The sequence below is a fragment of the Myotis daubentonii genome, chromosome 21, assembly GCF_963259705.1.
Source record: "Myotis daubentonii chromosome 21, mMyoDau2.1, whole genome shotgun sequence".
In the NCBI taxonomy this organism is placed as follows: Eukaryota; Metazoa; Chordata; class Mammalia; order Chiroptera; family Vespertilionidae; genus Myotis; species Myotis daubentonii.
The window spans coordinates 997,961-1,137,733 of NC_081860.1; the positions used below are offsets into that span (position 1 = coordinate 997,961).

At 54.8% G+C, this 139,773-nt stretch overlaps 4 protein-coding genes across 13 annotated transcripts in view; 2 read left to right on the forward strand and 2 right to left on the reverse strand.

Moving 5' to 3' along the window:
• Positions 1-4,551: 4,551 nt before the first annotated feature.
• Positions 4,552-52,682, reverse strand: MTHFS (methenyltetrahydrofolate synthetase). Of its 4 annotated transcripts, none has more exons than XM_059678364.1 (3): positions 52,286-52,682; positions 23,449-23,710; positions 4,552-5,176 (listed from the first exon to the last, which is right to left on the reverse strand). In XM_059678364.1, the coding sequence occupies exons 2-3, from the start codon at positions 23,654-23,656 to the stop codon at positions 4,950-4,952; spliced, it is 435 nt and encodes a 144-aa protein (XP_059534347.1). In that variant the 5' UTR covers positions 23,657-23,710; positions 52,286-52,682; the 3' UTR covers positions 4,552-4,949. The 4 variants fall into 4 exon arrangements, with proteins under 4 accessions (XP_059534347.1, XP_059534344.1, XP_059534346.1 ...); XM_059678361.1 differs by lacking the exon at positions 52,286-52,682 and adding an exon at positions 28,990-29,187; XM_059678363.1 differs by lacking the exon at positions 52,286-52,682 and adding an exon at positions 28,504-28,645.
• On the reverse strand, positions 37,503-43,450 carry BCL2A1 (BCL2 related protein A1). Its single transcript, XM_059678365.1, has 2 exons — positions 42,850-43,450; positions 37,503-37,768 (listed from the first exon to the last, which is right to left on the reverse strand). Exons 1-2 carry the CDS (start codon positions 43,279-43,281, stop codon positions 37,667-37,669), a joined length of 534 nt encoding a protein of 177 aa, XP_059534348.1. The 5' UTR covers positions 43,282-43,450; the 3' UTR covers positions 37,503-37,666.
• A 14,348-nt stretch (positions 52,683-67,030) lies between the features above and the next one.
• On the forward strand, positions 67,031-118,257 carry ZFAND6 (zinc finger AN1-type containing 6). Of its 7 annotated transcripts, none has more exons than XM_059678355.1 (7): positions 67,032-67,164; positions 90,852-91,011; positions 104,615-104,785; positions 106,144-106,312; positions 107,178-107,278; positions 114,550-114,663; positions 117,319-118,257. In XM_059678355.1, the coding sequence occupies exons 3-7, from the start codon at positions 104,632-104,634 to the stop codon at positions 117,465-117,467; spliced, it is 687 nt and encodes a 228-aa protein (XP_059534338.1). In that variant the 5' UTR covers positions 67,032-67,164; positions 90,852-91,011; positions 104,615-104,631; the 3' UTR covers positions 117,468-118,257. The 7 variants fall into 7 exon arrangements, with proteins under 7 accessions (XP_059534336.1, XP_059534338.1, XP_059534337.1 ...); XM_059678354.1 differs by having other exon boundaries at positions 67,037-67,174; XM_059678353.1 differs by lacking the exon at positions 90,852-91,011 and having other exon boundaries at positions 67,031-67,164.
• A 4,986-nt stretch (positions 118,258-123,243) lies between these two features.
• The window catches only part of FAH (fumarylacetoacetate hydrolase), a 20,230-nt gene continuing 3,700 nt past the window's right edge, over positions 123,244-139,773 (forward strand). The window contains exons 1-11 of the mRNA XM_059678351.1: positions 123,244-123,415; positions 126,207-126,317; positions 128,600-128,721; positions 130,022-130,071; positions 131,166-131,256; positions 132,194-132,291; positions 132,395-132,447; positions 135,547-135,646; positions 136,706-136,836; positions 138,282-138,357; positions 138,915-138,961. Of these exons, the coding sequence (XP_059534334.1) occupies positions 123,335-123,415; positions 126,207-126,317; positions 128,600-128,721; positions 130,022-130,071; positions 131,166-131,256; positions 132,194-132,291; positions 132,395-132,447; positions 135,547-135,646; positions 136,706-136,836; positions 138,282-138,357; positions 138,915-138,961 (960 nt within the window). The 5' untranslated portion in view covers positions 123,244-123,334. The remainder of the gene's footprint in view (positions 123,416-126,206; positions 126,318-128,599; positions 128,722-130,021; positions 130,072-131,165; positions 131,257-132,193; positions 132,292-132,394; positions 132,448-135,546; positions 135,647-136,705; positions 136,837-138,281; positions 138,358-138,914; positions 138,962-139,773) is intronic.

A 139,773-nucleotide genomic window follows, 5' to 3' on the forward strand; every position in this document is an offset into this window, starting at 1 on the left:
GCCGGGCACGGAGCGACAGAGGGGGTGGGTACGAGGCCGTGCTGCAGGCCCTGCCCGGATTCTGGAAGAGGGAAGAGAAAGAAGGGAGGAGGGGAATGTAGTGAGGAGAGAAAAAACAGTGTGAGATAGGAAACCAGGGCAAGAAGTTCATGCAGGGCCCAGCCGGCGTGGCTCAGGGGTTGAGCGTCGACCTAGGAACCAGGAGGTCACAGTTCGATTCCCGGTCAGGGCACATGCCAGGGTTGTGGGCTCAATCCCCAGTAGGGGGCGTGCAGGAGGCAGCCGATCAATGATTCTCTCATCATTGATGTTTCTTTTATCTTTTTTAATATATTTTATTGACTTGTTACAGAGAGGAAGGGAGAGGGATAGAGAGTTAGAAACATCCATGAGAGAGAAAGATGGATCAGCTGCCTCCTGCACACCTCCTACTGGGGATGTGCCCGCAACCAAGGTACATGCCCTTGACCGGGATCGACCCCGGGACCCTTCTGTCCACAGGCTGACGCTCTATCCACTGAGCCAAACTGGTTAGGGCTCATCATTGATGTTTCTCTCTCTCTCTCTCTCTCTCTCTCTCTCTCCCTGTTCTTCTCTGAAATCAGTAAAAAAATATATTTTTTTAAAGTTCATGCAGGAAAGTCCTACCAGGGCCTCTGCAGGAGGGGGGGAACCTGCAGGGAGGGGGCAGAGGAGCCAGGGGGTCAGAGAAGACCTCGGGGGGGGGGGAGTGGGGGACAGCCCGCCATCCTGCGATGGGCGCTTTGGAGGATGGGAAGCAGCTACACTCGCGCGGGCAAAGGGAACTTGCGTCCGTGGAGGGAGGAGGGGAGGTGGCAAGCGCCCCCTACAGCCCCTGGGCCACCCAGGACGCTGGGCCCACCCGATCCCCAGGTGCTGGGTCCCCGTCCGCAGCCGCTCTGCCTTCTGCACGAAAGTCGCTGCAAATGGATGTGCCCGTCAGAGGCAAACGGCAGCCTCTTAGGCTGAAATGCTGGCAAAAGACCCGTCGTTTTTCATCTCTGATTAAAACGTCTGAGGAAGAAAGCGGAAATAATTCAGCAAAGGCAGCTCCCGCGCTGGGGGCTGCGGGATGCAAAGCAGGCTGGGAGGTGGCGGCGGACGGCAGCCCTGGCCCCGCTCACTGCACAGCAGGGCAGCCAGGCCCGTCCTGCCAACACACAGGGTCCACTGGGCAGGGGGGTCACAGGGCAGGGGGGTCATGGGGCAGGGGGTCACGGGGCAGGGGGGTCACGGGGCAGGGGGGTCACTGGGCAGGGAGGTCACCGGGCAGGAGGGTCACGGGGCAGGGGGGTCACCGGCCAGGGGGTCACGGGGTCCCTGGAATACGCACAGGCCACCAGAGTACAGCTGGCATCTGCTTCGGACCGAGACTGCGCCAGCAACGGAAGCAGAAAGCCAGCCCCTTCCCACCAGGGTCTCTGGCGGGTCTTACGAGCTGGCAAGGAGCTGGCGACTCTCACACTCAACCTCCCAAGGAGAACAGGAATCGACAGCAACCGGCTCCAGCTCCGCCTGCGGCAGAATCGCTCACGCAGGGCAACTCCTCTATCGGAAACAAGTAGGACTAACGGACAAGACCGTCTTTCCTTAGAGTTCTGCTTAGGAACATCAGAGAGCTAAACGACGTGGGGAGGCCACCGGGGCCACAGAGAGAGGACACCACAGAGGTGGGCCTGCTGCTGGGCACGGCTGTGCCTTCAAGCACTTGCTGACTCTTCTTTAAAAAAAACAAAACAAAACAAAACAAAAACCCCACACATATGTTTATTGATTTCAGAGAGGAAGGGAGAGGGAGAGAAAGAGAGAGATAGAGAGAGATAGAGAAACATCAATGATGAGAGGATCACTGATCGGCTGCCTCCTGCACGCCCCCTACAGGGGATGGAGCCCACAACCCGGGCCTGTGCCCTGACCGGGAATCGAACCCTGACCTCCTGGCTCAACCACTGAGCCACACCGGCCGGGCGCACTTGCTGATTCTTAAGAGGAAACCGAAGAGCCGAGAAGCTGTGCTCAGCGGACCCAGCGAGAAGGAGGAACAGGAGAGGCCAACACCCTCTCCCCGGCTTCCGAGCCGCAAACCTGCCCCAGGCCCGCGGAGGCCGTGGGCTCAGGCCAGGAGGGAACTCACGCAGCCAGGCCCAGCCTGAGTGGGCGGCCAGGACCCTGGAGAGCTCCGGGGGGCTCAGGAAGAGCCAGGGTACTCCCTCCCCAAGGAACATGGGAGCGCAGGGCAGTGGAAAGAGCAGGGGCTGGAAATCCTGGTTCAAACCTGAGCCGCCACGCACTTGGATGAGGCCCTTGGCCTGCTTCCCCCATAAGAGGGCACAGTGACGCTCACAGAGGTGGGAAATACGCACACGCTAATATACGCAGATAAACGCCCTTCATTTCCCTGCCTCCTGCATTCTGTGGGAGCGCTCCGGCCAGAGCAGGACCCTGTCCCCTCCCACCTCCCCGCTGACTGGCGGGTTTGTGCCCGCTCTGCCTCCGCCAGGCCCTGGTCTCCTGCCCCGGCTGGAAGGCCCTCTGGCACATCTGGCCAGCTGTGCTCCTGGCTGCGTGGGGGACAAGAACTGGCCGGCAAACCAGCCTGCCGTTTGGGGGGTGCACCCTGCTGGGCCCTGGGAAATGTCTGGGGTTCCTGCCATTGCCACCCTGTCCTTTGGCGACGGGGGAGCCGGGCACACTCTGCTGGGAGCGCCAGCCTTGGCCGGTGCACTCGGCTTCTCCCTCCGAGAAAGCTTCCAATGCCACGGCGACACGCACACGGGCCCATCCCTTCAGCAGGAAGTCGCTGGCTGTGCCTTGGGTGGGGGCTGTGGTGGAGACGGGGGCAAACCATACAATTAGCAGAGAATTTGCCCACGGGGAGCCTGTGGGCTGGTGGAGAGTGGCCTGTAAACACGCGATCGCAGTGCGATGGGATGAACGGGTTTCCCAATGATCTCGGCGAGAAGAGAAAAGCTGGGGCCAGGACGTGAGCCTCCACACGGGCCACCCGCCTGCCTGCTGACCACCCTCTGCAGGGCTCTGAGATCAACGCGTGCTGTTCTGATTGGTGTGTGAGGTGGACCAGCACTTCATCATTTACTTTCCTGTGAAATCAGGCACAGACCACGGACCGGCCGCAGCCGTGGACACACGTGGGGCCCAGCATTTACGGGTGTTCTGTGCGGGTCTCATTGCTGGCCCCCCCCGGACGGCCCCCTAACCCGACACCCTCATGTGGCGCCTCATTCCCGGGCTCCAGCCCCTGTCCGGCCTCTGCCTGTGCCCTGATCACAGGTTCAGGGTCGCCGCCTGCGTGGCCAGGTTCGTTCCCCCTTCCCAACACCCTCTGCACAGACCACGGCCCAGGAGGGGATGCTGGGGAAGGTCCCCGTCCACGGAGGCCCTGCAGCCCTCAGTCCCTGAACCTCAGCAGCTGCCTGCACGCGAGAGGCTGGGGGGGACGTGTGACACCCCCTTGGGCGGGAGGAGAACAGCTCCACGGAGCTAAAGCGGCTCAGAGCCTTTATTGCTTAACCCAGTGGTTCTCAACCTTCTGGCCCTTTAAATACAGTTCCTCATGTTGTGACCCAACCATACAATTATTTTCGTTGATACTTTATAACTGTCATGTTGCTACTGTTATGAATCGTCATGTAAATATCTGATATGCAGGATGGTCTTAGGCGACCCCTGTGAAAGGGTTGTTCGACCGCCAAAGGGGTCGCGACCCACAGGTTGAGAACCGCTGGCTTAGCCAGTTCGGATCAATCGCCAGCCAGCGCCGTGAGCATTGCACCTGACTCACGGCTGAAGTCAGCCCTCCGATGTGTAAGCCGCGCGGCCTATGACCTCACAGCTCACAGAACCGCCTCTCTCCCGCCTCTCACTGCCCACTCTGTGCTGGGAGAGTCCAACATGAGGTCAATGGACATTTTTAAAGTGATTTTTTAAAAAAAAAATTGGACCTAAAACATCAAATAGTAAGCTATCATCCAAAGAATACGGATGAAAATATCCTGAATTTATTTAATGAACTCACCCCCCCCCAAAAAAAAATCTGAAACACCCACTGTAAGTCCAGTTAGCGACGCAAGTGTGAGCATAATATGCTTGAGGGTCGCTGTGCCTAAAGCCAACATAACCAATCACTCGTCACGGTGAGCGTGCACGTACCTGCCAGAGGCGCCGCCCGCGCAGGACCCCGGACAGCGCCCGCTCCCGGGAGCTCCCCTCCCTCCCTCCCTAAGCCAGAGCACACTTCCTCACAATTACCTACTTACACTGCAAAGCAGAGAGATGGACTTGTCACCTTCCCACCAGAAACTAAGCTCAAGACCCTATGATGAGGGCCTCCATTTTAATTCATGTTCTACTCTACCCAAGTCTATTCGTTTAATTTAATTTAATTAATTTTGGGATCAATCGATTTCATTGAGGGCCTGCAGGGGAGGGTTGAATGGCTGGGAGGACAATGAGATCCGACGCCCTTGGCCCGGCTGGCTCTCCCAAGCTTCACAGCCACCGAAAACTCTATTAACTTTTTAAAAATATTGTTTATTGATTTCAGAGAGGAAGGGAGAGGGAGAGAGATAGAAACATCAGTGATGAGAGAGAATCATGGATCAGCTGCCTCCTGCACGCCCCACACTGGGGATCAAGCCCGCAACCCAGGCGTGTGCCCTGACCGGGAATCGAACCTGAGACCCTTCAGTTCGCAGGCCGACGCTCTATCCACTAGGGCAAACCGGCCAGGGCCGCTCTATTAATTTTTAAAGGTGATTTTGGGTTATGTATCTTATAATTATAATAAAACAATGCAGCCTGTGTTCCCAGTGGGGTGCAATTTTGACGGACCCCTGACGGGACAGGCACATCTTCTGTGGCCCCTCTCTCAGGCCCGCACCCCGAGCGTCGGGCTGCGGCAGAGGGACTCAGGGGGTGTCTTCGTAGAGGACTTCATCTACCTTCACGTCATGTTCGTCCACGGGGACCCGATCACAAATCTGCTCCTTGAACGCCAAGGCCATGGTGTAGGGCTTCGCCTGCTGGTGCTGCTCACAGCGCCTCAGGAAGGTGTCGTAGTAGCCCCGGCCCCGGCCCAGCCGGTTGCCTTGCTTGTCGAACCCGAGCCCCGGCATGAAGATGAGGTCCAGGCCGCCTGTGGGAAGAGGAACGCACCGATGGGGTGACGGTTTCTGAAGGACGGACCCCTCTGACGCCTGCGTTTGTTTTAGGGACACCTGTTCTCTCTCTGATGTCTACGGAAACGCGTGACCATTCTAGAACGCCCACTAGGCCCAGGTCGGACAGAGGAGGCCCATCCCCCGCCCCCCAGAGCTCCGTGTTCTGATCGCAGGCACAGGGTCATCGCAAAAACGTCAGACCCAGTCCAGCCACAACCCAGCTCAGCGACTCCAGGGACAGGGCCTACGGTCTTGTTTTTCCTTCCTTTCTTTTCTTTTCTTTTTTTTTAAAAAAATATATTTTACTGATTTTTTACAGAGAGGAAGGGAGAGGGACAGAGAGTTAGAAATATCGATGAGAGAGAAACACCCATCAGCTGCCTCCTGCACACCTCCTACTGGGGATGTGCCCACAACCCAGGTACATGCCCTTGACCGGAATCGAACCTGGGACCCTTCAGTCTGCAGGCTGACGCTCTATCTACTGAGCCACACCGGTTGCAGCAGTTCTCAACCTGTGGGTCGCGACCCCTTTGGCAGTCGAACGACCCTTTCACAGGGGTCGCCTAAGACCATCCTGCATGTCAGATATTTACATGATGATTCATCACAGTAGCAACATGACAGTTATGAAGTAGCCACGAAAATAATTTTATGGTTGGGTCACCACATGAGAAACTGTATTTAAAGGGCCAGAAGGTTGAGAACCACTGAGTTAGGGCCTTCCTTTCTTTGTTTAAGGATCCGGGTGATCCTACACACCGGCCCAGCGGGGGAGCCATATCCCCGGATGTGACGCCTGGAGGAGGGGGAGGAGGTCATAGGGAGGCCGGGCCAGGTGGTCAGCGTCCCTGGTCCACGTGAGGGCAGGCTCTGATCTCCTCGGGGACGTTCCAACAGGACACGATCGAGGCCAGAGAACCGGCCCGCGGGCTGGAACCCCCCAGGGCCCACAGGAACCGGAAATGGCCACAGCATCCTCCGACCAGAGCAGACAGCTGGGCTCCCACCGCTGAGAGAGGTGTGGGGCGTCCATGCATTAGGATGGAGGTCACGAGGGGAGAACCTCGGGGCTGGGAGGCCCAGGAAAAGGTCCTGCAGCCCCTGGCAGGGAGCGGATGGAGCTCAGGAGCCACGTCGCATGTCCAACCCGGTGTCCTCAGGCTCTGGGGACACTGTCCCGTGGGCCCAGCCTTCCTGCCCGGGGTGTTGGCCCCTGAAGGCTGCCCCGGGGCTCCTGGGTGGCCTCCAGCGCAGGGTGGCCGGGCAGCTCCTGCAGCCTGAGGGCCAGGACATGCAGGGGGAAGCGAGAACTCTCTGGAACAGGGTGTTCTGAGTCAGCGGTGAACTCAGCTTCTCTCTGGCTCCCAGCACACACCTGCCTCCCTCGCCGGCAGAGCCCAGCAGGGCACCGTCACGACCTTGCCATGCACACCTGTCTGTGCCAATCCTGACCCCAACGGCTCCTCTTTCCCTCTTGGGGTTGCCCGCGTCGTGTGCACTCAGACCCCGCCCCCTGCAGATGCTCCCGGCGGCAGAGCCCACGCCAGCCCAAAGGGCAGCTCTGCCCCCGACGGTGTGGCAAGGTGGCTTGGGAAGTCCTGGGCAGGGAGGTGGTGAAGGTCAGTTAACCCAAAACATGCCCGTGTCCTATCCACCCCAAAGCCAGGCAACAAGCACAGGGACTTCAGCAGAGGGGTGGCCGCTGTGGTCTGGAGAGGCCTCGGGGACTGTGACTTGACCTGGGCTCTTAAGGACGTGTCTACGCTGGGTCTGAGTGTATTTCAGAAACCACGGGAGGGTGGGGGAGCAGACCGGTGAGACGGGAATGGTAGGGCGGGAGGACCAGGCTGAGTGGCAGACATGATTTCATCAGAGAGGGGCATGGAGATGCGGCAGCTAACGTCAACGAGATGCCTACAGCTCAAGAGCAAAAAACCAAATTAATCCCTAGCTGGTGTGGTTCAGTGGATAGAATGTCGGCCTGTGGACTGAAGGGTTCCGTGTTCGATTCCAGCCAAGGGCACAGGCCCGGGTTGCGGGCTTGATCCCCAGTGGGGGGTGTGCAGGAGGCAGCCAATCCATGATTCTCTCTCATCGTTGATGTTTCTCTTTCTCTCTCTCCCTCTCCCTTCCTCTCTGAATCAATACTATATTTTAAAAAAACAAAACAAATTAACCCAATTTAAAAAATGGTCAAAGGACTTAGACACTTCCCCCCAAAAGACCCCCCAAAAATGTCCAACAGATACATGGAAAAACGCTCCACATCAGAAATCATCAGGAAAGTGTTCATCAATACCTCAACAAGGTATCCCTTCACACCGGTCAGAATGTCCATTTAAACTGCCCCCCCCCCCGAGATAGAATCAGTGTGGGTGAGGACGGGGAGAGAGTGGGACCCTCGCACTGCTGCTGGGAGCAGAGAAAGGTAAACCCACTACAGGAGTCAGGACGAGGCTCCTCAGACATTAGGAACAGCCACCAATGACCCCACTTCTGGGTATGAATCCAAAAGGAGGGAAATCAGGGTTTTGGAGAGGTAGTTGCGCACCAGGGTCACAGCCGCATTAGTCACAACAGCCAAGGGGTGGGGACAACCTAAAAGTCCATCGACAGAATCAGTGAGCAAACAAGGTGCGATACGCACAAAGGAACACGACTCGGCCACGGAAAAGGAGAAGCCGCTGAGGGGACTACAGCACAGAAGAGCCCCGAGCACGGCGGGTGGGGGGCATCAGCAGCAGCAGAGGGACAGGCACTGCACGACCCCCCACCGAGCCACAGGGAACAGCATGGCGGCGGCCGGGAGGAGGGAACGGGAGCCCTGCCACCAGGTGTGGGTCTCACGTGGGAGATGGAGGGCACGTGAGGGGTTGCTGTGCAGCGCGGCGCTCAGTTAAAAGTGCAAGGAGGGCAGACGCAGGCATGTGCCCCTCACAGTACTTTTTCCAAAGGCAAAGGTGCCAAGAGGAAAGCCAGGGGAAGAGCCAGGGTTCCCACCGGAGTCAGGACGCCAGAGGGAGAAGGTGGGACTTGAGAGCATCCACCCGCCGGCAGCGGGAGGACGGAGGAGGAGCCGTGAGGGGGAGGAAGTGACGTCCTCAGTCCCTCGGGCTGGAACGGATCTGGCCCCTCTGCTCTCGGCGCTCCCGCGCTGCCACTGCGGCCTCCTGGCGTCCACTTGTGCTGCCGCCGGTTCGTGTCTGTCGGCCCCACAGATGGGCCATTTCCTGGGGGCCAGGGGGCCGGGCCGCCCCTCAGGCCGGACAGAAGCAGCATGCTGGTCCGAGAAGCCCGGGAGGCGAGTGTTCTCCTGCGAGTGGGTCAGGCCTCCTGTGACATCCCGCGTTCATAACTCCACGGTCCACGGCCAAGGTTATGGGGCCAGAATGCGACGGGGGAAATGGCCCTGTACGGCCGCTGGTTCCAAGCGAGCCCCGCACTGTGAGCCAAGGAGAATGGCTGTGGGATCCCAGGCGACGGCAGGGGCCCTGGCACCCTATTTGGGGTGTTGCCGTGGGACCCCAACCCGCAGGACTGCTAGCTGCTCCCTCAACACGGTGTGGCCTGAGCCGGCTCTGCTCCTGCTACTTGGTGAACCTCCTGTGACACAGAGCGTGCGCCGTGCTGGCTCCGTCCACCTGCCGTCACCCTTGAAGTCCTCCCTGTGCCACCATCACCGCATGCATGTCCCCCCCCACCCCCCCGCACACTTCCACCTCTCACCCCCCAGGCGATGGCCGCCGGGGCGTGAAACTCATGTGCAGGCCTAACCTGCTCCCCTTGCACACGCTGGTCCCACGCTGGGCATCCCCACTAACAGAGGTCGCCCCAAGACCCAGGGAGACACAGTGCAAAGTCAAAACTCAGCGGGGGCAGGAGGAACCCCGGGCCACGCACACCTATAATAATGAAAGCGTAATATGCTAATTAGGCTGGACGGCCGAACAGCGGAACGACCGTCCGGATGACCTTCCGGACGGAGCCTCCCGGTGCCAGTCCTGCACCTGCTTCCCAGGCCCAGAGCCCAGCAGCCCTGCGGCATCAGGCCTGCAACCCCCCGTCCCGGAACTGCTCACCCCAAAGCCGCCCGTCCTGCCGTCACACTGTGCCGGCCGCTCTCCCCGGCTCTGCTGGCTCCCACCGTGACTCTGCATGCACACTGCCAGCTCACCTTCCGGAAACTCAGCCCTGCAGGCTGCCAGCTCCAACACCGGCCTGTGCACTTGGTGCTGGCTCTGGAACACCAGTGCCCTCTGGCGGCCGTCCAGGGTGGCGGGCAGGGCTTGAGGCCGTCCCTGAGGTGCCCCTACCCTTCCTGCGCCCCCTTCTCACCCACAGGAGGCAGCTGCTCACGGTGCCCACCCCACGGGCTGGTCACAAGCACTGACCCCAACGATGCCCGTGAGCTCTCCAGCCCGGGGCTCTGATGCACCTTCTAGCCCAGCCGTGGGCAAACTATGGCCCGCCTGAAATGAATAAAACTAAAAAAAAAAAGACCGTACCCTTTTATGTAATGATGTTTACTTTGAATTTATATTAGTTCACACAAACACGCCATCCATGCTTTGGTTCCGGCCTCCGGTCCAGTTTAAGAACCCATTGTGGCCCTGAGTCAAAAAGTTTGCCCACCCTTGTTCTAGGCTCATTCCATTCATTACGAAGGCTTTTCTTTCTTAATTAAGAAATGCCAGCCCTGGCCGGTGTGGCCCAGTGGATAGAGCGTCGGCCTGGGGACTGAAGAGTCCTGGGTTCGATTCCAGTCAAGGGCACATGCCCGGGTTGTGGGCTCGGTCCCCAGTGGGGGCCCTGCAGGAGGCAGCCGATCCATGATTCTCTCGCATCGTGGATGTTTCTATTTCTCTCCCTCTCCCTTCCTCTCTGACATCAGTACAAATATTTAAAAAAGAGGAAAGAAATGCCAGTTCCGGCTGGTGTAGCTGAGCACCAACAGAGTCACTGTCCCCCCCACTCCCGCCTGCAAGGCCTTGCTCCTGCGACGCCGCTCCCCCGGCGCCAGGCCCCTCGAATCCTCACAGTGACAACAAAACAGTGACACCTCGGTTCACCGTCCCCCTGCGCCCCCTGCCGTGCAGGTCGGTGTGAGCGGCTCCCACTCTATGGAATCCCTCGCCTGCTCCTGGGAGCAGAGTGTGGTCTCTCCCCAGACGCGGAGCTCAGCCCTGTTTACGGTATGAGTGAGAGGAAACAGGAAGCCTCTCGCCCGCATTTACTAGTATCTTAGCTTCCCGACTCCACCCGCGGAGTCATCTGCTCATGCCGAGGCTGCAACACCCGATGCCGATCCCACACCCAGCGTCTGGGAGGAGAGCACAGACATGAACACCGGTCGGTGCTCACGTGTGCCAGGCGGAAGGTGATGGAATCCGCTGGGCAGCACGTCTACCTGGTGAGGCTGGAGCGAGGGGGTGCGCATCCCCATTTCACAGGTGCGGAAACTGACACTCAGGGCTCAGGGAGGTCGGATGGCTCGGGGGGCATTCAGCTCGGGAGAGAGAAGCTTGCTGCCAGGTGGGTGATGACTGTCCCCTTCAGCTGCTCCTGGTGCTGAGGGGACACGCGGGAGCAGGCAAAGGGACGGAGCAAACATGGCGGGCGCCTTAGAGGCGGTGGAGAGGCGGGGCTGAGTGTCGGCTTCTGGTCGGGCCGTGGGGGCCGATCCCAGCACCGCCGCGTGGCAGCCTGGACGCCTCGGTCGAAACCACCTCCACTACGACCTGCAGCGGCTCGGCTCACTGTGCCGTGGGGAGCCTGTGAGCTGTTACACCAGACGCCAATGTCATCGACGGCTGCACGCACCTCCTTAAGCCACGCGGCTGAGCAGACAGGGGCACGTCCCTCAAATGTGTTTCTAGAACACGGAGGAGCCGAAATCCTCAAAGAAAATGCCGACCCGGGAATCCGTGGCAGCTCCGGGGGCAGAACCCTCAGAAACCCGCGCCACGTGCTCGAAGCCCACGGCCGCCCAGAAGGACAGACTGGACACGGCCTCTGAGCCGCTCCCTCCTCACGGCGACAGCGACAGCACAGCGCGCACGAGGGAGACGCGAAACCCTTTCTGAGGCGCGTCGTCAGATCGATCGCACCTCCCACTGTCTGTAAAAGTGGGGCTTTTAAAAACACGTATTTCCCTGAAAACTCAGCGGCTCTCAGTGTGAGACCTGACCGCCTGAGTGGACGGCTCGTTCTTACTAAACCTCCCCCTGCAAAGGCACCTTCGCCCTTTCTGGGACGCTGGCTCGCAGCAGTTTGGGCTTCTGGGAAATCTCCCCGCGGAATCAGACACCCGCAGTAAAGATCACCCACTAAAGCCATGACTGGCGTGGCTCAGTGGATAGAGAATCGGCCTGAGGACTGAAGGGTCCCGGGTTCGATTCCGGTCAGGGCACAGGCCCGGATTGCAGGCTCGATCCCCAGTGGGGGGCGTGCAGGAGGCAGCCGATCCATGATTCTCTCTCATCATGGATGTTTCTAACTCTCTCTCTCTCCCTCTCCCTTCCTCTCTGACATCAATAAAAACATGTTAAAAAAAGAAAGATCACCCACTAAAGACCCGAGCTCCCACCAAACACAGGGACTGCACTTGCCCCCGGAGCGCGGGGGCAGCACCCAGTACCAGCAGCGCCCCGGGTGTGGCCCGGCATCTGCTCACCGGCGGGCAGGCGGGCAGGACGCAGCACAGCCTCTGCAACCCCCTAGTTACAACCTCAGCGCTTCCGAGTCCAGGGCTTTTGTTCAACCCCGTGAACAGGGACTGTGTGTAAGTAAAGGAAGGAAATGACAGGAAGTTAGACTCTTCCAGGCAGAGGGGAAGCGAAGGCAGACATAGACGGAGGTGGGCAAAGCTCGCGCAAGTGTTGGAAAATGCCAGCTGTGAGTGTGCGCGGGGGTGTGAGTGATACCTGCTCTCTTTCTGTAGATCCTAAAGCACTTCTTTTAGAGTAATCAAAAAAAATCCCAACACTGGCACCCAATAGAGTTAGTTCTCAGGCTCATCTATTGGCCCAGACCACAGGCAGGGGTGGGTGTGGCTCTCTACTGCCACCTGCTGGCAGCTGGACACGTGCTGCAACAGGCACTCTGTGCAGCAGGTCATGGAAAGGAGCCATCACGCGTGGCCTCCCCTCCCCGTCACGCGTGGCCTTCCCCTCCCTGTCACATGTGGCCTCCCCTCCCCGTCACGCGTGGCCTCCCCTCCCCGTCACACGTGGCCTCCCCTCCCCGTCATGCATGGTCTTCCCTTCCCCGTCACGCGTGGCCTCCCCTCCCCGTCACACGTGGCCTTCCCCTCCCCGTCACGTGTGGCCTTCCCTCCCCGTCACACATGGCCTCCCCTCCCGTCACACATGGCTTCCCCCTCCCCGTCACGCGTGGCCTCCCCTCCCTGTCACGTGCAGCCTCCCCTCCCCAGCACACGTGGCCTCCCCTCCCCGTCACATGTGGCCTTCCCCTCCCCGTCACGCGTGGCCTCCCCTCCCCATCACACATGGCCTTCCCCTCCCTGTCATGCATGGCCTTCCCCTCCCCGTCACATGTGGCCTCCCCTCCCCATTATGCATGGTCTTCCCTTCCCCGTCACGCGTGGCCTCCCCTGTGCAAAGGCTCCGCCTCCGAGAGCCCGCTCACCAACTAAGGGAGATGGATCGCTCCTCAGTCCCTTTCGGCCCCGAGAGCTGCCAGGCCCTGGGCGAATGCCCTGGGCAGACACGACCTCATCTCACCCCCCAAGGTGGAAGGAGGCAGATGCCATCATCCCTCTCCTGAGTGATGTCATCCACCCCAGGTCACACGGCGGCGTCAATGCCAGAGCGGGACGTGGCCTGGGTGTCCTGGCCCTTTGCGTCCGGCCTGGGGAGGGAAAGTCGGCGAGGGACGCGCTCCCCGCCTGCCTGGGTGTGTGTGTGGCTCAGATGGGACATGACCTTGTATCCGTCCGTCGGGGCCACACGAGGGCGGGGCAGGCTCCCCAGGGAAGTGAGGACACTTTAATCCCGGCAGAGTTCACAGGGTGGGTAGGGTAACTCCTGGGGAGCCTGGGTCACCCCCAGGCCTGAGGGTGCAAGTGTGGGGGGGCCATGGTTACAGGCACCAGAGGGGCCGATGTGCTGGGGTGGGTCAGCAGGGAACTAACACCTCTCGCCTCCACCTGCCCCCCCATCCCTCCCCCCTCCCCCCTCCAGTGGCTGAAGAACCCGAAACCGGGCGAGGACGCCTGCGCAGTCCACACAGTGCCCTCCACGCGCACCAGCCGGCAGGGAAGGGCTGTGGGTCCGGAGGGGCCACGTGACGGGATCCGGGAAGAGACTGCCATGTGGGGACCGCTGGGTTTGGGGATTGGGTGTGTATTTTCTTCTTTATATTTCTCAGTATTACTTAAATACATTTTGTGTTTATAATCAGAACAACGCTATTTTCCTCTAGGAAGAGAAAGATTTTCAGGAATACTCAGAAAAACTTCCAGTCCCCCTTTGAAGATGTACTTCAAACATGTTAGCTATTTTCTTAAGTGTGTTTGCCATTATATTGGAAGGCTAGCTAGCGTGGTTCACAGAAAATACCTCCAACATGATTAAATGAATAAAAGTCAGGAGATAATGATCACCGGATCTGCATTATTTTCTTCATCATCATCATTATTGTCACCATAAGCAACGATAGCAGCTGTCTCCTATATTAAAGACAGCAAGCCCTGGCTGGTTTGGCTCAGTGGATAGAGCACTGGCCTGAGGACTGGGGGGTCCCGGGTTCAGTTCCAGTCAGGGGCACGTGCCCGCGTTGCGGGCTCAATCCCCAGTGGGAGGCATGCAGGAGGCAGCTGATCAATGATTCTCTCTCATCATTGATGTTTCTATCTCTCTCTCCCTCTCCCTTCCTCTGAAATAAATAAAAATATTTTAAAAAAATAAAATAAAAAAATGAAGATAGCAAGCTAGCCCTGGGAAGTGTTGCTCAGTGGATAGGGCGCTGGCCTTCGGATCGAAGGGTCCCAGGTTCAATTCCAATAAAGGACACATGCCCGGGTTGTGGGCTCGATCCTCAGTGGGGGCAGTGCAGGAGGCAGCCGATCAATGATGCTCTCTCATCATGGATGTTTCTCTCTCCCTCTCCCTTCCTCTCTGAAATCAATATGTAGCCTGGCTGGCATGGCTCTGTGGTTGAGTGTCAACCTGTGAACCAGGAGGTCACAGTTCGATTCCCGGTCAGGGCACATGCCCAGGTTGTGGGCTCCATCCCCAGTGGGGGGCGTGCAGGAGGCGGCCGATCCATGATTCTCTCTCATGATTGGTGTTTACATCTCTGTCTCCCTCTCCCTCTCTCTCCCTCTGAAATCAATAAACATATATTTTTTAAAATACCTAACACACCAAGGACCAGAAGAAGTGAGGGTCCCAACACTCGGCCAGAGGGGCGTGGGTGACTGGCTGGGAGCCGAGCCTGGCCGCCGCCTGGTCTGGTGGGTATAGCGCTGGTGCAGCGCAGCCTCGCTCTGCCTCCTGTTGACACAGCAGCACTGAATCGCTGCCACAGACAGTACACAGCGCGCAGAGCCCCAGATAGGAACTCTCGGGCCCTTTACAAAGAGTTCGCTGAGCCCAGCTTTCCAGCATCCACAATAGGTTAAAAGAGAAAAAGAAACACTGTACTTCAGCTTATTCTATGCTGCAGAGACTGACCAAAAAGAATCTCACTGGGAGGTGGGGCGGGGCGGGGCGGGGGGGGGGCTCAGCTGCCTTTCTTTATCGCAGGAGAAGGACCAGGGCAGCAGCTTTACCCAGACGGCACTTTCCCAATGCAGCTCCTGTGTCGGTCAGAGCTGGGGACGCTCTCACCACTCCTGACCATCAGTGGCGCTTACACGGAGAAGAATTAGACTTCACTTCGATTTCTCACTGCCTTTGGGCCGTCTCTGGCTTCTCTTCATCCGTCTCCAACAGGGGTGGATGGGATGCTTCACGTGCTCAGAACTCTTTAGAATCAAAGCTGAGTAATTCAGAGAATTTTATGATACAACTAGGGGCCTGGTGCATGAAATTCGTGCAATGGGGGGGGGGGTCTCTCAGCCTGACCTGCACCCTCTCACAGTTCAGGAGCCCTTGGGGGGATGTCTGACTGATGGCTTAGGCCCGCTCTCCATGGGGAGCGGCAGTCGGACATCCTTAGCGCTGCCACGGAGGTAGAAGAGGCTCCCGCCACTGCCGCTGTGCTCAGCAGCCATGAAGCCAGCTTCTGGCTGAGTGGTGCACCCCCTATGGGAGTGCACTGACCTTCAGGGGGCAGCTCCTGCATTGAGCGTCTGCCCCTGGTGGTCAGTGCGTGTCATAGTGACTGGTCATTCTGCTGTTTGGTCAATTTGCATATTAGCCTTTTATTATATAGGATTTTATGTTTATCTGTATGATACACTCAATATTTAAGCCAGTCCCCAAAAGGCAAATACTGTATGATTCCACGTATATGAAGGCTCTAAAATAGTCAAATTCATAGAAACAGAGAGTAGAAGGGGGTTCCCAGAGGCTGGGGGGAGGGGGACAGAGGTTCAGTTTTTCCAGCTAGAACGTCCTGGGACCCTGGACTCAGCAGGCTCAGGAGGTTAGAGCATCACCCCGAACCCCAAAGGGCGGTGGGCTCGCCACCTGGTCAGGGCATGTCCAGGAGGCAACTCATCGATGTTTCTCTCCCTCTCCCTCTCCCTCCGCTCTCTCTGGGATCGATGAAAATCATATCCTCAGGTGAGGATGAAAAAGCACGGAAAGTAAGAACGAGGTCCGGGTCAATGCGGCGGAGTATGGCCGGCAGCACGCGCGTCAGAAAGAAGAGCAAGGCCTGGGGGCGCCCGAGAGCAGTGAGGGGGTCGCTTCAGACACAGGAACGTGTGGGTGCTTCTGGAGCTCATCCTTTCTCACCTTTTAGAGGACAAGCCCTCAGAGTCATTACGGGACTTAATCACCCAAGGCCTGGCTCCTAAGCCCCGACAGCGGCTTCCGCCATTTGTTTTACCGAGGCTTGTTAAGCCAGCACCTGACAGCCTGCAGACTTTCTGGTTCAGTACATTTACCTAAAATAAACCCGCACGGCACGTTATATTTCTCCCGCTCGCCCCCTTCTCCGGCCCTCGGAGGGCTCCTCGCGCGGCTCGGATGAGCCTGTGCATCTGGAACAAACCCAGTTGCTGCCAGCCTGAGACAGAGTGACCTATTACTCTGAAATAACAGCCCCTGGTTCCATACAACGGCCGTTACGGATGCGCTCCAAGTGCTTTCTCACTCCAACTGCCCTTTCTATCTGCTTCCGTAGGTCTTCGGGGGGAGGGGGGGGGAGACAAGCTTGCTCTTGAAACCCTAAATGTTCCCTAAAACCTGATAGAGCACCCGATAGGAAAAAGGAAGCAGAAAAAAAAATCCTAAAGATTTGCAGCTCAATCAAAACGCAATGGAATCAAGTTAAGAGCCATTGCTAACAAGTCACTGTCCGCGGAGCCAGAGGACACGGGCGGAATGAACGACCGATGTCCCTGGGGCCTAACCACCCGGGCAGACGCAGGGACAGGCTGTATGTACACAGACAAGTCACTGCGATAGGGCGTGAGGCAAGTGACGAAGGGCTAGGGTCGCCGAAGGAGGAACGCACGAGGCCAGAAGGGCGAAGAAATATGAATTAATTAGGTCGTCCGGATACCAGATGGGCTGAGCCCCAAAACGGCGCCAGCCCCTGAAGACGGGGAGTCAGAGGTTTTAAAGGACTCGAGGCAGCTTTTTCTGGGCGGAGAACCCTCCGTGCGGGTCCGGGTCCTGGGAAAGCCGGAGGGAGAGAGAACGGCCTTAGCCAGTGGCAGGTGTCTAAGCGAGTGGCCTGTCCGCTGTGCAGCGGCCTGAAGGTCAGCTCCCAGGGGAGGGGGCATTGATTCAATTATTGATCAGGCCTCACGGTAAGAAGTTCAATGCTGCATCCCACTGAGAAGGGGACAAGTCCGGGGAAACCTCCCTAAGGGAGATGGCCTAGGTGCCAGCAATGAATCAATGGGGGGATGCTGAAGGGCCCGGAGAGGGAGGCGGGAGGAAGGAGTAGAAACAGCCGGCACAGGCACAGATGCGGGAGCATGGCTGTCTCTGGAAGGACCTACGAATGCGGACACGCTCCGCCCGTGTTGAGAAGGGCCTCCAATGCCACGGGAAGGAGCCTACTTATTCTGCAGGGAGAGCCCGTGAGCCCCTGGATCAGCCACGGGGGGCAGCGGGGGGGGGTGGGGTGGGGAGGAAAGACCCGTGACTCCAGAGAGCCCCGCCCCCGGGAAAAGCAGGACCCCACTGGTATGTGGAGAAATCAGAACACCAGTGGACCGTATCTCCGAGACCCCAGGAAAAGGTGAAGAGATCCTCTCGCCATTTTTAAAGTTCCCAGTTCAGCAGGATCGTGCCTTATAAAGCTGGTTACAAAACCGCCGGCTCTTCCCGCACAGCCAGCACTGCGCGAGGAGGATTCCTGGGGGCCCTCGCCAGCCAGGTGTCCGGGCCACAAACAGGTCCCTGGACTCTGGACACCAAGTTACAGCCCCCCTTAACCAACTAGAAAACTGGTCTGTGGAGGGGCACAGAGAGATGGAGGGAGGGATGGAGGGACAGAGAGCGAGAGAGAGGGAGGAGAAGAGGATCAAGGGGGATAAATAATGGTGGAAGGAGACTCAACTTGGGGTGGTGAACACACAGAAACATCTATAATAATAAAGCGTAATATGCTAATTAGACCGGACATCCTTCCGGACAAAGCCGTGGTGGCGGGGCCGAGCCCCTTGCAGGAATTCGTGCAGCGGGCCTCTAGCATACAGATAATGTACCCCTGACACCTATGTAACTTTATTAACCAATGTCACCCCGGTAAATCCCATAAAGAGGGGGAAGGGGAGGGGGGGAAAGCACAGCCCTGTACACCATGACGGCGATTACTTACACGCAGGGTTTGCCGCTCTGGCTTGGGGTGCAAGGGTCAGAACACTGAACCAAAAGCAAGTTCCTTTTTCTCATTTCAAGCTTCTCTGAGAATTAAAAATTCTGCCACTTCCCTGAATTGAACATATACAGAAACATACATACCCCTCAGAGACATCCTGATGTCTCAGTGAAAGGTAATGAACTAAAAAGCGAATTGGAAAAGGAGTTTGAAGAGCCGAAATGCTGTGTGTGGGCACCTCCCAGTCACCTGGGTCAGGCCTCTGAATGGCACTTCGGTGATGGACGGCACACTCGGCGAATCGCGCCTGGTGATGAGAGCGAGGGCGGGCGAACCCGTCTTGGCGAGAATAACAGGCCAGAGCCCCTAAGGAAGCATCTTTTCATCTTAATGGGCTGGGAGTTCACAAAATGCAAACGGCCGCTGTGAGAGGAGAATAGAGGCTAAATGAGCTGCTGCACAGGATGAAACAGAGGATTCCGGAGCGGCTCCCAGGCAGCCCAGGAGGAGGCCCTTGTCATTCGAACGCAGGCCCCGTGCCCATGGAAGCCTCGGCCTTCCTCTGCGTGTTCACTTGCGTATAAGATAGCTGGGGTGGGGGGTGGCGGGGGGGGGGGGGCTGGAGGGTACGACCAGCGTCTGTGAGAGACGCCTGACTCAGTGTGAGGGCTTCCCTGGGAAAGCGAACCAGCGTGCCACGAACACCATCGCCAAGGCAGCCGGTCCCGTGATGGATGCTGCCGGGAAAGGGAGGAGGCGCGGGGTGGAGCGAGCTGACGCGGGAGAGGACAGAAAAGCCATGGTGCCTCGCCGGCCCTGGCGCGGGAACCAGAGTCCTCGCTGCGGCCTCGTGTCCTGGGAGAAGCCCTTGACCGCCCTGGGCTGCAGGGAGCCCACCTGAAACCAGGAGACGAAGTGAGGACCGAGCAGAGTTGGCTGCGCCTCCCACAGCCTGACTCTGGGGGCAGGTTCTCTCCCCGCAGGGAGAGGCCACCCCAGACCCCCCTGGGGGGCAGATGGCTAGTCCGCAGCCAGCGGAGGTGAGAGCAGGGTCCAAGGTCAGAGCCAGGGTGGATCCTAACGACCCTGACCCGGCCATCGCTAAAGCTCGCCCTTCTGGGGATGTTTAAGTCTCTGGGCCAATCACATCCCATTTTGCTACACCCAGAGGGAATCAGATTACCCAAGCAGCCCTGATTTGGAGGATAAATTCAAGAAAGAGGCAGGCAGGCCCTCTACTTCATCTACCAATCTGATACTTCGCTGTCTACATAACACAAAAACAGTCCCCTAGCCCCAACTGGTGTGGCTCAGTGGATAGAGCGTCGGCCTGTGGACTGAAAGGTCCTGGGTTCGATTTCAGTCAAGGGCATGTGCCTGAGTTGTGCGCTTGACACCCAGTAGGGGGCGTGCAGGAGGCAGCCGATCATGGTTCTTTCTCATCATTGATGCTTCTCTCTCCCTCGACCTTCCTCTCTGCAATCAACAAAAATATATCTATACTAATAAAAGGACAATATACTAATTAGAGCAAATGTGCCTACAGACAAAGCCACGGTGGTGGGGACTGAGGCAGAAGCGGTTAGGGGCAACCCGGCCGGCAGGCAGGTGAGCAGTTAGGAGCCAGCAGTCTTGGATTGTGAGAGGGATGTCCCGGATTGGAGAAGGTGCAGGCTGGGCTGAGGGGCTGCCTCCCCCGCCCCCCGTGCACAAATTTCGTGCATTGGGCCTCTAGTATACATATAATAAATAAATAAAAATAGTGCCCTAGCTGGGTAGCTCAGTTGGTTAGAGCATCGTCCTCATATCCCAAGGTTGTGGGCTCAGTCCCCGGCCAGGGCACGGACAAGCATCAACCAATGAATGTATGAATAAGTGGGACAACAAATTCTCTCCAATCAATTTTTTTTTTAATTGTAACACAAAAACACCGCGTGTGAAACGTGCGCTTAGGAACTGATCGCACGGAGGACACCAAAGCTCGCTCTTTTTTCTAGGCCACGCTAATGCGAGCCGACCAGGAAGATAAATGGGCTACATAAGCTACACCGGTGACCATCGGCTCTAATCAGCTTGTCCCCAGCACTCAAAGCCGGATTTATGCTCTAGCACCGGAGCCGCCACAGTGCGAGCTGCTGACGCAGGGAAAATCCTCGGGCAGAGTGGGATCCTGGGAGATAAGGGAGCGCAGAGGCCGCCCACTGCAATGCTCCTGTAACAGCGAGAGGGCCAGCTCCAGGCTGCAATAAACAGAAACGACAGGGAGAGCCCACTGTCCCTCTGCTTATCCGCAAAGAGACGCAGGGGTGAGAAAGTGGCCTGTCGAGGGCGGTTAATGCTGTGGCGGAGGAGCAACCAGGTGTTTCCAATCAGGCTCAAGCACTGGGCTTCTCCCTTATATCCTGTCTATCTTCACTTGACACTTGCATCTGACAGATGTTGAAGGTGGGGGTGCTTATTCTATTTACATATGCTCCTGTCTCCCCAGCGACAGCTGGGCCCTTGGGAGGCCTGGACCTTCTCTTTCCGGAGCTAACACAGTGTCTGTGCAAAGCAGATGCTCAGAAATGTTTGCTGGAAATCATCAGAATGTTACACACTCGACAGGCAATGAGCTGACTGCATATTGAATAATTCCCCTTTCCTTGCTTAAAATTAATAACAGTTACCATTGTAACACAAACCAGACGATGTGCTGAAAGCCACAGGTGAATGCCTGAGCTCATCTGTCCAGACCGGGTTCATCTCACCCGGAAGTGCGACTGAACTGAGAGGGAAGATCCTGTTTCCTCTTTCCTCTTCCCACTGCTGTCCTTCCCCAGAAACAGGACACGTACAGGGAGGGGGAGGGGGACACGTTGTAGCTCGACCTCAGGAATGCATTCTAGAAGGGGCAGCACTGACCGGCGGAGGCAATGAGCTGCCCCTGGAGGACTCTGGGTAGACTTTCCGTTAGCAGGGACGGTTGGAGGATGCAGGGGCCGGGGAGGACCTGTTAATATATAACCCACCAGGACTGGGGAAGTACCCGGGGCTCCACCCGCAGGCCTGCAAGTCGGGGGAAAGGGTGCAGTTGGCATGAGCAGCGTGAGCGCCTACAACTCCATCTTCCCTTATTTATAAGGAAACTAGAGGCCCGGTGCATGGATTCGTGCACAGGTGGGGTCCCTCTGGGTGGCCTGCAGGGATCGGGCCAAAACCCGCAGTCCAATGCCGCCTGCAGCTCCGACCTGCTGCTCCCGCTCACCCCGGCCCCACTGTGCCTGCTGCGGGCTTGCGCCCAATCAGTTCCCATCAGGAGAGGCTCACGCTGCTGAGGCAGTGCTCGCCAGCCATGAGCCCTGCGTCTGGCGCCCTCCCAAGGGGAGTGGCCTGTGGGATCGGGCTGAAACTGGCTCTCCAATATCCCCCGAGGGGTCCTGAATTGCGAGAGCGTGCAGGCCAGGCTGAGGGACCCCACAGGTGCACAACCAGGTGGGGGAGGGACAGCAGGAGGGCCCCAGGGCATGTCCGGCCCATCTCACTCAGTCCCAATCGGTTGGACCCCAGCAGCAAGCTAACCTACGGGTTGGAGCGTCTGCCCCCTGGTGAGTTACTGGTCGCCTGGTCAACTGTCTGCCCCCTGGTGGTCAGTGCACGTCATAGCCAGCAGTTGAGCAGCCTTAGCGTATCATTAACACATTACGCTTTGATTGGCTGTTCGGTTGCTCTGCCATTTGGTCTATTTGCATATTACCCTTTTATTATATAAGAGGCCTACCTCATTCTCTTCAAATGCCTGAAACCTTGCTTCTTGGAAACAAGAAGAGCTGTGTTACGGTGGCGTGCACCTGGTCTACGGATGCAGGACACAGAGTGCACCTTTGGTGCCTAAACATCTGGCAAGGTACAAGACTGGGTAACAGAAGTTCTAGTAGCAAAGAAGGTGGCCCCCCGCTCCTGTGAGCCCGGGACCCCGTTCCCTGCCACCCCGACAGATAACGGATTTTGTAGGTTATGGTGTCACACTGGGAGGGGGATAAAGCTGTGCTGGGGGTTCTTTGCAAGCACTTAAATCTTAGCCCCAATATACGCTTCTGAGGCGGGTTGGAGGCTGCATCACACAACGGTCCTCTTAGCTGGCTTGCTCTCAGCTCTGCGACTGCTCAGTAACTGAATCGCCCAAGCAGCTGCTGGCCAGGAACAGCATGTGTAAAGGCCCAGCAGCAGCGAAGGCAAAGGGAGTGGGAAAACGGGAGACGTTCAGAGTGGCTGGAAGTGGGGGAGCAGAGAGATGTCAAAGTAGAAAGAGAAGCAGGACCCAACCAGGAAAAGCCTGGGGGAGGCGTGTTTACTTCCACCGAAGGCCGGCAGGAAGTCACTGAAAGGCTTCCACGGGAGTGCGGGCTCAGGTGTGTGCCTTAGAAATCTTGTCTCCATTACGGTGCAGATAATGGATGGAGAGGAAGGAGGTTTCAGTTCTGCATGAATGAGAATGTGATCATTACTATACAGACCAGAACTGAAACCACGGGAAACAATAAAACTATTCAGGGGAGCCCTAGCAGGTTGGGCTCAGTGGACAGAGCACTGGCCCCCGGACTGAGGGTCCCGGGTTCGATTCCCATCAAGGACATGTACCTCAATCCCAGCTCCCTCCCCAGCCCTGGTCGGGGCTCGTGTGGGAGACAAACAATCGATGTGTCTCTCTCACACTGATGTTTCTCTCTGTCTCTTCCCCTCCCTTCTACTCTCTCTAAAAATCAATGGGAAAAAAATACCCTTGGGTGAGGATTAGCAACAACAAAAAATTATTCGGGGCAAATGTGTAACTCAACCTGTAAGGTTATGGCAAGAGGTTTTTTTTTTTTAAATATATTTTATTGATCTTTTACGGAGAGGAAGAGAGAGGGATAGAGAGTCAGAAACATCAATCAGCTGCCTCATGCACACCCCCTACTGGGGAGGTGCCCGCAACCCAGGTACCTGCCCTTGACCGGAATTGAACCTGGGACCCTTCAGTCCGCAGGCCAATGCTCCATCCACTGAGCCACACCGGCCAGGGCAGGGCAAGAGTCTTAATACCTTACTAGCTTATTATTATAGCTGACTCTCATGGCTTACAGAGGGCACCCCAAGTCAGGCAATGTGGGTGTCATGGGATACAAGTAGAACACAAATTTGTCCCGACAGGGAAAGCGACCCCCAAAGACCCAAACATCACCCGCGGCTCAGAGGTCTAAGAACTCATCACAGTCTCCCAGCACCGAGCATGTCAATCCTGGTACCGCATGCTCACCTGTCGACAAGGCCTCCTCCCGAGCCTCGTCCTCGCCGGGCTGATGAATATTCCAGGATGTTTTGGGAAGCGAAGCAATCTCCTCGGGCGACGCCAACCTCACCATGTCCATGTGGTTGCTCTGGAACCGGTACCGGGGGACAAAGCAGGTCTTGCCGCGGCGGAAGATGTCCTTGATGATCTCGTCGGTCTCGATTTCATCTTGCATGCTCAGGAAGATGGAGATTCGCTGGGACTTCTGATACTGACTGTGGGCGATCACCTGCATGGGAAACGCAGGCCATGGTGTTTGCCAAGATTACACTTTTAAAAATCAGTGACTCCCCTTAACAGTTTCAACATTTTATCCCATGTTCTTCAACTTTTCTTTTTTTAAAATATATTTTATTGATTCTTTTTACAGAGAGGAAGGGAGAGGGATAGCGAGCCAGAAACATCGATGAGAGAGAAACATCGATCAGCTGCCTCCTGCACACCCTCTACTAGGGATGTGCCTACAACCAAGGTCCATGCCCTTGACCGGAATCGAACCCGGGAACCTTCAGTCCACAGGCCGACGCGCTACCCACTGAGCCACACCGGTCAGGACTTCTTCAACTTCTTTATCCAAAAACAAAAAAACAAAAGCAGAGTGCTACAGTGGGGTGCTGAACCCTAAATTCTGGCTCTTAACCCAGCGCTTACTTGTCTCATCTCTTTACACCTCTCCGGCTCACCTACACTTGTAGGTATGAAAACTCATTATAAAGCCACTGTGGGGCCCGGCCGGTGTGGCTCAGTGGTTGAGCATCAACCGATGAACCAGGAGGTCACAGCTGATTCCTGGTCAAGTGCACATGCCTGGGTTGCCAGCTTGGTTCCCTGTGGGGATCCCTGCAGGAGGCATCCGATCAATGATTCTCTCTCATCACTGATGTTTCTATCTCTCTCTCCCTCTTCCTTCCTCTCTGAAATCAATAAAAGTATTGATTTAAAAAATAATAAAAATTAGTCACCGTGGGACCCTGCTGTTTATTGAGAACTCCAGGCTGGATCTCCGCCGACCCATTCTTCTCGCACACTTGCCCCCGTCTTTGCAGCATTTTAACCCCAAACCTTGGCTCCCCCAGCTTCTTCACCCTGTGCCTTGTTGGGTTTCGCTCCTAAATTCTCCCCACTTATTTTTTTAAAATACATTTTTATTGACTTCAGGGAGGAAGGGAGAAGGAAAGGGAGAGATAGAAACATCCATGATGAGAGAGAATCACTGATTGGCTGCCTCTTGCATGCCCCCTACTGGGGATACTAGCCTTTTATATATATAGATGGTCTGTCGCTAGGGAGAGGAAGCCGGGCGTTGCTACGTGACGTCATTACCCGGACGGACACTTAGCATATTAGCCTTTTATATATATAGATGGTCTGTCGCTAGGGAGAGGAAGCCAGGCGTTGCTACGTGATGTCATTACCCGGACGGACACTTAGCATATTAGCCTTTTATATATATGGATGGTCTGTCGCTAGGGAGCGGAAGCCGGGCGTTGCTACGTGATGTCATTACCCGGACGGACACTTAGCATATTAGCCTTTTATATATATAGATGGTCTGTCGCTAGGGAGTGGAAGCCGGGCGTTGCTATGTGACGTCATTACCCGGGCGGACACTTAGCATATTAGCCTTTTATATATATAGATGGTCTGTCGCTAGGGAGAGGAAGCCAGGCGTTGCTACGTGACGTCATTACCCGGACGGACACTTAGCATATTAGCCTTTTATATATATAGATGGTCTGTCGCTAGGGAGTGGAAGCCGGGCGTTGCTATGTGACGTCATTACCCGGGCGGACACTTAGCATATTAGCCTTTTATATATATAGATGGTCTGTCGCTAGGGAGTGGAAGCCGGGCGTTGCTATGTGACGTCATTACCCGGGCGGACACTTAGCATATTAGCCTTTTATATATATAGATGGTCTGTCGCTAGGGAGAGGAAGCCAGGCGTTGCTACGTGACGTCATTACCCGGACGGACACTTAGCATATTAGCCTTTTATATATATAGATGGTCTGTCGCTAGGGAGAGGAAGCCGGGCGTTGCTACGTGACGTCATTACCCGGGCGGACACTTAGCATATTAGCCTTTTATATATATGGATGGTCTGTCGCTAGGGAGAGGAAGCCAGACGTTGCTACGTGATGTCATTACCCGGACGGACACTTAGCATATTAGCCTTTTATATATATAGATGGTCTGTCGCTAGGGAGCGGAAGCCGGGCGTTGCTACGTGACGTCATTACCCGGGCGGACACTTAGCATATTAGCCTTTTATATATATGGATGGTCTGTCGCTAGGGAGAGGAAGCCGGGCGTTGCTACGTGACGTCATTACCCGGGCGGACACTTAGCATATTAGCCTTTTATATATATAGATGGTCTGTCGCTAGGGAGCGGAAGCCGGGCGTTGCTACGTGACGTCATTACCCGGGCGGACACTTAGCATATTAGCCTTTTATATATATAGATGGTCTGTCGCTAGGGAGTGGAAGCCGGGCGTTGCTACGTGACGTCATTACCCGGACGGACACTTAGCATATTAGCCTTTTATATATATAGATGGTCTGTCGCTAGGGAGAGGAAGCCGGGCGTTGCTACGTGACGTCATTACCCGGGCGGACACTTAGCATATTAGCCTTTTATATATATGGATGGTCTGTCGCTAGGGAGAGGAAGCCAGACGTTGCTACGTGATGTCATTACCCGGACGGACACTTAGCATATTAGCCTTTTATATATATAGATGGTCTGTCGCTAGGGAGAGGAAGCCGGGCGTTGCTACGTGACGTCATTACCCGGGCGGACACTTAGCATATTAGCCTTTTATATATATGGATGGTCTGTCGCTAGGGAGAGGAAGCCGGGCGTTGCTACGTGACGTCATTACCCGGACGGACACTTAGCATATTAGCCTTTTATATATATGGATGGTCTGTCGCTAGGGAGCGGAAGCCGGGCGTTGCTACGTGACGTCATTACCCGGGCGGACACTTAGCATATTAGCCTTTTATATATATAGATGGTCTGTCGCTAGGGAGCGGAAGCCGGGCGTTGCTACGTGACGTCATTACCCGGGCGGACACTTAGCATATTAGCCTTTTATATATATGGATGGTCTGTCGCTAGGGAGAGGAAGCCGGGCGTTGCTACGTGACGTCATTACCCGGGCGGACACTTAGCATATTAGCCTTTTATATATATAGATGGTCTGTCGCTAGGGAGAGGAAGCCGGGCGTTGCTACGTGACGTCATTACCGGACGGACACTTAGCATATTAGCCTTTTATATATATGGATGGTCTGTCGCTAGGGAGAGGAAGCCGGGCGTTGCTACGTGACGTCATTACCCGGACGGACACTTAGCATATTAGCCTTTTATATATATGGATGGTCTGTCGCTAGGGAGCAGAAGCCGGGCGTTGCTACGTGACGTCATTACCCGGGCGGACACTTAGCATATTAGCCTTTTATATATATAGATGGTCTGTCGCTAGGGAGCGGAAGCCGGGCGTTGCTACGTGACGTCATTACCCGGGCGGACACTTAGCATATTAGCCTTTTATATATATGGATGGTCTGTCGCTAGGGAGAGGAAGCCGGGCGTTGCTACGTGACGTCATTACCCGGGCGGACACTTAGCATATTAGCCTTTTATATATATAGATGGTCTGTTGCTAGGGAGAGGAAGCCGGGCGTTGCTACGTGACGTCATTACCGGACGGACACTTAACATATTAGCCTTTTATATATATAGATGGTCTGTCGCTAGGGAGTGGAAGCCGGGCGTTGCTACGTGACGTCATTACCCGGACGGACACTTAGCATATTAGCCTTTTATATATATATGGATGGTCTGTTGCTAGGGAGCGGAAGCCGGGCGTTGCTACGTGACGTCAAAACCCAGCGCCCACAGCCACCGTTTCCAGGCTGGCCATGGGGTCTTGGTGGCATTAGCTGCGATTGGCTGGGCCGTCGCTCCGGGGCGGTGGCGGGGCCTGCGTCAGGTCCGCGCTGCCGTTTCTCTGTACATGGAGCGTCTGCCCCCTGGTGGTCAGTTTGCGTCATGGCGACCGGCTGGTGGGTCGGACACTTAGCATTTTAGCCTTTTATATCTATAGGTCGTGGCAGCTGTGATGGAAGAAATACATTTTTTTATTGGCTAATATCTGCTCTGGGCGGTGTGGCTCGGTGGATAGAGCGTCGGCCTGAGGACGGAAGGGTCCCGGGTTCGATTCCCGGTCAGGGCACAGGCCCGGGTTGCGGGTTCGATCCTCAGTGGGGGGCGTGCAGGAGGCGGCCGATCTACGGTTCTCTCTCATCATCATTGATGTTTCTCTCTCTCTCCCTCTCCCTTCCTCTCTGAAATGAATAAAAATATATTCTTTAAAAAGTTACTAATATTTACGTGTTGGCGGGACGTGGATTTTTCCCTGGTGTCCCCTCAACACCAGCCCCCAACGCCCTCAGAACGCGACTTCCAGGCCGACCAACCAACCCCCAACCAGTCAACACCCCGAAACACGGGGTATCCCCCCAAAACGCGTCTAAGGCGGCTCCGTGAGTGTTTCTTTTCACACTTAAACCCTTTGGACTTAGTGAGTATTCAACTGTGTATGTGTCCGTTTTGGGGGGACACCCTGTCAGTCTGTCAGGAGGCCGCAGTGAGAGGAACCAAGGGCGTGTGTGGAACCCCCAGACGGGGCACCCCGCTCACCCCCACCTGGCTCCCCACCATCGTGGGCGGCGGGAGAATCCATGTTTTCTCTCATTAACCCGGAAAAGCACGTCCTGTCACCGCGGCCCGGCCTAGCACTAGGCCCGGGGTGAGCGAGCGAGGCTCAGTGGGGGCAGCCTTAGCTCAGGGGAGCCTGCACCCCGACTCTCCCGCCCTTTGGCTAAGAGGAGGGGCCTCCTCACCTAGGGTTCCCGACCTCGAACGCCAACCGACCGACCGAAGGCGCCTCAGCGAGGGCCGCCCCGCGCCCCCCAGGGGTCTCTGTCGCACCTGCTCCCGCCTCAGCACCTGCGTCGGCCCCACGGAGGCCATCTCATCGCCGCACCGGCCTCCGAGGGAACAGGGCGTCGCCGCTCCGCCCTCCCACCGCCATCCTCACAGCCGCCTTCCCTCCTGGCCTCGCGCCTTCGAGCGCCCAGACACGCTCCGAACGACGTGAGCGTGCCGGAGGGGACGCACGCACGCACGCACGCACGCCGTGGGTGGGACGTAAGCACGCCGGCGCTGGCGGAAGTGTGGGGGAGGGGCGGGGGGAACTTGCGCCCATCGGGGTCGGGGACGTGCGCGCGTGCGCGTTGGGGGGGGAGGGTGACGGCGCGCACGGGGACGCACGCGCACGGGGCGAGAGGGGGGGGGAGGGAGGATGCGCGCATGCGCACGCCGCCGGAGGCCTGCGCCTGCGCAGATCCGAAAACCCGAGCAGCGCGGCCAGGAGGATGTCCACCCGGCCCCGTCAACGTGGCCCGCTACCGTGGCGTCTCGGCGATCGCTCACCTTCTGGGCCAGGAGGCGGGACTGGCGCAGCCGCTCCTCGGCGCTGAGGGCCCGCAGGCGCTGCTTCAGCTCGGCCCGCAGGCTCCGCTTGGCGCCGCTCACCGCCGCCGCCGCCATGTGGGGAGCACAGGCCGTCCTCTCGCCCGGTTGGCGCTGCTGGTCCGCGGGCCGGGAGGGTCTGGCGGTTTCCGGATCGCGAGCGCCCCGCCTCAGCCCCGCCCCGCGGAGCTGAAGGAGGCTCCCGGTGTCCCTCCCTGCGGGCGTTTACCTGGAGGGGGGCAGGGGGTGGGAGGGAGACGGCACCCCGGGGACATCGGTGTGGAGGCGGATCACCCCGCTCGGGGCCACGCGCGGTAACCCCAGGGCAGGGGGCGGTTCCACGGGCCAGGACATTGAACTCCAAGTAATTCCAAGTTTAGAGAAAACGGGCTACGTTTTATGTTAATAAATAAACCAACTTGACAAGCTTGTGTGCAAAGCAAGCAATCAGGAAAAGCTGGGCCGGGCCAGGCCTGGCTCAGGGGTTGAGCGTTGACCTATGAACCCGGAGGTCAGGGTTCATTCCAGGTCGGGGCACCTGCCCGGGTTGCGGGCCCGATCCCCAGTAGGGGGCGTGCAGGAGGCGGCGGATTCATGGTGGTCTATCATTGATGTTTCTCTCTCTTCCTCTCCCTTCCCCTTTGAAATCAATAACACATTTTTTTATAAAGAAAAGAACAACCAAAAACACTGAAAACTGAAGAGCGTAGGGCAGGGGTGGGCAACCCCTGGCACGCGTGCCAAACATGGCACGCCAGTAACTTCTGCTGGCACGGGAAACCCTCTCTTATAATCTCCCATTTACAATTTTTTTCTTAATATCGATCTTTTTTATTTTTCTGATAAATTCAGTGTAGGTGCATCTTAGATAAATAGTTTTACATAACAAGTTATCTTAAAGACCGTAGACAAGGATGGACGAGGGAGGGGAAGAGCCATTTCTATGCCTCTGCCTTCATTCTCCCCGCCTTCCTAGATCCGGCCAGTGTTTTGGTTTCATCCACACACGCTTGTGAATCTTTGTTCTCAGGGATGGATTTTGTTAAGTCTCGTAAGAGGAGTAGCCTGACGGATGACAGTAGTAGCGCGTGCATCTCTCTGAAGGCCACGAAATAGAAACCTGATGTAAAATCTCTGTCATCGGCGATGCAGCCGCAAACGTCCCACTGATACTATCACACGGAGTCATAACGTTTTCTGTCGGACTGTGTACATGTATACATTAAAAAATAAATGTATTTTTCATCATCGTAGACTGTTTTTATCGCTCGAGTGAATTTTATTATTTCTTCAAGGTTCTTCACATACGTACACCTTAAGAGATAGCAAGCAGGCGTCACATGTTCTCAAAAAGTTAGGGTCGGCACGCAGGAGAATTCCGAGTCAGAGATTTTGCTGTTTGGGCACGCACTTGCAGAAAGGTTGCCCACCCCGGTCGTAGGGGGAACCAGCCCTCCAGACAGTGAAACCTACTGTCATGAATGCGGATCCACAAAGGGACAGGAGAACAGATAGAGGCACAGAAGCAGACCCGAAGCCGTGCAGACATTTAGTGTCCCATCTCCAATCAGGGGGCACGCGTGGGCTTTTTAAATAACTTTTTAACTCAAAGTAGACCACTGGCCTCCACAGCAGAGCTAACACAGAGGTATTGCAAGAAAATCCAGGCACACATCTTCACCACCGTGACTGTGGCGGCGGTTCCTCAGTTACAGCAACGAAAACGCAAGCAACAGAAGAAAATTTATCGCCCCGGCCGGTGTTGCTCAGTGGGTAGAGCGTCGGCCTGTGGACGGAAGGGTCCCGGGTTGGATTCCGGTCAAGGGCACATGCGTGGGTTGCAGGCTCGATCCCTAGTCAGGGGCGTGCAGGAGGCGGCCGATCCATGATTCTCTCTCATCATGGATGTTTCCCTCTTCCTCTCTGAAATCAATAAAAAATATTAATTTTTTAAAAAAAGAAAATTTGTCAAAATTAAAAACATGCACCGGCCCTGGCCGGTTTCTCAGTGGTTAGAGCAAAGGAGTTTAGTCTTCTACCCGAGGGCCGAAGGGTCATGGGTTCGATTCATGGCCGAGGGCTGTGCCTTGGATGCTGGTTCCCCAGCTCCAGTAGGGGCAGGTTTGGGAAGCAACCAATCCATACGTCTCTCTCACCCAGTCGTTTCTCTCTCCTCCTCCCTCCTCCCTTCCACTCTGTAGAAATCCATGGAAAAAATATTCTCGGGTGAGGATTAAAAAAAACAACAGAAGCCGGAACCGGTTTGGCTCAGTGGATAGAGCGTCGGTCTGCGGACTGAAAGGTCCCTGGTTCGATTCCGGTCAGGGGCATGTGCCTGGGTTGCGGGCATATCCCCAGTGGGAGATGTGCAGGAGGCAGCTGATCGATGTTTCTCTCTCATCGATGTTTCTGGCTCTCTATCTCTCTCCCTTCTTCTCTGTGAAAAATCAATAAAATATATTTAAAAAAAAAAAAAAAAAAAAACAACAGAAAACATGCATCAGAGGACACCATCAGTAAAATGAAGATTACCTAGAGAATGGGAGCAAATATTTGCAAGTCACCCTATAGAATAAAAGACCGGCGGAAAGACCGGCCGCTATGATGCGCACTGACCACCAGGGGGCAGACGCTCAATGCAGGAGCTGCCCCCTGGCGGTCAGTGCGCTCCCACAGGGGGAGCGCCGCTCAGCCAGAAGCCAGGCTCACGGCTGGTGAGCGTAAGGGCTTAGGCCCGCTCCCCGTCGGACATCCCCCGAGGGCTCCCGGACTGCAAGAGGGTGCAGGCCGGCTGAGACCTCCCCACTCCAGTGCATGAGTTTCGTGCACCGGGGCCTCTAGTATATTTATTTGATAAGGGGCTCTTGTCCAGAATAGCATATAATGAATTCTTACAACTCAACCGTAAACACACACACACACACACAGATCATCCAGTTTTAAAACGGACAGAGGTCTTCCACAGACATTTCTTCATATAAGATATACAAATAGCCGATAAGCGCATGGCAAGATTTCAACATTATTAGTCATTACAGGCCCATCGGGGGTTGGGGCTCCGTACCCTGTCACGCACAGAGCAGGGTCGATCAGGGGGTTGGGGAGCTCCCCCCGTCACGCACAAAGCAGGGCCCATCAGCGGGTTGGGGAGCTCCCCCTGTCACACACAGAACAGGGCCGATCAGGGGGTTGGGGAGCTCCCCCCTGTCACTCACAGAGTAGGGCTGATAGGGGAGTTGGGGCACCACCCCCTGTCACACACACAGCAGGGCAGATCAGGGGGTTGGGGCGCCGCCACTGTCACACTCAGGGCAGGGCCGATGGGGAGGTTATGGCTCTACCCCGTCACACACAGAGCAGGGCCTGTGAGGGGTGGTTGGGGCATCGCCCTCTATCACCCACAGAGCAGGGCCGATCATGGGGTTGGGGCACCGCCACTGTCATACTCAGGGCAGGGCCGATGGGGAGGTTATGGCTCTACCCTGCCACACACAGAGCAGGGCCCGTGGGGGGGGGGGAAGGTTTGGGGTGCCGCACCCTGTCACACACAGAGCCGCAGGGCGATCAGGGGGTTGCGGAGCTCCCCCCTATTGGGCACAGAGCAGGGCTGATCAGGGGGTTGGGGCGCCTTCCCCTGTCACGAACAGAGCGGGGTGGATAGGGAGGTTGTGGCCCCGCCCCCTGTCACACACAGAGCCGCAGGGCGATCAGGGGGTTTGGGCGCTGCCCCCTGTCACGCTGATCCCAGTGCCGGGAGGCCTTGCGGCTCTGCTGATCCCGGTGCTGGGAGGCATATTACCCTTTTACTATAGAGGATAGAGGGCTGGTGCATGTGTGGGGGCCAGCTGGTTTGCCCTGAAGCGTGTCCTAGATCAGGGTGGGGGTCCCCACTGGGGTGCCTGGCCAGCCTGGATGAGGGGATGATGGCTGTTTGCAGCTGGTCACACACCCTTCAGGGTGGGGGTCCCCACTGGGGTGCCTGGCCAGTCTGGGTGAGGGGCTGAGGGCTGTTTTCAGGCTGGCGGGTGATTGAAGCTCCCAACTGCTCCTTTTTTTCTTTTTCTTTTTAATTCTGGGCCAGCTTTAGCTCTGAGGCTCCAGCTCTTAGGCCTCCTCTCCTGAAAGCAGGTATCTGGTTTGTTTCGGTTCTATAATCGAAACAATGTATAACTCCAGCTCTGAGATCCCAGCTCGCTGAAAGCAGGTTTCTGGGGTTTTGTTTAGCTTCTATATTTGTTACAATGTTTCAAACTGCAGGCTCAGAGGCCGGCAAGGCAGGCGGGGAACGTTGGTTTCCTCCGTCACTGAAGCAAGCAAGCCTCATGTTAGTTTCAAGCTGCCTGGCTGCCGGCCGCCATCTTGGCTGGCAGTTAATTTGCATATCGCCCTGATTAGCCAATGGGAAGGGTAGCGGTCGTACGCTAATTACCATGTTTCTCTTTTGTTAGATAGGATAGAGGCCCGGTGCCTGAATTCGTGCACCAGTGGGGTCCCTCAGCCTGGCCTGTGGGATCGGGCCGAAACGGGCTCTCCGGCATTCCCCAGGGGGTCCTGGATTGCAAGAGGGCACAGGCCAGACCAAGGGACCCCACAGGTACACGATTGGGGTCGGGGAGGGACACTGGAGGTTGGCCAGCCAGGGAAGGACCACGGGAGGGCTCCAGGGCATGTCTAGCCCGTCTCGCTCAGTCCCAATTAGCTGGACCCCAGCAGCAAGCTAACCTATCGGTCAGAGCGTCTGCCCCTTGGTGGTCAGTGCACATCATAGCGACTGGTCAGCCAGGTGACTGTCTGCCCCCTGGTGGTCAGTGCATGTCATAGCGAGCAGTTGAGCGGCCTTAGCATATCATTAGCCTATTATGCTTTGATTGGTTGAATGGATGACCAGACACTTAGCATATTAGGCTTTTATTATATAGGATAAGATTAAAAGAGAGGCATCAAAGAAAATATGTTTCTACTCATTTGTGGGGGGGAAAATGCAGCACATGTAAAACAGAACGTGACTGAGTTTGGGTGCCTGTGTGGGAACGGGCGAGAAAAGGGTGGAGAGAATGGGAAACGGTCATGGCGTAGCAGCGAGGAGGAAAGTGACATTTCCCTCGTGCTACTTTTCTCTGCGTAGCTCTGTCAGGACCACGGTAACGTTGTACAGACAGACGGGCATACAACCGGGGTGCGTGTGGGGCGGGGGAAGGCAGGGGAGGGGAGGGACCCAAAATGCAATCCAAGCCGGGACAAACCGAACTGTATTGCAAATGATTAACATAACCACAACTAAATGGGTGGAGAAGTCAAGTAACTTTGGGCTAAGTATTTTGACGAAATGCCGTAAGGCTAAAGACAAAAATAACTTTATACAAATACTAGAGGCCCGGTGCACAAAATTCATGCACGGCATGGGAGGGGGAATCCCTCAGCCCAGCCTGCACCCTCGCCAATCCGGGACCCCTGCCTGCCTGGCAGCGAGCCTGCATGCTGGGGGGGCTGATGGGCAGGGAGGGAGCCGCCGATGCGGAGAGGGAGGAACCACGAGGGACCAGGTCTGATACACAGATACTGGGGGTTGGCCTAAGGGCAGCTGGTCACCATAACAGGAGCAAAGAATGTTCCGGTACCGATGCCAGGCCAGGGCGTGTGTGGGGCAGGGGAAGGGAAGACCAGATAGGCCAGCGGTTCTCAGCCTTCCTCATGGCGCGACCCTTGAATACAGCTCCCCATGTTGTGGTGACCCCCAATTCCATGGCGATAAATTGAACATCATGAAAGCATCGTGATCAATCACAAAAACGATACGTAATGATAGATGTGTTTTCTGATGGTCTTAGGCGACCCCTGTGACAGGGGCATTCGACTGCCAGAGGGGTCGCGACCCCCAGGCTGAGAACCGCTGAGACAGACAGACAGACGCGGCGGGCAGGATGTGCGACGGGCAAGTCCTCCGCGAAATGGGAAGCCGGGCCGGTGGGAATGACCTGCCTACATGGGTGGTGTTGCAAGCGTCTGTCACCCGCTCTTCCTGTATGGAGGCTCCGGCGTTGCCCAAACGTCGACCTTCAACTCGAGAACAGTTTTGGGGAACGCCGGTCATGGGTTTGCTCCCCATCGCAGCCCTGGGCTCGTCAGCTGTCTGGAAGATCTTTGCCTTTGGTCACGAGGCAGATGAACCGGAGAAAACCCACCCACCCTGGACAGGCTGCCTCCTGCACGCCCCCCACGGGTGACCGAGCCCCCAACCCAGGCCTGTGCCCTGACTTAGCGGGCACCACCCCCAGACTGGGTGCCCGATTGCATCTTCCAGCAGAAAGAGCCACCCGGGCTGCTGCCGCTTATAGAGAAAGGGTCTGTGTGCCGGGCGGGCGTAGCCCAGTGGCTGAGTGTCGGCCTGTGAACCAGGTGGTCCTGGGTTTGATTCCCGGTCAGGGTACAGGCCCGGGTTGTGGGCTCCATCCCCAGTGGGGGGCGTGCCGGAGGCAGCCGATCCGTGATTCTCTCTCATCATGGATGTGTCTCTCTCCCTCTGACATGAATAAAAATTGATTTAAAAAAATAATAATAAAGGGTTGCATTTCCATACAGGATGATACAAAGCAGCCCTTCCCTGTCAGCAGCTCTCACCGTGGTAGAAGTTTCCAGATCCCAAACAGTGGCAACCGACTGGTCTTAAGTTAGACGATGCCACAGGGAAGACACGGACGGAATCCTTACGGGCTGAAGACCCGCCCTGTCGGTGGGGAGACCAGCCTCACCCAGCTGACCTTGACTGGCAGCTCCCGCTCCTGCCGGGGAGGGGGGGAGGCAGCAGAGGGTCAGGCGGTACCAGCTGACCAGGAGGAAGCGAGGCCTTGAGGACCAGCGTGGGCCTGGGGGTCCATGTGACCCGCCCACCAGCCCCATGATCTGGGATCACAGACTTTTTTTTTTTATTGATTTCAGAGAGGAAGGGAGAGGGAAAGAGAGATACAAACATCCATGATGAGAGAGGATCACCGATCGGCTGCCCCCTGCACGCCCCACACTGGGGATCGAGCCTGCAACCCAGGCCTGCGCCCTTCACTGGAATCAAACCCGGGTCCCTTCAGTCCGCAGGCCGACGCTCTATCCACTGAGCCACACCGGCCAGGGCAGACCAGAGACTTTCCGTGTTTAAGCCTGTTTCCTCCAGAGGAAAATGCAATGCAAACCCCAGGGGGGAGAGATCGTGTAACGTGAGGAGGAGGAGGAGTGGAAAGGTCTAGACCAGCGGCTCTCAACCTGTGGGTCGTGACCCCTTTGGCGGTCGAACGACCCTTTCACAGGGGTCGCCTAAGATCATCGGAAAACACATATATTACTACATATTGCTTTTGTGATGAATCACGATGCTTTAATTATGTTCAATTGGTAGCAATGAAAATCCATCCTGCACATCAGATATTTACATGACGATTCATCACAGCAGCAACATGACAGCGATGAAGTAGCCACAGGAATAATGTTATGGTTGGGGGTCACCACAGCATGAGGAACTGCATTAAAGGGCCAGAGGGATGAGAACCGTTGGTCTAGAGCGAGGTACAGTGCTCCCGTGTCGCAATCAAATTTGCTGACCTCACCCGGCTTGCATGGCTCGGTGGTTGATCAGTGACCTATGAACCAGAAGGTCAGGGTTTGATTCTGGTGAAGGGCGCAGGCCTGGGTTGGGGGCTGCATCCCCAGTGTGGGGCGTGCAGGGGGCAGCCAATCGGTGATCCTCTCTCCTCATGGATGTTTCTCTCTCTCCCTCTCCCTTCCTCTCTGACATCAATAAAAATACATTTTTTAAAAAATCAGAGCACAGCCTAACAAAAGACAGTTTTCTAACATGTGAAAAAAAATTTTTAAATATATTTCTTTATTGATTTCAGAGAGAAAGGGAGAGGGAGAGAAACATCCATGATGAGAGAGAATCATGGATCGTCTGTTATCTGCATGCCCCCCACTGAGGATCGAGCCCGCACCCGGGCCTGTGCCCTGACCGGGAATCGAACCTGGGATCCTTCAGTCCGCAGGCCGACGCTCTATCCACTGAGCCACACTGGCCGGGGCAAATTTGTGAAATGTTTTCATGGGTGGTTTCCCAACGGCCCGACACTAAGGCATGCGCCTCCCTTTGTTCTAACGATCCCTCAGGGTCCGGCTGCCGCATCCCTCACCTCCAACGGCCGGCAGAGGAGTGACGGCTGGGGGCAGGCACCGGGAGAAAACTCAGCACCAGGGGCCCCGGGCGGACCCACGACAGGGCCCCGGGGAAGGGTCAGCGGACTCACCCGCCTGCAGTGCGGGCCAGTGACAAGGAAAATGCTCTGGGGTCAGGGACAGGCCCGTCAGAAACCTGCCCGCCTGGGCCTGCAGACTCACCTTCCTCTTACGCATCCCCCACCTGAGACCTGCCCCCGGGACCGCGGGCGGGTCGCCCTGCGCCGGGCTCCCAGGAAGACGCGGACGCCGCAGAGAGACACGTACATTCGATTTATTTGTGGAAAGGGGGGCACGGTGTCCGCGGCCCCGGAACCATCCAGTTGCCCCACGAGTGCTGTTTGTGCAAAAGGAGGAGAAGTGGGTGTGGGCCGTCCCTCCCGCAAGAGTCCAGGTTTCCCAGCCCCCGGGGTCCCTGCCGTCAGGGGAGCTGCCTCAGGGCGCACAGTAGGACCTGGCCCGCCGCCCCCAGGAAGGCCAGCCAGCCCGGCCGGGGCTCGAACTTCCGCACGAAGCCGTGTTCCTAGGAGAGGACAGAGGGCACAGGGTTAGAACAGCGTCGGTGGACACGAGAGAGCTGGAATGAAAAGCACAGGAAATGTCATCTCAGCGATGCAGGCGCTCATCTTCTCAGGGGTCTCGACGGGGAAAATGAGACCTTTGGGGGGGGGGGGGGCTGCTAGCGACCTGAGTCTGTGAGCCAGGCGCCTCGCGGACCCTTTCTCTTCTATTTTTTTTTAAAATATATTTTATTGATTTTTATACAGAGAAGAAGGGAGAGGGATTGAGAGTCAGAAACATCGATGAGAGAGATCGATCAGCTGCCTCCTGCACGCCCCCCACTGGGGATGTGCCCGCAACCCAGGTCCATGCCCTTGACCGGAATCGAACCCGGGACCCCTGAGTCCGCAGGCCGACGCTCCATCCGCTGAGCCACACCGGTTCGGCCCCTTTCTCTTCTTATCCGACCACGCAAGCCGCTCTGTGGCTGCTTCTAGCTACTCCCGTGCCAGGCATTTGTCAGTTATCTGAGTGGTGCTGTGCTCAAGGCCGTAAGCTCCCTGCAAGGTAGTTACTTGGCGCACTGCCCCTCCTCCCGCGCCCCTCCCCCCCCATCCCAGCACACAGGGCGTCTTGTATGTTTTTTTAAAAAGCCTATGAAAGGTCCGGAAGTCTCATTCCAAATTTGGGCGACACAGAGACCCAGAAAGGTATAAAAGGGAGAGCCTCCTCCCTGTTTTTGCTCAGGATTTGGAGAGAAACCCTCTCCCTGGGTCCCGGGGGCACATGTGAAACGTCTGGAAGTGCCCGGGTTTTTCCTGCGTATTTTTCGGTCGCCTGGGAAATCCTGTCACGGTCTCACTAGTTTTATGCCGTCCGACCTCAGCGTCATCTCCAGGGAGCTACGTCCTGTCGTTCTAATTTCTCAGTAGCCACGTGTTAAAAGGAAAAAAGAGAGAGGCGAAACTGATTTTGAAATATATTGATCTAAAGTAGTATTGTAATACGGTTAACAGGAAAATGATTAGTGAAATATCTGACAGTGTTTTGTATCAAATCGGTAACGTGTGTTCTGGCCCTGGCCGGTGTGGCTCGGTGGATAGAGCATCAGCCCACGGACTGCAGGGTCCTGGGTTCGATTCCGGTCAAGGGCACGGACCTCGGTTGCAGGCTCGATCCCCGGCCCTGGTCGGGGCACATGTGGGAGGCCACCCATCGATGTCTCTCTCACATCGATGTTTCTCTCTCTCTGTCTCTCCCCCTCCTTCCACTCACTCTAAAAATCAATGGAAAAATATCCTCGGGTGAGGATTAACAAAATAAATAAATAAAACAATGTCTATTTTATACTTACAGCGTATCTGTTTTTAAAAAATATATTTTTATTGATTTCAGAGCAGGGAGAGGGAGAGATAGAAGCATCCATGATGAGAGAGAATCACGGATCGGCTGCCTCCTGCACGCCCCCTCCTAGGGATGGAGCCCACCACCCGGGCCTGTGCCCTTGACTGGACTCGAACCTGTGACTCTCCAGTCTGCAGGCCGACGCTCTATCCACTGAGCCACACCGGCCAGGGCCACAAATCCCATTACTGATTCACTGGTCCCCGCTCCCCTTTGGGGCATCTGTTTTAGACGGCGGTTAACTAACTGCCAACTGTAACTGATCATGTGATGAATGGGGATTTAGTCTATTTGTTCAGGGAGGTTAGGCAATGCCACCACCACCACCACTACCAGCAAGTACTGAGAACTCTTTGCGGAAAGTGTTCTGGGGGCTCCCGATACAGGAGTAACGGGGTTCCTCTGGCCGAGGAGGCAGATGCCCCCCACCCCCCGTACTGCAGAGGCCCCCGAGGCTGAGAGAAGTGACGCAACCTGTCAGGTCGCCCCGGAGCCCGGAAAGGAACCGGGTGGCCTGCTTCCCGGTAGGTGCCGCCCCCCCTTCCTGGGGGCCACGACCCGCGGGCACAGGCTGTGCCGTCCCCGGAAATGAGTCATCCAAGGGCAAGTTCATTCATTTGAGCTCGACTGTCCAGGCGCTGAGAGACGGTGCCCTGGCCCCTTGCTCTTTGGCCGCTGGCGGCCTGGCTCGGAACAGCAGGGCCCCCCATGCCCAGCACAGTGACTCATGGCAGCCTGGAAGCGAGGTGGCGGCGGCCTTGAAACGCCCTCCCGTCTCAGACCCACGCACGTGGGGAGCCCGAACCCGCCCCAGGGCTCCGTGACGGCGAGCGTGCGTGTGTGGGCACACGTGTGTCCTTCCGTGTGTGGAGGCTCACGCCGACCCCTGGACATCCCGGGAGGGTCAGTTCACGTCTAGAAATTCTCCCAGACAGCTCCCCACCCCCCCACGGTCAGGAGTTCCAGGAGCTCACACCATTCATGGCTACGCGGTCACATTTTCAAAGAATATTGATTCCGCCCTGACCGGTGTGGCTCAGTGGGTAGAGCGTCGGCCTGCAGACTGAAGGGTCCGGGGTTCGATTCCGGTCAAGGGCATGTATGTACCTTGGTTGCAGGCACATCCCCAGTGGGGGGGGTGCTGGAGGCAGCTGATCGATGTTTCTCTCTCATCGATGTTTCTAGCTCTCTATCCCTCTCTCTTCCTCTCTGTAAAAAATCAATAAAATATATATTTTTTAAAAAAAGAATATTGATCCCTTCTCTCTGCCGCCAATACTCTAAGCTCTGAGGACTCAGGGCCAGGCCCAGGCTCACAGGGGGGCCTCTGAGCCACAGAGAACGTCTGCCTTCGCTGGAAACCAAAACGACACCCACAGCTGAAACCTCCCCCCACCCCCTCCTTCCTCTGGCTTCCCACAGCGGCAGGAAGGCACTGACAAGATCTCGGCTGCCCCCGCCCGCGGCCAGGGCTGCTGAGTTAGAAGAATCGCAGGAAGAAAAGGCCAGTAGAAGGGGGAGTGTTTGGGGGCGGGGGCCTCCAGCAACTTGCAAAGGTCACACCAAGTTTCAAAACGTCCTTGACCGAAGTCGCCATGGTTTTGAAAGCCAGTGGGCCGGCGGGGGGATCACCTGCCACCCGCACAGAAGTATCTGCATCCCGAACAGTCAGTCACAGGAATCCTACAAGCCACTGAGAAGACGACAAAATAACAGGGAGACGGGCAAAGACTGTAAGCAGGCAGGTCCCCATGCAGGCGCTGGCAGAGGCCATAACCCCGCCAGTCATCGGGGCGACAAGACTTCCACCAGCTGCATTAGGACAGAGTGGGAATGACGAGATTTCTACAGCAGAGTGCAAGGCGGGGGGGGGGGGGGGGGGGCGGCAAACACCTGACGCTCTCACCAGCTGTGCTGGGAGGGGGACTTGGTAGAAACGCCGTGGATGGTGCGGATTTGGTCAATTCAGCCCTGGCCGGTGTGGCTCAATGGTTAGAGCGCCGGCCTGCGGACTGAAGGGTCCCGGGTTCGATTCCGGTCAAGGGCACACGCCCGGGGTTGTGGGCTCAATTCCTGGTGGGAGGCGTGCGGGAGGCAGCCAATCCATGATTCTCTCTCCCTCTCCCTTCTTCTGAGATCAATAAAAGTATATATTTAAGAAAAGAAGAAATCAAGTTTTTTAAAAAAGGCAGCTATAAAATATATATGTATATATATTTAAAAAAATAAATAAAAATACTATTTTAAATACCCTTGGGTGAAGAAAAGGCAGAATAAGCACCATGTACTAGTTATACATATTTTAAAAGCCCTTTTAGAAAGATGCACTATGGATACTTTCTGTGGCTATAATCAACGGCTATGTTTTGCATGTAAAATAACTGATAACAGGGGTTACCTCTGGGGAGAGGGGAGGGCCAGGTGAGGAGGGGGCGTGCGGAGAAGGCGCCTGGGGACACAGTGGTTTTTTAAAAAATATATTTTATTGATTTTTTACAGAGAGGAAGGGAGAGGGACAGAGAGCTAGAAACATCGATGAAAGAGAAACATCGATCAGCTGCCTCCTGCACACCCCCTACTGGGGATGTGCCCGCAACCCAGGTACATGCCCTTGCCCGGAATCGAACCCGGACCCTTCAGTCTGCAGGCCGACGCTCTATCCACTGAGCCACACCGGCCAGGGCAAGAAGGTGCCTGGGGACACAGTGTTTTTAAGTGTTGGGACATAAAGGAAAAGCAGAGCCCTGGCTGGTGTTGCTCAGTGGATAGAGCGTCAGCCTGCAGACTGAAGGGTCCCGGGTTCAATTCTGGTCAGGACACATCCCCAGGGTGTGGGCTCGATCCCCAGTGGGGGGCGTGCAGGAGGCAGCCGATCCACGATTCTCTCTCATCATGGAGGTTTCTTTCTTTCCCTCTCCCTCTCCATTCCTCTCTGTAATCAATAAAGAAATAAAAAAAAAATAAAAAGCAAAGACACCCCCTGTGAAAGGCCCAGGCAGGCCCCGGCTTTTTGAGGCCTCGACAATAGAGCGAATTCTCACTTGGAAATTCTCGAATCCAGTACCTTCCTCCTCTGATCAAGCGTTCACGGCCAGGATTTGTTACCTTAGGCCAGCGGTTCTCAACCTGTGGGTCGCGACCCCTTTGGGGGTCGAACGACCCTTTCACAGGGGTCGCCTAAGACCATCGGAAAACACATCGATAATTACAGATTGTTTTTGTGATGAATCACCATGCTTTCATGATGTTCCATTTGTCACCATGAAATTGGGGGTCACCACCACATGAGGAGCTGTATTAAAGGGGTCGCGGCGTAAGGAAGGTTGAGAACCGCTGTCTTAGAAGACGGGGGTGGCAAACACCAACTTGGAAGCCATGAACTCGCGGAAAGACACCCCCACCCTTTGCAACCTCCTAAGAGAATGAAACAGCTTCTACGACCGACTCCCTGGTGGCTGAGCGTCCGTTGTCATGACAACCCTAGCGCCGCGCTGGCCGCGCCCTGCTACTGAGGATGGGTAGAGGGTCTTGCCAATACCATCCATATATACGGGTGTCCCCCCTTTCCACCCCCCAAAAAAGATGTATAGCCCTCTGAGCTAATTACTAACTCCAAGCGTGCGTGTATATATTTCCTTTGAAGCAGCCGGGACACCGTGAACTCCCGCTTCGGAGCAAAGAGCGCGCAAGACTATTTACCCAGCCTCCGTTCTGCCGGATCCAGTCCCCCGCCTGCGAGGTGATGAACTCGGCCACGAAGCACGCGATCTCCTCGGTCGTGTCCGCGTCCAGGTCCCGGTCCAGGGCGACGCGCGCGCGGAGCAGCTTCTTGGCGAGGATGCCCTGCAGGGCGAACACGGTCACCAGGCGGCCCCAGTTGACCACGCCGTCCGCGAACTCCTGGCGCACCACGGCCTGGAACACGGCCCGGGCCGCCTCCACGGACGCCACGTCCAGGTCGTCCAGGCTCGGCCGCAGCGTCCGCTCCGCGTCCCTCTGCACCGCCGAGGCCACGGCCCGCAGCAGCCGGGACACCCGGTCCGGGCCGGGCCGGGGCGGCGGCCGCTGCAGCACGTGGCACAGGTAGTCCCGGGCCAGCGCCTGGACGTAGCCGAACTCGCAGTCGCTCATCCTCCCTCGACAGCCACGGCCCGGGCTCCTTCCCGGGGAAGCGACGGCGGCGATCTGGGGCCGGAGCGCAGGGCGCGGAGAAGAGCAGGGCGCGCGGGGGCCGCCCCGCGGGTGACATCAGGGCCGTGGAATTTCTGCAGCATCACGGGCGCGGAGGCGGGGGCGAAAGGGAAAGTTCAGAGCGGCTCCTCCCCGAGACAGAGAGAGAGAGAGAGAGGGGCCACTTCCCCATCCGCCGGTGGCTGCTCCAGCTGCCGGGCCCCACGCGAGGGGCGCAGAGACCGCGCGGCTGGCCCCGGGGGAACCTGGCCATTCCCCGAGTCGCTCATTCAGAAACCACCCCGCGGCCGGCAATCCCGCGGCCAAGTGCGTGCGCCCCAAATAACTGAGGACGGGGCCGCGGAAATATTTAAACACACAGCAGTACCATGACGCACAGGGGCCACGAGGCAGGGTGGCCATATATATATTTTTTAAAATATTTTTATTGATTTCAGAGAGGAAGGGAGAGGAAGAGATAGAAACATCAATGATGAGAGGAAATCATTGATTGGCTGTCTCCTGCAGGTTGTACCAAGCCCACAACCCAGGCACGTGCCCTTGATCGGAATCGAACCTGGGACCCTTCAGTCCGCAGGCTGAAGCTCTATCCACCGAGCCAAACCGGCCAGGGCAGGTGGCCAGATTTTGATGACCGGCCAGGTTATGATGACCACCCCATCAGCACGTCATAGAGACTTCCAAAAAACACTGAATACGGAAAACTTCCTGAGCAAATCCTCTCAAGGTTTTATTATCATGATTATTTGCATAACTGATTCACTTCATTGTGCTGATGGGTGGCCATCATCATCTGTCCTCTCAGTGTATGTAATATTCTCAACAGTAAAGATTAAAAAAAAAACAAGGTGGGAAGAAGCCCTATGTTCATCAACAGAGGAACGGATTAGCAAATTTATGGGACATTATTATTATTTTTTTAATCCTCACCCAAGGATATTTTGACATTTTTCTTTCTAGAGGGAGAGGGAGAGAGAGAGAAACATCGATGGGAGACAGGCACCCGCACGCACCCTGACCAGGGCTGGGAAATAGAACTGCAATGGAGGTATGCGCCCTTGACCAGAAATCGAACCCAGAATCCTTTGGGGGGGGGTACTCTAACCACTTAGCAACACCAGCCAGGGCCAGAACATTACTCAGCCATAAACCGAGCCTACAATGTGTGTGAATTTCAAAAACACTGTGCCAAGCCCAGCTGGCATGGCTCAGTGGCTGACCTTCGACCTGTGAACCAGGAGGTCACGGCTTGATTCCCAGTGTGGGGCATGCAGGAGGCAGCCGGCCCATGACTCTCTCTCATCATGGATGTTTCTCTCTCTCTCTCATCCTCTCCCTTCTTCTCTGGCATGAATAAAAATATTTTTAAGAAATTACGCCAAGCGGAAAAAGCCAATATATGAAAAACCCACACTGAGCAGATGCATAGAGACAGGAAGCAGGCAGGTGCGTGGGGCGTGCGGAGAGGGGGGTGGGAACTGCTTACATGGTGCGGGTTTTGTTTTATGACTAAAATGTTTGAGAATTACCCAGAAGTGGTGGTCACACAATATTATGAACATACCAAACACCACTGAACTGTTTATTTCTTTAGCATGTTTTTAAAAAATATATATATTTTTATTGATTTTAGAGAGGAAGGGGGAGGGAGAGAGAGAAACATCAATGATGAGAGGGAATCACTGATCGGCTGCCTCCTGCACGCCCCCCACTGGGGATCCAGCCCGCAACCCGGGCCTGTGCCCTTGACCAGAATCGAACCCGGGACCCTCCAGTCCGCAGGCCAACACTCTATCCACTGAGCCACACCGGCCAGGGCAATAAAAATAGATATTTGTAAAAAATCAATGGAAAAATAGCCTCCGGTGAGGATCAACAACGACAACAAGTTGGAAAAAATGAACAGCACGTTCAGGTGGATGCGCTGGGGGTGCCTCTGCCGCGGGTCCCTCCGTCCCCCAGCTCACAGCCGGCAGCCGTGCCGTCGCCGGGACCCTGTTATCACCGCGGCCAGTGATGGGAAAGTCTTGTGCAAACGCTCCCGGTCCCAGTCCGCCTGACCCATGGCAGCGGCTGCACTGGTTTCGCTTTTCTCTCTCTCGGCTGAGCTGAGCGAAAGCAGCGTTTTCTCTGGCTTCCCCCCGCGCCCTCTCGGGGGGAGTCCGCGAGGACAGCCTGCGGGCACGGGGCTTCCGATCCCCGCGCCCCAGAGGGCAGGGAGGAAGCAGAAGTGGGTGCTGGGGGGGCGGGAAGGGGGGCCCGGAGGGCAGTGCTCTGGGGGAGCCAGAGAGCCCGGGCCTGTCACTCAGCCAGGGAGCTGAGCTCCCTCCTGGAGCACCTGCCTCCTGCTGGGGGCGCCCTGTCCGCGGGGTCACGCTCCTGACCCCTGTGCTCCGCTGCGGGGGCTCACACGGCACCAGGAAGCCCACCGCCCCGAGTTCAGGGCCCCAACACAAAAGGGCAGGAGGGCTTGGGGGGGGGCTCCCCGCCGTCGCTATGGGGCGAGGCAGGATGGGGTCCAGCGGCCTGGGTGCGGGCCGGGAGCTTGGAAGTGGCTAGAACCGTGGTGGGCAAACCCCAGCTCATGAGCCACATGCGGCTCTTTGGCCCCCGGAGTGTGGCTCTTCCACAAAATCCCACGTGTGGGCGCGCACGGACAGTGCGACTGAAACGTCGTGGCCCATGCGCAGAAGTCGGTATTTTGTGGAAGAGCCAAACTCCAGGGGCCAAAGAGCCGCATGTGGCTCGCGAGCCGCGGTTTGCAGACCACTGGGCTAGAAGATATGAGGAAATCTGAAGGGTGTTTGTTAAGCCAGAGAGCAACTGGGCCGGACCTGCATTTTCAGTGACAGCGTTTTTGAGTTTGGGTTTGTTTATGAACCGAGGGACCTAGGTATAGATTTGAGAGGGGGTGGGGGGGAGAGAGAGAGAGAGAGAGAGGGAGAGAAACATCGATGTGGGAGAGGACCACCGATGAGCTGCCTCCCATACCGGCCCCGACCGGGAATCGAACCCACAACCTCAGTCTGTAGGGACGATGCTCTAACTGGCTGAGCTACCCGGCCAGGGCCACAGGATTTCTTTAAATCAACTTTCTTGCCCTGACCGTTGTGGCTCAGTGGATAGAGCATCAGCCTGCGGACTCAAGGGTCCCGGGTTCGATTCCGGTCAAGGGCATGGACCTTGGTTGCGGGCACATCCCCAGTGGGGGGTGTGCAGGAGGCAGCTGATCGATGCTTCTCTCTCATCGGTGTTTCTAACTCTCTATCCCTCTCCCTTCCTCTCTGTAAAAAAATCAATAAAATATATTTTAAAAAATCAACTTTCTCCAGGTTTAGTCTCCAAATATAAGACCCACCCACCTCCAGTGGACGCCTGGGGGAGTTCCGATGAACGTGAGCATCTCCATCGGAAGGTAAAGGGTCTCCTCCCCCAACACGTCCCGTCCCCCCTCCTGGCCACAGGGGGGGCCGTCTCGGCCGGACATCACAGTCGATGCTGTTCCCATCCTCGGATTTCATTCATGAAAATGAAACTGGCCCGGACGTGCTGTGCTGTCGGTTCCCGTAACTGGGAGGATTTTGAGATTCGTCCATGTTGCTGAGTGTGGTGTGGTCTGTTCCTTTCTCTTTCTTTTTCTTCTAAATATATTTTTACTGATTTCAGAGAGGAAGGGAGATGGAGAAATAGAAACATCCATGATGAGAGAGAATCATGGACCAGCTGCCTCCTGCACGCCCCCCACTGGGGATCGAGCCCGCAACCCCTGCATGTGCCCTTGACTGGAATCGAACCCGGGATGCTTCAGTCCGCAGGCCGAGGCTCTATCCACTGAGCCACACCGGCCAGGGCTGTTCTTTTCTTTTCTTTTTTTTGGGGGAATCCTCACCTGAGGATATTTTTCCAGTGATTTTTAGGGAGAGTGGAAGAGAGAGGGAGGGACGGAGAGAAACAGCGATGTGAGAGAGACCCGTCGATGGGTTGCCTCCTGCACGCGCCCCGACCAGACGTGCCCTTGACGGGAATCAAGCCGGCCGGCGCTCTACCCACTGAGCCACACCGGCCGGGGCTGGTCTGTTCCTTCCTGTAACAGAGCAGCGGTCTCTGGCGAGGGCGCCACACCGGTCAGTGTCTCTCCGGACAGTGGGCGTCGGTGCTGCCGACAGCTGGGGCTGCGGCGGCTCCCGCTGCTCCGACCACTTGCAGGGAGGGTTCTCAGGGAACACAGGCATTCATTCCTGCCCGAGGCGCTGGCCTGCTGGGCCGCCCGGAAGTCGAGTCTGTTGACGAGGACCTGGCTCTCCCAGTCTCTGCCCCAGTCTCCGTGCGGGCACGTCCCCACGTATCTTGCGTAAAATGCCGAGGAGTGGAATTTCCGGTTCAGTGATACATGACCTGTTTTTGTCTTGTGTTGTTGTGTCTGTTTTGGGAAAGATAAGCTTAACTTCGTCAGAAGCTGCCAGGCCGCATGCCAAAGCGATCTCGCCATTCTGTGCTCCGACCGGCGCCCGGGAGGCCCGAGCGATCCACATCCTGCCCACACTTGGCCTTGTCGGTCCGTTTAACTTAGCCGGCCTGAGGCCGACGTGTGGTGACAGCTCATCGAGGTTGTAATGTGCGTCTTCAAGATTAGCAATGAATTCCCGGCTGGTGTGGCTCAGTGGTTGAGCGTCGACCCATGAACCAGGAGGTCACGGTTCGATTCGCGGTCAGGGCACAGGCCCGGGTTGGGAGCTCCATCCCCAGTGTGGGGCGTGCAGGAGGCAAACGGTCCGTGATTCTCTCTCATCGCGGATGTTTCTCTCCCTCATTCCCTCTCCCATCCTCTCGGAAAGCAATTTCTTTTTTTTTTTTTAAATATATTTTATTGATTTTTTACAGAGAGGAAGGGAGAGAGATAGTCAGAAACATCGATGAGAGAGAAACATTGATCAGCTGCCTCCTGCACATCTCCCAGGTACGTGCCCTTGACTGGAATCGAACCTGGGACCTTTCAGTCCGCAAGCCGACGCTCTATCCACTGAGCCAAACCGGTTTCGGCGCAATTTCTATATTTAAAAGAAAAGAAATAGAAGCGCCGTTGAATCAGTGTCTCTGTGACCCGTCTGGCACTTGGCGACCCCCCTTCCCCAGGGATATCTTCTGTGTTCTAGGAACTCGGTTAGAGAAGCGAAAGCCCCACCCCAGCTTAGAAAACCGGGGGGGGGGGCTCCCCAGAATCTTCTACCCCCGCTTCCCATCTCTCCAGGGATCTGAACTGTCACGGGTGTAAAGGGAAAAGTCACAGGCAGGGGGACACGCATCCTTGTCAAGTGAGGGTGTCAGGGAGACCCCGCCCCTGCCCTCCAGGCCTCCCACTGGAGCTGAGTCTCTGTAGGAACCTGGAGGACTGAAGGTTGAAGGTCAGGGGTCCCCCCTGTGTCACTGGGGGCCGTGTCTGCCGGGCTCTGGCCGCGTGGAAGATGAGTGAGGGCCTCAGGGCCCGGCACCAGCCATCACCTCCCATCTCCCTTTGCGCTCACTGCTCCGGTCGCCCCTCAGCCACAAGGGACTTGGGGTCACTCCGTTGGATAAAAAGGGGCCACGTGCTGAGCTGACCGGCTCAGGGGAGCCTGCGTGGCGGCCTGGCGAACCCAGAGGCCTCAGGCGGCCGCCCAGGACAGTCTGACCTTGACCTTGAACTAGCAGCAGCTGAGGTGGGGAGTCCGTCCTCGGCCGGGATCTTCCCTGGCCCGTCAGCCTCGGCCTTCGCTGGGCCTGTCTGCGGTCTGTCTGCGTCTGGGACCCCATGGCGCTGGAAGGCCACGGTCATGTCCCTTTTCCCGGCCTCACGGCCCAGGCCCCGCTCTGTGGGGACCACTGACCCCCCCTTGTCCTGAGCTCACTGCTGGCTGTTAACTCCTGCACCCGCAGGAAGGGGCAGGTGTCCGTCATCTTACCTGTTAGCCAATCCCAGGGGTTCCCGCTGTGCTTGCTCCCGTCTCCCTGACCCATCCCCAGGGGGGTTCATGTCACCCACCTCTGCCCTTCCTTCTATTGCAACGAGTGAAAATAGGCGAAAGACAGGCGGTTGTGGGCAGTTTGGCTCAAACAAACTCACAAAGATTGTTTACAGGTTTGGGTGTTGTTATGGTAACGCCCCCCTTCCTTGCCTGGGACTCAAACAGACCCCCCCCCCAGAGGGAGGGCCAGCCCAGCCCCCACCCGCCCTTTCTGTCCGTGTCCTGCCCGCCAAGCCGGTGGCCGGCCGCTGGCTGCCCGGGACACAGGGGATCCTGGCTGCACTTGAGGGGCCCCCTCCTCAGCCATGGGAGCCCCGGAGGCCACCTTCCTACTGACGGGACGGCAGCCAGATGGCTCCTCCCGGCCCCTCCAGGCGCTGGGCAGGCGGCGGGCCTCGGGGACCCCGAGGGCACCAGGACCCGTTCAGGTTTTACCACATTTTTCCAACCGTGTGTCTGAGGCAGGGGCAGCTGAGAACTCAGACCTGAGTCCGGGGTGGAGGTGGGGGAGGAGGCGGCCTCCGGCGTCATCCTTCTGTAGAATGTTTACCCAGAAGGTTCGGGCTGGGCTCGGAGGACAGAGAAAACCAGACCGCCCTGTCCTCAGGGGTCCCCAGCCCGGAGTCACCAGCAACTGAGTCAAAAGCAAGGAGACAGGACTGACGGAGACGCTATTGTCAAAGGGCAGGAGGAGCGGGGGCTGGCGAGGAGGCAGGGACCCCGACACAAGGATTTCCACAGGGAGAGTGAATACTATGGGCATCTTGGAGGTGGCAGGAATGATGCCGGCAACTCCCCTCATTTAAAGCCCCCAAAGTCTTTTTTTTTTAAAAATATATTTTTATTGATGTCAGAGAGGAAGAGAGAGAGAGAGAAACATCCATGATGAGAGAGAACCATGGACTGGCTGCCTCCTGCACGCCCCCTGCTGGGGATCAGCCCGCAACCCGGGCCTGTGCCCTGACCGGAATTGAACCTGGGACCCTACAGTCCCCAGGCCGACGCTCTACCCACTGAGCCACACCAGCCAGGGCAAAGCCGCCAGAGTCTTAACTCTGCTCCGCAGGGCAGGGACCTGATGCCCAGAACAGACGGGTCCATTCCTAGAACCAGCAGAGCCAGGAACAGAACCCAGGGCCGGGGGACCCCAAGGTACATCCATCAAGTGCCATTTGTAGGTTCGTCCTACATTCGCGTATGGGCAGGAATGAACAGACGCAGGCATCTCCCAGCCCCGTTCACCATCACAAACTCAGGTACCAGCTCATTTACTCTGGGTTCCGGAGGCCGGTGCTGCTGGGCCCCGCCGGGCCAGCTGAGCGCCCAAGACCCGCTCAATAGGCCGCCGCAGAGCGCCACCTCGTGTTCACAAGGGGAACTGCAGCACAGGCCCAGCCGCCCTCGCAATCCAGGAGCCCCTTTCCACAGGGCTTCAGGTCGGGGTGCAAAGCGCTCCAGGCTCCTCCAGCAAAGGTCTGGCCCAGCCCGAGAAACCCGGGGCCCCGGGAAGGGGCCACAGCAGCTCCTCCCCGGGACACACCTGCAAGCCTGACCTGCCCCACCGGTTGCATCTGCAGTAAAATTCTTCCTGTTTGAAGGAATCCCTCGTGGGGGGCAGCCCTTTCCTGGGCACTGGGGGTTCGGGAGGGAAGACGTAGCCTCCGACTTGCCCACCGTCTAATGAAGGAGGCAGCCACGCCCACGCCTCTTGCAAACCCACGTAGCAAGAGCTCGGACGGAGGGGGACACAGGGTGCGTTCCCTGATGGCACAAGGACGTTGTAGTACGTGTAGGAGTTTGTCAGGCTGAGGAGGAAGCGCTGATAGAGGAATGGGGGGGGGGGGCAGGGAGGGCGCGGACAGGCTGCCATTTCCACATAAACCAGAACCCAATCACCAGAGGAAGAGAGGCTGGGGGTGGTCAGAGGGCAGATCATAAAAGGTCTAAAGCCATGCTAACGGGAGGAGACCTTATCCAGGGGACAACAGAGAGGAGGGGAAGGCTTTGCCCCAGTCACACTTGCACCCGAGGAGGGGCATTCCAGGAACGGATGCCGAGTGAGAGAGGGCGACAGTGATGGAGGCTGGTCAGGATGATCCTCCAAGCTCTCAACGTTTCTGTAACCAGGGGAGACATGCTCAGCCCTGATGAAGGTCCAGTGGGGAAGAACTGGGGTTTGGGAAAGAAAATACAGAGGGGTTTTTTCTGTTGATAATGTTAACTGGTCAGTCGTATGTGCTTTTTTAAAAATATTTTTTTATTGATGTCAGAGAGGAAGGGAGAGGGAGAGAAACATCGATGATGAGAGAATCATGGGCCGGCCGCCTCCTGCACGCCCCACGCTGGGAATCGAGCCTGCAACCCGGGCCTGTGCCCTTGACCAGGAATTGAACCGTGACCTCCTGGTTCATGGGTAGATGCTCAACCCCTGAGCCACGCCGTCCAGGCCGTATATACTTTTTGATGGACTTACTTATCAGTCATCTGCCGACTTTAAAGTCAGGTAAACCTAACCGGCGTGGCTCACTGGGTAGAGCATGAGCCTGCGGACTGAAGGGTCCCGGGTTCGATTCCGGTCAAGGGCATGTGCCTTAGCTGGGGGCACATCCCTAGCGGGGGGCGTGCAGGAAGCAGCTGATTGATGTTTCTCTCTCATCGATGTTTCTAGCTCTCTATCCCTCTCCCTTCCTCTCTGTAAAAAATCAATAAAATAAATTGGAGAAAAAAAAACCTGACACAAGGACTTGAAAAGAATATAAAGAGAGAATGCTCCCTCCTCTGGGCGATCAGAATTTGACGGAGGTCATCTGCTCTGAACCTGCGCGCAGTAAAGATGACTCCTAACTAATCGGCTCATGACGGCGTCTTGTCCAGCTCGCTGATTTGCGATACAACAATATTAAAAAAAAAAAACAACTTTAAAAAATAAAGGGATTCCATACCTGCAGGAGGAAGCTGGCTCAGGGATGGACCGCATTCACCGCCGCCGTCCCATCCGGCGAGGGGCTCCTGTCCTGGCGCCCCGGCCCCGGTGAGGTCCGTCCCCACTGCAGGGACAGGAATGCCCGCGGATGTGGCTCTGCCCCGACATCACGTCGCGGCGGAAACGACCGCCAAGCCCCGTGAACCCGCGGCCCAGGCGACTTTTAAGCCCGGGCGACGCTGAGGCCGGCGGGACCAAACCTCGGTGGGATGTCCGGTCGCTGCCGAAATGACGTGACAGATGACGTCATGCCGCAAGCAGGCGTGACGTTCAGACGCGGCAGAAGAGACATTTAAATCCGCTTTGCGGGGTGGCAGGCACCGTGACGTTTCAGCTGGACCTGTGTTGGCTGCGGAAGGGATGTGAATCCCGGGCTGATTCGCAGCCATTTTGACGTCGCAGCCCATCGACAGCGCAGCCGGGAGGACCTTCCTTGCGCCGGAAATGACGCTTTTGGAGCGCCACCCGACTCTTCGACCTTTCGTCGCGCCGGAAATGACGCTTTTCGGAACGCGACCCATACTCATCGGACCTCTTTCGCGACGTTGGTTTAAACTGGTCACCTGGCCATTTTGACCTTCTCTGCGACGGAAATGACGTCTGTCCAAGCGCCACTTTTCACGGCGCCGGGAATGACGTTTATTTGAGTGCGACCGCACCATCCCGTTGACCTTCCCGAGGATGGAAATGACGTTTAACCCCAGTTGACCTAGGAGCAGCCGCCAGGTTGTTGCATCTGAAATGACGCCGTTTTACGCATTTATTATGTTTTTAGAGAGAGAAGCATCGATTTGTTGTTGGACACAGTGATGCTTTTATGCCTTGATTCCTGCAGCTGCCCTGACTGGGGACCACACCCACCACCTTGGTGTACGGGGCTCGAACTCCCCTGATAAATGGCTGGGCCGGAAGTGACGTTCAACCCCATTGGCCATCGCAGCGTTTTTTTGTTTTTTAAATTTTGTTTTATTGCTTAAAATATTACAAAGAGTATTACATAGGTCTCCCCTTTATTTCTTCTCTCTCGACCTTCCCCTGGCCTCCTCTACCCCCCAGTGTCTTGTGTCCATTGGTTATGCTGATCTGCATGCATACAATCCTTCGGTTGATCTCTTACCCACCGCCCCCCACCACCACCCCCACCCCTCCCCGGCCTTCCCGCTGTAGTTTGACTGTCTGTTCCAGGCTGCTCTGCCTCTGTATCTATATTTGTTCATCAGTTTACAATCGTCTTAATTATCCATAAATGAGTGAGATCATCACAGCGTTTTTTGAGGTCTTGTCGTGGTGGAAATGACGTTCCAACCCGCCTGACACAGTGGCCACTGTAACCCGTCCAGCTAAAAAGTCATGTCTGTGATGTGGGCACCGCTGGGCAGAGTCTTGTCCGTGTGATGTCATGCCCAGGTGACAGCTTAGGCCACATGAGGTTGTGTGGCACCTGACCTGACCTCAAGTCCTTGGAACTAAAAGGGGGCACACGGAGGGAGGTTTCTGACTGAGCTTGTTGCTGTCTGTCTGCCTCCGTGGGCCTCAGTCTACTGGTCTGTGAAATGGGCCCACAGCATCCCCTGCTTGTCTGCACTCGGGGTGCCCAGAGGCAGACTCAGTGTCCAGGGTCACGTTTCTCCTCGCAGCTGGTTATGCTCCGTCTGCACCCTGCTTCCTGCTGGAGTCCCCCTCCCGCCTCCACGTGCAGGCTGCCGGGGTCGCCCGCTTGCATCACAGCCCCTTGGGCCTCTCCTGGCTCCTGCCCTCTGGTTTGGTCTGACACCTTCCGATTGAGAGCTCAGCAGGCAAAGCATGGAAATGCTTCACTTTTAAATCTCTTGTAACATAAGACTAAGTGTTGACATTTTTTTTAGAATTAGAGGCCTGGTGCACAAAATTCATGCAAGGTGGGGGGTGTTACTCAGTCCAGCCTGCACCCTCTCCAATCTGGGACCCCTCGGGGGATGTCTGACTGCCGGTTTAGGCCTGATGCCGCAGGCAGTCGGACATCCCTCTCGCAATCCGGGACCGCTGGCTCCTGACTGCTCATCTGCCTGCCTGCTTGGTCACCCCTAACCCCTCTGCCTGCCAGCCTGAGCACCCCTAACCACTCTCCCCTGCTGGCCTGAGCACCCCTAACCACTCTCCCCTACCGGCTTGATCACTCCTAACCGCCTCTGCCTTGGCCCCGCCACCATGGCTTTGTCCGGCAGGACGTCCGGTCTATCGGATCTAATTAGCATATTACCCTTTCATTAGTATAGATTCTATTTCTTTTTGTATTTAAAAAAAATGTTATTGAAGCTTTTTTCCCCCTTCTAATATTGTGAGGACCTGGGACTTGATTCTGGAGGCCCTGCTGGGTCATACCGTCCCATGCACTCCTCCCAAGTCAGACGCCTCAGGTCTGTGCAATGCCTCCTCCCTGCCTGGGTCCAAGGAAGGGGGAAGCCAACACCAGGTCTTTGCTTCTTTGCTGCCCCATCCCTGCCCCCCAACACCTAGAGGGCATTCCAGGCCTCGCCAGACTTCAAGCATCACCCACCGGCTGGCTGCACACCTCCACCATCACCATGACGGACGCTGGGCCGAGGATGGCAGGAGATTGAAGCCCTTAGTCATTAGCGGCGTGGCATGCTCACAGCTGGGGCGGGTCCCAGCTGCTAGGGGAGATATCACAGGAACACGCCCGCTGTCCTGGAGATGTTACGGAGGCAGGCTTTGCGGTGGGTGCGTCAAAGCGGGCAGGACAGAACCCCGCCCCAGGTGCAAAGGCCCGGGACGTCCAGCTGGGTTCCCTCACTCCCCTGGCCCGGCCACTCCTGTCACCCCATTTCCTGACCTCCGAGTTCTTGGTTTGGCCGCGTAACTTGCAGAACCTCCCCTGCCTGTGATTAGATGAGTAAGAAAACGCAGCCTAAACAAACAGCCTTCAAATTAGCTGCAAGGTGAGCCGATGAGGACGAGCACACGCCAGTGAGTGGGAAGCGTGTGATGCTAACCATTCCTCTTGCAGCACCTGCCTGCTGCTTGCTGCCCTCTCTCTCCTTCCTGTCTGAGCCTCTCTGCCTGCCCCCTGGCCAGCCTCCAAGACAGGGAGACTTGGGGGGGGGGTGCCCAGGGGCTTTGAAAGGTTTCACTTGTCTCCCTCTTGCTCCCTGTCTTTTTGAAAAGTAAACCACATTCGATGACCCTCTGCTTACAACCCTTCAAAGATAGGTCATTACTTCCAGGAAGAATTCCAAAACCCTTAAGATGTCCACGGAAGCGGAGGTACCGTCCCGTCCCTGCTTCTTTTCGACTCCAGGCTGCAACCCCCTCCTGCCCCAGGGCCTTTGCACACCCTGCTATTCTTGCTCCTTGAAAGCTCTTCTCCTCCGCTCTTCAGCTGGCTCTTCGTTTAGAAGCTCATCCTGCCCCCTTATGCTCACACAGTACTGTGTCATTTCCCCCTCAGATACTTTGTCAAGCTTTTTAATTACACTAGAGGCCTGATGCACGAAATTCGTGTGGGGGGTGGTGGGGAGGGCGTCCCTCAGCCCAGCCTGCACCCTCTCCAATCTGGGACCGCTGGCTCCTAATTGCTCACCTGCCTGCCTGTCTGATCGCCCTTAACCCCTCTGTCTGCCTGCCTGATGGCCCCTAACTGCTCTCCCCTGCCTGTCTGATCGCCCTTAACCCCTCTGTCTGCCGGCCTGATGGCCCCTAACTGCTCTCCCCTGCCTGTCTGATCGCCCTTAACCCCTCTGTCTGCCGGCCTGATGGCCCCTAACTGCTCTCCCCTGCCTGTCTGATCGCCCTTAACCCCTCTGTCTGCCTGCCTGATGGCCCCTAACTGCTCTCCCCTGCCAGCCTGATCACCCCTAACCGCCTCTGTCTGCCGGCCTGATGGCCCCTAACTGCTCTCCCCTGCCTGTCTGATCGCCCTTAACCCCTCTGTCTGCCGGCCTGATGGCCCCTAACTGCTCTCCCCTGCCTGTCTGATCGCCCTTAACCCCTCTGTCTGCCGGCCTGATGGCCCCTAACTGCTCTCCCCTGCCTGTCTGATCGCCCCTAACCCCTCTGTCTGCCGGCCTGATGGCCCCTAACTGCTCTCCCCTGCCAGCCTGATCACCCCTAACCCCTCTGTCTGCCTGCCTGATGGCCCCTAACTGCTCTCCCCTGCCTGTCTGATCGCCCCTAACCCCTCTGTCTGCCGGCCTGATGGCCCCTAACTGCTCTCCCCTGCCTGTCTGATCGCCCCTAACCCCTCTGTCTGCCGGCCTGATGGCCCCTAACTGCTCTCCCCTGCCTGTCTGATCGCCCCTAACCCCTCTGTCTGCCGGCCTGATGGCCCCTAACTGCTCTCCCCTGCCTGTCTGATCGCCCCTAACCCCTCTGTCTGCCGGCCTGATGGCCCCTAACTGCTCTCCCCTGCCTGTCTGATCGCCCTTAACCCCTCTGTCTGCCGGCCTGATGGCCCCTAACTGCTCTCCCCTGCCTGTCTGATCGCCCTTAACCCCTCTGTCTGCCGGCCTGATGGCCCCTAACTGCTCTCCCCTGCCTGTCTGATCGCCCTTAACCCCTCTGTCTGCCGGCCTGATGGCCCCTAACTGCTCTCCCCTGCCAGCCTGATCACCCCTAACCGCCTCTGTCTGCCGGCCTGATGGCCCCTAACTGCTCTCCCCTGCCTGTCTGATCGCCCTTAACCCCTCTGTCTGCCGGCCTGATGGCCCCTAACTGCTCTCCCCTGCCTGTCTGATCGCCCTTAACCCCTCTGTCTGCCGGCCTGATGGCCCCTAACTGCTCTCCCCTGCCTGTCTGATCGCCCTTAACCCCTCTGTCTGCCGGCCTGATGGCCCCTAACTGCTCTCCCCTGCCTGTCTGATCGCCCCTAACCCCTCTGTCTGCCGGCCTGATGGCCCCTAACTGCTCTCCCCTGCCAGCCTGATCGCCCCTAACCGCCTCTGCCTTGGCCCCTGCCACCATGGCTTTGTCCGGGGGATGTCAAGTCTAATTCTCACATTATGCTTTTTATTAGTAAAGATGTTTATTTGTGTGATGATTCGTTTCAGGTTTGTGGCCCTAATTAGACTTCGGAAAGGCAGCAACGGTGTCTGATTTGCTCGTCGCTGGGTCCTTGAGGCCTAGAATCGTGACACTTAAGTAGCCAACGGGGATGCTCTGAGGATTGCTGAGTTTGAATAATTTCAGCCAGCTGTGGGCCTGACAGGAGCTGTCCTTAATCTTCTGACACCTGGTCTCCTGGGATGTGAGCGCCCCCTAGAGGTGGCGGCTGGGGGTGTGGGCTCTGGAGTGGTTGGCCTGCACTGGGATGCAGTGTTCCTATCTGCCAGGGACTCTGGGAACGGGGCTCATGGATCGGCGGCCTCCTGCACGCCCCCTACTGGGCATGTGCCCTGTTCGGGAATTGAACCTTGACCTCCTGGTTCAGAGGTGGATGCTTAACCACTGAGCCACACTGGCTGGGCCAGGGCTGGGGGTGATCCTTCTCCTATGAGCCTCTGTACCCTGCCAGTGCCCTGCCCGGGCTTTGGGGAGCCCAGTGTCCCTACGGGTGGGTGGGTATATGGATGGATGGATGGATGGTGCCCCTAAGGGTGGTGGGTGGACAGATGGATGGTGCCCTAAGGGTGATGGATGGACAGATGGATGGTGCCCTAAGGGTGATGTATGGACAGATGGATGGTGCCCTAAGGGTGGTGGATGGACAGATGGATGGTGCCCTAAGGGTGATGTATGGACAGATGGATGGTGCCCTAAGGGTGGTGGGTGGACAGATGGATGGTGCCCTAAGGGTGATGTATGGACGGATGGATGGTGCCCTAAGGGTGGTGGATGGACGGATGGATGGTGCCCTAAGGGTGATGGGTGGACGGATGGATGGTGCCCTAAGGGTGGTGGGTGGACGGATGGATGGTGCCCTAAGGGTGCTGGGTGGACGGATGGTGAAGCTGTATCTGGCTGGGCTCATTGGGAAAGGGTACGGTTGTCAGGCCTGTGTGATTACCCGAGATGGCCGGCCCTGGCAGGGTGCCGGCAGGGAGGGTGTCACAGGTCACATAGCTGCCATCGCACGCCGGTGAGTGGGCGTCGTCATTCCCATCACAACGGTGGCCGTCTTCTGGGGCAGCCTCGGGAACACAGAGCCTTTCATTAACGCAGCGGAGAACACAGTGAGTGCGAGACCACGGCGAGAAGACACGGGGCCTTCACCTGGTGGGACTCGCAGGTGATTTCCCAACAGCAAGCACCACGCGGGGCCTCGGTGGGCGAGGAGCAGAGCTGAACGCCGAGCTCCCTCTCCGCTGGCCTGTGAGCTGCTCATCGCCAAGCCTGCAGCCAGGTCCACGGCCAGGGCCAGGCTCCCGGGGGCCCCCCACGGCTTCAACGCCTCGTGGACACGCTGGCCAGACCCCCGGCTTGCCGACCGTATCCAAGCTCTCTGCACATTTAAACTTGGTCGGGCTCGGCCGGCCGGTGCGGCTCAGTGGTTGAGCATTGACCTGTGAGCCAGGAGGTCAGGGTTCGATTCCCGGTCAGGGCACAGGCCCGGGTTGCGGGCTCCATCCCCAGTGTGGGATGTGCAGGAGGCGGCCGATCCAGGATTCCCTCTCATCGTTGATGTCTCTCTCTCTCTCCCTTCCTCTCTGACATCAATACAAATATTGAAAAAATAAAATGTTCTCTTCACGGCCTCAGCAGGGGTCTCCACTTCAGTGGGCATCCCTCCCTCCCGCCCCCAGACCCGCCCCGGTCAGATCCCCGCTGGCCACCCGGCATCTCCCTCTGCTTCGCTCCGAACACTCACCCAGAGCCCGCAGCCTGCAGATCCCTCCTGTGCACCCTCCCCAGGTCCCCTCTGCTGCTGCCTTGGCGTTCTCGGATTCTGATCGCTTTCCTGTCCCGACTACTGGTTAGTCTCCTAATTGGTCCCTGAATCATTCTGCCTCTGCTCCAGTCTGTCTGTCTGTCTGTTGTCTGTCCATCCACCATCCATCCATCGTCCATCCATCCATTCATCATCCATCACCCTTCCATTCATTATCCATCCATCCACCATCCATCCACCATCCATCCATCCACCATCCTTCCATCCATCCATCCACCCACCCACCCACCCACCCATCCATCCAACCACCATCCATCCATCCACCCACCCACCCACCCATCCATCCATCCACCATCCATCCATCCACCATCCATCCATCCATCCATCCAACCACCATCCATCCCTCCATCCAGCCACCCACCCACCCATCCATCCAGCCACCTATCCATCCATCTGCCCATCCAGTTGGCACTTATGAAATGCGTCACCGTGTGCTAGGCTGTGTAAATACTATCAGAAATGAGACGCTGCCAGAGGAGCACCCACATTAAGGAAACAGCCCCACGGACGAACACGTAATTACCGGCGATCGGGGTGACACCGCCAGGTTACGAAAGCGTCACGATGGGGCCTGACGCTGGTGGAGGGGTCGGGGAGCCTGCCCGGGGAGGTGGCCTTCAGCCGAGGTCTAATGCTTGGAGGGGGAGGAGTGCGGGACCAGGCTCTTCCAAGCAGAGGGAAGAGTGAGGCAGGTGGGACAGGACACGCTGGGGACCCTGAAAGTCCCAGGTGGGGCCGGAAGCTGTCTTTTTTAAAATATATTTTTATTGATGTCAGAGAGGAAGGGAGGAGAGGTAGAAACTTCCATGATGAGAGAGAATCATGGACCGGCTGCCTCCTGCACACCCCCCGCTGGGGATCGAGCCCGCAACCCCGGGCCTGTGCCCTTGACCAGAAATCGAACCCGGGACCCTTCCGTCTGCAGGCCAACAATCTACCCACTGAGCCACACCGGCCGGGGCTGGAGGCAAGTTCTTTTTATTGCTGCATTCCGTTTCCACAGTCTGTGAGGGAGCCGCCGAATGAATGGGTGAAGGGAGGATGGAGGCAGATGGACCAGGTATGAAGCCATAACCCACAGCACAGCCTGCAACCGGGAAACAGAGCTACAGCCTCCAGGTCTCCCCGGCCCAGGGGTGCCCCCCCCCACTGCGCCCAGGACGGCACGCGGCACCCTGCCTCTGACGGACCGGCTCTCCTCCTCCTCCCTGGGCACCAGCCCACAGGGACTGGCCTTGTTTACCGCCACGGCCCGACGCCCAGCCCACCGCTTGCAGACCCAGCAGCCCACGTCAAGACTTAACGAGCTGGTCCGGGCAGGAGGCAGACACAGAGAGAGCATCGGAGGCCGTGGGCGGGGAGGGTGGAGTCGCCAGTGAGTCAACGGCCAGTCAGCGGCCAGCGGCAGCTGGCACGGGAGGCCCGGAGCCGCGTGGGGCCCGCACCTGCCGGGGGCACGTGACGGGCAGGTCTGGGGACAGGCCCGGGGCCGCCAGGGGTGAGCGAGGACGCAGGTGCGGGAGCGGCGAGGAGGAGCCACGGGGTGGGCCCCTACTGGCTGCCCTAAGGCTCTGGCCTGCACCTGCCAGGTCACGCCTCGGCCTTTCAAAGGAGACACCTGCCCGGCCGGTGCGGCTCAATGGTTGGGACGTCCACCTAGGAACCAGGAAGTCAGGGTTCGATCCCCGGACAGGCCTGGGTTACGGGCTCCATCCCCAGTGGGGGGCGTGCAGGAGGCGGCCGATCCGTGATTCCCTCTCATCATGGATGTTTCTATCTCTCCCACTCCCTTCCTCTCTGACATCAATAAAAAATATATATATTATATAAAAAAAAAGAGACACCCACACAGGACACTTCACAGCTTCTCAACTGCTCGTGTGCCTGTGGGCCTGAGTTCCCCTGAGACACACGCACCTCTGGGGGGGTGGGTAGGGGGCTCCCTTTTCTTTTTTTAAAATATATTTTTATTGATTTCAGAGAGGAAGGGAGAGGGAGAGAGAAACATCCGTGATGAGAGAGAAACATGGACCAGCCGCCTCCTGCTCGCCCCCCACTGGGGATGGAGCCCGCAACCCGGACCTGTGCCCTGACCGGGAATCGAACCCGGGACCCTTCAGACCGCAGGCCGATGCTCTATCCACTGAGCCAAACTGCCTAGGGCCAGCCCTTGCTTTCTGACTTTATGTTATCACATTGTGAAAGTTGCATGTCAATCATTGTTTTTTTTTCCCCAATGAGAAAATGAAGGAATGTCTTTCTTATTTATTTATTTATTTATTTTTAAAGCTTTAAAAAAAAATTTTTTTTTTTTTTAATTTCAGAGAGGAAAGGAGAGAGAGATAGAAATGTCAATCAATGATGGGAGATGAGAGAGAGTCATAGATCGGCTGCCTCCTGCACGCCCCACACTGGGGTTCGAGTCCGCAACCCAGGCCTGTGCCCTTGACCGGGCTCGAACCCGGGACCCTTCAGTCCGCAGGCCGACACTCTATCCGCTGAGCCACACTGGCCAGGGGCTCATGGTGACCTCTCGGAAGCTCTGGCCGGGCGACTCCTGTGGGCTGCGCCCCGCACCCACCCAGCCGCACCCACTGGCTTGTGTGTGTTTCTGTGGGTGCATTTAACATCGGATTGCCGAGCCCCGCCCCGAAGGACCGGGAGTCCCCGGTTCGCCGTGTCCTCCAGCTCCAAGTCTCCCTGGAGCACTGTTCCCCGGTCTGGTCGGCAGCCGGGGGACCACAGGGCTGCCGCACCCGCCTTTCTCGGCTTCCTGGCCAGGCTCGGCGCCTGGACGGCCCTGCCTGCCAGGGGCTCTGAGCTGCTGGCCAGTGGCCCCGTGTGTCCTTACCCGCTGACCTATTGCAAAAGGCCGCCTGCTTTTAGGCTCGACGGGATCAGGTAACGAATTCGATAGCCTGTGTGACCACCGTGGGCCGACCGCTCATGTTTGGCTGGGCCCGCGCTGAGCATTCTGCAGGGACTGCCTCCCGTTTGACCAACCCAGTGAAGAAGGCGTCATCTCCACTTTGGGGACACGATATTGGAGCACAGCCCGGCCGGCGCGGCTCAGGGGCTGAGCATCGACCTATGAACCGGGAGGTCACGGGTTCGATTCCCGGTCAGGGCACAGGCCCGGGGTGTGGGCTCGATCCCCAGTGGGGGGCGTGCAGGAGGCAGCTGATCCCTGATTCTCTCTCATCATGGATGTTTCTATCTCCCTCTCCCTTCCTCTCTGAAATCAATAAAAACATATATATTTAAAACATATATATGCATTTTTTTAAAAATAAATCAACCAATGAATCATAATTAAGTGGAACAAATCTCTCTCTCAGATCAATAAATATTTTTTTTTTTTTAAAAAGAATCGGAAGAAAAATCAATTCTAAATAAACTCCACAAGAATTTCTTCTTCTCCTTGCCAGTTGGCGACGATCTTTCTGATGCTAACCCCCCCGCCCCCCCCCCTGCTCCCCATTAAGCCCTTCATGAGTCAGGGACGAATGCCACTCCCCCCAGGCCCTGCGGCCACCCGAACCGCCCTCCCCGGGGTGACCTCTGCGTGAACCCGAATGCACCTGTCAAGTCTGTCCTCATCAGACCTGAACTCCCCTCCCAGCAGCTCCGGACACGGCTGACCCCTGGCTCCCAGGACACGGTGTTCTGCTTCCTCCCACCCCCGTTTCCTCCGCCGGTGGCCTCGGGGGTTCATCCCTCCACTTCCTTCTCCTTGAACTCCGTGCCCGGCTTGGGCCTCCGTCTGCCCTGTGCCCACTCCCTGATCAGCCTCAGAGCTTTAAGTATCATTTATGGGATGACGAGTCCCCGAATGCTATCCTCCCCGCCTCACCCCACGCCTCTGCCCTGAACCCTCGTCTCATGCATCCAGGATGTGTGATCATGGCCAACTCTCTCTCCTACCCTGCCCCCCCCCATCTACCAGGAAACCAGCGGGGCCCCCTTCAAAGTATATCCAGAATGGGACCACCTCTCCCGGCCTCCACCCCATCACCCTGGTCCGAGGCGCCGCTGTCGGGCACGTGGGTTCAGCCAGGGCCTCCTCCTCATAGGTTCCCTGCTTTTATGCTTCTTGTCTCCTTGGTCTGCTCGCCACACGGCAGCCGGAACGATCCTTTAAAACCTAAGTCGGAGCCGGGCTGGTGTGGCTCAGTGGTTAGGCATCGCCTGTTTGAGCCACACGAGGTCACATGGTTTGATTCCCGGTCGGGGCATGGGATTCCCGGGTTGTGGGCTCCATCCCCAGTGTGGGGTGTGCAGGAGGCGGCCGATCCATGATTCTCATCATTGATGTTTCTCTCTCTCTCTCCCTTCCTCTCTAAAATCAATAAAAATAAAATTTTAAAAAATCAAATCAAATCTTCGTCGGATCATGTTAGTTTTAAGCTTTTAAAAATTTTATTAATTTTGTGTGTGTGTGTGTGTGTGTGTTTAGACAGAGAGAAAGGGAGAGAGAGAGAAACATCCATGATGAGGGAGAATCATGGATCGACTGCCTCCTGCACGCCCCACACTGGGGATCGAGCCCGCAACCCGGGCCTGTGCCCTGACCGGGAATCGAACCCTGACCTCCTGGTTCCTAGGTTGACGCTCAACCACTGAGCCACGCCGGCCGGGCCTGCTCTACTTTTTCTCCTGTCTCCACCGCTTACTACTGTCTTCCAACTCCCAGCATAAAAAATTATGTTTTCCGCCCCGACCGGTGTTGCTCAGTGGACAGAACGCAGGCCAGTGGAACAAAGGGTCCCGGGTGCGATTCCGGTCAAGGGCATGTACCTGGGTTGCAGGCACATCCCCAGTGGGGGGTGTGCAGGAGGCGGCTGATCGATGTTTCTCTCTCATCGATGTTTCTCTCTCATCGATGTTTGTAACTCTCTATCCCTCTCCCTTCCTCTCTGTGAAAAATCAATAAAAAATATATTTAAAAAAAGCTTTGTTTTCCAACTGCATCTCCCCCATTAGAGCAATAAATCTGTACAGGCGGGGGGGGGGGGTCTTCTATTTTGTTCATGGATGTTTCCCAAACTCATAGGAAATCGAAACCCAGGGAGTTGGGCATTGCTCACGGTCACCAAGCCAACACGTGATTGACAAGTGACGGGAACCCCTGTCCGAGATTCTAAATTCCTTCCTTATCGTCCTCCCACCCAGCGGCCAGAGAACGGAGAACAGCTGAAAGGACCCCAGGCTGCAAGATTATCCCTAGAGTCAGCAGAACCCACCAAGTCGTTACCACCCACCATCTCCTTTCCGCCTTCGAGGTCTACAGTGGCTTCCCATCCCCATTAAGCAAAGTCAGGGGCTGAATTTGGTTCTTTATTTAGTTACTGGTGGCCCGGTGCACGAAATCCGTGCACGTGAAAAGGGGATTCATTTAGAGGAAATATTTTAATACTGCTATCTGCCCTTTCTCTATTATAGACATGTCAGAGATGAAAGAAAATTAGTAAAATGTATCTGAAAATCAGACTCCTGTCAGAGTCTGGGGCGCGCTGCGGGACCCAGAGTCAAGTCCCCACCCACCCACACGCGCCTCAAAATCGCGCCAGACCGAGACCTGGCCTGCTCCACCCCAGTCAAGACCCACTGGGGCGGGGGGGGGGGGGTAGTGCACAGCCTCAGGTCCCTGCTGATCGGGCCTTAAGGTGTCACTCACGGCGTTACAGTGTTATGGTGTTGAATTGTGACGACCGTTTGCCTATTAGCCTTTTATTATGATGATTTATCTATTTTTTAAAAAATATATTTTATTGACTTTTTACAGAGAGGACGGGAGAGGAAAAGAGAGTTAGAAACATCAACGAGAGAGAAACATTGATCAGCTGTCTCCTGCGCACTCCCTACTGGGGATGTGCCCGTAACCAAGGTACATGCCCTTGACTGGAATCGAACCCGGGACCCTTCAGTCCACAGGCCGACGCTCTATCCAATGAGCCAAAGCGGTTATGGCTGATTTATCTATTTTTCAATTTGGTTCTTTAGACCTGCAGTCACTGAGGCTAAAAGGATCCCTCACCTCCATTATAGTCCGGCCTCTCTACCATAGAAGCCATCCTTGGGCAAAAATCCTATTTTGTGGAGTTAGTCCACAGTTTGTAAGGCTCTTTCAACTTAAAGTGGAATGCCCTTTAAAAAGACGCCAGCCCTAGCTGGTGTGGCTCAGTGGACAGAGCGCCAGCCTGCGGACTCGAGTCCCCGGTTCAATTCCAGTCAGGGCACAGGCGGGGGTTGCGGGCTCGGTCCCCAGTGTGGGGCGTGCAGGAGGCAGCCGATCCATGATTCCTTCTCATCATTGATGTTTCTCTCTGTCTCCCTCTCCCTTCCCCTCTGAAATCAATAAAAAAATATATTTAAAACAATACAAGGGTGCTTGCCCAGGGCCTCAACATAATGAAAGTGTTTTTATTTTATTTTATTATTATTTTCTAATATATTTTTATTGATTTCAGAGAGGAAGGGAGAGGGAGCGAGAGAGAGAAACATCCATGATGAGAGAGAATCATGGATCGGCTGCCTCCTGCACGCCCCACACTGAGGATGGAGCCCGCAACCCGGGCCTGTGCCCTGCCCTCCTGGTTCCTAGGTCGATGCTCAACCACTGAGCCACACCGGCCCGACCCCCTGGTAGTTGTTTGCCCTGTGGGCTCCACTTGACACGTGCATCCCTGACCACGCCCCTGGAGCATCTATCAGTCAAAACTGGAATTGCCTCTTTATGGAGCAGGGAAACGCTGCCCTCGGTTCCCAGCAGCGCAAAGCCCCAGCTGCCTCCTCCGAACCTACCCTCTCGCCAAGTGAGACCCACCCCAGGGCGAGGGCGGTGCCAGAGACTCCATCCACAGCGTGCAATTCATAGGGACGGCCCCGAAGCCCAGAAATCCTGATACACGGCCCTTTCATGCTATATTTTTAAAATGGATGATGCAAAAAAATAAAAAATAAAAATTCACAAGGAGCAAACGATGAAACTTTAAAGACGACGGGACCCGGTCCGCCTCCTACCTTTCAGCCCAGCCGAGCCGCTCACTCGCGGTCCCGGGAGGAACCATGACCTCCAACCTGGCCTCGCACTCGATGCTGGTGCTGCTGCACGTCAGCCCGAAGCCGGGGTGGCTCCGGGGAGCCATGGTCCTCCACCCCTCGCCCCGCTCGGCTGGGAGGTGCAGGGAGCGCGCTGCAGGGACCCGGGGCAGAAGGGCGTGTGCACGCGCGCTTCCCGGCGCGATCCTTCTCTTGCAAGCCGTGGCTCCGGACCCGGCGGCGCCCCGCCCTCCTCCAGGCCGCACCCCGAGCTCGGACTTTGCACGGTCGGGGAGCCCCCGGGGCTGCAGGTCGGCGAGCTCACCCGGATTCCCTCCTGCACAACTAGCAGGCGGAGCGCGATTCTTCCGGAGCCGCAGTCCCGGACAGGACCCCGCCGGGGACACGGCGCGGCGGGTGGCAGGGGCACCTGCTCCTCCTCTCCAGCCCCTTCCACGGTCCCCGAGACCCCGGACACCGCGCTCCACGGCCTTGAAGGGGGGTAGGCCATGGCGGGAGGTCAGGGGAGGCGGAGGCGGAACCGCGCCGGCGGAGGAGGGCGGGGGTCTCTCCAGGTCCCGCCCCCTTCTGGGATCTAGCCAATCGCTACGCGCCCCGAAACACGGCCCCGCCCCCGGGCCTCGGCCTGCGAGCCGCCTGGCCGGTAATAATTAAGCAGCGGGGGGCGGGGCGACGCGTCAGCGCCGGGCGCCGACCAATCAGGAGCACTTCCCGTGTCGCGTCACAGGCCGAGCAACCAAACAGAAAAGTTTACTAAACAGCGGACGAGAGGCCGGCGGCGGCGGCGGCGACGGGACCAGAACGAGCGCGGCGGTTCGTCGGCCTCACCTGTCCTCCTTCACCCGCGGCGACCGGCGGCGGGCAGCGCGTCCGGCGGAGAGGGCCGCCGCCAGGTGAGGCGAGGTGAGGAGCGAGCGGCCGGGGCGGCGCCGGTTCCCCTCCCCTCCCCCCTCCTTCCCGGTGAGGCGCGGCCGGGCCCGGCCGGAAGCGGACGGAGGGCGGCAGGTGGCGGCGGGGCGGCCGTCCGGCCGCTGAGGGCCCGAGGCCGAGGGTCCGGGCGCGGCGGGGGGCGCGGCGTGTGGAACCCCCGCGGCCGTGTTCCGGGGCGGTTGGCGGGCGGCGGTCCCGGACGTCCGGGGTCCCCGAGTTCCCAAGTCCCCGAGCGCCCGGGCTGCCTGCCCTTCCGGGACCTTCCACCTGCCGCGCCCGCCGACGGGAAGGGGCCGGAGTTGGTCGCGCTCCCGGGCGGCTGGGCCCAGAGTTTGTGCTTTTTTCACTCCCCCCCACCTTCGACGTCGTAACTTTCGGGGTGGCGCGGGCCAGTCCCGTGGGTGTTGGGAGCGATTTTAACTTTATTTCGGGGCCGCGCGCGGGCGACGCGTTGTCGTGATTTGTTGATGTTTTTTTGTTGTTGTTTTCACGACTCGGAAGTCGTGGCCCGACGGGACCTGCCCGCAGCGCGTGGACGTTTTTATTTGGACCCGTTTCCCGGCCGTCAACGCGGGGCGGCGGTCTGGGATGGTTTGCAAGCTCCTTTTTGCAAAATCCGGGATTTTACTTTATTTTTTAAAGTGTCAAACGCCCCCTACACTGTTCAAAAAGTTTTTTTTTTTAAATTAAAGTGTAGTTGGAACGTGATATTAGCCTCAAGGGTACAAAGCGGTGACGCTACGTGGCTAGACCCCAGTGTCCCCTAAACCCCAAAGACCCACAAACTTTGGATATTGAGGTTAATTATGTAACGATTATATTATCACTTTTTTTTTTAATTTTTTTATTTTTAGGGCGCCCTCCCTGCCCAGGTCCTCAAGGTCCAGGTATTGGGGGTGGGGAAAAGTTTTTCCTGCCAAATAAATGCACATTGAAATTTCCCCAAATTTAAACATTTCCCCCCAAATTTGGCTTTGCAACGCTTTCTTTCGGTCGATACTGTTGAATGTCGGTGGGCTCAGGAACCATGAAAATTAAAAAAATAAAATAAAATTGACAATCGCTCTAGGATTGCTTAATATATAAAACCTGTTGTATGCATTAAAAAAATAAACAAAATGGAAATACATGGAAGGGGAGGTGCAGGGATCCCAAAGGCACAGGAGGTAATTTTAGGGGTTGGTGGACAATTTTTTTTTAATAGATTTTTTTATTTTATTGACTGCAGAGAGAAAGGGAGAGGGAGGGGGGGAGAGAGAAACATCCATGAGAAAGAATCGTGGATCCGCCGCCTCCTGCACGCCCCCTAGTGGGGATGGAGCCCGAGACCCAGGCATGTGCCCTTGATCTGGAATCGAACCCAGGGACCCTTCGGTCCGCAGGCCAAGGCTCTATCCACTGATCCGCACGGGCCAGGGCTGTGGACTATTTATCTTGATGGTGGCGAGAACTTCCCTGTGTCCAAACCGATCACACCTCCCACGGGAAGGAGGTGCGGTTTATCATGTGTCAGTTATACCTTCAGGAAGCTGAAAAAATACTGAAGTATATATTTTAGCCCTGGCCGAGCGGTGTGGCTCTGTGGGTAGGAGCTTGGCGCCCCCCCCCACTCCCCCCATGCACTTGAAGGGTCCCAGGTTCGACCCCAGGTCAGGGTGTATTCCGGGAGGCAACCCATATGTGTGTGTCTGTCTCGCCTCCTCTCCCTTTTCTCTCTAAAATCAATGAAAACGTGTCCTCCGGTGAGGATTATAGAGATATGTGCGGTGTGTATGTGTGTGTGTATGTTTAATATGTAATATGTGTTTAATGTGCCACAGAAGACGACTGTGTAACACGATACGGTATAAAGAAGTAGAACGTAGTATAAAGTCCATGACTCCACCCCCAAACCTAGACCTAGAACATCCCCCAAACTCGCATCTGTTTCTGTGTTTCTTACCCGTCCTTGCCTCTCCTCGCCCAGGTAATGGGTCTAGTCTGGTAGGTTTTGTGTTTATCATCCCCTTGCCTTTAAAAAAAAAAGTTTCATGACTTAATATTTGTACGTTTTTCCGTTTGCTTTTTCTTCTGGGTTTTATAAACATTGCGTGTGATCGTAGTCTGTTCATCTCATTGCCCACAGCGATGTCTTCATCTTCCATCACTCACGGGCGTTTCGATTGTGGGTTGTTTTTTATTTTTATTTTGTTTTGCTGTCAGCAGTCGTGCCCTCGGAACATTTCTTGTTTCTTGTCCTGGTGCCCAAGAGCAAGAGTGCAGATTGCATTGCCAGTTTTAGGTGGTCGGGAGCGACATAGATCGAAATGCTGGAAATGAAATGAATCAAAGGCGGGAAAAACGTTAGGGTTCTCCCTTCTGTTCTCGTGGGAGGGGCGTAGCCGTAGGATTCGTTCTCATGTTTTGAGCCTGTGCCTGAGAAGCCGGATTTCTTGTTCACCTGCGTGTGATGGGTCTTTTCCTTTGGAATCACATTGTGAGACGTCAGGCAGTAGGCGTGACCCCCTTTTTCAGTGTGAAAGTCAAAGAGCCCTGGCCAGTGTGGCATGGTTGGCGTGTCTGTCCCATACACCAGCGGGTTACGGGTTGACGTCTGAAGTAGGAAAAACACACTTGATTGCATGTGACATCAATCACTCTGGCTGTGTTCCCCCTCCCCCCTGTGTAATCTGGCAAATGACAGTCACACCTTGGAGATGTTGTGAGTCTGGTTCCAGATCATCTTCATAAAGCAAGTATCGCAAATAGCCCTGGCCCGTGTGGCTCAGTGGGTAGAGCGTCCCGTCTGCCTGGGGGCACATGCCCTGGTTGCAGGCTCGATGGTGCAGGAGGCCACCGATCAATGATTCTCTCTCATGGATGTTTCTCTCTCTCTCTCTCTTACCCTCTCCCTTCCTCTCTGAAATCAATAAAGAAATATATATATTTAAAAAAATAATGAAAACAAGCCACAAAGCTGTCAGGAAATCTCTGCAAATCATTAAAAAAAAAAAGGATCGCAGAGAATCATTTTTTGCTGGTGGAGGGTCTTGCCTTCAGTTAAAAAAAAAGGCAACTTCTGTGAAGCACATGAAAGCGGAGTGCCCTGGAACGAGGTGTGCCTGCCCTCTGGTACCTCCCGCGCCCCAGCAGGCTCGGGGGAAAACAGCCTGTATGGGTTGATCCTTCCGGGGTCGCAGACGGGGGTTAAGGGGAGCCCCTGGCAGGGCCTGCAGGAAAGGTTAGGGTGTCCTTTGGGGGAAGATCCGTGGTGGGTATTCGCCGGAAGCTGTTTGCTCACCACCCACTTAAGTACGTGTCCCTTCCTGGGCCTAGATTTGGGAGCGCCCAAGGTGAGCCTCTGTTTGTTTATCCTGCTGGCTGCAGGGACATGACAAATGAGGGAGCAGCATTCATTTCCTGAAAATGGGGTGTGTGTGTGTGTGTAATAGGAGTTTATGTATAGCTTTGAATAACCTGTTTTTATTTAAAGGCATAGGCATAGAGCTGATTTGAAAAAATTTTTTTTACAGTCTATATAGTTTGCAGACAAATAATCAGGGTGCTTTATTTTGGCAGGACTGTTTTCTGTCTTTTAAAAATATATATATATTTTTTTTATTGATGTCAGAGAGGAAGGGAGAGGGGGAGAGAGAGAGAAACATCAATGATGAGAGAGATTCGTGGATTGGCTCCCTCCGGCACGCCCCCAGCTGGAGATCGAGCCCCAAACCCGGGCCTGTGCCCTGACCGGGAATCAAACCCTGACCTCCTGGTTCCTAGGTCGATGCTCAACCACTGAGCCTCACCAGCTGGGCTTTGTTCTGTTTTTTAAAAACCTCATTTTTGGATTTGATTATAAGGGCAACGTGTTTTGGGCTTAAAAAACAAAAACCAACTTGAAGAAGGAATAGAAAGTGAGAATAAGTAACCGTTGTTGATGTTTTCGGCGGAACACCCCAGCCTTTCTGTTTGTGAGTATCCGCGTCTCCTAAACAAGTTGGATTCAACACAGGGTTAGCCTGCCTCCCCCTCAAAGCTTACCCCAAACGCGATCCGTCTCCACAGACAATAAAATGTAAGCTTTTCACTGACCATAGACCCTACGTTTCTACAGTGGCCTCCGCAGCAGCTGGTGGTGCCCAGCGTGTCGTAGGTGTTCAGAAGGTTTGATGAATGAATACGCTTTCCTGTTAACTTGGACTCTTGCTGTGTAATCATCAGAGAATGTCACCTGTTTGGTGCTTTTCAAAATTGTGTTAGTGACTATGATGTTTAAAATTTTTCTACGAGGAGGGAAGCTTTTCTTTTGACAGCTAGTGATCCACCGTTTATCTGTTCACCTTTTCCTCGCTGAGGCTGCTGAGGAGAGAGAAGGGGACTTACAGGCTGCCAGTCTGTCTCCTGTCACTCTTCTGTGTCGCGCAGCCGACGTGGGTATGTGACACAGCGCGTGAACATACTTGAGGATTATGGATGCTTTTGTCCGTTGCTATCCTGTGGTCACAGCATTATGATCCCTGTTCCTTTTTATTTATTTTTTTACTAGAGGTCCAGTGCACGATTCGTGCACTGGTGGGGGGGCGTGGCCTGTAGGGATCGGCCGGCTGTGGGAGCACCACTCATCTCGGTCAGCTGCATGGCTGTGGACCTGCTCTCTGAGCTGCTGCTCCCGCTGTGGGAGCGCACTGACCACCAGGGGGCAGCTCCTGCATTGGGCATCTGCCCCCTGGTGGCTAGTATGCATCATAGCGACTGGTCGACCGGTCATTCTGGTTGTTCCACTGTTTGGTCACTGGGCTTTTATATATATAGATATTTTATTGATTTTTTACAGAGAGGAAGGGAGAGGGATAGAGACTTAGAAACATCGATGGGAGAGAAACATCGATCAGCTGCCTCCTGCACACCCCCTACTGGGGATGTGCCCGCAACTGAGGTACATGCCCCTGACCGGAATCGAACCCGGGACCCTTCAGTCCACAGGCCGACGCTCTATCCACTGAGCCACACCGGTCAGGGTTCCCTGTTCCTTTTTAATTCGCATCTATTGTTCGCCCACTGGACTTAAAGCGATTCACTGTCTCTGAGGAAGATGCGTCTTCTTTCAGCTGGTTTTGCTTTCTTATCTATTAGTTTCCTCTGTGCGTCGTATTCTGTCACCACCTCCCCGTCCTGCCATACTCACTCTGCTTTCTCCCTTCATGTCTTAGAAGATGCACATCGGGGACTGCACGCCCAGGCACAGACCTCGCTTTCGTAGGCAGTGTGTGTTTGTCAGGGAGATGTATTTATTTACTTACTATTATTTTAACAATATTTTTATTGATTTCAGAGAGGAAGGAAGAGGGAGAGAAACGTCCATGATGAGAGAGAATCATGGACCGGCTGCCTCCTGCACGCCCCCCCCCCCCCCCCCCCCCCCGGGATCGAGCCCACAACCCGGCCTGTGCCCTGGAGGCGAACCAAACCCGGGACCTTCAGTCCTCAGGCCGAGGCTCTACCCACTGAGCCACACCGGCCAGGGCCAGGGAAATATTTTTAAAAATTACTTGTTTTCTCCATTAGCTGGTGGTTTTCAGACTTTCTCCTGAGTGACCCCAGCCATGTTTTGCTCATGTCAGAGGGGTCCTTTCAGCCATGTCACCCGCCCGTGGGACCCAGGGATGACGGGAAGGATTCACTTCTGCTGTAGGAAGACGAGTGTGAGCTGTTCTCATCCTGTGAAATTCTAAAGACGGCTCCAGTCTGCTCTCCCTGTACCAAAGGCTGTTCCTCGCAGACTAGATACCGAGCCTTGATAGGGACTTTTAATCAAAAGTGAATCGAGAACAAGTCCGTCAGCACGTTCTGTCCTGAGTTGTTTTCAGTTGATGTGAACCTCCGAGCAGCTCCCACAGGGAGACACAGTCCGTCCTTTGACTCGTTGATGTTGGGGAAGTGATATTGTCACCTTCAGTCGGGGCGTCCGAGACCTCGCAGACACCGTGTTCCTATGAGGCAATTTTGTTGTTAAATAATCGCGGGCGTGCTATCACTGTCCTTCCCTTATTTCTGCTGTTTCCTTCTGCTGCGGATTTAGAAGGCGAACACAATACCTTTATTTTTAACCTGTGAGCTGCCTTAGGATGGTATTTATCACCTTGAACTTCTCTCAAGGAGATCCCGGAGAACTCTGAGCCGTCTGGAATAGCCACGTCCGCCTCTCTCTGCTCTTCTGGCTATAGACTGAGAGTGACCTTGGTGTTACACTCGAGGCCCGGTGCACGAGGTTCATGCACAGGTAGGGTCCCTAGGCCGGGCCAGCAATTGGGGCCGATCGGGCCTTCCGGTTGCCAACCGGGGCCTTCCTTCCCCACCTGCCCGCTGGGGCCCCCTTCCCCAGCTGCTGGCCGGGCCTGCCTTCGTCCCATGCTGCCCTTTGGTGGTGAGCGCACGCCATAGCGAGGGATCAAACTCCCCGTGTCCCGGTCAAACTCCCGAGGGGACACTTTGCATATTGGCCTTCTATATATATCGATTGTGATGGTGCCTGTTGTATACAAATAGTTACCTTTGCAGTGAGATGCGGTGTCAGGGCAAAGGTTTCTCTGGTTCCCGTCACTGTCTACTGGTTTTATGCTTGCCAGACTTGAAGACTTAACCGTTTGCCGTCTTTCTCTATAACCCTGCGCAATCGGGGCGTCCGGAACCTGCTCTCCCCAGTCCCAGGCTGTCACTCAGGTTGCGTATTGTGTCTGCTGTTGGCTCCTGGGCCCCTCTGCTTCCCTGTCCTCCAGCCAGTGTCCGTCCCCACCGGGGAGGACAGCCTGAACTTGGCTCCTGAGGTGCCCGGCATTCAGAGCCGCGAGTCCTTGCAAAGGATCTTGGGAGGAGACCTCTGTGAATGGCCCTTTCAGTCTGTCCACTTCAGAGGCATAAAGGCGTTTGCAGCTGTTTGGGCCTCTGCAGGGTGTTGCTCCATATTCGTGTCTCGTTGCGATTATGTGCATTTTCACTTTCTCACAAAGGCTTCTCTCTTTATTCAAAACCGGCCCCTAGGTTTTGTGCTCTAATACGTGAACTTTCTTGGAGGAAAAATGCTCGCAGGATTTTGAACTTTGAAAACTGTAAACTTATATTAAAAACTCTTTATATAAACTTAACGTATATTTGAAGAAGAGCCATTCTAATTTGCTTTCAATTTGAATTTGTTTTTGTAACTCAGTCAAATTTCTTGGTAGAGGCGAAAAATCAACTTTATGGAAGGAGGTAAATGTTCAGTCAGATAATGATTCATGTTGGAGTCATAGTTGATGGGCCAACCTGTTAAAACACAAGCAGTTCTAACAAAATAAACGTATAGTAATAGGTAGCAACTTTAGTAACGCTTAAAGTGATACGGGGCCTTTTTTTGTTTGTTTAAAAATCAGAGTCCATATGCTCTCTTTAGAAACGCTACAGTAAAAATAACACTCACTGTGATTTGGCAGTTGAAGGGGCGTGTACCCTTCGGCTGCGTCTTAGGGCGCCCTGCGCCTTAAAGCACCAAACAGTACCCGCCCTTATTTTAAAAAACAACATAAACTAACACCGCGGCCATCCAGAGCCGCTCACCTGCCGGGTCAGCAGAGCGGTTGCCTTTTCCTGCTCTAGACGCCCGCGTGCGGTGCCTCGGTGTGAGCCCCGGAAACACACACATCGTCACACCTGTCCGTGTGCGGACAGGGAGGTGACATTTCTGCCCAACGCGTTTCGGCTTTAGCAGAAACACCCATTTTTGTGGCGCTGCCGATTTCGCTCTCGTTACACCGGGGCCGTGGGTCTCAGGATGCGGTCGGCGGCGCAGACGTCCCCGCGTTGGGCTCGGTATTTTACCCTGTGCGCTCACCGAAGCTCCAGTCCTCTCCCAGAGCCTTAGCGGAGACGCGGTTTTGTTCCTCTCTGCGCAGCGTGGCCGTGGATTTCTGTGGCCGCTCTAAAGTGCAAACTATTCAGGCAAAACGTTAACCCCCTGAAAAGGGGGTCTTCTCGGCTCTGAAAAATACCAAATGCTAAAAGCCTCGTGTTCTAAGCAGCTGGTCACCGAACTACAAACTCACGCTGCTTCTGTGAGGTTTTCACGGCTGTCAGTTCATTTGTTTTTACGCAGACAAAAGAGTCAGCAAATAGCAGAGGAGGGGGCAGCGGGAACATTCCGTTCTGTTCCTTTAAGAAACCAGCTTCGCCGGGGGTTTAGTGGGTGTAACCTACCCTGCTAGCCAGGAAAAGTTCTTTAGGATGATGGATAGCAGCCGGGTCCAATCACAGGCGCCGGTTTCGCGAGCGGGGCGGGGACTTGGCGCCTGGGCCACTGGAATGGGCGAGGGCGGGGCTTGGCGTGCAGGTTTGGTTGCCCCGGGCACAGCTTCAGTGAAGTTAATCTGAGGTGAAGCAAACAACATTGTGGAGGTTTTGTTGGTAGGATTTTTGTTCTCGTCTTCTCCTGACCCTTCATCCTGCACTCTGATCGCTTCCGCTCCGTGTCCGCCCGGTTTGTCCTGGTCGCCGTTTCTGATGCCAACAACGTGAGGATTAGGCAGGGAGCAGAACAAAAGGGCTGTTTGGGCAGGAAATCGGTGTTGAGAGAGCAAACTCGACTTTCTTTTACCGGGATTTTCAGGTCCGAGTCTGAGTGTCATTTAAAAAAAAAGTGTCCGGGTCAGATCCTCTCCAGCAACCGCTCCGCTCGGGGCTGGCCTGCGGGGTCACCTGCCAGGCTCTGCAGCCGACAGACAGCCGGGGGCGACCTGAGGTCCTTTTCCTGCAACTCGAGGTGGGAAGTGGCTGCGCGACCTGGGAAATGTGTGTGTAAAACGCTGAAATGCCCGTTAATTCCCCCCTGCGCACCCCCTCCCTTTTAACTTCAGTTTATTCTAAATTTAGCAATATGTTCGCATTTTTAATATGCTTCTCCTTTTGGCTTTCCTTTAAGAATTCATTGATTTATTGTATACGGACAAGGTGAGCTGCTTTCTCCTTCAAACTTCATTTCCAAGGCGTGGGTGAGCGATGAGCACGCTTTGTGACAGGAAATGAGTTCCTGTAGGCGACCAGAACTTTTTTCCTAAAGGATCTGTGAGTCTGTTGACGGTTCCCACCTAGGAAATCGTTGTTACTGCAGTGCCAGAAGTTTCTTTAGATGCTGTTTCTTCACATTGTTGCTCTTTGATTTCATAGAAATTAAGGTAGAAAAGTTTGAGTCATCAACCCAAGCGCTGGCTAAGCATTTCAGCCAGTGTAATGCTTGTATTTGCTAAACCGCTTCTGCAGACCACGCAGTGGTTTTAAATTCATGCTTTTCTACTCTATCGCTTAAGTAATGCAGCAGTAATAATAATAATAACAATTTTTTAAAAATTAAGAAAAGTCACCCACACACCCACAAGATCTGTGTGTGGTGGTCTTACCTTTTTATCTTCCCTTCTGTGTCCTACCATGTTCTTGTATTTCCCCCACAATTGTAAAGAAGTGCAGTGTTTTTTTACTACACTGTATCATCTGATGTTCAACTTGCTTTAATTTCTGTTGCTGTATAACTTTTTTGTTAGTGGGACCTTCCTTTAGGCTTTTGCCTGTGTTATATTTAGATTGTTCCTAATGTTTCACTATTTAAAATGGCATTGCGTTGAACACACTTCTATGTGGAAATTTAAAGAATATTTCCCTTTTCTTTAAATGGTTCATTTGCTTTGGGAAAATCGCCCGGAGTGGGCTTACCTCGATCAGAGGATGCGAACACTTCGCTGGCCACATCGCTTTTCACAAAGGCTGTTCCAGCTTCTGTTGCCCCCAGCGGGCAGTGCTTCCAGCTCTTTAACGTGGCCCTGGAATGTTCTGGTAACGTGTGCCTCTCCCGCCCTCGGACTTGTTCATTCGTTTTGCCTAAACCAACAGCCTAGTTTAAATTCTCTTTTCCAGGATGTTGATGGATCTAAACCCATTTTCTGGACATTAAAATCACCTCAAGGTCATGGGGAAATTTTTTAAGTGAGCAATTATATCTTTGGGTATTTTACTCATTACATCTATTGCTTTCCATCCATGAAGGGCTTAACAGGGCGGTTCTCAACCTTCCTAACGCCATGACCCTTTAATACAGTTCCTCATGTTGTGGTGACCCCCAATTTCATTGTTACAAATTGAACATAATGAAAGCACAGTGATTAATCACAAAACAATATGTAATTATTATATATGTGTTTTCTGATGGTCTTAGGCGACCCCTGTGAAAGGGTCGTTCGACCCCCAAAGGGCTCGCGACCCACAGGTTGAGAACCGCTGGCTTAATGTTTCACACAGGCACTGTGGTTCAGGCCTGCTTTCCTGGGCACCTGCTGCTGGTACGCACACGCCAGAAGAAGTACCTTCTGGAATAACACATCTCAGGAGCAGGGTAGGAGGGGGGCTGGGACAGCGCCAGCCGACGCCCCTCTGCCTGGCCCTCAACAGCCATGGGCACCTGTGTCACTGTTGGTGCGTTTCTGAGTTTTTAAAATGCCACGTCGATGCAGAACGTGTCTATGCAGATGTAGGGTTGAAAGGGGTGTGTCAGCACCTTCCTAGGATTTCACAGGCTGTCAGTTAAAGGGGAGAAGGCTGCCGCCCGAGGTGGTCCCCGCATGCCATCTGTCCGTCTGTCCGTCTGTCTGTCTTTAAGAGCCTGCTTTGTTGGCAGCAGCTGCTGATCACGTGGCCTCTGGCCAGAGTCTGTGAACTGGAAGAGCTGCACCCGCTCACGTTATGAAACTTGTTAACTGTTGTTCAGAATAAACTTGCGAAGTTGTTCTAAAGCAAAAACCAGGACAATTCAGTCCTGGTGCCACTTTCAAATGGGAGGCGGTGGGAGGCCCTGGTCAAGCGCCGACTCATGGGTGCGGCCACGATGGAGCCGGGGTGCCCTGGATTTGTCTCGCTCATTTTGAAACTTAAATAACTAATCTGTGAATGTTTACTTCAGTTTACTGATCACTTAGTGTGTCCAACTTTCCGAGCCAGTGTTGGTTATTGTGTTTGTTTCAGGGGAAGGATTTTTGCGTTTGTTTGTTTGTTTGTTTTAGTGTCTATTTTCTTAGACCTGAAAAGTTCAAATTTCCAGACACTGGTTTTCTTATTTGGAAAAGAAAAGAAAAACCTAAAACTAACCACTTTTAATTAGTGACAGAATTCTTCTGAAATAACATCTTCTAGGCATTTGAATTTCCTAGATAAGCCAGAATTTAGACAGATACATACTTTATTCGTGAATAGAATGATTGAGTTTCACTTGCATGTTTAAAAAATTGTGTTGGTGCTTAAATATTTATGTCATGAATATTAACTTTGTCCTGCATTTGAGGAAATGTACTTAATTTTCTTCTTAACCGATTAATTTTATTGCTGCCAGGTAGAGATGAAGATACGTAACTAAATATAACACTTTAGGGAAAGTCATTTCAGGTTTGGCTGGAGGTTCCCTGTTAATGGGCCCCTGGGGGCACGGGAACCTGGAGGAAGGCGGGTCTTTCATCCTTTCCGGTCGTTTCTCTCCTGTCCTGTGTCTGGTTGGCTGCACCTGGGTATCTCGGACTGCCTTGTAGTAAGACGTTTGCTTCAGAGGCAGAAACCCGTTTCCTAGCGGGAGAAGTGAACTCCTGAAATGACGTGACGTTGAGGCAAGATGAGACGAGTGACGGCTCTATCTCATTCTTTTAGAATCGAGAGGACCTGAGCTTTATTTTTTCTAATAACAGGAGGGGTGATTTTCATGGGCAGTAAGTCGGTACAACTTACCCTAGAAGCAGGGACAGTCCCTGTTCTCCGTCCCAGGGGACGGGACCGTCGGCCCTGTGTGTCCTGAATGGCTTCTCCTTAAAAGCCGGCGAATGTGAGGAGGTAACGGTTGCTGATAACTTTTTCCCACGCGTGTAATCGCTCTGCCGGGGCCCCTCCTGCTGGAGCTGTCCGTCCTTGCAGAGTTCCCTCTTCACAGCCACTAAGTCCGGGAATGGCACAGGGTGTGACCTGCCCCGTTCTCAGGGGCTCCTGGGGTAACCTCCAGTCCCCTTGTGCAGTGACGTACGTGCGCCTGCGTGGTTCCGAGATCTGCGTCTTAAATCCAGGACTTCTGTTTGCGCTTGAGTCCCACCGCCATCCCTTCCTCCATGCCTGGACCTCAACAAGCTGAACCCACCTGCTCCTTTTGTCCTCCCAGCAGCTCTCTGGGACCCTTTCCCTCCCGTCTCCTGCACCCTGGTAGCCACAGCTTCCTGTCACGTTTACGGCCACAGCATGGCTGGACTCCACGCGCCGTCTCCTCCATCTTGGCACAGGCCACGCTGCCTTCTCACTCGGTGACTTGCCTGCCTGTGGCTGATGGTGGCCTCCAGCTCTGGCTCTGTCCCCCACTCTGCTCTGTGCAGCTCGTCGGCCTGATTCCTTGTTGCCCTTTGAGCGTTCTTGCCCACCTGGGGTGCGTGGCCCACCAGCCAGTTCTGCGCTGAACATTCCCGCCTGCAGCCCCCAAACACTTTGAAAAAGTTCCGGGTGTTCCATTCGTGCACCCGTGAGGCCTTTCAGAAAGGCCGCCTTCGCTGACGGGGGCTGCACACTTGGAACTGAACTTGGCCGAAGCCCTTCCGTGCCTCCTGGCCCGGCCCTCTGCGTCGCCAGCCCCCTCCCCCCCCCCCCTTCACTAGGCCTTCCTTCTAGGGAGACTCGAACGTTTGGCCTTCGTCTAAAAGTGCTTGAAGGGAAACACTTTTTTTACAGCAGTTCTGACAATTTTTTGGAACATCCCAAACAAGATAGACACTTCAGAATGTGCAGAATAGCTCTCTATATAAAAGCCCAGCGACCGGAACAGTGAAATGACCAGAACGCTAATCTCACCTAGAACACAGGTGAGGTAAACTGAGAAATAGCTGATTTGGAATCACTTTTTATTCCAAATACTATATTTCTTTCCTCTTTATTTCTCTTCATTATCCCCCACTAGCATATTTTATGGCAAAAGCACTTCCATTGGGCTTAAAACACCATCCCTTTTCATCTGTAGTTCTGAAAGCATCTTGGTAGTAAGAGAAAAAGATCAAGTGGATAGAACTTTTGAAAATATAGATGAATGTTGTTTTCTTTGAAAGGGTTGAATTCTGTAGTCCAGAGTTGATGCAGTTATTAACTTTTAATAAAAATGCATGATTGCTCATTATAAAAGCAGAAGTTTTTGGGTTTGGGTTTGTTTGTTTGTTTTTAACCATTATGGTATTGTAGAAGCAGAAAATGCCATTCTCCTCAAATTTTTTTAAAATATATTTTTATTGATTTTAGAGAGGAAGGGAGAAGGAACAAGAGATAGAAACATCAATGATAAGACAGAATCATTGATTGGCTGCCTCCTACATGGTCAGGGATCGAGCCCGGGAATCGAACTATGACATCCTGGTTCATAGTTCGACACTCAACTGAGCCACCATGGCTGGGCTCAAATTTTTAACTTGGCATATATCACTACCCAAAATGATTGCTGCTTTTTAGAATAATAAAAATGCAAAGTGACAGTTCATTTAATTGGTTTTAAACATTATAATATTTAATAATAATAAAATAATATATCATTTGAAAAGACTACTAATTAGCTTTCATAAACAGAATGCAAAATAATTTCTCTTAAAGTTTTAGGTAGTTGCATAAAACATATAATGTATCTTTTCTCAGTGGATTTCAAATCTTGGTAGCTACTCACTTTTTGTCCCCAAATATGAGTAGCAACTCTCTATATTAATACTTCCCTCATTTTAGTTGTCATCTCTAAATGCTGGAAAGGTAAAATCATTTGTTCCCTACCACCTGCTGTAGTTAGAACTGACCATGTTTTCTTCCCTCTCGCCAACAAGAAGCACTTGCAAAAATTTTAAATAGTGGTTCTCCAGAGTTTATTATAAGAAACCATTGGTTTTTTGAGAGGTATTTTTTGAATTGCAGCTTTTGACCTAATTTTAATTGACCTCAGTTATTCTAAAATTACCAACTTTGCAGTAATTTGAAACCATTTTTCTTTCAACTGTAAATACGCACTTACCAGAGGCCCAGCACACGCAATCGTGCGCGGGTAGGTTCCTAGGCCCCGCCTGCGGTCAGGGCCATCTTCCGCCTGCTCGCCAGTCCCCAGTCCCGCCGCCGCCATCCACCCCGGTTTCCCATTCGCCATCCTGCCATCGGGGCCTGCAGGCGGGAACCGGGGAGCCGGGGGGGGGGGGGGGGGGCTAGAGGTGGTCAGTGCGCCTCATAGCGACTGGTCGAGCGGTCGTTCTGGTCGTTACGCTGTCATGGCCGCTGGGCTTTTATTACATAGGATTGTGTTCTGCACTAAAGTACTGTTTTCCAGTAGGAAAAGGTGACTAAGGTAGTGGTTCTCGGACGTGAACCTGAAACTCCCTCAGGAGCTGGGTGGAGCGTGCTAATCCTTGGGCTCGGGCTCCAGAAATGGAGTCAGTCGGTGTGGACTGGGACACAGAGGTGTGCGTGTTTCTGATGCTGTTAATCCATGTATTTGAGAAACACCGGTGTAAAGGTTATCGAGGGAAATCCATGGTTAGTGATCATTTCAGGAAAACTTGGCTTTTTCAACTTGCTCAGCTCCTGAAATTGTGACTCAGAGTCCCTTGGGTCTTTGGCTCTGGCTGACACGAAGCCAGCTCGGTGGGACTTTAGCCTCCGAGCCGTAAATATACTGAGGCCAGCGTTGGGGCCAGTTGGCCCTCACCCAGCGGATTTAGGGCCAATCAATAAGGAGAACAATAAATAAATAGAGCACATTGTCGATGTCCGGTACCTCTGGCACGGGGGCCGGTCTCCATGTAACGCTGGCACCCGATCAGGGCAGGTTCCGGTGTGGACTCCTGAGTACTTTCAGAGCTGATGCGCTGCTTCTTTTCCCAATTAAGGGAGACTTGAAATTTGAAAATTTGTCAAATTACTAGTTTTTTTCAGTATTAGAAGTAATAAAAATACGCATGTAGGGTATTTTAATGGTGTGAAAAAGAGACCACTTCAGCTGTGCTTTATATATATACTAGAGGCCCAATGCATGAAATTCGTGCAAGGAGCTCAGCCCTCACAGCTCTGCCTGCCTCAGCTGGCCCTTGCAGCCCCGGCTTAGTCTGGAAGGTCGTCCAGAAGGATGTCCGGAAGGTTGTTCGGCTGTCCAGTCTAATTAGCATATTATGCTTTTATTATTATAGATACTAGAGGCCTGGTGCACAAAATTTGTGCACGGGTCGGGCAGGGGGGAGTCCCTCAGCCCTGCCTGCACCCTCTCCAATCTGGGACTGCTGGTTCCTAACCACTTGCCTGCCTGCCTGATCGCCCCAACCCCTCTGCCTGCCGGCCTGATCGCCCCTAACCCCTCTGCCTGCCGGCCTGATCGCCCTAACCCCTCTGCCTGCCGGCCTGATCGCCCCTAACCCCTCTGCCTGCCGGCCTGATCGCCCCTAACCCCTCTGCCTGCCGGCCTGATCGCCCCTAACCCCTCTGCCTGCCGGCCTTATCGCCCCTAACCCCTCTGCCTGCCGGCCTGATCGCCCCTAACCCCTCTGCCTGCCGGCCTGATCGCCCCAACCCCTCTGCCTGCCGGCCTGATCGCCCCTAACCCCTCTGCCTGCCGGCCTGATCGCCCCAACCCCTCTGCCTGCCGGCCTTATCGCCCCTAACCCCTCTGCCTGCCGGCCTGATCGCCCCTAACCCCTCTGCCTGCCGGCCTGATCGCCCCTAACCCCTCTGCCTGCCGGCCTGATCGCCCCTAACCCCTCTGCCTGCCGGCCTGATCGCCCCTGAGCGCCTCTCCCTCGGTCCCTGCCACCGTGGCTTTGTCTGGAAGGAGGACGGGAAGATGTCCAGTCCATCCGGTCTAATTAGCATATTACCCTTTTATTAGTATAGATATTGACATAGATATGCTTTTAATAATGACCTATGGGTGCCATTAAATTCTCAAAGAGAATATAGTATAAATTAGAAAGTCTGAAAAGCGGACTTGTCATTGGGCATATTATGTTTAGATTGTCATAGATTAGATGGCCGGAAGGAGGAAAGGAGTTCATTGACACTGGACTCATACGCTCTGCACTGTTCAAGCATCCCCTGATTGACCCCACAGATTAAAGGGGGACACGTTTGTTCGTTAATTTTTACTTGGGTGATTGGATTTCCTATAGGTGATATATTAGGGGTTCAGAGTTTCATTTTGTTTTTAATGTTTTTATTGATTTTTAGAGAGAGAGGAAGGGACAAGGATAGAGAGAGAGAGAGAGGACCATCACCTGTCGCCCCTGCTGGGGATGGAACCCGCAGCCCAGGCATGTTCACTGGTGGGCAGACAGGTGACCTCTTGGGTCCTGGGTCAATGCCCAACCCCCGAGCCACACCTGAGCCTCACCAGCGGGACCAGCCTTTGTTTCTGCGATGTGGATAAATGCAGGTCAAATGGGAATTCATTATGTAAACGTTTGAGTGCCTAGAACTCTGTCAACATAGAGGACCTGTTCCATGCAGGGTGGTGCCAGGTACTGACTGGAAATGCAGTCTGAGCAAGACCGATGACTCCTGACATCCAGTGCTGTCAAACTGCACGCCTAGCCTGGCCGGTGTGGCTCAGTGGATAGAGCATCGGCCTGCGGACTGAAGGGTCCCAGGTTCATTTCCGGCCAAGGGCACAGGCCCGGGTTGCGGGCTAGATCCCCAGTCGGGGGCTTGTAGGAGGCAGCCGATCCATGATTCTATCTCATCATTGATGTTTCTGTCTCTCCCTCTCCTTTCCTCTCTGACAGCAATAAAATAAATATATATTTTTTAAAAAGAAAGCTATGCCAGAGTGTGTCTTACCATCTAATACCCAAAAGGGCTTTCTTATAACAAAATAAAAACAAACAAAAAAACTGCACGCCTAACCTTGGCCAGGAAAGTGACATGCGTATCGATGTGCGCTTCGTTTCTAAGAAGTGATGTTTTTGTCCTTGGTTTTTTTCTTTATACATTTATCTCACTTGTAACTGATAGTATTTCTCTGCAAGATAACTTTTAACCAAGATGGATGCAAGAGTATTTTATAGGGGAAAAATGACTTAATGGTTGTTGGATACTTAAAAAAAATCAACTGTGTATCCTTACTGAACATATTTATAATAAACCGAAATGGTATTAAAAACATATCAGTTGTTAAGAATTAAAAGTGTTACTAGATGGGTAGTAGCTTTTGTGTTAACTTTGTGGTAAACAAGTAAACGTTTTTAATTGTATATTTTTTAAAAATATGTTTTTATTGATTTCAGAGAGGAAGGAAGAGGGAGAGAGAGATAGAAACATCAATGATGAGAGAGAATCATGGATTGGCTGCCTCCTGCACGCCCCCCACTGGGGATCAAGCCCACAACCCAGGCGTGTGCCCTGACCGGAATCGAACCATGATCTCCTGGCTCATAGGTCGATGCTAACCACTGAGCAACACAAGCTGGGCTTAATTATATTTTTTTTAAAAAGACTTTTAAGATCCAAAAGTTCTATTAAGAAGTCTCTTGGTCTCAAATTACCCAATTTACTATAAGTTAATCTTTAATTTTATACTTAAATACTGGTGACTAATCTTTTCAAGAGAAGTACCTTTTTAAAAAAATTAAGTTCTGTGAAAAATTGAAAACTCCTTAGGAATATGAATTATTTTGTAATGTAACTTTAATGATTGAGCTGCTGCCTTTATTTGGGAGGTATTTTTTGCAGAAATGCAATACATTACTTCATGTCAGTTATACTTTAAAATCTAAAACTAGCAAATAACGTTTAGTAGAATTTGTCAGAATTATACACTCCTACACACACAACTTTAAAAATTGGCGATGAACACGTTCAAGCTCCAATTCATGCTTCATGTTTATTGTAAAATAATGATGTGTTCTTTAAAAAGCAGTCCAAGTTGACCTTGTTCAAGGTACCACATAGTTTTTTTTATTTTAAATATGTATATATATATACACATATATATTATAAATTTCAGAGAGGAAAGGAGAGTGAGAGAGAGAGATGAACATTAGTGATGAGAGAGAATCGTTGATCGGCTGCCTCCTGCACGCCCCCTATTAGGGATCGATCCTGCAACTGAGGTACGTTCCCTCGACTGGAATCAAACCCGGGACCCTTCAGTCCGCAGCCGACACTCTATCCACTGAGCCAGACCAGCTAGGGCCGTGGTCAACAAATGGAGGCTCTCGAGCCACATGCGGCTCTTTGGCCCCTTGAGTGTGGCTCTTCCTAAGCCTTAGGAGGACCCTAAGTAAGATAATAACAATGTACCTACCTATATAGTTTAAGTTTAAAAAATTTGGCTCTCAAAAGAAATTTCAATCGTTGTCCTGTTGATATTTGGCTCTGCTGACGAATGAGTTTGCCGACCACTGAGCTAGGGTGAAGGCACCTCATCATTTTCAAGGTGTTGACATGATCTAAGAAGTGAATGTAGAGGGAAGGTAAGAAAGGAAAAAGTTTTGTTTCTCTACTTAGAAATAATGAGAATAATTAGTTAGAAAATTATTTTAAGATCTAAAATATTTACTTAGTGGAAAACTGATACCTGTTGAAACCTGAACTCGGTCATATGGATCCTCTTGGCATAACTCAGGCTTGTGATACTTACCCTCCACCCAGCAAGGATTACTCGAGTCATATTTTGAATCAAAATGGCCGTTTCCACTCCTTTGTCCTATATTTATTGTTTAAATCAGCTTTATTGAGGTAAATTTGCATAGAATAAAATTTACTTTTTAATTTTTTTTAAATGTTTTTTATTGCTTTTTAGAGACAGAGGAAGCAAGAGGGATGGAGAGAGAGAACCGTCAATTAGGGAGAAACATCATCGATCAGCTGCCTCTTGCCGCCCCTTACTGGGCATGTGCCCTTGACTGGGAATCGAACCAGGGACCTCTTGGTTCAGCCACGGAGCCACGCCAGCGGGGCAGAACTGACCACTTTTCAATGTGCCGTCTTGGTTGTGACAAGCCCAGCACCGTGACCACCAGGGACATGGCCCTCACCCCAGAGTGTCCTTGTGTCCCTTGGGTGGACCCTGCACTCGCCCCGTCTGCTCTCTGTCATGGCTGCCTGTGGCATTTCCTGTCAGTGGATCCCGCAGTGTGGCGTTCTGTCTGTCTTCACTCCCTTTGCGTAACAAGCTGGAGACACCCAGGCCCTCAGCCTCAGCAGCCGCTCCTGTCGCTGTGGCTGAAGGAGAGCTCGGTGGGTGGATCGTTCACAGTTGGTGGATGCACCACCGTCCGGTGGGTGTTGGGGATGTTCCTGGTCCTTGGCCCTTCAGGCCAGGCCCCTATGAAAAGTCGAGGACACGTCGTTGTGTGGATGTGTGTGCAGTACCTAGGGGCGGGGCCTTCGCTCTAATGTAAATGGAAGGCTTTTCTTAAAGTTCAATCTTTTTAAAAAATTATTTTTATTCATTTCAAAGACAAAGAGAGAGAGAGAAAGAAACATCAATGAGGAGAGAGAATCATGGATCGGCTGCCTCCTGCACACCCCCTATTGGGGGTAGCGGGTGGAGATTGAGCCTGCAACCCGGGCACGTGCTCTTGGCCCAAATCCAACCTGGGATCCTTCAGTCCGCAGGCTTGACGCTCTATCCACTGAGCCAAACCGGCTAGGGCGGCTTTTCTTCTTTAAAAAAAAATATATTTTTATTGATCCCAGAGAGGAAGGGGGAGGGAGAGAGAATCATGGATCGGCTGCCTCCTGCATGTCCCCCCTGGGGACCGGGCTGGCAACCTGGGCCTGTGCCCTGACAATCAAACTGTGACCTCCTGCTTCATAGGTGGACGCTCAACCCTGAGCCCCCCCGGCCGGGCTGGCTCTGCTTCTTAATAGAAAAGTCGCATGTTCTTTCATTCAGATCCTCTCTCTGTCTTCCCCCCTTCATTTCATGGGTTTCTGCCACTGGAAGGTGTGGGTGGACCCATTGGTGTGTGGGCCTCTGGGTGAGACATTCCGATGCCTGTAGTGAATGGGAGCTTCCTCGGCCTCTTGCTGGCGTTACCGAGTTTTGTCTTCCTGTTTTCCTTGTGGGAGTGATCCCTCGCTCTGCCTTGCTCCCTGGCGGAACCAGAACTTAATTTGGAGTTTTTAGCAGGGGACACACTTCTGCTGTGTCCCCATGGAAGGCCAGCGTGTCCGGTTAGAGAAGTTGGTCTCTTCAGCGGCAGCGCGGTTTGCGGAAGCTGCAGGCGTAACAAGGTTGCGAGGAGGTGGACATGGACGTGACTCAGGTCCACAGAGTCCCACCCGGCACTGACCCCTCACGGGATGTTTGGAACAAGAGCACCGCTTCTTGTACTTCATTGCTGTTGGGTGTGTGGAGATTATAGGAATTCTGGCTCCCTTGTTAGGTATGCAGAATCCTTAGAATGTCAGGTTCAGCCCTGGCCGGTGTGGCTCAGTGGATAGAGCGTCGGCCTGCGGACTGAAGGATCCCGGGTTCGATTCCGGTCAAGGGCATGTACCTTGGTTGTGGGCACATCCTCAGTAGGGGGCGTGCAGGAGGCAGCTGATCGATATTTGTAACTATCCCTCTTCCTTCCTTGCTGTAAAAAATCAACAAAATATATTTTTAAAATAAGAATGTCAGGTTCAAATGTTAATTTTTTCAGGTCTTACTTGGAAATAATTTCAGATTTATTTATACGCATTAATGATACAGATAATTCCCATAATACCCGTTGGCAAGATGCACCACTTATTAACTTTCTGCCACACGAGCTCGGTTATCCTCTGTGATTATGTTACTCTTTTCTGAACTGTTCGAGAATAAGTTGTATGTGTCACGCCCTTTACCACGTAATACTTAGATGTGTGTGTTCCAAGACTAAGGGCATTCCCATAGTTCCGGGGAAATTTCAGTTATTGAATTAAGGACATTTAACACTGACATAATACAGTTCTCTAACACAATTCTCAGTCCACGTTCAGATTTCTCTGGTTTTCCCAGCGATGTCCTTTATAGTTTTTCTCCTGGTCCAGGAGCCATCCCAGAACCATTCGTTGCCCTTGGTGGTTAGGTCTCTGTTCTCATTTAACCGGAGCATTTCCTTAGCTTTTCGCTGTCTCTCACGACACTGGCATGTTGGAGAATGGCAAACCGTGCATTTCTAGAATTGCCGCAGTGTGGGTTTGTCGGGCGTGTCCTTGTGATCGTGTTTCGGAAACGCAGTTGGGGCAGAACTGCGGTGCTGGTGTGTGCTGCTCCGGGCACTACGCCATGGCCGCCTGCCCCGTTACCCGCGGCACTAATTCCGATCTCGCGGTTAACATGGTGTCTGCAGATTCGTCCACTTAAAAGTTACTGTTTTTCCTTTGGTGGTTTGCGGGGGATACTTTGAGACTCGGTCTGTGCTAGTCCTCATGAAACTGTGGTCCTCAAAGAACCGTAACATTCTTGCCCTGGCCGGTGTGGCTCAGTGGATAGAGCGTCCTGCAGACTCAAGGGTCCTGGGTTCGATTCCGGTCAAGGGCACGTACCTTGGTTGCAGGCACATCCCCAGTGGGGGGTGTGCAGGAGGCAGCTGATAGATGTTTCTCGCTCACCGATGTTTCTAACTCTCTATCCCTCTCCCTTCCTCTCTGTAAAAAATCAACAAAATATATTTTAAAAAAATAAAAGAACGGTAACATTCTTTGGTAATTTTGCCTGAATCACTTCTTAAATGTTGTACGGAGAGCTTGCTTCTGTTTTTCAGCCCGAGCTTGGCACAGTTATTTTCCAGTCATTGTGGGGTACCACAGCAGGCTCACTTAAACTTGCAGTGAAAATCAGGTTTCATCAGTTCTCGGAGGCACAGATTCTGGGAGTTACTTTGACTTGTGTGAAAATAATTCCATAAAATTACAACTTTTATGAGGTCTTGTATTATGTGTTTACATTTTATTTATTGATTTGAGAGAGACAGAGAGAGAAAAACCTTAATTTGTTGTTCCACTTATGTATGCATTCATTGTTTGATTCCTGTGTGTGCCCTGGGTAGGTTTGAACCTGCAAACTTGGTGTATACGGATGATGCTCTAACTGAGGTGGCAGTGAGGGCCTGGAATTATAGGTGTAGTATAAGTAGATTATAAAGAAGCATTTGATTGTTTCAAATGAGCCCTGAAACCTTCAGTCATCTTATAGGGCATAGCAAAGGTGTAATAAATATTTCAGCATTAATGCCCTAACCGGTGTGGCTCAGTGGATAGAGTGTCGGCCTATTGACTGAAGGGTCCCAGGTTTGATTCCGGTCAAGGGCATGTACCTTGGTTTCTGGCACATCCCCAGTAGGGAGTGTGCAGGAAGCAGCTGACTCGATGTTTCTAACTTTCTATCTCTCTCCCTTCCTCTCTGTAAAAAAAATCAAGAAAAATATATATTAAAAATATATATTTCAGCATTAAATAATACTTGAAAATTTATGAAATTCTGGTGTTTGATTGCTATTTCTCATGGCATTTTTATTTTTTATTTTTTTATCCTTACCAGAGGATATTTTTCCATTGATTTTAGAGAGAAAGGAAGGGAGAGGGAAAGATAGAGAGAAACATCAATTGGTTGCCTCCTGCATGGGCCCTGACCAAGGCTAGGGCCAGGGAGGAGCCTGCCACCGAGGTACGTGCCCTTGACCGGAATGAGGCCAGGACCCTTTGATCTGCAGGCCGATGCTCTATCCACTGCGCCACACCGGCGAGGGCGCTCACGGCATTTTTAAACCATGTTGCTAATATAAATAGTAAGTTTACTAAGTTTGTGAAATCCTAAAGTTTTCCCTAAAATTTACTGTAGAAATTGAGGCCAATCTATATCTATAAAGGCCTAAGGGACCAACCGACCGGTCGCTATGACACACACTGACCACCAGGGGGCAGACGCTCAACGCAGGAGTTGCCCCCTGGTGGTCAGTGCGCTCCCACAGCCAGTATCCTGTGGCCCTGATCACTGGCCAGGCCGAGGGACCCCACCAGTGCACGAATTCGTGCACCGGGCTCCAGTATTGTATATGTAGGGGAAAGGTAGTTACCTGGGTGTTCTGGGATATTTTGAGTGAATGCGGTTTTATTTTTCAGACAAGCCTTGTAACATTGATCAGCCTGTAGCCGTAATGGTGCTATAGACACTTGGATCTGGGGGATGTGCTCTAACCTTCAGAGCAAATGTCAGAAATGTGGCCGCTGCTCCTGTCACAGCAGGACCCAGAATCTCATCCTCCCCAAGCGGGAGGGAGGGCCCCAGGGATAGTGTGGGGACCCCGCCATCGCTGTAAAAGTTATTCTTTCCTTGTTTATGCTGAATAAATTAGCCAAGCCTTAGGGGACAAAAACAACAACCTAGTTGGCTTACTTTGCTGACAAATGATTGAAAAAAGTAACCCTTGCTCCCCTGGCTTATGGCCAGGCAAAAAAAAATGTGGTAAAGTTACTTGTTGCAAGATTATACATTGGTGTCAAATACCAAATGAAATTATTTTTTTTCTGAATTGTGCCTCACCCACCCTTTCTTATCTAACTGTGATAGTGAAAGCGCCCCTTAAACTTTTAGGCAATGACAATGTGCATGGTCGATTTTAACTCTCAACTCTGTTTCCTGTTGACTGTGTTACAGGAATGAATCTGAAGTCTGCTGCAGGAAAGCACTGAAGCTTTAACATGTTTTCTTGCATAAAACTCAAACTTTAAGTAGCTGCTTATGAGCTTAGGGAAGGCAGGACGCTAATGTCTGTCTCAAGACACAGGACAGCTGTTTGCTCATCATCCTCAACTGTGTGAGTAGCCTTCAGCCCGGAACCCTCTGTAATTGGGCGTAGCAACGACCACTTTTTAATCTAACTGCTCCAAGGTGCCTCACGTCAGCATGATGAGAGATTTCTTAGGATCTTTTTTTTCTTTTCTTTTTTCTTTCTGTTGGGTAGGATCCTGAGGGTGGAATGGGGTAGATTTTTATTTATGAATTATTTTTGAGAATAACACTTAATAACTAAGTATCACTAGTTTTTGTGTCTTTTTTTCAGAATTATGTTAAGTGGTGGAACCCACATTACGAATCTCACTGTGAAGCAAAAGATGATCATTCTTTAGATTGCTGTTTATTTCTCAGTTGATTTCAGCCTTTTAAAATTCATATTTGGGCCAAACAACCACAAAAATAATTTTGGGAATATGATATTAGGTATTAATGTAGGAAATTGCTCTTGGGGGTAAATTAAGTTATAATTAACTAGAAGCCCTGTGCCCGAAATTCGTGCATGGGGAGGGGGTTCCCTCAGCCCGGCCTGCACCCTCTCCAATCCAGGACCCCTCGGGGCTGTCTGACATCCCTCTTGCAATCCGGGAGCGCTGGCTCCTAACTGCTTGCCTGCCTGCCTGCCTGATCGCCCCTAACCACCTCTGCCTGTCAGCCTGATGCCCCTAACTGCTCCCCTGCCAGCCTGATCGCCCCTAACTTGCCTCTGCCTGCCAGCCTGACCGCCCCTAAGCACCTCTGCCTGCTGGCCTGATCGCTCCCTAACTGCTCCCCCCGCCTGCCTGGTCACCCCTAACTGCTCCCCCCTGCCTGCCTGGTCACCCCTAACTGCTCCCCCCTGCCTGCCTGGTCACCCCTAACTGCTCCCCCCTGCCTGCCTGGTCACCCCTAACTGCTCCCCCCTGCCTGCCTGGTCACCCCTAACTGCTCCCCCCTGCCTGCCTGGTCACCCCTAACCGCCTTTGCCTCGGCCCCTGCCACCATGGCTTTGTCCGGAAGGACGTCTGGAAGATGTCTGGTCTAATTAGCATATTACCCTTTTATTAGTATAGATAATTTTTTAAAAAATAGCTCTATTTGATCAGAGAGCATATACTTCAAAGTAAAGGAACTCTTGTTCCCTAAATGCAATTGGAAATCTTGTAAACTTGCCAACTTTGGTTTTTAAAAGTGCGTTGATAATAGAAATGCCCATTGAAGAAGAAAAATCCTTTCTTTTTTTCATACTAAAAGTTAACATCTTAAGCCTCAGTTGGGGGGGGGGGGTCTAATTTTTTTTCGACTTTTCCTGTTTCGTTTTGGTTCTTCGTAGATTTAGGAGCGGGACTCAGAGTGAGGCTCTTAGTGGGATGTTTTTCCCTTTGGAGGAAGGCATGGTTGTCCAGATGCGCGTATGGATAAAGATTTATGAAATCTTACCAACTATTTAGGGAGGTGCGGACTGGAAGGAATGTTGTCTGCATTCAGGGCAGTGAGCTTTTGCTGTCGCATCACCAGTGTGTTGGCTGGAGGAAATCAGAGCTGCCGTCTCTAGGGTGGGGATGAGCAGGCACGTAGAGAGCACAGGGAGACAGGCCCTGGCGGGGGCCTTAGGCAGTCGTCAGAGGTTCGTGCAGAAATGACGGAGGCGTGCAGTCCCCTCAGAAACGGGGGCTCGAGATGTCGGTGTGCCCAGTATTTCTCCCTTCCCGATTGGTCAGCAGACCCCGCAGTGTGCAGTCTCCAGGTTCCCAGTTGCTGATCTTTCAGCAGCTCTGAAGGGGAAATACTGTAATCTCCTAGGTTAGTGCTGGCAAGTCTCACTTCAATGCAGTTTTAAGGTCTAAAGTGAGGTTTCATTCTCCGGTTACTGGTGCTTCGTGTGTAGGGCCCAGTTTCCTTGGGTGCTGTCCTGTGTACTGGGATGGTCTAGCCCTATGGCCGGCAAACCGCGGCTCGCGAGCCACAGGTGGCTCTTTGGCCCCTTGAGTGTGGCTCTTCCACAAAATACCACGTGCGGGCGTGCACGGACAGTGCGATTGAAACTTCGTGGCGCATGCGCAGACGTTGGTATTTTGTGGAAGAGCCACACTCAAGGGGCCAAAGAGCCGGATGTGGCTCGCGAGCCGCGGTTTGCCGACCACTGGTCTAGCCTCCTCTCTTTTTAAGTTCGTGTCAAAAATAAGGTAAAGGAGGCCTTGAGAATATAGGCCTGAACTTTGGTTTTTAAGATGAGATGAGGCAGAAGGAACACACGGGGGAAATCATATTAAGGATTTGGGGGAAATGGGGTGACGGTGGCTCGGTGCCCTGCTCCCTGTGTGAGTTCTGTCGCCAGCGCTGCTTCTGGGGTTGGAGGGAGCCGTCTTTCCCGCTCAGGTGCTGGCGAAGCGCTTTCTGTCATGGAAGCTTCTATGGGGGACAGCAGGGGGGTGCCTTCACCCGAGTCTCCCAGGAGCTGGGTATCGCTTCCTGCCCTGTTATCAGAGCCTCCTCCGCCTGGGCTGCTCCTGCCAGAAGCTGAAAGGAGTTGCCTTCAGCGCCGATAAGCCCTCTCCCCGTGTGTGTGGAAATAGTGCAGAAGTTCAGGCTGCATGGCTCAGTGGTTGAGCATCGACCTCTGAACCAGGCGTCACAGTTCGATTCCCCGTCAGGGCACATGCCCTGGTCGCGGGCTCGATCCCCAGTGTGGGGGCGAGCAGGGGGCAGCGATCCATGATTCTCTCTCATCATTGATGTTTCTCTCTCTCCCTCTCCCTTCCTCCCTGAAATAATAAACATAGATATTTATAAAAGAAAATAAAGTGAAACGTGGTGTGTGAAAACGCCAAAAGGGGCGCTTCTGCTGGAGGCGGATATTTCCTACCCAATCCTCTATCTCAGTGTTTTCTCCGTTCCTGCTCTCTCCTCCTAAAAGAGCTGTTTTGTGCTCTGAGAATTCTGTGACGCTCAGTTCAGTGGCTGTAAGTGTGGCTGGATGGCACCCAGCAGCCGTGCTCTGTTCGCTATTACCTGTCGCTGCCTCTGCACGACCGTTGACCTGAGCAGGTAGGAATTGGCGGCGCTGGTCGCCCTGATGGTGCAGCCGGTGCTCTGCCCTGTCCCAGTGCCTCGCTGCCCCGCGTGGCCCCTGGGTCTGCAGCAGTTCCGCAGTGAAGGACAGTGACTCCCCTTCCCACCATGTGTTTGCTGTCCCTCTTCCCAAGGCAGTACGTCCTCACTAAAAAAAAAAAAAAAAAAGATTAATCAGCCCTGGCCGGTGTGGCTCAGTGGATAGAGCATCGGCCTGCGGACTGAAAGATCCCGGGTTCAATTCCGGTCAAGGGCACAGGCCTGGGTTGCGGGCTCGATCCCCAGTTGGGGGCGTGCAGGAGGCAGCCAATCTATGATTCTCTCTCATCGTTGATGTTTCTATCTCCCTCTCCCTTCCTCTCTGATTAAAAATATAATTTTAAAAAAAGATGAATCAGCTCCTGGAATACCTGGCAATAATCATTTTGGGCATTTTTCATATACTCCCCGTGAAGATGCTGCTTAGCATTTCTGTTGTTGTGGCTCATAAGGAAGATTCATGGTTTTGGGATTAGATGCGCTATCTGAGCAGATACATGCCAATCAGACATCCCTGTCCCTGAACTGATTCTGGAGAGCGTAAGCGCGTGTCATGGACTTCTCTGATGCCCCGAGGAGGGCAGCGGGCACCACAGTCAGTACAGTGCGGCGCCCTGAGCTCAGGGCTATGGCAGAGGCTATAGAACAGGCATCGCATTTTGCCATGTCTTTCCTGATAATATTGTAAGGAACACAGTTTTGAAATCGGTCGTTTATTCCTCCAGCACCAACCGGAGTGCCTCCTCCTCTGCGCCTGGCATCGGCCTCAGGCGGAGACTGGCCGCGGGGCCTCACGCCGCGTGCTTTGTCACCTCTTCACTGTAACCGCAGGCCTCATGCCGGGACACTGTGCCCCTTCGTGTGCATAAGCCCGTGGCCTTCTCACGGCCACGGTGGGGCTGGGCGCTCGACGAGACTGCGCGGCACACAGAGCCTCCATCGGGTGCTGCCGGGCCGGCATTCCCTGCTGCACTGGGAGTCCAGCCCTGAAAACAGATTAACTGCTCCCTCTGTTTAGCGTGGTTCTTGTCTTTTATGTTTTCCGCCTACAAACCGTATTATTCTTTCCTGGTCCGCATTTCAGTTCGTATTGAAGGACGATGTTGATGATTGTAAGTAGCCGTCGGTTCTTGTCCCCTGAATTTTGGACGGCGTTTCCTTAGCCGCTTCTCCCCTAAATGGAACACGGCTCACCCCGGGGTGGCTTCAGCTTGGGGCCTGGGGACAGGACCCAGGGTGGGAAGGCTTCCCTCTGCTTCCCGGGGCCCTAGTCCCGGAGGGGCCAGAGGGGACGACACAGCCAAGAGCAGTCAGCCCAAGATCCATCACACGAGTAAGGTTGTTTCTCTGAGGACGTTCCGAAGTGACGTGGCTTTTGCTGAGGGCGGCGACCGGGACTGCGGGGACTGCCGGGCACAGCAGGTGCTGCCGCCGTGTCTGCCCGCCGGGCGGCACCATGGAGGGCAGACAGCACGCCCTGGTGGGGAAATGGCTTTGAGCCCCGGGCTCCTGGAGGGGCCGCAGGGTCTCAGGGCCCCCGGGGCTCCTTGGGGACTGCTGGCTGGAGCCTCACTGTGGCCGGGGGGCCAAGGTTGATCTCAGCCCCATCGGCGAAGAGCTGGGTGACCTTGAGCGATTCACTAACCCTCTGACCCCCGTCCGTGACATGAAGGTGTTCGCAATACCCATTTCACAGGATGTTACAGGACTAGAGGAGTCGATCGTTACAAAGTGCTCAGAGCAGTCTGGGCACAGAGCGCGTTCTGTCAATATTGTGAAACAGGAAAGCCAGTTGTTTGTATAAAACGTGACGTACAGACTTTCAGGGGACAGAGGAGATTGGAACTGACAGGGTGACCAGTCGGGGAGATACTCATCCGCAGACACTGGAAACCAAGCTGGAGATTTGCCTTAGGAGAGGGGACCCCTGAAAGGGCCGGTGGGGGGGGGGGTGAAACAGTTTGCCTGATGGTCTTACAGTGTTTCAGGTCAGAGGGGAGGGGACATGAGGAAGGGTTCTGTGTGCGTGTGCAGATCTTCCTTTATGTTAGTCTGTCTGAGAAGAAAAGGGAGTGGACGTCCAGGAATATGGAGACCACTGGGAAATTCCAGTGGGGTTTTCCCCCTTTTGGAGAAAGAAAAAAGGATATTGGGCTGCCTTGTGCAGGTAATAACTATGTCTAATTTTTAAAAATATATACTTTTTAATTGATTTCAGAGGAACGGAGAGGGAGAGAGAGAGAAACATCAGTGATGAGAGAGAATCATGGATCGGCTGCCTCCTGTACGCCCCACACGGGATCTGGGGATGGAGCCCACAACCCGGGCATGTGCCCTGACCGGGAATCGAACCGTGACCTCCTGGTTCATAGGCCGATGCTCCACCACTGAGCCACACCGGCCGGACAAATACGGCTAATTCTGTGATACGGAACCTGGGTCAGTTTGAGAACATAAACTTGGCTGCAACTTCTTTTGACTCATAAAATCGCCATGTCCGGCCTGCTACGTCAGGCAGGTGGCTCCGTGAGCCCCTCTGAGGTGACTGCATTGGCAGAGCTTGTAGCATGAGGCCGACCATCTTGTTCAGTGATCTGCAGGCAGCAGCCCCTGCTGGCCGCCCGACCGCCAGTTCTCTGTGCAAACAGCCGCTCCATTTTCTTCTCCAAGAGCCTGATGCCTCGGGGCGAGGCTTGCCCACCGCTAGCTGTGCGCTGGCTGGCATGGGGGCGGGCCCTCTCCTCCATGCACCCAGCAAACGGAGGCCTGCCTCGTCCGGCTATCTTCAGCATCAGTGAACGGACACAATCCGTGCCGTTACCGGTCCCGTCTCAGGAGAGGGGAGACAGCTTGTGTCGGTGTAATTTATAGTGAATGAGGTGGAGATGAGTGAGGACGGAAAACAGACCAGGCAGGCTCTAGCCGTCAGTTTCTGGGATATAGATCTCGCCCAGGCTCAGTGACTGAATGATTGTATAGTTCCTAAGGCACTGATTTATTCCGTCTTGGTGAGTAAAAAACTGTGTGCTATACAGAGGTGGGATTGGGGACTCCATCCCCCTCCCCACGTGGGAGTCTGTGCTTGTTCTTCAATAAATTTCCACCTTTGCTATTAAAAAAAAAAAAAAAAAAAGAGGGCGGGATTGTGCCAAGAGCTGCCTGTCACTTTTCTCGTTGTAGCTGCAACGCTCCATGTCAGCCATACCTCGGGGTGCAGATTGGGGTGAACCCTGCCTCTCCCAGCCCTTCCTTCCCTCTCTCTCTCCCTCCCCCAAAGAGAGGCAGGGAGAGGGAGAGGGATGGAGACATCCTTGATGAGAGAGAATCATTGATTGGCTGTGAGGGCAAAGTAACACTCATCTATAATAATAAAAGCGTCATATGCTAATTAGACTGGACGTCCTTCCGGACGAAGCCGGGGCGGCGAGGGAAGCCGGTGCCGGCAGCGGGGGAAGGAAGGCCTGCTTTTGCACGCATTTCGCGCATCGGGCCTCTAGTTAGTTTACACTCAGCTTTCGGTCGGAGAACCCACAGTTAACAGTTCCGTGCTAAGTCCCATGTCCACCCAGCCTCCCTCCATCTCACACGAAAGGTGTTTCTTTAGTCAGTCCGGAGATGGGCAAGTTTGTGGCTCATCGCCTATTTTTTAAAAAAATGTATTTTATTGAGTTTTTTACAGAGAGGAAGGGAGAGGGATAGAGTCAGAATCATCGATGAGAGAGAAACATCGATCAGCTGTCTCCTGCACGCCCCCCCCCCCGCACTGGGGATGTGCCCGCAACCAAGGTACATGCCCTTGACCGGAATCGAACCTGGGACCCCTGAGTCCGCAGGCCAACACTCTATCCACTGAGCCAAACCGGTCAGGGCTCATCGCCTATTTTTCTTCAGCCTGTGAGCTGAGAATTTTTGGGGGAGATGGAGGGAATTAAAAGAGTGACATTTTGTGAGGTGAGAATTCTATGAAATTCGGGGTTTAGTGGCCATCGTGTGGCTGTACTGGCCACGGCAGCCACGGTCTGTGTTCATTGTTGTCTGTGGCTGCCTTTGCACTGCCGTGCAGTCAGGTGGTGGCAGCAGAGCCTGTGTACAGGTCCGAGAAGCCTACGGTCCTGTGTGGTCATTCACAGAAAAGCTGGCCAACCCTGATGCCAGAGAGTGGACAGAGGCAACCGTGAGGGCGTCGCAGGTGGAAATGCCAGTCAGAGTGTCTCTAAACTCTTCAGCCGTGCCTTAGCCGGTGTTGCTCAGTGGGTAGAGCGTTGGCCTGCGGACTGAAGGGTCCCAGGTTCGATTACGGTCAGGGCACAGGCCCGGGTTGTGGGCTCGATCCCCAGTGGGGAGCGTGCAGGAGGCAGCTGGTCCATGATTCTCTCTCATCACTGATGTTTCTCTCTCTCTCTCTCTCCCTTCCTCTCCAAAATCAATAAAAATACATTTAATAAATAAATGCATAAATATAAATTACAGTAGAGGATGCCATAGTCCTACTTTGTCCTTTTCTGGGCTGTCCATTTGATCAGCTTGCAAAGTAGATGAGCCAATTCTGAGGGTTGCGAAAGGCGGGGAGGGGGGCAGGGGGAGCTGGCCTCGCCCTCTGGTGCCTGCAGTGCAAGGTCAGTTCGCTGTCCACTCTTACTTAACTCAACATGGTCTGAATGTTTCCTTCTCCCAGAATGAGCAGTAAAGACCCCTGGTTGAAACGGTCAGAGGGCATAACCTAGGAACTAGCAACCGATGCTTACACGATGAGTCGGGGCGCTGGGAGTGGGGGCGGCGGGAATTGGGCCTGCTAGTTCACCAGTGAAGCTGGAAATCGGGAATTTTTAGGTGACATCCCCCAATTAAAAATCACTATTGAATTTCTTTGCAGCCTTAAAATATATGATCTTGCCCTAACCGGTGTGGCTCAGTGGATAGAGCATCGGCCTGAGGACTGAAGGGTCCCAGGTTCGATTCCCGTCAAGGGCATGATGCGGGCACATCCCCAGTAGGGGGTGTGCAGGAGGCAACTGATGGATGTTTCTCTCTCATCGATGTTTCTAACTCTCTATCCCTCTCCCTTCCTCTCTGTAAACAATCAATAAAATATATATTTTAAAAATAAAGTAAAATATACGATCTTGAATTTTTATGCTCATGACAATTCCTTAGGTAAAAGGACTTAAAGGAAAAGCAAATTTTTTAAAGAGCTTGGGTAAGCTAATCAGAGCTGCATAATATCTTACGGTTGAATAATAAATGAATGAGATTTTAAATGATCTTCAAATTAAGAAATTAAGAAGTGATGAATGTTCAGAAAGTTAGGGGATGGACTCTGAAAGTCATTATCTTCATTTTTTAAAATAAAAACCTAGCTGTTACTACCTGTGTGACATGGGGCAGGTTGTAAAGTCTCCGTTAAGTCCTGGTTTTTAAAATGGGGATGGCTGCCCTAGACGGTGTGGCTCAGTGGATAGAGCGTTGGCCTGCGCACTGAAGGGTCCCAGGTTCGATTCCGGTCAAGGGCATGTACCTTGGTTGCGGGCACATCCCCAGTGGGGGGCATGTAGGAGGCAGCTGATCAATGAATGATTCTCTCTCATCATTGATGTTTCTATCTCTCTCTCTCCCTCTGCTTTCCTCTCTAAAATCAATAGAAATATTTTTTAAAATATAAAATAAAATGGGGATGGCTATCAGTCGCACCAACACCATAGGATTCTGGAGAGAACTAACTGAGATCATGTAAATAAAGCTCAGCACTTCTTGGTCCATAGGAACCTCCGAGCCATTCTGCAGCCCTGTCTAGAGGGCTTCTACCCTCTCAGGTTGCAGGTTTTTTGTTTGTTTGTTTGTTTGTTTTTAAATAGATTTTATTGATTTCTTACAGAAAGGAAGGGAGAGGGATAGAGAGTTAGAAACATTGATGAGAGAGTGAGAGAGAAACATCTATCAGCTGCCTCCTGCACACTCTCTATTGGGTATGTGCCTGCACCCAAGGTACATGCCCTTGACTGGAATCGAACCTGGGACCCTTGAGTCCGCAGGCCGACGCTCTATCCACTGAACCAAACCATTTAGGGCATCAGGTTGTGGTTTTGATGACAAATGTTATTCAGAGTCAGAAAACACATTTTCTGAATTATCTGCAATTCCAAGACTTTAAAAAAAAAAATTACACCATGCTAATCAATTCTGTTTGTTTATATCTGGCAATGCCATTCTTTTAAAAAATATATATATTTTATTGACTTTTTACAGAGAGGAAGGGAGAGGGATAGAGAGTTAGAAACATCGATGAGAGAGAAACATCGATCAGCTGCCTCTTGCACACCCCCCACTTGGGGACCGAGCCTGCAACCCAGGTACATGCCCTTGACCTGAATCGAACCCGGGACCCTTGAGTCCGCAGGCCGACGCTCTATCCACTGAGCCAAACCGGTTAGGGCTGGTAATGCCATTCCTGATCTCCCTGGATTTGTAGCTTTCTAATCCCACAGAACTGCAGCTAGGGAACCATCCTACCCTTCCCTTCTCCTCCCTTCCCTCCGAATGCCAGACCCCTGGGCCTCGCACGCTGTTACCTACTGAGTGGGCACAGTGGCCACGGAGGCCCCACATCTCCCACTCCCCGTTCCCAGAAACCAGGTTTGCTCTTCCGCGTCTGCATTGCGAGGCCTGGACCTGAATACGGAAGGTTGGTTCTCCCCCTCCCTTTTCTTGCTGTGAAGGGAGCTGTGAAGTCCTTCGTGCTTCTTATCTGCCAGGACAATAGTGTTTTCTGAGAACGCTCTTGGCTTTGGAAATCATTGTGAATCTGCTACTGTGCAGGGCAGTTTGGCTTCGGGAAATGGCCAGTGTTCCTGGGTTTTCCATTTTAATCTTGCTGTTCAAAGCGGGTATTGCGACATAGAACGGCTCGGTTGTCATGTTGTACTTTTTAATCTGTGGCTGTTTACTTGAGTTTTAGTAGAAAGAGAATATTTATCTTTTTGGGGGTATGTGATTGCCAGCCATGTACTAAAGTGCCAGTGGGCCAAGTTCCTTTAGTTCTTATCTTCACTTTAGCGTCACGATTCGGCAGCATCGAAGAGGTGGCTTAGAACAGTGTCCCTCGGTCTTCTTAGCTTTATTGCACGCCTGAGTAGCCTTTTCCCACAGTTGTTCCTAATTGGACTCCCACTCTATATGATTTTAGTTTTACAGGTATACTGTATGTCTATGTCTGCGTTTTACATACATACACACATACGTATCTATATATAAAAGCCTAAGCGACTAGAACAACCAGAACGACCGGGTGCTGTGACACGCACTGACCACCAGGGGGCAGACACTCAACGCAAGAGCCTCCCCCCGGTGGTCACTGCGCTCCCACAGCCAACCTCCCCTGGTCCCTCCCCCCGGCCGGCAGGCCCCAGCGGGCAGCCAGCAGCCGGAAGGAAGTCCCCGATTGGCCCTGATCGCTGCCCAGGCCTCGGGACCTTATCCGTGCATGAATTTCATGCACCGGGCCTCTAATGTGTGTGTGTGTGTGTGTGTGTGTCTGTGTGTCTGTGTGTCTGTGTGTCTGTCTGTGTGTGTGTGTCTGTCTCTCTGTGTGTGTGTCTGTGTGTGTGTCTGTGTCTGTGTGTCTGTCTGTGTGTGTGTGTGTGTCTGTGTCTGTGTGTCTGTCTGTGTCTGTGTGTGTGTATGTCTGTGTGTGTGTCTCTCTGTGTGTGTGTGTGTCTGTGTGTGTCTGTCTGGTTAGGTGGGGAAGTGGCATGTTGCCCCTTCTTGCCGACTCTTGGGGGCCTGGCTTCGTAGCCAACAGCCAGTTCCCCCAGCTGCCCCTGTGCTCGGTCTGTTACGATGCTGCAGACGCGGTGTCACGCTGTGTGTAGCGGGAGGGGAAGGAGCATGTCAGTAACCTTCTCAGGTAACAGAGGGGTCCTTTGGCATCACCCAAAAACTGTGTGTAGCTTCTTAAAGGGGTCCATGCAGTGTAGGGTCTCAGGCACCATAAAGACTTTTGTTCTGTTGCTTTAAAATCCATTGGTCTGTCTTTCGCTTCGAATAGCTATTTTGTTCGTGAATAATTTCGTACTGTTATGCAGTGGTCACTCGGAAAATACTGGTTCGCTGACTTGCGCTGATCTTGCAAACGTTGATGTGGTACCAACCACCCACATCTCATCAGTGTCACCACCGATCTTAGCCGGAGCCCCCTAGCCATTGGGGGTGCTGGTCTCGATGGTTTCCCGCTCGGATGCTGTCCTTGGCATAAGTGCTAGTAGCTGTGTTCCTTCCAGTGACAGGCTCCCTGTGTTCATTTTTGAGAAGATGTCTGCCTTGTACTCACGTCTGAATAACGAGAGTTTGTTGAAATAAAAAGCCTGTTTCAGAAAAAGAAGACGCGGTCAGCGTGCAGCTGGGACAGAGCACAGCGCTCTTTCTCCCCACCCGTCCTGCCGCCGTGCTCAGCAGGCGTGCTCCATGCGTGCCACCCAGCCCGTCACACGAGTTACTAACAAGTCACGTGTGTTCAGGGTCGAGACTCAGTAAAATGGACTTGTGTGTACGTGTGGTGATGAAGAGTCCCCCAGCTTTTCTCGGGGGCCCTGGCAGGGTTTGGCTCCTTGGCCAGGCCCCAGGCGTGTCCCCTGTTGCTTCTGTAACACGTCAGAGTGAAAAGGCAAATAGCTACTGAGCATTGGTACAAAACAGCGTGACCCGGGCCCCACGGTGCACACGTGGACAGCCCGGGGCAGCACGGACTTCGGAGCCAGACCACCTGGACTGAGCCCAGGGCCATCACTTCCGAGCTGCGTACGTGACCTGGAGCCCTGGCCCTGGCACCCAGGCCAGGCAAACACCTCCCTCAGGAGCCAGGCCCCAGGCAGAAAATGTTTGTCCGCAGCTTTTGTATCTCGTCACTGTTAGTTACTGTGTAAAATGGGACAGGGCTCTGCACAGAACCGTGTGAGGGGCGGGGCCTGAAGTGGCGCACATACGTGTGTTCCAGGGCAGCAGGATCGGGTCTTGGGATGACCTGCCTTCGCGGAGTAAGAAAGGTGACTGTCAGAACCCGAAATTGGATCCTTAGGGTTGAAGGCGCTCCATCAGCTGGCTGCCTTGGTTTGTGATCCAGTTGAGTGCATTGTGGCTCCTGGTTCTGAATCTCCGTTAGATCCCCCCCCGCCCCCCGCGTCTGTCCTGGCAGTTCATGTGTGGGAACGTCAGGGTGGTAACATGAATGCCTCCCTCATTGTCCACCAGGTCGAGGGAACTTCCCTGGCAAAACGCGGCCCCTCGTGTTCCAGATCCCGGAACACAGACGCATCTTAATGTACCTACATCCTCCATTCCTGTGGGAGCTTTTACAGGAAGAGCCTGCTGTCCCCGCTGCCATGCTGCTCACAGCAAGTGCCCCTTGCTGCTGAGAGAGGGCACACGGGACCCTCCCATCCACTCTGATCGCCGTTGCCTTCACGTGCTCCCCACACAGGGCCTCTGTCCTGGTGGTTTTTAATTCTTAAATGATCTTTAAAAACATTGTTCCATTAGGCAAGTCGTATCTACCCTTAAGAGGCTTTTAAAAGAACAGAAAAGGTGCCGATCAGAAAAAGAGTCGCCGTTCTCTTTGTCATCTTGGTCCGTCCTTTGGGATGGTTCATCGATGCCCTTTTACCCGAATTGGCAGCATATTGTGTGTGCGTTTCACGTTGTGCCGTTTCTTTTTTCTGATGGCGCCTAGTTACCCCATGGAAGACCCTCTGGGAGCGTGAGGGGCCGCAGGGCAGTCTCTCACGGGGCCCTTAGGGGGAACGGCCAGGTTGCTTTCCAGAATCATCGCCCCAGTTTCTCATTTCAACAGCATCTGCCCACTTCCCCAGGCCCTCGCCAGCACGGACACTAGGCTACATGCTTTTTAAACAGAAGAAATTACACACGTTAAAACGTGGCCTCGGACCACAGTTTAAACCGTTGGACATTAACAGTATTACAGAGCAACATTGCTAGTATAACGTATATTATTATTATTACTAGAGGCCCGTTGCACGAAGAGATCCGTGCACTAGGCCTTCCCTTCCCCTGGCTGCCGGCACCCGGGACCCAGGCCTTCGCTCCGGCCGGAGCCTTCAGTCTTCGCTCCGCCGCTTCGCGCCTACGTATGCAAATTAACTGCCATCTTTGTTGGGTTGATTTGCATACTCTCCTGATTGGCTGGTGAGCGTAGCGGAGGGACGGTCGATTTACGTGTTTGTCTATTATTGGTACGATTAGGAGTCCAAACTGAGCTAGGCTTAGGGATTTTCCTTGGCCTCTGCTGGTGTGGAGTCTTCTGAGGGAGACCTTTCTCTGGGAGCTGTTCCTGCTCTCTCCGCCGGCAGACCTGCTTGTGCAGAGCGGGCGAGAGGTGCCGGTCCAGGGTGTGTCCTTGTAACGTTTACGTTTCCTTTCCCTGCCCTGTGGGGGCTCGGGGGGGATGTGTGGGCTCCCTGTCGCACACAAAGCACGTCTGGGTGGTCTGTGACGGCAGTGGGCACCTGCTAACCCTCTGTCCGTTCCAGGTGTGCAGCGGAGGAACATGGCGCAAGAAGCGAACCACAGCCAAGTGCCTATGCTGTGCTCCACGGGCTGCGGGTTTTACGGGAACCCGCGCACCAACGGCATGTGCTCCGTGTGCTACAAGGAGCACCTCCAGCGACAGAACAGCAGCAACGACAGGATAAGCCCCCCCGGTGAGCGGCCCCGCACGGCGCGGCGACTGGGATGGCGCGGGGCGCGCACCGGACCCGTTCCCGAAAGCTCCCCCGTCCGTGTCAGGGACACGTCTCGTCACGCAGCGTGGTGATCAGTGGTAGGGCCACGGCATGGGAGTGGCCCGCTGAGAAGAACTACCCTCAGCCCCTGTCGCAGCCTCGGAGCTGCAGACTCCTATTAAAACAGAGGCTGGCCTCCGGTGTGCCCGCCGCCCGGGAGCGTAAGGTCGGGGGGGCTGCAGGAGGGCGTGGCTCTTGGATCTTGGAGGACTCCTGAAGGAAAGAGAGGTGACGGGTCGCCACAGCTGGCCCGAGAGGAAGTCTGAGCCCCCGAGGGAGGAGAGGCGTGGCAGGGAAGGGGCGTGCAGCGCCAGCCACTGAGTCCTCTGTGCCTTCCCGCGTCAGAGGACCCTCCTGGGGGTGAGGCGGGCTTCTGGGTCAACAGCTGTGGAAAGTGACGAGCAGGGGGGAGGCAGGGACTCCGAGGGTCAGCTTTGCAAAGTCAGGCGTTTCTAGAACTCCCCAGGCTGGGCCACATGCAGGTTAATCCCGTGTGTCTAGTTTCTGTGCTTGATGAACATGCTGGCTGATCGTTAGTTCATTTAAATGTGTGTTTTTTTAAATATATTTTATTGATTTTTTTTTTTCTTTTTACGGAGAGGGAGGGAGAGGGATAGAGAGTTAGAAACATTGATGAGAGAGAAACATCGATTAGCTGCCTCCTGCACACCCCCTACTGGGGATGTGCCCGCAACCAAGGTACATGCCCTTGACCGGAATCGAACCTGGGACCCTTGAGTCCGCAGGCCGACGCTCTATCCACTGAGCCACACCGGTTAGAGCTAAATGTTTTTTACAGAATCTTTCTCACCAGCGCTTTGTGTTCAAGCCAAGAGCTAGAACCATTTGTTCAAACTTCTCCAAGTTTCCTTAGGTGTACACATGACTGTTTTTTAACCGAAATCATCATCTGCGTTTCTGCCTGGTGAAGGACAGGGAAAATGACGCGACCTAATGTGCTGAGCAGGGTTTCCATTCTGAGCCTGGACTCGCCTCCCTGCGAAGTTATCTCATTGCCACCATCTCGCTTCCGCGCTGGGCGTGGGAGCTGTCTGGGAGGCACAGGGCTTGGTGACACTCAGTCCCCAGAGCAGGGGCTCCGTGTGCTAACACGTGCAGTGTGTATGGTTTCCTTCACGGTTAAACATCCACGGTATTTTCATGGGAAAACCATAGTATTGGAAACACTTTAGCTAGAAGCAATTCACCAGTCTATTATATAGGAAAACCAGGCTCATGTGCTGCATTTTGTGGAAAAACGATCTTGATTTTTTTAGATAAGGTGGTGGGCTGTCCCGTGTGCAGAATCACTAATACGCAGTGTGGTACCGTTGCAGCCACATCTGTCAGTAGCCTGTCTGACTCTCTACCAGTTCAGTGCACAGACGGCAGTGTCCCAGAAGCGCCGTCCACGCTAGACTCGACGTCTTCATCTATGCAGCCAAGGTAGGCGTGGCCTCTGGGCGGGACGGGGGAGCGAGGAAGTAAAGACCCTATTCCGGGCGGGATCAGTCTTGTTAAGGAAAATCACATCAGGTCACGTCAGGATTAACTGGCCTAAAGTCCTGTCTGTCTCATTATTCCTGATGAGTTAGAAAAGGCCTTTTTTTTTGGTTTTATGTTGAGGTGGGGTTGGGGAGGCTGTCTTTCAGATTTCTATTCAGAAAGCTTTTCTCTTATTCCTCCTCGTATATCTGATCCACCCCTGAAGTCCTTCAGAAGCATGCGAAGTTCTTCCAGCTCTAGTCTTATTCTGCAAGTGGTAGCATTTCATATTAAACAGTAGTCTTCTCACAGGTCCTCTCTGTTTCATATCATGATGTGGAACTCGTATTTATTTGTATTGTAGTGTGTTGTTTTTTTTAAACTTGGACGTCACATCATTTAGAAGCCAGAAAACACAGAATATTTGTTTTATTTTTATTCGACTGTTAGGAAACAAATCCTAGGTTTCTACTACATCGTTTCTTTTTTCACTTCATGACGGGAGATGTCCCACTCCATTTTGCCAGGATACCGTTTAAACTTTGTATTAGGGTTGCCTGGGCGTGTCTGTATCACACCAGTTTTCATTCAGTGAATTCACGCACAGGGAACGCACCTGTTGCCTTATTTCCAAAACTATAAACTGGGGGTCCCAATGAGCCTCTAGTTTCAGAGTTCTGTGATTCAGTGATCAAAGGCATTTCTGTGTGAATTCTTGTCTTAATGATCTAGCTAGAGATGCTGAACTCTTCTTATTCTGTCCCTTTAGTTCCTGTTCATGCGTAGAGATGCCATTTTAAAACCTAACATGTGTTTGCTTTTCTAGTCCTGTATCAAATCAGCCACTTTTATCAGAATCTGTAACATCTTCCCAAGGGGATAGCACATCTGCGGACAAAGCAGCGCCTGAGACAGAAGACCTGCAAGGTTTGCATACGAGCCGGCATCTCCTTTGTCATTGATGTCACATGTGACTGATGGGTCGGGCACTGTCCTGCGTGCATACAGTTCCTAAATTCATTGCCTCAAATATTCTCACATTCATTTTCCTTCTGAGCAGAGTGTTTTCTCTTCTCAAGTGTTTAACTGACAGAGATGCCTCATAGGCTTAGCAACGTCACATTTTGTTTCGTTTGACAGATACGTGGAACTGAACGCGTGGTCATGTTATATGATTATCTGTAATTATTTCAGCGAGTTTAGCCTAAGTGCTGTTTCCTCTCCGAGCAAACTGGGGCTGCTGGGTTGAGAGGAACCTCCTATTTTTGACTCGGATTTCCTAAGAGACTCTTGAACTGGCTTGGCAGTCACCTCTCCCCACCCGTGACTCACGGCGCACAGGTGCATGCGTTGCTGGCATTTTCAGGTGACGTCTCTTGTCCTGGCCCCTCCTCTCTGCATCCCAGCCATGGGTCCCAGGGACCTAGGAAGACATGGAGGCGTGTAGAAAGGCTCTTAGCCACAGAGATCGTAGAGGAGGCATTTGTTCAGTGGCCCGTGTTTCCTGAGTTAATTCCCCTGGTGTGTGAAGTGAAGACAGGCCAGGGATGCACGGTGCGTCCTGTTGCCCGTGGGACCCTTTCAAGGGGAAGACGCCCCGGCCAGGGAAACCTTCCATTGTATATGGTGTTTGCATGGTGAGGACGGGCATATCCTTCCCTCTCCGCCTCCGTTTGCTCAAGTTTAAATTCGTTAAGACAGCGAATCCCCCTGCTCTGACTTCTTGCCCAACAAATGATGTGCTGCCTGGCCAACGTAACTATTCTAGTCCTTACAAACTCATCTATGCTAATAAAAGAGAAAGATGCAAATTGACCATACCTTCATGATGCCCACCAGCCATTCAGGAGTGAGTATGCAAATTAACCCAACAGTGGTGGGTTAATTTGCATACCAAGCCTCTAGGCAGCATGCGAAGGCAGAGCCGGCAGCCAGGGGAAGGAAGGCCCATTCTTGCACAAATCTTAATGCATCAGGCCTCTAGTAAATATAAGTATATAGTTCCATGTTTTAGTTGAATAGAAATGTTGAAGAAAGGGTAGAGATGAGGGGTATTTTAAAAGTAGAAATGAGAAAATTCCCAAAACCTAGTTATCCCCTGGACGTGTGAGGTAAGACGGGGGTGCTGATGCGGTCAGGTCCGTGGCGTGGCATGTGCCTTGCCTCAGGCTGGGAGGCGGAAGGGAGCAGCCGGGTTCGACAGGTTTCACATAGAGCAAGTGGAAAGGAATCGAATTTCAATATTAAAAGCTCCTTTGGAGGTGACAGGGAGAGAATTTTGCAGCTTCCCAGCAGCAGAACAAAGGCCTGTCCTGAGGTGGTGAGCTTCCCGTCACGGGAGCATTCTAGGACAGCGGATCGTTGCCAGGCTCAGAGGGCAGAGTGAGGTGGGGTCTCGGACTCTTTCCAGCTCTGAGGGTTCCCGCCTCCATACAGAGTGGAATCATTGAGTCAGTGGTTCAGACAGTCAGAGACGAACAGTCCGAACTAATTTAGGAAAGCTGCGTGGATTCAAAATCACATTTATCCTGATTGTAAAGAGTGGGTGAGAAGAGCCAGAATAGTCTAGAAAAAGTAGAGCCAAGTTGGCGGAGGACTAGACGACACGCGACCATAATCAAGACTCGTGGTGCGGGCATGAGGGTAGTCAGACAGAAACTTGAAGCATGGCCGGAGCCTTACTCAGAATTATCACAGTGTGGGGACAGCCCAGTGGCCATCAGCAGGTGAGTGGACAAACATGCACAGGGTGCTACTCAGCCGCCAAAAGGGATGACGTGCTGGTCCTGCTACCACGGGCGAACTTTGAAACCTGCTTAATGCAAGGACCGTGGCAGGGGGTGCCTGCTGTGTGCGTCCAGGTGCATGGACAGCAGGTGCATGAAGAGGAGAAGAAATGGTGAGCAGAAGCGTACAGGGCGGGAAGCTGACACTGGGGAACGGGCAGTGAGAACACAGGTCTGGGTGGCCGTGTCACGCAGGCGTACAGGGCGGGAAGCTGACACTGGGGAATGGGCAGTGAGGACACAGGTCTGGGTGGCCGTGTCAGGCAGGCGTACAGGGCGGGAAGCTGACACTGGGGAACGGGCAGTGAGAACACAGGTCTGGGTGGCCGTGTCAGGCAGGCGTACAGGGCGGGAAGCTGACACTGGGGAACAGGCAGTGAGAACACAGGTCTGGGTGGCCGTGTCAGGCAGGCGTACAGGGCGGGAGGCTGACACTGGGGAACAGGCATTGAGAACACAGGTCTGGGTGGCCGTGTCAGGCAGGCGTACAAGGCGGGAAGCTGACACTGAGGAACGGGCAGTGAGGACACAGGTCTGGGTGGCCGTGTCAGGCAGGCGTACAGGGCGGGAGGCTGACACTGGGGAACAGGCATTGAGAACACAGGTCTGGGTGGCCGTGTCAGGCAGGCGTACAGGGCGGGAGGCTGACACTGGGGAACGGGCAGTGAGGACACAGGTCTGGGTGGCCGTGTCAGGCAGGTGTACGTTGGAACTAGAGCTGGAAAGATGATTTGGAACCAGATTGTGGAAAAACATAAAGCTACTTGGTTCTCACCGGGGGTCAGGGAAGAGAGCTGTTTAAGAACACAAAGTTGGCCCGGCCGGGTGGCTCAGGGGTTGAGCATCGACCTATGAACCAGGAGGTCACCGTTCCATTCCCGGTCAGGGCACAGGCCTGGGTTGCAGGCTCGTTCCCAGTAGGAGGTGTGCAGGAGGCAGCCGATCCGTGATTCTCTCTGCTTGATATTTCTCTCTCTCTCCCCCTCTTCCTTCCTCTCTGATATCAGTAAAAATACATTTCTAAAAAGATAAAGAAGAAACAAAGTATTATAAAGAGACTCATTCAACAGTTTTTGCCCCCAGGTAGCTGCTGATGGAAACTGGTCTCGTGGGCAGAGCTGCTCTGCCCCAGACGGTGGCCACCAGCTCAAGTGGCTCTCGGCACTGGAATGCGCTGGTCTGAAAGGAGCTACATATTTAGCATTTAATGTGTTTGCCAGTCACACTGTGCGCTTCATGATGCTCTGGGTTTGAAGACTTGGCACCAAAAAACATGAACTATCATTTCATTAATATGGTTCGTATTGATTACATTTTTGAATGATACTGTATATTGACTTACCCATCTGTTTTAATGTGGCTGCTAGAAAACAGAAAATTACATAGAAGACGCCCATGTTTCTTTTGGACCCTGATACCAGACAGGCCTATTTGTCTTTTTTTAATATATATATATTTTTTTTTTAATTGGATTTTTTACAGAGAGGAAGGGAGAGGGATAGAGAGTTAGAAACGTCAGTGAGGGAGAAACACCAATCAGCTGCCTCGTGCACGCCCCCCACTGGGGATGTGCCTGCAACCCAGGTACATGCCCTTGACCGGACCCCTCAGTCCGCAGGCTGGCGCTCTACCCACTGGGCCACACAGGTCTGGGCAGGCCTATTTTTCTCTTGAATGTTTACAATGTTCTCCTTTGGTGAGGAATCTTTGAGCTGGGAGGCACTTAGCGGTCATTGGGCCCAGCCCCTCCTTTTGCACGTCGGGACCAGCGGTCCAGAGAGGGAAGTGGGCTCCGTGGCTGTGGCGATGGTAACGTGTGCGCTTGCTCAGTAGGCGTGTCGAGCGGCTGCTCCGTGTCCCGGGCTGGGGTGTGCATCGAGCAGGAGAGGCTGGTCATGGCTCCGGGAGGAGGGTACCCGTCCTGTGACAGGGACACTGGATCCGTGTGATGTTCATTTTCAGTCCTCCCCCTGCAGGTGCATCTGCCCAGAGGCAGTGCTGACGCTCTGTGTCCTCATGGCTGTATTCATGTCCTCCGTCCTTCCGTTCGTCCTTCCGCCCCTCCTTCCGTCCTTCCACAGGACCCAGAGCAGAGGGCCTGTTCCTCCTGACTGTGACCCTCCCTGTGGGTGGTTACGTCCTCTCACCTGCCTGCTGCTCTGGGAAGTATGTTAACAGTCGTGGCCCTAGACTCGTCGAGTTGGGATTCCCACTGAGAAGCGCATGAGCGAGTGCTGCGCAGGCTGTTTGGCCAGCGAGGTGCCTGGCGGAGGCCCCCAAAGACCTCTGGGCCCCGAGGCTGCCGCTCTGCAGTCACCGCTGTGAATGAGTAACAGCAGGCGGCCTCCTCCCAGGACACGGAGCCTGCTGTGCGGGGACACGGCCCTCATGGCTCCAGGGTCAGTGAGGGCATGGTCCTTTGGCCTTGAGCCCTCTGCTCGGCCCTCGGAAAGGATCGCCTGTTCCTTTTACGTAAGAGAACCAGGCTCGCGCTGGTCGTAAGTCTCACGTAGGAACAGGGGGCGGGCCGGGGAGTCAGACGCTCACAGGGACTCTGTCATCTCCCACGAAGCCACTTGGGGGGTGTTTCTGTTCAGGCCGCCGGCCCCCAGGGTCAGCGGAGCCACGGTCCTGGGTCCTGTGGGGGGAGGACGCGACCGGCCTCACAAGGGGCCTCGCTCTCCCACTCTCAGAGCGTCCTGAGGCAGAGTGTGTGGGGGGGGTGTTCACTCAGTTAAAGAGGAACCACTCGGTCTCCAGGTTTAGTCTGCGGAGCGGCCGGGGGGTGTGCAGTGGCGTCCGTGTGCCCCGCAGATCGCCGTGTCTCTCACTTCTCCATCTTCCCCGTTTCCACCTGCCACTCAGAGCTTGCGTCTCAGCAGGAAGCCAGTCCTGTTCAAAACGCGACCTTGTGGCGGCCCTGCCGTTACAGCGCTGTTTAGGTACGTTTATTCGAATGTGAGTGGGAGAACAGGTGAGGTATTCTAGCTTCGAGATTTCAGAGGCAAGAAATAGAATAGATTCTTTTCAGGTTGCAAGTCACACCTTTTCTGAGCCCAGCCGAATTGGGAGCTGTTCTAGGCTGAGGGTAGGGCTGGAAACGAGGCATGCCGCCCCGCCCCCGTGGAGTGTGCCTGCAGGGACAGTCCGTTGTCTATATAATAAAGGCCTAAGCGACCGTTACAGTGGAACGACCACCAGGGGGCAGACGCTCAGTGCAGGAGCTGCCCCCGTGGGAGCGCCGCTCAGCCAGAAGCCGGGCTCGAGGCTGGGGAGTGCAGCGGCGATGGCAGGAGTCTCTCCTGTCTCCACGCAAGTGCTAAGGAACAGCGAGCAGGCGGGCGGTAAGGAGTGAGGGGTCCCCGACTGCAACAGGAGGAGCAGCAAGCCGTGGGTGGACACCCCCCGAGGGGTCCCGGACTGCGAGAGGGTGCAGGCTGGGCTGACACACACACACACACACACACACACACACACACACACACAGTGCACGAATTTCGTGCACCGGGCCTCTAGTTGAAAATAAAGGGTCTTCCGTGGCCACGTGCTTTTCAAAAATAAACTGTGTATTAGCACTCCCTCCCGTCAGCTTCTGATGCCGAGGTGCCGTGCTCACACTTAGCTGGCGCCCGTTTACCTGTTCGTTTGTGGTGTTTTCCCTTCATCATATTTGGTTACAATGGCATGTGAGCTACACGGGGTTAGAGTTAAGACATCCAGTGTTGGAGCAGCTCCTACGTGTAGTTCTGCGGCAGGTGCCGGAGAGTCAAGCGGAATTAGACACGTGTTACCCCTCCGTGGGCTTACAGGGTAGACGGGGAAACGGGGCCCATGAGACAGTGGGGTGTCATCAGGAATCGGTCCCGCAGATGTTGATCGACGCCTGCCGTGCGGTAGGCGGCCCCGGTGGAAGGGCGAACATGGGGTCCGGCCCGACAGCATGTCAGATGCCGCTGACCATGTGGGCTGCGTGTCTCGTGTCCGGTCCCGCCCGCCGGCCCGCGGTTAGATTTGTCACGGCAGATGGCGGGCGACTGAAGCGTGGGTTATGTTATGCCCAGATTTCAAGATTCCCAAGACCCCACCAGGGAGCCAGCGAGTCCGATGCAAAAGCAGAGAGTCTTTTATTCAAACCCGGGTCTGGCTCCCCTACCCTCCTTACTGACACAGCAGCCGGTGGCAGAGAGAGACCTAGCCCGATGGGAAGAGGAGTTTTATAGGGGGGTGGAGAGGTGACTGGTCATCTCCATGGTGCGCACGTCCCCTGATTGTCATTGGTCGGTTTAAAAAGATTCCGGGCGTGGCCAGCAGAGGCCTGGGCTTCCGGGAAGAAGCCTTGCTGAGCACATGGCTCTGCTCAAAAATGGAGGATTCGGGGCAAGATGGAGGGCGTAGTCCTCGCCCTTTCAGGTTACAGAGGGTGCGTGGCCCCGTGCAGGGCCATCCGAGGGGGAGCTGCAGAGAGCTGGGTCGGGGCGTCCCGGGGGACGGGCGCTGAACTCAGCCTTACAAGACTGGCCCTGGCTGGGAGCTCGGTGAGAGCATCATCCAGATGTGCCTTTAAAAGGTGGTGATGACCTCGATGGCGTCAGGGCAGACGGGAGGCCTTTGGGCTGGGAGTGGGCGGAGGGCCGGCCTGGCCCCACGGGCTGAGCGGTAGCTTCTGAAGGAGGGGACCTTGGTCCGGGCAGGGCAGCGCTGCGGAGCCCGGGTCACGTCTGCTGGTCGTGCTGCCGACACGCCTGGTGACGCCTCGGAGGCCGAGCGGGTGGGGGCAGTGACAGGGTCACGGCAGGTCCAGGGCAGTCATCTGACGCGGGTCCTGGTTCCGCTGGCCTTGCTGTCGCTCGGTAAATGCATCTGTGTGTGACCTTAACCATAGAACTTCATCACTTTATATTACTGTGAGCATCTTAAAGGTTTTATGCGAGGCATTCCGAAAATTGTAAACATCCTTCGCATTCCACTGAGTCTTGGTTCAGCTCCCTCCCCCGGCCCCCTAGGAACCTGCGTAGCTCTGACCCAGCCGCATTCACACGTCTGCATAAGGCCGTTTTCTCAGCGCTCGCTCAGGGTAACAGGTAGTGTGTGTGTGCGTGTGTGCGTGTGCACACCTACATGTACGTGCGCGCGCATACCTTGTGTTGGTCAAGTACATAATTATCACAAAATACAGAAATTACAACACCTTCTGGAGTCACTGTGAACATGCGTGTACATATATTACATACAAACCTACATACGTTTAACAGCAAGGGTGGGGTTACAGAAACTGCTTTGTAACTAATGTCACAAAATCCCTCATTTATCCTCTGGGTAACAGACCAGCCGGGGCGGGCGGTGGGGGGGACAGCAGCCACCCAGACCCCCCTTCCTGAATAACGCATCTCCCCCCGCCCCTGTTTTTGTCAGCTTCAGTATCAGATACGGCCCAGCAGCCGACCGAAGAGCAGAACAAATCTCTCGAAAAACCAAAACAGAAAAAGAATCGCTGTTTCATGTGCAGGAAGAAAGTGGGACTTACCGGTAAGGGCTCCGAGAAACGCTTCGAACGTAAGGTTGCGTGTCGAGTGACGCCTGCTCCCCGCTCCCGGCCTCGGCGAGGCCGGCTCTGTTCCCGGGAGAGGGGACATGGGCAAGCTCAGCTTCTGCGCCTCCGTAAAGAAATAAAAGCAGCTTTAATCCCGTACCTAAAAGCGGAGTGAATAGTTTTCTCTTAAGTGATGGTTGCAGCTGAGTTTGAGGGTGTCAGACAAGGTAGGTCAGTGAGCCAGGCTCTGGCAGGGCCGCTGTGGCCCCTGCCTTCGGGGCCAGCAATGGAGAGGCCATGTCCGAGCCGGGCGAGCTGTGAAGGACTTTGGATAAAGGGCTGATCACAGGTTGCTGTGAGGGTTCCGTGAGTTCACACGTGTTAACGCATGTAAGGCAACGCGCCCCGGGCTGCCACGCAATATGGGATCGATCCCTGTGGACCGCTATAGCAGGGCTGTCAGGTGGCGTAGTTGTTAGAAGATGGGGAAAAAGTGTTTCGGGTGCCACTTGGGTATTTAGCACGGGAAGGGCATGAAGTGCTATCACGTAGATTGGTTTGGGAGTTCAGGGACGGGAGTGATTGACTTACTATGTAAAAGAAGAGGCGCCCTGGCTGGTGTGGCTCAGTGGATAGAGCGTCGGCCTGCGGACGGAAGGGTCCCGAGTTCGATTACCGGTCAAGGGCACATGCCCGGGTTGCGCGCTTGATCCCCTGTAGGGGGCGTGCAGGAGGCAGCTGGTCCATGATTCTCTCTTTGATGTTTCTCTCTCCCTTCCTCTCTGAAATCAATCAAAATGTATTTTTTAAAAAAGAGGAAGAGGAGGAGAGGCCCGTGGAGGAAGGTGTGATGAAGGCAGGAGATGTAGCTGGGACGTGAGAGATGAGCGGGCTTCCCTGACGGAAACGGGCGTTTCAGCCAGAAAGAGTCGCCTGAGGAAAATCGAGAAGGGAGGGAACGGGGCAGCTCAGGGACCAGGAGCGGGACGGTGGCCGCGGGCGGAGCAGAGGAGAGGCTAGCGCTGTGCACGGGGTGCACGGGCGGAGCAGAGGAGAGGCTAGCGCTGTGCACGGGGTGCACGGGGTGCACGGGCGGAGCAGAGGAGAGGCTAGCGCTGTGCACGGGGTGCACGGGGTGCACGGGCGGAGCAGAGGAGAGGCTAGCGCTGTGCACGGGGGTGCACGGGGGTAGCAGCCGCAGCTGCACTGGTGACGTCGTCGTCTGCCGTGTGCCGGCGGTGTGCTGACTTCAGTGCGAGCTGAGAGGAGCGGGGTTCGGATTTTGAACAAAACGGTGTGTGAGGAAGGTGTCCCTGCTGAGGAGCAGGTGGGAGGAAAAGCGGAAGGAGATGTTAGCCTCACATCCAGGATGTTTAAGACCGGCCCGTCCGAGCACGCGCAGAGAAGACACGCGGAAATACGCGGTATTCAGTGTCAGACAGAGGCCTTCCAACGCTCAGAAACCTCCCACTCCCACAGGGGGCCGCAGACTTCCTGACCCCACCCTGCCAGTCCGTCCGCCTGGGGTCGCTGCTGGCTTCCTTGTCATTCATGCTTCTGGAAAAGCTACAGAGTATAGTTTTATTTTATTTTTTTAAGGGGAGAATGATGATTTTTATTTTTATATTTTTTAATACATTTTTTGATTTTTTACAGAGAGGAGGGGAGAGAGATAGAGAGTTAGAAACATCGATGAGAGAGAAACATCGATCAGCCGCCTCCTGCACACTCCCCACTGGGGATGTGCCCGCAACCAAGGTACGTGCCCTTGACCGGAATCGAACCTGGGACCCTTCAGTCCGCAGGCCGACGCTCTATTCACTGAGCCACTGAGCCACACCGGTTAGGGCCAGAATATACTTAAAAAACGTAGCAAACGTAGCAAAGGAATTGTCAGTGGTGAAAATCCTGTGTTCCATTCCAGAAATTCTCTCACACCATCCAGTCCTCATTAGGGGAGCGGGGCCAGTTTTGTGTACGACCCAGCCCCTCTCCTTCCATCTCTCTTTTGGCTTCAACACTGGGCATTTGCCTGAAGGAAGTAGTGTTTGTCCATTGCTTACTCTGTATCAAGTAACACAGTCCTCATTTGATCCTTTACAGTAACTTCTTATTCCAAAATTACAATGGCAGTTGAGGCTCAGACCAGCTAAGGAATTGGCCCGCGTTAGCAGTGGGTTCATGCACGGGCACCCTAACTGCACCCCCTGGTCTTAGCCGCTCAGCCAAAGTTCAGCTCCCTTTCCATCGGGGGGCGGGGGGGGAGGGGTTAGCTGAGGACAGCTGTGTGGACGCTGTTACTTGTTAACAGCTGTCAGGGGCCGTTGGTCTTTCTTAGTTAAAATGTAAGCCTGCCCGCTGACCATGTGCCTGTTGTCGCATGGCAGTTTAGATGCGAGAAATGTTTCCCATCTTCCACTTAGCAACCTGCTTTGAGAGGAGGTAGTAGTGGCCGTGTCGTAGGTGAGGGACCTGGAGCCCAGAGCCGTGCTCTGGCTCAAACCCGAAGCGATCAGCTAGTGAACTCGAATGTTCTTGGGCTGTGAGCAATGCCAGCTGTCGCCCCGAACACGCGATCTGTGCTGAACTTGAAATGTGCTCCCGATTCCCACCTGCCCCCGACTCAGATGTGTGTGTTCACCCCCTTTCAGGGTTTGAATGCCGGTGTGGAAATGTTTACTGTGGGGTACACCGCTACTCCGATGTACACAATTGCTCTTACAATTACAAAGCCGACGCTGCTGAGAAAATCCGAAAAGAAAACCCGGTGGTGGTCGGCGAAAAGATCCAGAAGATTTGAGCTCCTGCTGGAATACAAAATCCTTTGACCATCTGCAAACTAAACATTGACTTGAGGTGTTTTTCCTGGTCAGTGGGCGGGTAGCGCAGTGTCCCTTGCATAGACCTTTTAAATCATGCATGTCACCAGAAGAATAGATTTTTGTTTTTGTTTTGAAAATGACTCTTGAACATTTATTTCCATTGCAGTTTCTGTGGCTGAGAAGACTTAAGTAAACTTTACAAGTATTATCCTTTTAAGATCCTTTTCATTTTAGTTGAGCGCAGAGGGCTTTTATAACAAACGTGGAGAAATTTTGGCGGGCTGTGATTTCTTTATTTCCCCCCAGTATTAAACATGCATGCGTTAACCTTGCGGTTGATTTTCTCATTGTGTATGTATATAGAGCTTTTCTCTGCAGCACGACTCCTCTTTTGATAATGCCCTCCGGGGCACAGCTAGTTATCGGTAACTGAATGTATCTGAATCATTACGGCTGCTTCTGTTTTCTTCCTTAACAAAGGTTCTACATACGTTAGCATAGAGTTTCTTTGCACCCACTATTTATGTCTGAATCATTTGTCACAGGAGAGAGTGTGCTGAGGAGATCCTAGAGTTTGTATGTTTTAATTTTTTTTTTTTTTTTGAGCGAGGGAAGAGAAAGCTGAGTGCATTTCATCGCTGACCGCAGGTTTCTTTCAGATTGCGTTCATCGGTCTGTGTGTACACGATATGAAGAATGATCTGAAGTCATTGTGCTGTATTTATGTTTACCCACCAGTCTTTGATTAAATAAAAAGCAAAACCACGACTTGCCCGCGTGCTTGCCTTTTCTGTTCCTCTCCTGGCGGTTCGTCACACTCCCCGTCCTGCTGTGTCCCGCCTGCCTCACCCATCCTCTGAGGGCCCTCCTGCTCAGCTCGCACCTGCCCGTGGGTGATGTCCCGTTCCACAGTGATCGCACCTGCCCGTGGGTGATGTCCCGTTCCACAGTGATCGCACCTGCCCGTGGGTGATGTCCTGTTCCACAGTGATCGCACACGCCCGTGGGTGATGTCCCGTTCTACAGTGATCGCACACGCCCGTGGGTGATCCTCCCGTTCCACAGTGATCGCACACGCCCGTGGGTGATGTCCCGTTCCACAGTGATCACACACGCCCGTGGGCGATCTCCCGTTCCACAGTGATTGCACACGCCCGTGGGTGATCTCCCGTGCTACAGTGATCGCACACGCCCGTGGGTGATCTCCCGTGCTACAGTGATCGCACACGCCCGTGGGTGATCTCCCGTGCTACAGTGATCGCACACGCCTGTGACATGAAGATGCCAGCATGTCTTTAAAGCCGAGAGCGTCTGTCGCTGAGCTGTCAGACTTGCTAGCTCTTGTCTAGCTCCCTGCTCTGCTCTCGGTCACACTGAGTCAGCATAGGACAGTGATGGCAAACTCATTTTTTTGGTTGATTTTTCTTTGTTAAATGGCATTTAAATATATAAACTAAATATCAAAAATATAAATCTTTGTTTTACTATGGTGGCAAATATCAAAAAATTTCTATAGGTGACACGGCCCAGAGTTAAGTTAGGGTTTTTCAAAATGCTGACACGCCGAGCTCAAAAGGTTCGCCGTCACTGGCCTAGGAGAACTGCTGTTCTGGTAAGATGAGAAAAACAGAGCGCAGCTACACCGTCTGGATACAGAGTGCAAAGGGGTCATCAGCCTGGCAGAGGAGGAGGCCATGGTGTCTGGCACTCCCACCCGTGGCACCCCCAAGATGGCAGATGGGAAGGCGACTCGTCGTGTTTACAACCTCTGTGCCCAGGACGTGCCGTCGGCCCAGCAGTGGGTGGACCAGATCCAGTCACAGACCAATAGGGGTGGGCAGGACCCCCCGGCCATGTTTACAGCCCCCACCCTGGCTGAGCACCTGCGGGAGGCGCCAGGGTACAGCCCTCTCGGTGGGCCTGTAAATAGCCCAGCCCTGTCCGCGTGGTGGCCCCGGCGGCACACAGACACCCTTTTCCTACAACCAGAGTCTATAAGGAGAACTAACTAGGAAAAAAAAATCGAAAAGAAAAACAGCGCGTAAATTCAGACCAAGCAGTTGGAGAATTGTGGAGAGAGAAAGACCCTCCAAGCTTCACCAGGCAGCCATCCTTTTTAAACCATGAAATATGATGTAAAACAGCAGTATTGTCACCATGCAAAGCTCTAGGTTTCCCTGTGTCCACTTACGACACATCTTGTTCTATCTTGGTGTGTCATGGTGGCTGAGCGTGAGAATCTGTAAATGTAAGTTTATCACATGAACAGATGGAAACAGGAGGAAATCCATTAGAACTGTCTCCACAGATTCAGATAAAGTATTTGATAGAATTTAGCAGTCATTCGTGACTTTTAAAAACTCATGATAAGTGAGCACTAGGAAGGAATTGCCTTATACCGATAGTTTCTGTGTAAAACCAGCCACACAGAAAGCAGGCACCTTGTAAAAAGAGGCAACTCATTCCCTTTCAAAGTCAGAAAGCAAGGGCTGGCCCTGGCCGGTGTTGCTCAGTGGATAGAGCGTCGGCCTGTGGTCTGAAGGGTCCCAGGTTCGATTCCTGGTCAAGGCATGTGACTGGGTTGCAGGCTGATCCCCAGTAGGGAGTGTACAGGAGGCAGCCGATCCATGACTTTCATCATTGATGTTTCTCTCCCTCTCCCTTCCTCTCTGAAATCAATAAAAATCAACACTAATAAAAGAGAAAAATGGTAATTGGCGTACGAGCTACCCTTTTCATTGGCTAATCAGGGCTATATGCAAATTAACTGCCAACTGAGATGGCAGTTAACTGCCAACAAGATGGCGGTTAATTTGCATATGTAGGCACAATGCAGGGAGGCGAAAGGGAAAGCAGGAAGAAGCCCCCTGCCACTGACAGTGATCGGAAACCCAGGGGGGAGCTAAGAGCTGGGGGGCAGGGCAAAGGCGGCCCTGGGGCCGCCTTTGCCCTGCCCCCCAGCCATGATCGGAGAATCAGGTGCCTTTTCCGCCCTGGCCAGTGATAGCAGGAAGTAGGGGTGGAGCCAGCGATGGGAGCTGGGCAGGGTCGAAGCTGGCAGTCCCAGGAGCTAGGGGTCCCTTGCCTGGGCCTAAAGCGAAGCCCACGATCGTGGGGCCGCTGCAGCTGCGGGTCCCCGCTGCCCGGGCCGAACGCCTAGGCCAGAGGCATCAGGCCTGGGCAAGGGGCCGATCCTGCGATTGGAGGGTGATGGGGGTCAACGCCTGAGGGCTCCCAGTATGTGAGAGGGGGCAGGCTGGGCTGAGGGACACTCCCCCCCCACACACACCCAGTGCACGGGGATCAGCGGAGCCACGAGGCCTCCCAGCACCGGCATCAGTGTGACAGGGGGCAGTGCCCAAACCCCCTGAACCCCCTGATCGCCCTGCGGCTCTGTGTGCGACAGGGGGCGGGGCCACAACCTCCCTATCCACCCTGCTCTGTTCCGGACAGGGGAAGGCGCCCCAACCCCCTGATCAGTCCTGCTCTGTGCCTGATAGGGGGGAGCTCCCCAACCCCCTGATCGCTCTGCGGCTCTGTGTGTGACAGGGTGCAGTGCCCCAACCCCCTGATCGGCCCTGTTCTGTGTGTGACAGGGTGTGGTGCCCCAACCCCCTCTCCCCCCCCCAACGGGTCCTGCTCTGTGTGTGATGGGGTAGGGCCATAGCTTCCCCTTCGGCCCTGCCCTGAGTGTGAGAGTGGCGGCGCCCCAACCCCTCTGATGGGCTCTGCTCTGTGAGTGACAGGGGCCAGCGCCCCAACCCCCTGATTGGCCCTGCTCTGTGCGTGACAGGGGGTTGCGCCGCAACCTCCCCATCGACCCTGCCTTGAGTGTGACAGGGGGCGGTGCCCCAACCCCCTAATCGGCCCTACCCTGAGCGTGACTGAGGGTGGCATCGCAACCTCCTGATCCTCCCTGCTCTGTGCATGACATGGGGTGGTGCCCCAACTCCCCAAATGGCCCTGCTCTGAGCCCGACCAGGGGCTGCACCTAGGGATTGGGCCTGCCCTCTGCCACCCGGGAGCAGGCCTAAGCCAGCAGGTCGTTATCTCCCGAGGGGTCCCAGACTGGGAGAGGGCACAGGCCGGGCTGAGGGACCCCCCCTCCCTCCCCAAGTGCACAAATTTTTGTGCACCGGGCCTCCAGTATATTATAAAAAAAAGACAGAGAAACCAAGGAGTGCTCACTCTCACGGCGTACGTACGTAATTCAAAATTACGTTGCAGATCCCCGCCAACAGTAAGTCACAACACAGATCTCCATCCACTGCTCTATTACTGTCACCATTCAAAGCATGGCAGCCTCCTCCGCCGGTGAGAATGACGGGAATGAAGCCTGTTTGGCCCAGGGAAAAGTGTTCAGGAGAAAAATCTAGGGCCAGACCGAAAAATTGCCCTTCGTGAAGTTCACAAAGATGGGAAAATGCTGTGCATGCAAAGGGAACAAACAGCCGGAGCCCGTTTTCCGCAGTGGATAGAGCGTCCGTCTGTGGACAAAGGTCCCGGGTTCGATGCTGGTCAAGGCCACAGGCCCAGGTTGCGGCTCGATCCCCAGTACGGAGCGTGCAAGAGGCAGCTGATCCATGATTCTCTCTCATCACTGATGTTTCTATCTCCCTTCCTCTCTCAAATCAATAAAAATATATTTTTTTAAAAAACACAAAGTAACAAGTAACAAGAAAATGAAGAATGGAGGTTTCTGGGATGATAGGCAATCTTTTTTTGTTTTTTTTTTAAATATATTTTATTGATTTTTTAGAGAAGAAGGGAGAGGGATGGAGAGTTAGAAACATTGATCAGCTGCCTCCTGCACATCTCCCAGGTACATGCCCTTGACCGGAATTGAACCTGGGACCCTTGAGTCCGCAGGCCGATGCTCTATCTTTGTTTTGTTTTGTTTTTTATCATTGTAACGGGCATGTTCAACATACCCCCACCCCGAAAAGGAGAAAAGGAAGTAGAGTGTATTTGCTAGTGACTTCCAGTGGTTTTTATTTTCAAACACAACAGTTTTGGCCTTTTCAGACACTTAGATGTAATTAGAGGGTTGGCAGGTCTATTTTAAAACGATGAAATCTTCCCCTTCAGTCATCTTATGGCCACACCCCCGCGCACACACCCGGGTAGAACAGGCCACATCAGCTAGGGGTCGGTTGCTTTCGTCACTAGTTTTGAATCAATCCCTGAGGCATCATGGAGCGCCCCTCTGTACCCCGTGTTTTGCTGGGTGTTGACCCAGATGCTCACAGAATGAAACCTTGCTGCCTTTAAGGGGAGGGTCAGGCCTGTGCAGACTGAACAAGTCAATAGCCCGCGGGAGAATGGCTGGGCCCATGGGGCGGGGCTTTTCCCGGGGGCGTGGTCAGTGGGCGGGGCTTCCGGGAGGCGCGGTCGGCGAGGCGGGGCTTCCGGAGCCGTGGACAGAGGGGGCGGGAGTATCGGGGGTAAATTGGGCGGGGCTTCCGGGAGGCGTGGCCGGAGGGGCGGGAGTATAGGGGCAAATTGGGCGGGGCTTCCGGGAGGCGTGGTCGGAGGGGGCGGGAGTATAGGGGCAAATTGGGCGGGGCTTCCGGGAGGCGTGTTCCGCGGGGACGGAGCTGCGAGAGGCGTGGCCTTTGAGGCGGACCTGAATGGAGGCGTGGTCGGGGGGGAAGGGGCTGCCAGGAGGCGTGGTTAGCGGGATCGCGGCGGCCGAGGGGCGTGGCTAGCTGGGCGTGGCTTTCCGGGGGCGTGGTCAGCGGCGGGCTGTCCGTCACGTCGGGGGGGCGGGCCCTCAGGAGCGCTCCCGCCGGACGGACCCCGGCGCCGAGTCCGGAGTCCCGCTCGCGGCTCGGGTCCCGTCAGCATGTCGTTCGTGCCGGTGGCCGAGGACTCGGACTTCTCCATCCACAACCTGCCCTACGGCGTCTTCTCCACCGCAGCCAACGTGAGCCGGGGGCGCGGGCGGGCGACCCCTCACCTTGGACCCCTCACTCGGGAGGGACCCTCCCCTTCCGCTCGGGCCTCCCCGCGCCGTCTGCGCGCCCCGGGGAGCCCCGAGGAGCCCCGAGGAGCGCGGGGGGCCGGCCCACTCTGCACCCGAGGACCGGGTCGTGCGCGCCCGCGGTTCCCGGTGCCGCTGCAGGTTTGCGTGGGAACGAGATGCAAACGGAGGTCGCCCGCCGGGGCAGCTTGTCCCCGGGACCCCGCGGGCATCGGGGGCGCCCCTGCCCTCGGCGATCGCGCTCCCAGGCCGGCGGGACCCCGGGTCCCCGGAGCGCGGGCGCCCCGTGTCGTCCGGGGCTTCGAGGCCGCGGGGCTGGGGGTCCCTCCGACGCCCTGGGGGGCCAGGAACCCCACTCTCCCTTCGCGCGGCGGGCCCGGCGACCTTCCAACCTTGCGACATGCCGGTTGGACATTCTTGCGACACGCATGCCGGTTGGAAGCCGCCGTGTGGCCTGACTTGGGTGGACGTGAGCCCTGAAGACGGGCTCATGGGCAAACGGGGGTGAACCGGCCCCGGGCTGGGGGTGGGGGGCGCTGGGGGCTGGGGGGCGGGGAGGGGAACCCCAATCCTTTGCGGGTGTTGGTGGTCATGTTGCTTAGACGCCTGCTCCCAGCTTTCAAGGTGAAACCGCAGAACCCCAGACCCGGCCTGCACCCCAGGGTGCCGCCTGGGCCCCTGCCCCCAGGGTGACCTTTGGCCCCCAGGCAGGGTGCCTCTGGGGCCACCCTGCAGCCAGTGCCTCCGTCCATTTGTCCGTCTGGGACAGCCGGCCTGTGGCCGAGCACCTGCCAGGCCTGGGCAGAGGTTGCAGGGACACAGGGGGCGCAGAGACAATGGGGGGGGGAGCAGCTTAAACCCTAACCCCGTGAGCACCCCAGCTGCTGCGAGGCCCTGGTATTTGTCCCCGAGGTCCTGGCCTCACTGTTTCGGGGAGCACCCAACGATGACGGGGGTGGGGGTGGGGGGACGCTGTGGCCAGAGGCAGGTGGGGTGCTGGGACGGGCTTTTTCTGGAATCAACGCCCCTGGCAGGGCGGCCAGTGGCCTGCAGATCCGTCCCCTTCAGCTGTGTTTTTTTAAAATATATTTTTATTGATTTTTCAGAGAGGAAGGAAGAGAGAGAGAGAGAGAGACATATCCATGATGAGAGAGGATCATGGATCGGCTGCCTCCTGCACGCCCCACGCTGGAGATGGAGCCCGCAACCCGGGCAGGTGCCCTTGACCTCGAATCGAACCCTGACCCCCTGGTTCATAGGTCGACGCTCAGCCACTGAGCCACGCCGGCCGGGCTGTTTGTTTTTATTTTTTTTAATATTCACCCGACGATCTGCTTTTATTGATTTTGTGGTTTTTGTTTTTTTGTGTGTATGTTTTGTTAATCCTCACCTGAGGATATTTTTCCACTGATTTTTAGAGAGAGAGGGAGAGACAGAGAGAAACATCGATGTGAGCGAGACACATCGATGGGTTGCCTCCTGCATGCGACCCGACCAAGGCCCGGGCGGGGGAGGAGCCTGCCACCGAGGTCCGTGCCCTTGACCGGAATCGAACCCGGGACCCTTCCGTCCACAGGCCGGCGCTCTATCCATGAACCACACCGGCCAGAGCGGCTTTTATTGATTTTGGAGAGGAAGGAAGAGGGAGAAAGAGAGAGACATAGATGTGAGAGAAAAGACATGGATTGGTTGACGCCCATGGGTTGAACCCACAACCTTTTGGTGTACAGCAAGCATGTCCAACTCGCGGCCCGCGGGCCGCATGTGGCCCACAATGTGTATTTTTGCGGCCCGGCCAATGTAACGGTGTGCAAGAAAGGTTTTAATTAAATTTTCATCACTTATTTTTTACAATGTCCTGTTGTACATCATTATGAACAATGAGCTACAAGGTTCGCTAATAACTGATGACTGTCATCGTGTTGCATTCATGTCCCTCACGCGCCTCACGCGCAGGCGCACCGTCTCTCCCCACTGACACCGGCAGCGAAGGTTCTAGAAGCTGGTGGCCCCGTCCTTAGTCTGGGACTGACCTGCTTGGTGTGGCAACAGGAAATACCTCGCTTCCGGAGAACGAGAGAAATAGGTTTATCTGCGTGACGCTTATCCATTTGTGCAGGGACTCAGGGTCTGGTGAGTTTATGTTCAAGGAAAAAGATTAATTTTTATTAAATTTTATTACTTTATGTTCACGGTGACTCATTTATCTCAGCCCTTTGCATTCAGCCCGTCTCCATCGAAACAAACCTAGTTCTATGAAAATGGAAGCTTTAGTTTTTTTGCGGCCACATCCACGCAAACCTTGTTTGACCCGCGTTCGCCTCTGAGTTGGACACGCTTGCTGTACAGGATGATGCTCCGACCAATCCAGCCACTGGCCCGAGGCTCCCCCGCCCCCCGCCCCCCTGTTTCCTGTGGGAATCTGCAGGGACAGCCACGAGGGACATCTGGGGGAGACCGCCCCTTCCCACCGCCCTCTGAAGAGTGCTGGGGTGGGGGCTTGGCCTCTGGCCTTCCAGAAGATTCCAGGGCCTTTGGGCCTCATCGAAAGCTGTCACTGCAGCCGTTTCAGCCCCTTGGGGGGCACGGAAAGCTGGGGTTCAGTGCTGAGGACCCAGTCCCTTTGTCCCTCTGCAGGGGGCCCTTGGGTTCCTAAGCAGACAGACGCTCTGGGTCGCTGAGCACCGCTCAGCTGAGGCTTTTCCCTGCGCTGACCGTGCCGCCTTCCTCCCAGCCAAGACCGAGGATCGGCGTGGCCATCGGCGACCAGATCCTGGACCTGAGCGTCATTAAGCACCTCTTCACCGGGCCCGTCCTCTCCAAACACCAGGATGTGTTTGTTCAGGTAGGACATGGCGACATGGCGTGGCCTCGATCCCAGTGGCCCTGCAGAGCCGGACCTACAGCCCCGGGGGCGGGGGGGGGACAGCTGGGCCCAGTGCCCTCTATGTTGGCAGCCTGCAGGGTACACACCTGTGGGATGTGACTTCACTCCCCTAAAGATCTGGTGCTTTTTAAAAAAATATATATTTTTATTGATTTCAGAGAGGCAGGGAGAGAGAGAGAGAAACACCAATGATGAGAGAGAATCATGGACTGGCTGCCTCCTACACACCCTCTACTGGGGGTGGAGCTCACAACCCGGGCATGTGCCCTGACCAGGAATCGAACCCAGGACCCTTTAGTCCACAGGCCGACGCTCTACCCACTGAGCCAAACTGACTATGGCTTTAAAATATATATATACACACACTGAGTGGCCAGATTATGATGACCACCCCATCAGTACTTCATTGACACTTCCAAAAATACAGAATATTGAGAACTTCCTAAGCAAATACTCTCAAGGTTTTATTATTACTATTATTTGCATAACTAATTCACTTCGTTGTACTGATGGGGTGGTCATCATAATCTGGCCACTCAGTGTGTGTGTGTGTGTGTGTGTGTGTGTGTGTGTATAAAATTATTGATTTCAGAGAGGAAGGGAGAGGGGAATAGAGAGGGGGAAACACCAATGATGAGAGAATCATGGATTCTCTCGTGCCTCCTGGCATGTGCCCTGTCCGGGAATCCAACCATGACCTTCTGGTTCATAGGTCAGTGCTCAACCACTGAGCAACACTGTCTGTGCTCTTTTTCTTTTAAAAAAAAAAAAATATTTTTACTGATTTCAGAGAGGAAGGCCGGGGGGGACAGAAACATCAATGATAAGAGAGAATCATGGATCAGCTGCCTCCTGCACGCCCCCCACTGGGAATCGAGCCTGCAACCCGTGAATTGAACTGTGACCTCCGGGTTCATAGGTTAATGCTCAACCACTGAGCAACACCAGCTAGGCTCTTTTCCTTTTTTGCTTTTATTTATTTATTTTTAAAATACATCTTATTGATTTTTTTACAGCGAGGAAGGGAGAGGGATAGAGAGTTAGAAACATTGATGAGAGAGAAACATCTGCCTTCTGCACACCCCGCACTGGGGATGTGCCCGCAACCAAGGTACATGCCCTTGACCGGAATCGAACCCAGGACCCTTCAGTCTGCAGGCCGACGCTCTATCCACTGAGCCAAACTGGTTAGGGCTCTTTTTCTTTTAAAAAAATATATTTTGTACTGATTTCAGAGAGGAAGGGGGAAAGGGAGAGAGAGAGAGAGAGAGAGAGGGAGAGAGAGTGAGAGAGAGAAGAACACCAATGATAAGAGAGAATCATGGGTCGGCTGCCTCCTGCACGCCCCACCCTGGGGATCGAGCCCACAACCTGGGCATGTGCCCTGATTGGGAATCAAAGTGTGACCTCCAGGTTCATAGGTCGACGAGCAACCACTGAGCCCCACCGACCAGGCAAGAAACCTTTTCTTGACTTACTGATGGGGGTGTGCATACCAGGGGTGGGCAAACTTTTTGACTCGAGGGCCACAATGGGTTCTTAAACTGGACCGGAGGGCCGGAACCAAAGCATGGATGGAGTGTTTGTGTGAACTAATATAAATTCAAAGTAAACATCATTACATAAAAGGGTACGGTCTTTTTTTCTAATAGTTTTATTCATTTCAAACGGGCCGGATCCGGCCCGCGGGCCGTAGTTTGCCCATGGCTGGCATAGACTGTGATAACCGCAGACTGGAGAGTCCGGTGGAGCCACACAGCCACCTCCCACCGAGGGCCAGGCCGAGCGGCACCAGCAGCGTCCCGACAGCGGCTCCCGGCTCTGCCCGTTGTGTGTGCGAGCCCGTGAGGGGCTGAGTCCCATCAGGAGAGCCGAGCCCTCTCCCCACCTTGATGCACAGGCGACAGAGCTAAGAGTGAGCGTCCTGGGCGTTGCCGTGCCCAGGCGAGGAGTGACAGGGCCCTGGAGGGCAGGCCGGCCTCCCCTGTGGGCAGGAGGGGCTCCGCCCGGCACTGTCCCACCCGTGACCTTCTCTCCCATCCCACGGAGGAGGTCCCGGTCCTCTCAGCTCCGCCCCGGACCCGCTGGTGGGATCAGGGAGCAGTCCCTCCATCTCTCTCCTCGGTTGCGTATTTGGTTCATCCTCACTCTATCCCCACGAGGGGGCGTGCAGGAGGCTGCCAATCACTGACTCCCATCATTGATGTTTCTCTCTCTCTCCCTCTCTTCCCCCGTTGCAGCCAACCCTCAACAACTTCATGGGGCTGGGCCAGGCCGCCTGGGAGGAGGCCCGCGCTTTCCTGCAGAACCTGCTGTCCGCCGGCCAGGCCAGGCTCCGGGACGACGCGGAGCTGCGCAAGCGGTGAGGAGCTCGCGCGTGGATGTGGGGGGCGGGGCGGGGAGGGGGGCGGTGACGTGACAGCCGGGACCATTCGCAGTCACCGCAGGGCTGCCCTGGCCTCGGGGACCCCCTGCCCGGGCTGCCCGTCAGTGGCGGGGCTCCGGGGGGGACTGAATTACCCCTGGCCACTGGCCCTCGTCCTGCCTCATCAGCATCCGCCGGTCCTTTTTTTAAAGAAGTTGTTTTAATACATTTGTGTGGTTATCTTTAAAATATATTTTTATTGATTTTAGAGAGGAAGGAAGAGGGAGAGAGAGATAGAAACATCCATGATGAGAGAGAATCATGGATCGGCTGCCTCCTGCATGCCCCACACTGGGGATTGAGCCCGCAAGCCAGGCCTGTGTCCTTGACCGGCATCGAACCCAGGACCTTTGTCCACAGACTGACGCTCTATCTACTGCGGCAAACGGGCTCGGACTGTTTGAACCCTGACCTCCTGGTTCATAGGTCAATGCTCAACCACTGAGCCAAACCAGCTACGGCTAAGTTTGTTTGTTTGTTTGTTAAATACATTTTATTGATTTTTTACACAGAGGAAGGGAGAGGGATAGATAGTTAGAAACATCGATGAGAGAGAAACATCGATCAGCCGCCTCCTGCACACCCCCCACTGGCGATGTGCCCGCTACCAAGGTACATGCCCTTGACCGGAATCGAACCTGGGACCCTTGAGTCTGCAGGCCGACGCTCTATCCACTGGGCCACACCGGTTAGGGCAGGGTTTTTTTTAAAATATATTTTTATTGATTTCAGAGAGAGGAAGGGAGAAGGAAAGAGAGATAGAAATGTCAATGATGGAAAAAAAGAAAAAAAAGTAATAAATAAATAAATAAATAGAGAGAAAAAAGAAACGAAAAAAAAAGAAACATCGATGATGAGAGAGAATCATGGATTGGCTGCCTCCTGCAGGCCCCACAGTAGTGATCGAGCCCACAACCCGGGCACGTGCCCTGACTGGGAATCGAACCCTGACCTCCTGGTTCCTAGGCCAACGCTCCACCACTGAGCCACACCGGCCGGGCCGTCCGTGTCCCTGTCTGGTTCCGAGTCGAGGGCTTTAGCTCGATTCCTAGAATGAGACCCGGAGCCAGTGAGGAGGCATCTGGGCTTTAGTGGGTGGACCCCTCCCTGGTCCAGCCCGGCCTGGCAGCACGCACAGGATTCTGGGAGGGGCTGGGCTGAGCCTGCGGGTGGCCACCCCCAGCGGGCACCTTGGCTCGCCACGCGCTTGACCCTGAAACCCCTGGCTCTGTTTCAGTGCTTTGGTCCCCCAGGCCCTCGCCACCATGCACCTCCCGGCTGCCATCGGTGAGTCCCTGCTCGGGCGGCCTCCTGGGCCAGCGTGGCCGGTCCCTGCTTCCTGGTGGGAGGGGCTCTGGGGCTGGGACCCCCCCCTCCCATCACCAACTCGGGCCGATTCGAAGGCTCGAGCTCTTGTGTATTGTTTGTTTCTCAGTGAGGAGTTCTGACATAATGTTCTATTTTTTTTTAATTGTTTAAACATATCTTTATTGATTGCATTTTAAAAATATATTTTATTGATTTTTTACAGAGAGGAAGGGAGAGGGATAGAGAGTTAGAAACATCGATGAGAGAGAAACATCGGTCAGCTGCCTCCTGCACGCCCCCCACTGGGGATGTGCCGCAACCAAGGTACATGCCCTTGACCGGAATCGAACCCGGGACCTTTCAGTCCACAGGCCGACGCTCTATCCACTGAGCCAAACTGGCTACGGCTTGATTGCATTTTTAAAAAATACATTTTTATTGATTTAATTGAGGAAGGGAGAGCTAAAGGGAGAGAGAGAGAGAAAAACATCAATGATGGGAGAGAATCATGGATTGGCCGCCTCCTGCACGCCCCCCACTGGGGATGGAGCCCGCCACCCAGGCCTGTGCTCTGACCGGGAATCGAACCCTGACCTTCTGGTTCGTAGGTCGGCATTCAACCACTTACCACGCTGGCCGGGGTATTTATTTATTTTTTGATATATTTCTTATTTCAGAGAAGGGGAGAGAGAGAGAAAATCAATGATGAAAGAAAATCATTTATCGGCTGCCTCCTGCACGCCCCCCACTGGGGATGGAGCCCGCCACCCGGGCCTGTGCCCTGACCGGGAATCGAACCCTGACCTCCTGGTTCCTAGGTCGGCGCTCAACCACTGAGCCACGCTGGCCGGTCTGAAACCATTTTTTAAGCTCATTTGTGTCCATCTTGTGCTGAGCTTTGCTGTGGGGGGTGCCCCCGCCTGCCGCCCCTCGGAACGGGGTGCCCAGGAAGCTGGCTCTCCTGGTTCCTCCATCTGGCTGCTGTCACCCCGTCCTTGGCATGTCCCTTCTCTGTCCGGAGGCGCCCGGGTCCCCGATGGGCTCTCTCTCTCTCCCGCAACTTCCCTCCGCAGGCGACTACACGGACTTCTACTCCTCGCGGCAGCACGCTGCGAACGTCGGGATCATGTTCCGGGGCAAGGACAACGCCCTGATGCCCAACTGGTACGTCCCAGGCCCGGGTCCGACGGTTCCGAGCCTGTCCTTCCGCTCCCAGCGGCACGCGGTCCCGGGAGTGGCCGAGTCCCCCTGGGGTTCCGAAAACCAGTTGAAGGAAAAACCGACCGTGATGACGATCACGTGTCACCCCTTCTGGAAACAACGGTCTCAGGTCTCAGCGTCTGGTCCTCTCAGCTCCGCCCGGACCTGCTGTGGGATCAGGGGGCAGTCCCTTCATCTCTTATTTCTGTCCATCCTCACCCGGTCCCCACTAGGGGGCGTGCAGGAGGCTGCCAATCAGTGACTCTCATCATCCATGTTTCTCTCTCTCTCCCTCTCCCTTCCTTTCTGAAAGCAGTCTGTACTAATAATAGAGGATTCTGCTAATTGTCCGGGACGCCGTCACAGTAACAGTAACGACCAAACAGCAGGCTGCATGGGGCGGGCAGGCCGGCAGGGGGGTTATGAGGGACGACCAAACGAATGAACAGCAGAGCAGGCTGCATGGGGCAACCAGGCCGGCGGGGGGGGAGGGGGGCAATTGGGAGTGACCAGGCTGGCAAGGGGGGCAGTTGGGGGCAACCAGGCCAGCAGGGGGGAGCGATCAGGCTGGCAGGGGGGGCAGTTGGGGGCAGGCAGGCAGGCAGGCAGGCAGAGGCGGTTAGGGGCGATCAGGCCGGCAGGGGTGGCAGTTAGGGGCGATCAGGCCGGCAGGGGTGGCAGTTAGGGGCGATCGGGCAGGCAGGCAGGTGAGCAGTTAGGAGCCAGGGATCCTGGACTAGAGAGGGTGCAGGCTGGGCTGAGGGACCCCCCCCCCCACCCTGTACACATTTCGTGCACTGGGCCTCTAGTAAAAATATATCTTTTTGAAAAAAGAATGCTGACATGTCTTCGGCCACACGCGACGGCACTGACGCCGGTGCCCTTTGCCTCCCTCCGCCAGGCTGCACTTACCCGTGGGCTACCACGGCCGCGCCTCCTCCATCGTGGTGTCGGGCACGCCGATCCGCAGGCCCATGGGCCAGATGAGACCGGATGACTGTGAGTGCCCCGCGGCCAGGCCCCGCCCGCGCGGCCCCGTGTCCCCACGCGTGTCCCCGGGCCTGGCCCTCACGGCAGCCCCTTGTCCCCGATGTCATTGCAGCGAAGCCTCCCGTGTACGGCCCCAGCAAACTCTTGGACATCGAGTTGGAAATGGTAAGCGTCTGCGGGGCCTCGGGGTCTCCGCGTGGTGTCGGCACGGGCTCTCCGTAACCAGGATGGCAGGCCCGGCCGGTGTGGCTCAGTGGTCGGCCCCAGCACCGAAGGGTTTGGGGTTCAATGCCAGGTCAAGGGCACGCACGTACCTGGGTTGCTGGTTTGATCCCCAGCTCCGTTCGGGCACATGCAGGAGGCAACCAGTCGATGTGTCTTTCTCTCATCGATGTTCCCCTCTCTCTCTCTCTCTCTCTCTCTCTCTCTCTCTCCCTCTCTCCCTCCCCCCTCCTTCCCTCCTCCGTCCCACTCTCCCTAAATCAATGGAGAAAATATCCCTGCGTGAGGAGTCACAAAACAAACAGAAAAGATAAAAGAAGCGATGGCTGGATACCACATGGTGGAGCCTGGCCCAGTCGGGGAGAACAGCCTGCCTCATGGAGGCACTTTTCTTTTCTATTATTTTATTATTTTTTAATTAATTAATGAATTTTGTTGTTGTTAATCCTCACCCAAGGATATTTTCCCATTGATTTCTAAAGAGAGTGGTGGAGCCCTGGCCGGTGTCGCTCAGTGGATAGAGCATCGGCCTGCGGACTGAAGGGTCCCAGGTTCGATTCCGGCCAAGGGCACAGGCCTGGGTTGTGGGTTCGGTCCCCAGTGGGGGGCGTGCAGGAGGCAGCCGACCAATGATTCTCTCTCATCATGGATGGTTCTATCTCTCTCTCCCTTCCTCTCTGAAATCAATAAAGAAATATATAAGAAAAAAAGAGAGAGAGAGAGAGTGGAGGGAGAGACAGAGAGAAACACCGATGTGAGAGAGACACATCGATGGGTTGCCTCCTGCATGCGCCCTGACCAGGGCCCGGGCCTGGGAGGAGCCTGCAAGCAAGTGTGTGTCCTTGACCTGAATCGAACCCAGGACCCTTTGGTCTGCAGGCTGATGCTCAGTCCACTGAGCCACACCGGCCAGGGCATGGAGGGACTTTTCATAGCCACGCCCATGGTTTAGGCGAGGCCTGGGGAAGCTCTGGGTGTCCACTCACGGCAGGTGGAGGAGAAGGGGTGTGGGCCCCCCCCCCCGCCCCAGGGCTGTGGCTGTGGAAGTCCAGGTCGGCTGGAGGCAGCAGGAGCTCCCGGTCTGTCCGGTCCTGCCTGCTGGTCTATTTCGACTCTGTCCTGAGAAGGAAATGTGTGGGCACCGCCCGGGGGCCCCCCAGGCCCAGCGAGGCCCTCTCAGCCGGCCCGCTGCCTCCTGCTGCCGTAGCCACGGTGCCCCGTGGACCCCAGAGCAGGTCTCCCAGCCCAGACCCTCCGAGCCCAGGTTGGGGCGGGCCTTCTCTCCGGGTGCACGGAGGGAGGACGCTGCGGGCAGGGGCTTCCCGGTGCAGAGCCGGGGAGGGGAGGGGAGGGCCCCTGGTCTTGGCTGCGGTGCGATCCGCTCTCAGCCGGGGCCCTGGGTCTGTTGTCTGACCTGGAGGAGATGTTTGCCATGTGTAAACACTCATCACTCAGCAAATAGGACTCCGGTTCTGCTTTTGCAAATGTCACCGTGACTCTGTGCTGTTGACGGGCGTCGCCCCAGGTTGCCCCCATGCCGTGTGGCTGTTCTGCTGGCTCCTGGCCACTGTGTTGGGGGTGCTTTTCTCCCCAGGGAGGTGGGTGGTGGGCTTGGGTGGGGAGGGTACACGCCACTGGCTTCTTGGCTGCGTTTTGGAGGCAGCCTTTTCATTTTACACAAATAATTATTTTTTTCCCTTTTTTTGTGGGTGAATCCTCACTTGAGTATATTTTTTCCATTGATTTTTAAAAAAAATATATATATATATATATATATATTATTGATTTCAGAGAGGAAGGGAGAGAGCGATAGAAACATCAGTGATGAGAGTCATGGATGGGCTGCCTCCTGCACGCCCCCCCGCTGGGGATCAAGCCCGCAACCCGGGCCTATGCCCTGACCCGGAATCGAACCGTGACCTCCTGGTTCACAGGTCGATGCTCAACCATTGAGCCGTGCCAGCCGGGCTCCATTCACTTTTAGAGAGAGTGGCAGGGCGGTGGGGAGAGACAGAGAGAGAGAAACATCGATGTGAGAGACACACATCGATTGGTTGCCTCCAGCACATGCCCTGTCTAGGGCCGGGGATCGAGTCTGCAACCCAGATACTTGCCTTTGACTGGAATCGAACCCCAGACCCTTCAGTCCATAGGCTGACGCTCTATCCACTGAGCCACACCTGCCGGGGCTGATCCCCTCAGTTGCCACCAGCCTCACGTGCCGTCGGGTCCTGCCATGCTGAGCTGTGGCGGGCAGCAGGGCAGGAGCCAGGCGGCTGCTGTGCCTGGCGTTCAGGGCTGATCCGAAGGGTCATGGGCTGGAGTGCCCCGGCTCCCCGAGGCGGCCATGGAGTCGTCTAAGCACACGACTTAGAAATAGAACCGGACAACCAAGGGGTCCGGCCGCCTGTCCCTCCCTGAGCCGATGCGGCCGAGACAGGCTGGCATCGTCTGTGAGCGTTGATGCCAATCCCGCCGGCAGCGTGGGGAGCAGCAGGTCACCCACAAACATCTGCTCTGCCCCCACCACAGGCGGCTGCTTACACTGGGGAGAAGGACAGAGATGGCATGGGAAGTAGGCAAAGGGTGGGCCAGGGGGGCGGTGCACAGGTAATGTGGGCTGGGGGTTTGCAAAGGGCTGGGGGTCTGCAAAGGCCTGTGGGTATGCAAAGGGTTGGGGGTTTGCAAAGGCTGGGGGTCCTCAAAGGGCTGGGGGCCCTGGTTTCTGCAACCAGGTTGTCATGTTTCCATGGTAACAGGCAGCTCCTGGTGGGGAGGATGGGCTGCACTTCCAGGTGAGCTCCCAGGTCCCACTGCAGCTCCCATCAGGCCAGAAGGCGCCTCCTCTACTCAGAGCAGCACAATCGCGGTTGCGAGAGCGTGATCGCTATGTCTTACGGTTCTAGCTGGTCCCCCATATCCCACTTCCGCCCCCGTCAGAAACCCTGCATTCGGGGCCTCGGACAGGCCTGACCTTTGCCCTCCAGGCGCGCGACCTGGGGCGCCCGGTGAGCCCAGACCCTCCCCCCTCCCCCGCGGCAGGCTTTCTTCGTAGGCCCCGGGAACCGCCTGGGGGAGCCGATCCCCATCTCCAAGGCGCAGGAGCACATCTTCGGGATGGTCCTGATGAACGACTGGAGCGGTGAGTGGGGCTGCCCCCTGCAGACCTCCGCTCCCGGCGGAAACGGGGTGTCTGGGGCGTTTTCCCAGAGCCCCGCTGGGTCCCTGGGTGCGGTGCTGGCTCGGGAAGCCCGGGGTGTGGGCGTGGGTCCCACACAGACTTCTCCGCTCTGAGCCCCGGCGTTCCCCTCCGCGGACGGGACACGGCTGACGGCACAGCTAACAGGTCTGAGCACTGTGTGTGGCGTCCGAATGCCTCCTGGCGATACTTCTTAATATGTTTTTATTGATTTCAGAGAGGAAGGGAGAGGGAGAGAGAGAGAAACATCCATGATGAGAGAATCATGGATCGGCTGCCTCCTGCAGGCCCCCCACTGGCGATCGGGCATGTGCCCTTGATATGAATCGAACCCGGGACCCTTCAGTCCGCAGGCTGATGCTCTATCCACTGAGCCACACTGGCTAGGGCTTGGTGATATTTTTTATACATATTTTTATTGATTTCAGAGAGGAAGGGAGAGAGAGAGAGAGACATCAGTGATGAAAGAGAATCAGGGATCAGCTGCCTCCTGCACGCCCCCCACTGGGGATGGAGCCCACAACCCGGGCCTGTGCCCTGATGGGGAATCGAACCGTGACCTCCTGGGTCCTAGGTCACCACTCAACCCCTGAGCCACACTGGCCGGGCCTCCTGGGGATCTTATCATCCCCATTTTGCAGATGAGGCACTGAGGCACAGAGAGGTCCCCGTTAGTTGCTGAGCTACCGTTTCCATCAAACTCAGCAGCCCAGCTTCCGAACTGCCTCCACCCCAGGCCCGTGCGGGAGGGAGACGGGGCCTGGGAGCGTCCGGCCCCTTCACGGGGGACCATCCCGCCTGCCGGGTCATCCCAGCACAGTGACCCCCCCAAAGGACCTCTGTCCTGGGCATCCGAGGCCGATAGCCCTTGGTCCGGGCAGCCTGGGTGGGGCCTAGTGGGGGCGGCGTGCTGGGCACCTCTGCCCCGGGGTCAGGGGAGGAGGGAGCCGGGGGCCGAGGTCCGGGCAGCCTGGGTCAGCCCTGCCCGCCCTCCTCCCACAGCCCGAGACATTCAGAGGTGGGAGTACGTGCCGCTGGGGCCGTTCCTGGGGAAGAGTTTCGCAACCACCATCTCCCCGTGGGTGGTGCCCATGGAGGCCCTCATGCCCTTCGTGGTGCCCAACCCGGAGCAGGTGAGCGCCCGTCCGCAGGGAGCCCCGCACCCCGGCCCTCTGCCCACCGTGACCTCCAGGCAGGCGCCCATCACTCCGCTTGTGCTTTCCCGGCCCGCCCCCCCTCCCCGAGCACAGTTATTTTGGTGGAAAACACACCGTTTTATAACCTTCGGAACCCTCCCTCTGAGGCCAGGGGACCTGGCATTTGGCAGGACAAGGAGTCCCTGCCAGGGCCACCGCATTGCACAACGCACCCGGCGGCTGGTATTGTCTTGCGATGGCGCCCCCTGGGGGCCGCGGGGGAGAATGCACTGGGAGCTGGTCCTGGAGCTGATGTCCGGCCTCCTCTCACCCTCGCTCCCCCGCCCCCTCCCCGCGTGGCCTCCCCCAGCGCCCTGTGACCCCCGGCCAGTGCCCTGGCCCAGTTTCCCTGCGTCTCCCGTCCTGGGCTGTGGCCACGTGACTCCGTCCTCCACACCTGCCCCGGCATCTCCCTGCTCGGGCCCCACCCCGCCCCCAACCCCCTCTGCGCCCCTGCACCCAGACACCTCCCTCTACACCAGCCCTTCCCGGTCACCACCTGGGCTCAACCGGCGGGACTCTGGCCACTTCCGAACCATTGATTACTCAACGTTTTTCCTTTATTTTTATTATTTTTAAAAAATATATATATTTTTTATTGATTTCAGAGAGGAAGGGAGAGGAAGAGAGAGAAACATCAATGATGAGAGAGAATCCTGGATCGGCTGCCTCCTGCATGTCCCACACTGGGGATCGAGCCCGCAACCCGGGCCTGTGCCCCGACCGGGAATCGAACCTGGGACCGTTCAGTCCGCAGGCCGACACTCTACCCACTGAGCCACACCAGCTATGGCTCTTTTATTTTTCTGTTCTTTTTTAAAAAATATTTTTATTGATTTCAGAGAGGAAGGGAGAGAGAGAGAATCATCAATGATGAGAATCCTGGATCGGCTGCCTCCTGCATGCCCCACACTGGGGACCGAACCCAGGACCTCTTGGTCCATGGGACAACGCTCAATCCACTGAGCCACCACAGCCGGGCTAAATATATTCTTAATCGATTTCAGAGAGGAAAGGAGAGAGAAACATCACTGATGAGAGAGAATCATGGATTGGTTGCCTCCTGCATGTGTCCTGACCGGAATCGAACCGTGACCTCCTGGTTCATAGGTCAAAGACGACGCTCAACCACTGAGCCAGGCTAACCTGGCCCCTCCCTGCCTGTCAGGGGCGCCCCTGCTTTGGCCCCTGCACCTCTGACCTGCCCCTCCCTCGGCCTCGCGTTCCCTGGAGTCTGGCTCATGGGACCACCCTCACCTCTCACGGACCAGGGACCTGGCGCTGGGTCCCTGGAGAGCTGCCCCTCTACCCCGTGTCCTCCGCTGAGCTCCCCTCCACCCCTTCTCCCCACCACTGACCCTCTGTGTGCTCTGCCCTCCCAGGACCCCAAGCCACTGCCGTATCTCTGCCATGACCAGCCCTACACGTTCGACATCAAACTCTCTGTCGCCCTGAGAGGTACCATCCAGGGTTGGAGGGTGTGGCCAGGGGCTCAGGGCTCCTGAGCTCGGGGGCCAGCAGGGGGGTGGGGGGAGGTATCTCCTGCTGCAGCCTTAGAGACATGTCTTTTTTTTTTTTTTTCTTTTCGAAAATATATTTTAATTGATTTCAGAGAGGAAGGGAGAAGGAGAGAGAGAGAAACATTGATGATGAGAGAGAATCCTGGACCGGCTGCCTCCTGCACGCCCCATACTGGGAATGGAGCCCGCCACCCGGGCCTGTGCCCTGACTGGGAATCGAACCCTGACCTCCTGGTTCATAGGTCGACGCTCAGCCCCTGAGCCCCGCCGGCCGGGCCCTGGTTGATCCCTGTGTGTGCCCTGGCCAACTGAGCTCCGACCAGGGCCGCGCTCATGGCTTCTGGGACGCGTTAGGCAAACATGAGGTTGGGCGATGGGCAGCTCAGGCCACAAAGTCCACCCTACAAGGTGGTTTTTATTGGGGTTTTTTGGTTTTATTCCTTCTGAATGGACAGAAGTGAGTCTCTCTGTCCATGTTCCCCGTCTCTCCCACAGGAGAGGGAATGAGCCAGGGCGTTCCCATCTGCAAGTCCAATTTTAAGGTAAGCGTGGGCGCTGGGCCAGCCATGGACGGACGGACGGACGGGAGGGACCAGGGGAGCCGTTCCCTCTGGCGGGAACCGGGAGCAGCGTCCGTGTAGGGAGACGCTGGCGGGTCGCCTGTGGGCGCCACGGAGCCGGCCCTGGGTCACGAGGTCCTTCAGAGGGAGGCCAGGGATTTCCTGGGAAACCACACATGTTCCCGGAGGGTCTAGTGTCGGCTTCTGTCCAGCTAGGGCAGCGGTTCTCAACCTTCCGGCCCTTTAAATACGGCTCCTCCTGTTGGGACCCAACCATGACATTATTTCCGTGGCTACTTCATCACTGTCATGTGGCTGCTGTGGTGAATCGTCATGTAAATATCCGATCTGCAGGATGGTCTCAGGCGACCCCTGTGAAAGGGTCATTCGACCGCCAAAGGGGCCGCGACCCACAGGTTGAGAACCGCTGAGCTAGGGGCTGGATGGGTCAGAGTGACTTTTTTTTTTTTTAAGTGAACTTCTTTTTTCAGAAATTTATTAATTATTATTTTTTTAATCCTCACCTGAGGATAATGTTCCCATTGATTTTTAGGGAGAGTAGAAGGGAGAGGGGGAGACAGACACATCGCATGGTTGCCTCCCGCACGACCCGGACTGCAACCGACATACATGCCCTTGACCCGAATCGAACCCGGGACCCTTCGGTTCACATGACGCTCCATCCACTGAGCCACACCGGCCAGGGCTGAACTTCTTTTTTTTTTTTTTTTAATATATTTTGTAATTGATTTCAGAGAGGAAAGGAGAGAGAGAAACATCAATGATGAGAGAAA

Excerpts from the sequence above, each read along its gene's own strand:
- MTHFS (XM_059678361.1), bottom strand. The coding sequence starts at position 29,106 with ATGGCGGCGGCGGCGGTGAGCGGCGCCAAGCGGAGCCTGCGGGCCGAG. Across the intron at positions 23,711-28,989 it reads CCCGCCTCCTGGCCCAGAAG|GTGATCGCCCACAGTCAGTA; the intron begins GTGAGCGATCGC and ends TTTCCCATGCAG. Across the intron at positions 5,177-23,448 it reads GGAGGAGGCCTTGTCGACAG|GCGGCCTGGACCTCATCTTC; the intron begins GTGAGCATGCGG and ends CTCTTCCCACAG.
- BCL2A1 (XM_059678365.1), bottom strand. The coding sequence starts at position 43,281 with ATGAGCGACTGCGAGTTCGGCTACGTCCAGGCGCTGGCCCGGGACTAC. Across the intron at positions 37,769-42,849 it reads TCCGGCAGAACGGAGGCTGG|GAACACGGCTTCGTGCGGAA; the intron begins GTAAATAGTCTT and ends GTCCTCTCCTAG.
- ZFAND6 (XM_059678353.1), top strand. The coding sequence starts at position 104,632 with ATGGCGCAAGAAGCGAACCACAGCCAAGTGCCTATGCTGTGCTCCACG. Across the intron at positions 104,786-106,143 it reads CGACAGGATAAGCCCCCCCG|ATAAGGTGGTGGGCTGTCCC; the intron begins GTGAGCGGCCCC and ends TGATTTTTTTAG. Across the intron at positions 107,279-114,549 it reads TGAGACAGAAGACCTGCAAG|CTTCAGTATCAGATACGGCC; the intron begins GTTTGCATACGA and ends TGTTTTTGTCAG.